Source organism: Podarcis filfolensis, assembly GCF_964270895.1.
Source record: "Podarcis filfolensis genome assembly, chromosome: 12".
Classification (NCBI taxonomy): Eukaryota; Metazoa; Chordata; class Lepidosauria; order Squamata; family Lacertidae; genus Podarcis; species Podarcis filfolensis.
In genome coordinates, this window is record NC_139614.1 from 28065324 (window position 1) to 28196081 (window position 130758).

The following is a 130758-nucleotide window of genomic DNA, read 5'->3' on the forward strand; positions in this document are numbered from 1 at the left end:
AGTGGTTTAGACCACAGCGCCACCCTTGTCACATGCTTTGGGAGCTTGGGTAGGTAGCCTATGTGCTTCTCACCCGAAGGGTTTAAGTGTGCTCAGCCCAGGCTGCTCATGAGAAGGCTGTTTTAAGAAGAGCAGAAGCTTGCCTGGTGATTTTGGATTGGGACTAAGCCCCACAGAACTCTATAGGACCTTCTTCCACAAAGCTATCCATAGCCTACTGAAGTTCATTTGTCTTTCAAATAAATCCAACCATTCTTTTCAGAAGGTGCCATACATTACACCCAGCTACAACATGACTGCATTTGTAACACATGCGTAGTAATCATAATAGAACTGCAGTATTTCCCCCCCCCCCCCCCATATATTACATCCTACAGCAGTGGGAATTTTACATTGTTTCCACCACCATCAAAACACACCAGGTGTGAGATCTACACAGTGGTCCCTGGATCATGATGAAATGGGTCCATAGCAAGAAATTGCACTTTTCTGTAGGTACCACTGTTTGAAGACAGTTCACATTCTTAAAATGGACAGAAAGAATGATGATCAGTCTCCTTGCACTGAGCATAGTTGATGTTCCTGACCAGCATTGAGGTTTTTGCTGCCCTGCCTTGCCAGGAATTTCTAGTGCATACTTTCTGTTGACTAGGCAATCACAGTTTCAACATTACAGCTAGCATTAAGGTAGAAAGGTAGAAAAAATGAAGCGAGAAAAGGAGAACCAACAACAGCAGGTAAGGTTAGAAACCATTTCTTTTAATTAATGAACACTATGTCTGCTAAGGAACAAAAACAGGTTGCATCAGCAATCATCCAATTGCTCAAACAGAAACTGGTTAAATCACCCAAATGTCCCATTGCTAGAACAAAAGGAGATTTCATCACCATTAAAATTGCTAGTCCCAACTAGAGTAGGCCTATTAAAGGAATGGAACTTACATAAGTGTTGACTTAGCAAGCACCAGTTAATGGGTCTACTCAACTTGAGAGTTTCAGGTGGATTTAGGCCAGTATCTCCCTTACAGCAGGAGGTTATTCTGCTGCTATTATGTGGCAAGAAACGCTGTAGATCTCAAATACTAGAGGCAGAACAAGCAACACATTTCTTTGTTTTAAAGCAGCAGGTTTTGACAGAAGAGAACAGAACTGGCAGAAGAACTGGATTTAAATAAAGAACAAAAAGACAGTGTTCAGAATACATACTTTGTATTAGAAATACAAGCCATAAGCAAAAGTGGTCTCTGTCTTACACATTCAAAGAACTGTCTACAGTTCATCTGATAGTTAAATTTTGCACAAAGCTCTGCTTTCACAAGAGGAGTCAACACAGAATTCCTATTGTCAGTCCATGTGTTGCCCATATGTGAAAGCACCCTCTCGACATGAGCATTGCTTACCAGGATAAGCAAGTGCAGCCCTGACAACTTGCAGCTGAAATCTAGATGGAATGTGCTTCAGTAACTCTAACCATTTCTGATCTAGAGGAAGATCTGATTTTCTCACCACTGGCCGAAGCTTCTGAACCAAGTTGAGCTCAACAAATAGCTCATCTGCTTTGACTTCAACACCCTAGTCTGTAGCCACAAATATGGGCTAGGGCCAGCATAGCAGCAATGATGTGAGTTCTCAAGGTCCTACCATTGTTCAAGATATGTTATTGCCTGATTAAAATCTGGCAGGTATCTTTTGTAATACATGCATGTTGAAAATCAGATCCCAGTTTCAGACTTAAGAACAATTTTCCTCCAAAAAATACTTGGTACCTGGAATTTATCAGTTTCTCTGGCACGTTGCACATTGAACTGTGGAACTGTGGGCTTACTGAGCACTTTGCTTCCAGAACAATAAGAGCCTTGTGAAAAAAATGCATAGAATGATGCTCAAAATAAAGGTAGCACTCTGGGAGAGAAATCTGAGAAGTGATGTCGCTGGATGCCTTGTTGGTCTGGTCCCCAGTAAACTGCCACATGGTATCATTTGTCTGCTCCTCCCCAAGCTCAAGGAAATCGGATTTTATGGCAGGCCAGCCACAACTGATGTAGCCACTCAACAGCTGGGAAGAGAGAGAGAAAGAGCCATCATAGAATTCTTTCAGTTTCTTGTTTCGAATCTCTTGGAGAACTCAATGTATACCTTATGACCAAGGCCTGCACTTCATTTTTACTTTTTCAAACAGGCATGTCTGGCAGAATGGTGAAGAACGTGACAGTAGCCATTTGCCATTACAAGATAACTTTTGTGTGCCTTTGGTATTTGACTAAACATGCGAGAGCCCTATCCTGCAAACGGCATTCAGATGACTTTCTAGAAACGTGGTACCCTTTTATAACACATTCTGTCGAGAACTTTACCATCCAGCACAATCACATATGGGATCGTGCACAATATATTTCTGTAATATGTTTGTCTGTACTTCCTGGGGAGTGTGGAGGGAGGGGTTCTACTGTAATGGTTCATCATCATCGTAATTTTTAAAAATCAGTAAAATACATTTAAAAGATTGTGGGCTGGGAAAAGCTGGATAAATTCACATCAGAACTGTGACCCAGTTTTTAACAGGAAGGGTAAAATAGTTTTTTGTCTGCCAAGGGTGTTAGGTTTTTCAAAAACATGCAGTCGTCCAATCAAGCCTAGCCACCTTTTTTTAAAAAAGTTACTCCTTAGCCATACAATAATAAATAATTATTCCAATTTAGCAGTATAGGAGAAAATTCAGTGGCATATATATTTACAACTCTCTCTTTTCTCTTATGGACATGCATTATTAATTAGGCAAAGAAAAATGTAGGATCCAATTCTAATCAAATGGCAGCTTTTCTACAGGGTCTCGGAGGAGTTTTTCAGCTGGATGAGCAAAGAATTGCTCTCCCATTAACATTAATGAGAGCTGTGCTTCTGATCCCATCTCAGCATAAAGACAAAAGCCCACAGTTGGGCAATACTTTCATTGGAACCAATCAAAACGTCACAAAATAGAGGGGAAGCTTTGGGGTTTTCCAGAATTCTTCTTCCTCATAGTAGAATGTTACACAAATTTGGGGGGGGAGGTACAAAAATTAAACTGAATATTGTAGCCTTGAGAACTCGGGGTCCCTCCATATGACCTATTTGTTGAGCATTCACCATCCTGATTTCCTGGCACAAAGTTCACGTGGAGGTCAGATTATATCTAGTCTTAATTTGTTTGTGGGGCAGTTATATGACAATAGGCATTCATCCTGCATCCATACTGATTTGCTTGACAAATGTTTATAAGTCTTCCTGTTAGTGATACAGCCACATCACTGCTGGTGCGGAAGTCAGTAATGCATTTTTTTTTTTTAATGAGTGGTCTCTCACATGTGTGAATATGTTTTGGCGGGTGGTATCTATTGCCACACCCGTCCATCCATTTGCACCTCACCTGAGCACAACCTATTTTTTTTGTTTCCAGTGACCCAATCAGTATGAGTGCACCTACTGGTATTTCCACTTATTGCATCATTCTAAAGGCACAACAGTCCAGCTCAGAGGAGCTATTCTGAAAATCTCAACACATGTAGGATATTGCCTTGGGTAGTGCATCAGAACTTTAATTTTTCTTGTGCAATAGCTCTGTATCCGAATTCTACACCCCACAAGAATCCTGTTCCAAATGAAACCTCGCACACTTGCTGTTCCTGAATGGAAAATCCCGAACTTAAGGGGAAGATACAAATAGATTTGACACCCCGCCCCCGCGTGCTAATTATGCTATCCACGTATATCTTGATCATTTTGGCTGCAATCCTGAGCACCCTTACTATTCAGTAGGGCTTAATATCTGAGTAAGCCCACCTAAAATTGCATTATACGGCTACAGCTATTTTATCATTGAGAAAGGTTACCCAGCAACTTCATACTTGAGTATAGATTAAAGCGACTTCAATGGCAGAAAAGCTGATATGTATCCTATAAGAAATTAGAAATGAACCAATAATTTGCTCTGAGATAGTTCACCTGGCCTTTGACACTGTGTGTATGTGTGTGTCCAGTGCCAAGGGCCTTTTGGCGGTTCCCTCACTATGAGAGGGAACCAGGCAGACAGCCTTATCGATAGTGGCGCCCGCCCTGTGGAACGGCCTCCCATCAGATGTCAAAGAAATAAACAACTGTATGACATTTAGAAGACATCTGAAGGCAGCCCTGTTTAGGGAAGTTTTTAATGTTTGATGCTTTTGTTGTTGTTTAGTCATTTAGTCGTGTCCGACTCTTCGTGACCCCATGGACCAGAGCACGCCAGGCACTTCTGTCCTCCACTGCCTCCCGCAGTTTGATCAAACTCATGCTGGTAGCTTCAAGAACACCATCCAACCATCTCATCCTCTGTCATCCCCTTCTCCTTGTGCCCTCCATCTTTCCCAACATCAGGGTCTTTTCCAGGGAGTCTTCTCTTCTCATGAGGTGGCCAAAGTATTAGAGCCTCAGCTTCACGATCTGTCCTTCCAGTGAGCACTCAGTTTGATGCTTTACTGTGTTTTTTATATTTTGTTGGAAGTTGCCTAGAGTGGCTGGGGAAACCCAGCCAGATGGGCAGGGTATAAATATTATTTATTATTATTATTATTATTATTATTATTATTATTATTATTAGTGTGTGTCTGTGTGTACATATGTATAGATACATATAGATATTTATATCTATCTCTATACACACAGAAAGAGAGAGAGATCCTTGTGGTGATGAGTGGGTAAAATTCACAACAACAACAACAACAACAACAACAACAACAACATATATATATGAATGACACTGCACTTTCGTGAGTTCACCAACCCATCACCATTTTATATCTAAACGAACACCAAGCTGCAAGGAGGCTGATGTAAAAAAAAGTAAAGAAATTAAGCTACATCATCATGGTCATTTTGAAATCCTTCTGTGGGCCCTGCATATGTCCTGGAAACAGGATCACTGTAGTGCTTGTCAACAGCAGCAGCCTGAACCTTGTTTGTCACTAGATTAACTAGAGAGCAGCCCACAAGGACAATGATTCAACCCTTCGTGCCCATTAGGCCCGTTGTGAAAGGTTTCATTCACTTACCAGCTGGCAGGGTGGAACACAATCTAAAGATGGGAACAAGCGCAATGTTGAGAGCCAGACTGGCCTCCCTGCAATCTAAAACCAAAGTGGCAATTAATTATGGATGGAATGCGGCCAGGCGCTCCGGCATTATAATCCAATGAGACCACACAGAGAAAAAGGCAGCACCGCATCACGTCCTGGGCACTCAAAGGGAGAGTGGGGTATCCAGAACTCCCAGAATAGTAAGAAAACTGACCAGCAGACCATTATCTGTCTTGGATTAAGGCAGCATGGTCATAATTTGGTGTGTTTTCTTCTATGTCTTGGATTTATGTAACGGTTTTTCATTCACCAGGTAATTTTCTTCCTTTGAGCAGCCCACGGAGAAAAGTCTCACAAATTTAGTATGGCATACGCTTCTGTAATAATACATTTGTTACTTTTTAAAGCTCTTGTTTTTTGCTGCAACTGACTAACGCGGCTGGAAATGGGCATAAAGAGTCCGAGACGACTGGAGAAGCAGAGATTAAGGAGTGACATGAGAGCAATTTTCAATATCTGAAGGGTTATCGTGCAGAAGATGGAGCAGGCTTGCTCTTTATTGCTCTGGGGCAGGACTTAGGGGTTCCTCCAGATGACTTGTTTATTGAGTATTCATCCCAATTGACTTGCACAAAGTTTACATGGGGATTAGATTATATCCGGTCTTTATTGAGCATTTGTTCTGATTTGTTTGCAGAAAGTTTATATGTATTGAGGAATGTGCAGACAAAAGTGAGGCAGTTTGGGGCCCCGATGTTAGACAAAGAGGCCAGTCTAGAGGGGGCATGTTTATCCTGTTCTCTTCATATCCTCCACTTAATTCAAGGAGCTCGAAGCAGTATGCTAGTTTTGCAACGTCACTTGCCAGCACCTGCTCCTGAAAACAGAGCTTCTTAAACAGAGCCTTTCCCACATCTGAACCCACCCCTGACTCACAGTAGAACTGGGGGAAGAACAAAAGCCCTCATACCACTTTAACAGCCATGAGTTCCCCCAGTGAACCCTGGGAACTGTAGTTTGTTACAGGTGCTGGGAGTTGTAAGGGGAATTATGATGATGCTGGTGATGATGATGATGAATGTTAATCTTTATTAGTCGCTTGTTACCAAAGCAGGTGCACCAACTCTATGGGCTGAGGCCTCTAGAACCCCCCCCCCCATATCACTGGGATGAAGCTTAGCCCCCTCAAAAAAAAAAATATTGAGGAGGCCTGGCAAGAAGTCGTCCCAGGCTGCATGGTGGTGGGAAACGCTGCACAGACCATCGCAGCTTCGTCGAAAATGTCACATCAAGAGGAGGGCCGATTGGCCTCTCCCAATATGACAATCGTCACACACGCAACGCACAACACGCATCACATATGTGATGTCAGCTCCGCCCCACCCTGCCCCCCAATGTCGGGCACAACTCAGTACCTGTGTACCAAGGTCTCTGACTGACTTACATTTAAAAGCATAAACGTAAATAAATTGCACCCTCACAAAATTATATAAAACCTTTACATTCTCATAGACACGCCTACAATTCATTTATACACCCACAGATACACACAAAACATCCCACACTGGGAAACTTTGACAGCCAACTAACAGAAGATCCCTTCAAACCAAGGGCTTCTTCAAACAGAGCAGGGATGGGGAACATGTAGCCTCCCAGATACTGCTGACCAACAATTCCTATCATGCTTGACCCTTGGGCCACACTGGCTGAGGCTGATGGGACATCTGGAGGACCACAGGATAGCCCACCCCGCCCCCACCTTAGCCAAGCTGACATTCTTTCTATCCCAGCACAAAGTCTCCATCTTTAAGCTGCACAATAACCACGCCACCTTCGCCACCCCCTTTTTTCACCTTCCAAGATCCTTCATTGTTGCAAATCTTAGGACAGCGAGCTCTGCACAAGAAGTACATCTTCCCATCTGCATTCACTCGTCCTGTTGACTTTTGGCATTTGCCAAACGCTGAGCTGCTAATGCGAACGCTAACCAATGGGTTTATAATAGCTGCCAGAGAAGAAAAGAAGTGCTAATGAGCATTTGCTCCTTTGTCATATCCCTGGGTTTTTTTTCCATGAATTCTGCTATTTGTCATTGGCTTCTATCTTTCGACGGAGGACAATTGTGCCAGCTGCTATCTGAATGGGGACTTTCCAGCTACATTTAAAGAGAGTGTTTGTCTTCATTAGGGTTTTGTACAAATTCATTCAGAGGATACGGTCACACTGTTCCTTAGGCGGACCCTATCTCTGAGCTCTCACACTGCTTAGACCAAACATTACAATTCACTTTATGATCTTGGTGTCACTTTCCGCCTGTGTTAAATTCTCCCCATGATGCACTCAGACCATGTTATCCAAATAATAGATTCAAACTAATAATTTATTGGAAACATTTTTTTTTCTAGTTTTAATGTTGTTGTTTTTGGTCCTAGCGCAGAGCTGATTTAGCCATAAGATCAAAATACTACTGCTTAGCAACATAATAGACATGACATAAACAGGATGATAGTACATCCACACATAGTCCTTGGAGAAAGAGGAAGGAAATAGGATAAGTGAAGAATAAAGGAAGTTCCATTAACCACTGTAAAGGAGAAGCAATCTAACTATTTGAAACCTTTTGCATTTTCTGCATTTTTCAAGAAGCATCACTTCTTGGGTCAAAAAAATGCTCAAATCACATTTCAACTTCTTGTTCGCCACCATGTTCAAAGGGAGAAGGACAACACAGTCCTATGCGTCTGTTCTCAGAAATAAGCCTTACATTTACTTATTCCCTGTTTTTCTTCCACGATAGAACTCAAGGCAGTGTACTTGGAGTTCCAAAGTTGACTCCCACCCGGTCACTGCTTCTCTTCAACAAAGTTCAGTGGTTTAGCTAGGGCTGGACCCCATGGCCTCAGTACAGGTTCCCACAAGGCAAGGGGCCCCAAATGACCACCCAGGGAGTAGCAGATAATTCAAGCATCAGCCAACAGGCCTGGCATTTGCTAGTCAGTCACCACAGCATCTTTTCCCTTAGAAAACATTTTAGGTATTTTGTATTGTACATTGCTTCAATTATTTCCCTGGTTTTTCCTCATTTGTATTTTATCGTGTTGAGTTGCTTTGAGATTCCTTTATATAAAGCAGTGAAGAAGAAGAAGAAGAAGAAGAAGAAGAAGAAGAAGAAGAAGAAGAGGAGGAGGAGGAGGAGGAAGAAGAAGAAGAACTTATAGTCATGGTTACAGAGGTTGTTGTCTTTAAAATGTATTTTCCTTTTCTGCAGCAAATGGGACTTATTCCCAAGTAAATGTGTTTAGCATCAAAGCAGCAGAAGCAAACTCCACTTTCTTCCTGAAGTCATGATTTAAGTAAGTGTAAAATGTAAAACTGCAAATTATCAGAGAATTCTTTTTATGACAGGGTTGTCAGACTTCTTCCCCCCACCCCCGGCCCCCAATTGTATTGACAAGGTTGCTGGCTGCATCATTTGCATTTAGTCTATCTGTACGTCTGGGAGCAGGCCCTAGAACATTCTTCTAGAAAATGGAAAATTCAGTAAAGAGGCAACTCATAACTGAGAACATGTCATGTAATCCCTGCTGAGCAAATTGGGAAATGGAGACTGAATGGAGAAATGGTACTTACCAAAGTTGCAGCTGTGATTTTCATGAATGAAGTACTTTTAGAAGCTACATGGATCATGGAAATAATAGCAGAAGGGTATCCTTAAAGATCCACTTCATAACATTACATTTCACCCAACTATCCCTGAATCCAGATATGATCAAGAAACCCTATGGTAAAATCTTGATGAGAAAACCCTAAGGTGATGTACCTTCACTGCTCTATTCCATTTTTACTTTGAAATATTATTTTCCTTTATTTCCCTCCCCCATTCAAAGTAAAAGGGAACCAGCAATGAAACTCGATTAGAATATGCATATTGCAAATGAAATTGAATCCAAAATCATCTGTCACTGGGTTTAAAGCTCTGCATAAAAATGTAAACACCATAAACCTCAAAACCGGATGAACTTGTTTTGCCAAAACCACATTGAGAGTGATGCAGCAGCCTGATCTTCATCTGCATTTATAATGCAGATCCCACTGAATTGATGGGACATAACATTGATATGGAGGGACGCAGGTGGCACTGTGGTCTAAACCACAGAACCTAGGGCTTGCCGATCAGAAGGTCGGCAGTTCGAATCCCCGTGATGGGGTGAGCTCCCATTGTTTGGTCCCAGCTCCTGCCCACTTAGCAGTTCAAAAGCACTTCAAGTGCAAGTAGATAAATAGGTACCACTCTGGCAGGAAGGTAAACGGAGTTTCTGTGCGCTGCTCTGGTTTGCCAGAAGCAGCTTAGTCATGCTGGCCACATGACCCAGAAGCTGTCTGTGGACAAACACCGGCTCCCTCGGCCTATAGAGCGAGATGAGCACTGCAACCCTAGAGTCGTCCGCGACTGGACCTAACGGTCTGGGGTCCCTTTAACTTTACCTTTACCTTTGATATGGAGATGCTCCTCAGCATGATCTGGGGCCTCTGGTAGTTGCATTAGTGGCTCACAACTAGAAATAGACCCTGGCATTTGACAAAGAGTCATTGCCAAAGGCAATTTGCAACTCAACAGATGTTGAGTTACTATTAGAACAGGCATGTCCAACAGATCACTGCCAAGATCACTGGCTCCCCCCAAAGAAGCTCAACAATTGTGGCTCCCCTAAAAAAATCTAAACATCTTTGTCCTGCACCCCAGAATACCGGGGCCTCCCTTTTCCCCAAAAAAAGCTCAAAGCTCAACAACTTTGACCTGAACCCCCCTGAAACGGGGTAGATCGCTACCAATTTTTAACTCTGAGGGCAGATCGCAGTCTCTTGAGAGTTGGCCACCCCTGTATTAGAACTTTAACGGAGAGTACCCAGTCCTAAATGCATTTGCCTCAAGTTAGAGTTCTGGGCTCCAACATGCACAAAGACCAGGTGTGGAGAAACTGTCAGCTGGAGGGCCACATTCCCGCAAAGGCAACTTTTTAGGGGGGAGAGGGCACAGAGGTGGCTGGGGCAGTGGGCACCACTCTTCTCTTGGTACAGTAGGCTGGAGTCCAGCTACACACAAAGGTCAGGCATTCCTACATGTAGAACTCTCCATCAGACAAGCAAGAGGCGTTATCACAATTTAAGGGCACAATCAAGCACAGGAGGTGAAGGGTGGAATAATAATAATAATAATAATAATAATAATAATAATAATAATAATTGCGTGTGAATTAGCATATGCAGATCTGCATCCTCTTTCCCCTTCTTTCTTTGATGAGTTTGCTTTTGGCAATGCACAAGTAATCATCCTATCCAGCAGATCTCTGTGCCTCTTCTTATTCCTTCTTCAAAAATACCAGCCACAGGTTCTGATTGCTGAAATTTCCATTTATACACTGGAGTCCCCCTGAATGCACGACAATAGACTGGAGCTATAATTTGAAATAAGTACAGTTAAAATCAATAGGATTAGCTCCAATATAAAGTGAAAACAACTAACAAAAAAAAACTTAGTGGGAAAGATTTATATGGTTGTTTGGAGTATATCAGCATTGTCTAGCAGATTGTTTCTTATGACTACTTCTATAGAGGCATTTAAGTTTCTTAAACAGATGCCGCACATATGTATACTATATATTGTGATGGGTTTCCTATCAGATTTCTGCTAACAGGGTTCTCAGTGTGGGTTGGCTTGAGACAGGGTTGGGTGGACATCCTTGAGATGTCATCACCTTAACTAAAGAGTGATAATAGCTGATAACATTCAGACAATGTGTTACCATGGGAAGGAAGATGGCCCCAAAAGGCAAGACAATGGTCAAAGGAGATAACCTATCCAGATTCCACAACCATCTAGCTGGGGACTAGCTGCAGGGTAGGGCAGGCAAAGGTGTCTGCATGTGAAAAAGAATAATAAACTCTGGTTTGAATACTGAATATTCCTTTGGGAACCTTTCTCAACCCAAAGGGTGCATTCTCTTCTGTGCAGCCTTACAAGATCTGCATGTCAATGCTGGGTGGAGCCAGGAGCAAAAGTGAGCAGAAATACAGATTCAATTGTTACCCTTGGACAATAGGCTCGGTCCTTCACACCCTCATGTAGCCCTCCTTCGAGGCAGATTAGAGGCATGATCAGAGTTCAGTAATGCTTTCCAGTCAGGTAAAAGAAAATTTTTAAAAAATATATGACCACTTCATTTTATTGGTTTGGTTCTTCAGTTATCCCACTTATTTTTGAACTACTGCATAATGTATTCCGATTTGGGGTGTAAAAATATCCTCCTTGAGCAACCTCCTCTGGAACAAGCCTATTGATTTCCAAGTGTAAATGGTTTGAAAATGCCAATCAAAAACCATGCACTGCCACATATGGCATCTTTCAAGAGGTGGAAGTTTGTAATATTGAATATAACTCCTCATTAGCATTTTCTTTCAGTTCACTTTTCCTCATGTATTTAATCCCTTTATCTCCTTTATTTGCAATATGCCAAATATATTCTCATCTTTCAAAAGTGCAATTATAATTTCCTGTCAGGGGGAGAGAGAAGTGGGGGTGGGGGGGGGAGATTAGCAGTTTTCCACACCAGCTGAAGCAGATGCCTTTGGAAAAACAGCAGCTGTAATTTGAGGATACAAACTGTTTTTTTCACATGTTAATGCCGTTCATAATACAAGCCAAATATGCCTGTTACAAAAAAAGGAGCTTGCAGGCTCTTTTCTTTCTGGTTATCTGGGCCGCTTTGCGCTTTTTATCTGGCCCTTCAACTAGAGAGAAGCAAACAGGGCTTGACTTACCAAACAGGAAAACATCAGGATATTTCACTTTGTTTCATTTCAAAAGGGTTGCTATGGAAAAGGTTCCAAAAAAAGGCAACCAAAATGTTTGAGGGCCTGCCCTGTGAGGAAAGGTTGCAGCCTTTGGGACTGCATAGTTTATAGAAAAAAGCAAGTAAGATGCTACATAACAGAAACTTATAAAAACACACACTGCATAGAGGAAATGGATAGAGACAGGTCTTTCTTATTTCATAGCACTAGAACTTGCAGACATTCAGTGCACTTCCTTTTGGGATAAGCCTTTCTTAAAGTGGCTTAAAAGGGGGGGGGGTTAAGAACAGACAACTGAGCCACACTCAAATAGTCCCATGTAGATCATGTGAATCCTTTCTATGCTGGAGCCACATCCAGTGCCACAAAGTCATAGGTAGGTAGCTGCCTTAAAGTGAATCAGACCATTACTCCATCTAGCTCAGTATTGTCTACACTGATTGGCAGTGCCTCTTCCAGGTGGGATCTCTCCCAGCTCTCCCTGGAGACACCGGGAATTGAACCTGTGACCTACTGAATGCAAAGCTAATAATAATAATAATAATAATAATAATAATAATAATAAATGTCCTGCAATTTCAGCATCTCATTCAGTAAGGTAAAGGTAAAGGGACCCCTGACCATTAGGTCCAGTCGTGACCAACTCTGGGGTTGCGGCGCTCATCGCGCTTTCTTGGCTGTGGGAGCCGGCGTATAGCTTCTGGGTCATGTGGCCAGCATGACTAAGCCACTTCTGGCAAACCAGAGCAGCACACAGAAACACTGTTTACCTTCCCGCCGGAGCGGTCCCTATTTATCTACTTGCACTTTGACGTGCTTTCAAACTGCTAGGTTGGCAGGAGCAGGGACAGAGCAACAGGAGCTCACCCCATCGCGGGGATTCGAACCGCCGACCTTCCAATCGGCAAGTCCTAGGCTCTGTGGCTTTACCCACAGCGCCACCCGCGTCCCTCATTCAGAGTTGTTGTCAAAAACTCCATGGTTCTGGTGAGCTTCTGAGAAAAAGCTGTTGGATGCTCCCAAGCGAATCAGGCGACAGCATCAGATGTGTGTTTGCGCTGCAGTTGACAGATGTGTGGCCTGCTTCCGTAGCCTATTGTCAGACATAGCCTTGGAGCATTGCTCTGGCACAAGAACTACTGGGATGGACAGGCCCTGCAGCGATGATGCAGCGGTTTATGGCTTCCCAGAAGATGAGAGGTTCATTTGCTTTGATCTCAATGGATTAACAAAAGCCTATGCAGGCAAAGCCATCACCATATTCATTCATAGTGCACCTCCTGTATTCTGTATACACAAGAATATACAGAATACACAAGTATTCTCAGGACTTGTGCCCTGAGGAACCAAGCAGAGGCCAATAAATTACTTTGCCAGGACCAACAAGCATCTGTCAGTCAGCAAAAGCTATCAAAGTACTATCATCTCTTTTGTCATTTAGAGGAACGGCTGCTTTTCCTTCCAGGGATACTGCACATAAAGACAAATTGCTAATTGGCTTCATTAATGCCATGATGAGCAAATCGGAAAAGACTTGAAGAAATGGCCCCTTCCACTTTCTGGGTTTTATTTTATTTCTTTACAGGATGGAAGGCACCGTGGGTCAGTTTCCTATTCAAGTTTGAGTAGCAAGGTAAAAAAATAATGAATAAAATTGGGCTTATTTCTTTGACGCCTTCATAAAAGAATAGAGACAGATAAAGGCGAATGGAGTGCATTTCTATTATTTTCTAGGTTAATGAATGGGAAATCATTCCAAAGAGGTTCTTATGTGGGGGGCGGGGCGGGTGATATGTTACCTATTAAAAGAACAGTTTTCAGAAGGCTGGAATCCCAAGCACATTTTTAACCTCTTTGCAATTTGTCAAATCTTGAGCAGTTACCAAGTGAACTAGGATTTGCGATGGGGAAGTGTCTTTTCTGGCTGCCAAAATGTTTTTTTTCAAAAGATTGGAAGAATGGCCATTATATTCCAGGTGTATCCGTCTTAACAACCAGCAACCCAACTTTTTGAAAAGCTGGTGGCAGATAGTTAGACGCACTCAGAGACCCTCTGCAATCCAGCCAATCTAAAGATTATGGGAGAAATAATCCCAATCACTGCACAATGTGGAGAACTGGCATGGGAAATGTAATTATGTGTAATCGTTGGCTATACTGAAAATCTTTTAAAAAACCTAATAGCCATCAGACGTCCATCTGACACAAGCCATGTCACCAAGGGAAATGCACAATTTCAGTGGAAACATTATAAAAATAGCTAGCAGAGGCAGGGAAGAGACACTATAGAAGGGGCATCCAATTTCACCCTCAAAAGAACTTAAATGAGCTACATGAGATGCCCAATAGAAGGTTGTTCCCTAAGGCTAATTGTGGTGTGTGTGTGTGTGTGTGTGTGTGTGTGAGAGAGAGAGAGAGAGAGAGAGAGAGAGAGAGAGAGAGAGAGAGAGGGAGGGAGGGAGGGAGGGAGAAAGGGGGGTTATCTCCATCAGAATCCCAGTCAGGGAGAGGAGGGTTAAACCTGCCCCATGCACTGTGGTCCCAATTGCATTACCCCATGCCTATTATTAAATGTTACAAATCCTAAAGTGGTTTCTAATGGTATAGCTAGACTGTATATCTATTGATCTATCGCTCCAATCTATATGCACACATACCTGGGAGGCAGTCCCATGGAATTCAGTGGGACTTAGTTCTGAGTATTCAAGTAAGGGATTGAACTTTTAGTGTCATGTCTCATTTGACCTGCAGTTCTTTCAAGATGGGAATCCAAACTTTAGAAAAGTATGAACTCCAGGCAGTAGTTTAGCAACTAAGGGAGCAATTGGGAGGGGGGCAGGTAAGCCCCACCCCACATAATCGATCACATGGTGCGGTGCAGGCGCACCATTTGAACGGCAATGCTCATCAACCCCCTCAAATATTTTATTGGTGAGCGAAGACCCCTTGGCCTCTAGGAATTGGCTCCTATGTATCTGAAGGACCATCTTGCACTAAGGGGGTGGGGAGAGAGAAAGCAGCAGTCATTCTTTTCTATTTTTTTTTAAAAAAAGATGGTGTATTTCCCATTCTGGGGGGGCAATTAAATTGATGCTTACTGTTGTAATAATCTTGTCTAATCCACTTTGTGAGATCGGCCTGAATCTAAGTATTGTAAATTAGTAAATATATAAATAAGTCTGCTTTCAAAAGGACAGGGAATTATTTGTTGTTTGGACGCAGAACTGTGTCTCAACTTGTATGGTAAACTAATGACTAATCTGGAAGATACATAAACCCAGCAAGCCATTCAGGATGAATGCAAGATAAGTGCTCATTGTCCTGTAACTGTCCCCACAAACAGATCAGTAAAGACTGGATGCAATCTAACCTCCACAAAAGCTTTGTGCAAGCAAATCAGGACAAATACTCAATAAACAGATAATCTGGAGGGGACTTAACCGCACAAATGATAAATAAGCAAGGCTGTTTGATGGAAGTGGTCTTTGGATTTGATATCCCGTTGGATATCTTCAGGGTTCTTTAATGCAGAGGGGTAGATTCAAGAGCTTCTGTTTTCTGTGAGTCTGTTTTGTGAAGAACTTGCCTGGTTTGGTCCAAAGGTGACAGATATTTTAAGGTCCCTGGGAGACTTTTCACCACGGTGGGGACTTTTCCTCAGCAGAGCTCATCCATTTCATGCGGAATCTGTCACTTGAAATGTTTGGCCAGTATGCTGCCTCTGGCAGAAGCCTCACAGAGGCCTCCCATCTGCCCTTTCCCCTCCCTTTCCCGAGTCATTTATATGCAGGCAAGCAGAATTATTTAGCTGTTATGTATAATAAGATGATTGAGAGGCTTGGAGACCTGCATTTCAGCAGGTCAGACGCCGCCTCCTGAGGGGGCCCCAAGCGGATTCACATGCAAATAGCGAAAGGTTTGAGTGCAAGTGGCAAAGAGGCAGGAGTGGAATTGCTGTTGACGCGGCAGAGTCCCACACGTCTGCCTATCCAGGAGAATAAAGGAAGCGGGAACATTTACACAGGCGAGGCAGGCCTGAGCATTATTCATGCCCATCACCTGTCTCCACCGCAAGCCGGGCAAATCACAATCATTGATTGCTCAGGCACTCCTGCTGGAGGCAAACGCAACAAGCAGAGCAATAAATTTCAATTCCGCTTTGCATTTGTGAGTTTAAAGGACAGCGCTGGCTATTCCAATCACCGCCTGTTAAGCAAAAATTCTCCTGCCATCGCCTGTCAGTCTGGTCAGCTCCAGCTCTGTCTCCTGGACTTAAAGCAATCCTAGGGTGCCTTGGGGACAGAGGTCCAGGGCACCACTCAACACACTTAGCACCCCACTTTTCGGGGTGAAGATGTACCCTTTTCCCCAGGCTTTCAAAGGACTGACATGATTTTGTTCTGCTGTTAGTGTGCTGGCAAATCTTCCTGTGGCTGCTATGGGAAGGGGTTTTTTTTTTTTGTGTGTGTGTGTGTTATGGCCACTGGGCCCATCACCTCCTGGCAAATAAAAGGGGAAGAAATGGAGGCAGTGAGAGATTTTACTCTCTTGGGCTCCATGATCACTGCAGATGGTGACAGCAGCCACGAAATTAAAAGACGCCTGCTTCTTGGGAGAAAAGCAATGACAAACCTAGACAGCATCTTAAAAAGCAGAGACATCACCTTGCCAACAAAGGTCTATATAGTTAAAGCTATGGTTTTCCCAGTAGTGATGTGTGGAAGTGAGAGCTGGACCATAAAGAAGGCTGATCTCCGAATAATTGATGCTTTTGAATTATGGGGCTGAAGGAGACTCTTGAGAGTCCCATGGACTGCAAGAAGATCAAACCTATCCATTCTTAAGGAAATCAGTCCTGAGTGCTCACTGGAAGGACAGATCGTGAAGCTGAGGCTCCGATACTTTGGCTACCTCATGAGAAGAGAAGACTCCCTGGAAAAGACCCTGATGTTGGGAAAGATTGAGGGCACAAGGAAAAGGGGACGACAGAGGACGAGATGGTTGGGATAGTGTTCTCGAAGCTACCAGCATGAGTTTGATCAAACTGCGGGAGGCAGTGGAAGACAGGAGTGCCTGGCGTGCTCTGGTCCATGGGGTCATGAAGAGTTGGACACGACTAAACAAAGTGTGTGTGGGTGGGTGTGGGTGTGGGTGTGTTGCATGTGTCTGTCTGACAAATGGCCATCCAACCCCTGCTTAAAAACAGTCCACCACCGTCTGAGATACTCCATTCCACGGTCAAACAGCTCTTGTTGACAGAAAGTTCTTCCTAATGGTATATATTGTATTTTGGTTTATGTATTTAAATGCAAGTTGCTTGGAGGCCTTGGTAACAAGTGATCAGAGGCGTAGTATGGGAGCGGGGGGGGACATGCATTTTTGAGGGGGCACAATCAGGCGCCCCCACAACAGGCATAGAGCTCCGGCAGCTGAGGCACAGTGGCAGGTGGGTTGGTCTAGTGGGCAGGTGGATGGAGGCAGCAGGCAAGGAGCCTGTTGGAGGTGGGCTCCATTCACCCTCTGCGCAGGCCCTGCATACGCCTCCCTGGTGCGCCCCACCCCAGCTGCCCAGTCCATCAGGGGGCACAACACTTGCCCCGCCCTGGGTGCCCGCAACCCATGCTACACCACTGCAAGTGACTACACTACTGAATCTAACAACAGAATGAGCACAAGGGCCCCAAAGACATCTGAGCTGCCTTACCAGTGGGAAGGCTCATTTATGGCTATTAGCCATGATGGCTATTCTCTGTCTCCATGGTCAGAGGCAGCAATGCTTCTGAATACCAGTTGCTGGAAACCACAGGAGAGGAGCGGGCTCTTACATTCAGGTCCTGCTTGGGCATCTGTGTGCCTAGGAAATTGCCTTATAGTCATTCCCTCTCACTTAATATTGTCTACAATGACAAGGATTTCAAGCAAGGGACATTCCCAGCTCAACCTGAAGATGCCTGGAATTGAAATGGGATCCTTTTGCATTTGATGCAGGTGTTCTACTGCATTAACTACAGCCCTTCCATGGGGTGGGGAACCTGCTGTCCTTCAGAGGTTGCTGGATCACAACACTCATCATCACTGACCACTGGCCAGGCTACAGACCAAAAGTTTCCCCATCCTCTGCTCTTGAAGTACAGAGGAGTTTTGTAGGCACTTGCATGAGAGAATGAAAAAGGAGGTTGGGGGCTTCTGTCCTTTCTGAAGCTAGCCTAGCCTTTATCTTCTGTTACAGATAGGTAGCCGTGTTGGTCTGCCATAGTCAAAAAAAAAAAAAAAAATTCCTTCCAGTAGCACCTTAAAGACCAACTAAGTTAGTTCTTGGTATGAGCTTTCGTGTGCATGCACACTTCTTCAGATACACTGAAACAGAAGTTGCCAGATCCTTCTATATAGTGAGAAGGTGGGGAGGGGTATTACTCAGAAGGGTGGTGGGAATGGGTGATAGGCAGATAGCTGTGATGAGCCTGTTGACGACTCTTAACGACTGCAATAGGTCTTACAGGAAAAAGCAAGGGGTGAGAAGGTGAAAAATGGCTTTGTCATGTATAATGAGATAAGAATCCAATGTCTTTGTTCAGACCAGGTCTCTCCATGGTTTTAAGTGTTCATGCTTCCCTTCCACCTACTAGAAGCCTGGGTTTGTCCATACATGCACATGAGGAATAATTTCCACAATGGTGACAGTCATAGGAAGAAGCTGCCTTATACTGGGTCAAACCATTGGTCCCTCTTTCAACAACTGAGTCTACACTGAGTGGAAGCAGCTCTTCAGGAACTCAGACAGGATTCTCATCCAGCCCTACCTGGAGATGCTAGGGATTGAACCTGAGACCTCCTGTATGAAAAGCAGATGCTCAAAACCACTGAGCTCCAGCCCCAACAGTCAAAGTTGCTTCTTGTAGACTACCAGTTGGCCACATCAGATGTGGAGGTGATGGACAGAGGATGTGAGTTCACTTTCCAGGAAGCTGGTGTTTACAGAATCTATTCGCTGGCCAGTTAATTTGAATTTGACCAGTTAATTAATTTATGTCATTTTTGTGTGTGTGGAGGGGAAGAAATCTTTGGAATGATGCTTTGGTCCAGTTCCAAACTAAGCTGGTGTAATGACAACTGCTTTCTCTTCGGGGAAATGGGATGCTTTATCAAAGGAGAACACATTCGAAAGGCACACCCAGAGCAGTTACTGGAAGAGCCCTGGGAGTAGGGAGTTGGAATCGAGAATGAACAATAATCTACAGAAATACAACATTTGGAGTTTATTTCTTTGACAACACTCAGACCATAAGTTCTCCTTTAAAAAAAAGCAGGTATGGTCTTTTACCTTTTACATTACAGTACCTGAAATCCTTGCATATCCTTTTGGGATTTGTCCTTGATGTCAACTCAGAATGGATTGAATTGATTAAAATATTCTTTCTTTTCTTGTTCTTTTTTTATTACAGTTTGGATTTTTTTAAAAATGTACAGGAAAACCATTGCAAAATTGGCTTGTAAAACTGAAAGGGTGGTAGAATGACCTGAAAGATGTTCAGCTTCTAGACTTCCTTCAATATCTTTTGTCATAATTCCCTGAGAGCATGAGAACTGGGAATGGCATACCACAGGTCACCCCTTCAATTCCACAGGAACCTTATTATGGAGTGTGGACAAAAAGTTGTAGGAAGCTGCCTTAGACCCGGTGGTCCATTTGGCTCAGAATTGCCAACTCTACACTGGATGGTGGCAACTGTTGAGGATTTAGGATCAGACACTTTTCAAGTACCATGAAGGTTTCTCATATGAGCACAAATTAGCCCACTTAATGCAATGCAAACTTCCTTTGAACAGTAACAAAAACAAGCAAAGAACGGATCTGAGATGTTCATAGATCACACTGGTCATTCATGGTACATTTTCTTCCTCCTTTCAATTGCTTCTATCCCACCTGCTTCATTCAAACAGGATTGTAATGCAATGCATCCAGGTACAAGTGAACCCAAAAAAAGAAAAGAAAGGGGGTTAATGCTGGCCAGACATGTCCTAAGGAGATTAGTTTCACTACAATGGATATTAACCGAGTGATATAAATTGCATTGGGTCTTGTACACAGGTTAAGCTGGTTTGGCTGTCGAGGGCAGTTAAGAGCAACCAGATGCAGGAGATTAGGTTTGCCTAGTAAACCCTCCAGCCTCTGAGACGGCAGAGCCCTTGCCTTTGACCCCTGCAGCACTATTTAAACAGCAGAGACATCCCAATCTGTTCTCTCTGACAATAGGCTCCCAGCCAGGCTCCTCATGCGCCTAACTCCCCTTTGTCCTGGATAACGTAATGCAGAAAGGAAGCCAAGGCTGCCGCCTGACTCGGGGTTTTCTTTTTGTTTTCTGCTAGAAACCTCTCTTGGGGAACAAGACTTACCGTAGGTCGCCTCCAGACTCTCAGTGTTAGGGAGGGAGATATGAGAAATGTGGTTCCGTTTGCATTTAAAGGCGAACTTCCTAATTTGTATATTACAAATCAATATGCCAGCCGTAATGCGAAATTTGCATTTCTCCAAATTTTGCAATGCAGTTCTCCGGCCATGTAATGTGCACGGTTAATCAGTTTTTCTTTTCATACTAAGGCCTGGGTGTGCTGAAAATATCTTTTACTGTCAGGCAAATAAACAGAAGTAACTTTTTCATTTATCTATTTATTTTAAGTAAAAATGTGTAAAGAAGTCTTTACTCCTTTAGCAATGCCCTTTTGTCTTTTCAAAAGAGCCCTGTGCCAATTACAGTCTTGGGATAATGAATCCATGGGGGGGCACCCCCAAACCTCCATAGGCATCTACTGTGTCCACTTTTAAACTTCTGCAAAAACTTTTCTATTCCACCAGGCCTATGGAGACAATTAAGAATACATCTTTCCACCATGGTTAATTATTGTCTGTTTATAACTTTCTTTTATATGGTTTTTATTGTATGTATTTGTGTTTTCACTGTAAATCACTTTGATAGATTTCTTCTCATGATATAGTGGTATTTAAACATTTTTATAAATAAATAACTAGTTTGACAAATGGCTACTTAGGGATTGTTCTGTTTCCTGGTACAGAAGAATCGCATTTTGAATTGGATGTTTCACTGTGGCCACAACCACAACGTATATTTAAAGCACTCTTACTCCACTTTAAGAGCTTTCCCCTCAAAGAATCCTAGGAACTACAGTTTGTTAAGGGTGTTCAGAGTTGTTAGGAGATCCTTAAACAAACAACAGTTCCCAGGATCCTTTAGGAGAAAACGTGATCCTTAAAGTGGTGCAACAGGGCTTTAGATGTACAGTGCAGGTATGATTTAGGGATTCGCTTTTTGCGAATCGGATTGTGTCCCTCCTTTTACACAAGCAAAATATTTTTTTAAAAAAATGCTTCAAGGAAGTGAAAATTCTTCTTTGCAGCTGTAGGTGCTGGTGCAGACAAGTCTGCAATCGGACTGGCTGGTGTTTTGACCCACAGAGTTTGCCGGCCGTGGTATTACCATAATTACAGATTGCTGTCCTAAAGCTCTAAGCGGCTTCTGCTGCTTCTGACACAGATGCATGTTGACTTGCAGCTCCCACTGTAGTTAAGTTTCAGTTTCCAGGCAAGGATCAGCCTTCCACGGCATATTTCAAATCTTGCCATAGCACTGAAAACAGCCAGACGCATACAGTAAGCGATTAGGCGGCAGCGACTGAGGCCATGCGCAGACTTAGCCCTTCCCCGCAAAATCCAATTCCTCCAGCTCAGAGAAAGTGCCCCGGTTTCACTGCTTTGCTGCTCCGAGCTTCATGCTAGGATTTAATATCTGCCTTGCGGCAAATCAGCTACTCAAATAGCTCTAGAGTTATCTAAAGGGATGTGGTTCCCAGGCAATGTGTCTTGTCAGGCAGCGCTCATGCTTCAGTTCCTCGCAGTGGCTTGGTGTGCAGATTGAGCACGTAGTAGGGTTTATGGCTTCCTGGTACTTATTTGCACACCTACAACGAGATGTCATTATGGGCAATCTGAACGAAAGAGGACAAAAAGCCTTCGCATGCACTCTGTCTGACCTTTGGCACAGTCTTCATTTCACCAGCCAAAAACTCCACCTTTACCCAGTCAAGAAAGGTTTGCCTTCATAGGAGGGGCTGAATTTCACTCCTTGATACCAGGAGGAATTCTGACTTCTCACTGATGGCAGAAAATGAATATATAGGTACACAGGAAGCTGTCTTATCAGACCATTGATCCATCTAGCTCAGGACTGCCAGCACCAGGTGTGGGAAATTTGTTCATCCTGAGGGCTGCATTCCCCTCTGAGCAATAACATTTGCGATATCAGGGTGTGTACATGCCAAACATTTAAAGCCCATGGGAAACAATCTTGGGAACTATAGTTTATCAAGGGTGCTGGGAATTGTAGCTCCATGAGTATACAGTAGTTCTGAAGATTCTTTGGGGAAAGACATGTGGTGTGTACGCAAACTCTGACCCTCACCTGGGAGCACCCTCTCTGACTCAGACTGCAGTTTACACATAGGCACACACGCAGAGGCCTCAGATAAGGCCTCCCTCACCTTTAGCTGTGGTGAGGAGGATGGATGAGTCACCTTCAAAAGCTAGTGGCTTTCACAGAACAGGGATTATCTATGTCCATCGCTTATCATTAACTTCTTTCAATGCTGATCCAGCTCTCTCCCTTACAGTAAGAAAACACAGCAAGGAATGACTAAAGAGATGTTCAAATCTCCCATGTGAAGGACCCCTGGATGGTTAAGTCCAGTCAAAGGTGACTATGGGGTTGCAGCGTTCATCACGCTTTCAGACCAAAAGAGCTGGCATTTGTCCACATACAGCTTTCTGGGCTGTGTGCCCAGCATGACTAAACTGCTTCTGGCACAACGGGGCACTATGAGGGAAACCAGAGCACACAGAAATGCCATTTACCTTCCCACCGCAGAAGTACCTATTTATCTACTTGCACTGGTGTGCTTTCAAACTGCTAGGTTGGCAGGAGCTGGGACAGAGCAACGGGAGCTCATCCTATCACGGGGATTTAAACCACTGACCATCCAATCAGCAAGCCCAAGAGCCTCAGTGGTTTAGACCACAGCACCACCCATATCCCATTTTAACTTTTATCTCTTCAGTGTACTCCCTGGATGGCCTTAGCCAAGCTGTTCTCTTCCTCAGCCTCACTCCTCTCTGTTTGTGATGGAGGTGGGTATTAATACTGATTTAATTTTTAGGGCGCTTGTGAGGATGGCAATTTGTGTGAAGCCTTTTAAACACTTGAAAGTGCTCTACAGATGATGATGATTTCAGCAGCTCCAGTGTGGAAAATGGCAGGTTGCACACTACCTGGTACCCTTAAAGGAAACATGCATCTGCTCACAACCCTTGAGATTTAACTTCTGAAGATTTAAACCCTGAAGACATGAGAAAGTCTCACATACGCATGTTTAGCAATGCATCCCTAGCAAGCAAAAAGAAATTGGGTGAAAGCAGGGACAGTGATTTACCAGGATAAATAGGAATTGTTCTGGCAAACAGGGAAGCATATTGGAGTGTATGAGTTTGTAGTTGATGGGTGATGATAATGGCAATTATTTCTAGAGCACCCTTCATCTAACAATCAGAAAAACCCTACCTAATATAAGAAAATAAACACCATATAATCGTAACCCAGTCATTTTTTCTTAGCCTTACCTACCTCACAAGGTTGTTGTGAGGATAAAATAGTGAGGGGTAGAACCATGTCCACCAACTTGAGATCCTTGGAATAATAATAATAATAATAATAATAATAATAATAATAATAATAATAATAGAATAATATGCTTGTAGAGTTGGAAGGGACCTTGGGGGGTCATCTAGTCCAACCCCCTCCAATGCAGGAATTCTACCAACAGCCATCCATGGAGAGAGCTTGAACCAACCTTCTGGCTAACAGCCAGACCCACTGACCCACTGTGCCACGGGGATATTAATATCATCTGCCCTACCAGTTCCAGTAGGTATGAGTCACCATTTTCAAGGTCATGTCCAACCCTAAAATTCTCTGATTCAAGACCTGGCTTTGCATATTTTTGGACCTGAAGCTGCATCCCTAAATGACATTTAGAGAGTAAACCTCACTGAATACAGCAGGACTTACTTCTGAGTTAAAAGATATAGCAGTGTGTTTGAAGAACATTTGCCATGATTACCTTTTTATACTTGATAATAACCAAAAATATAAAGGCCCAATTAGACATTATGCATTCAGATTCCTGTGGGTTAAAATACCAGCTGCATGGCTGAAAATTCATTTTAGTTACACCTCCCAGCGCTCCATTTAATGACACCAAGTTTTGAATTATTTAGTCCATTGATAACCAAAACTGGCAGTGCAGTTGGAATGCAGTCGAAGCTGATTTTTAATCTAAGAAGGGAACATTTCCAATACAAATTATTATGTCACCTAGTGGTTGTCATGCAGGAAAGCCAACCTATTTAAGAAAATGAAAAGATTTCCTCCTGAAAGAAGCAAAAAGAAAATGGGGGGGGGGGTGTTCAATGGAACAGGATAAAAATAAAAGAACCTCCTCCCTACCACCACCGGTCATAAAAAAGCAAGAAATTATTTTGGCTTCTCCTGTGGTATCCCCCCCAAAAAATGACAGAGAGGTTTATATTAACTTGTCCTTTACAAAACTATCTTCAAAACACTGAGGCGTCTGCCTCTGGATCCGAAAGATCCCAAACAACAGCCACACAAGGGCTTGTTCACACATTACATTGAACACGCTGGTACACGCTGCCCCTACCTGTGTACAAGCATGCATGTGAAAGAAGGCGTGCTTGCTGATTTGTACACTGAGAAGTAAACATAAAAGCTGGTGTGGCAGAAGAGAGATGGGTGGGGTCTCCTCCTTATTTCACCGCAGGGACAATGAGGTCATCTGCTGGGCTTCTCTTTGCAGATCCACTGCTTGCCAAATAAATAAAGTTTTTCTCAGGGAGAAATGCACCAAAAAGCTGTGCAAGGGAAGTTGTCGGTGGCTACTAAGATGTCACAAGACTCCCTCCCCACAGAGGTGGGGCTGGCATCATAGCCTTTGTCAATTGCTGAACATGCACCTCTGCACTCTGGTCTGTCTGCTCCTTGTAATGTGTGGAAGGATTATTGAGTTTGAGGTTATGAGAGGGGCGGTTGCTGTTTTACTGTTTCAGTTGTGTTTTTATATGCTGTAACCTTCCCTGGGGCCTTCTGGTGAGAGGCGAGCAAAAAATAAAAAAGAATGATGTTGGTGATGTGACCGATCTTTGAGTCCACCCGACTGGTTATTAAGGGAAAGTGGGCATGGAAGACACCTGGCTTGGTGCTGAAGCCACAAGTATCTGCACTGGTCAAAAGTTCATTTTTACATTATAGTGTTATGTGTGTGTTTTTTGTGGGGGGGGGGTCAGTGTGAACAATGCCCTGAGTCCCTTCCAGGTCTTGGGATCCTGTATCTGTGGGCATTGGATGTGTGTGAGCTGCTGAACCTGTTCCTTTGTCTAGGTAATGGCTTTGGCTGGCTACTTAATCACCACAATTAGCATAACCAAAGAAGGTGCTCTGTGCCAGAGAACAAATGAGTGGGCCTCCCCACACACCCTTCACCCTAGCTGCTAGCACAATTGCCAGAGTGGTGTGTGACCAGGGCTGAAAGATGAAGACACAGCTTGCTCTGTGCTGCATCCAAAGCTTCAAAGAAAGGCAAAACAAGATCTTTCAGGATGGCAACGCTGTGAGCCCCTCCATCCTATGCTCCGGTTGTATATACAGTCGTACCTTGGCTCCCAAACACCAAGGGAGAGTCAAACATTCCAGCTCCAGAACGATCAAAGACCGGAATTGAGTGTTCCAGTTTTTGGACTTTTTTTGGAAGCTGAACGCCCAGCGCAGCTTCGGCTATTGTTTCCAGTGCGCCTGCGCAATCGGGAACCAATCAGAAGCTGTGCCTTGGTTTCCGAACTTTTTGGAAGTCGAACGGACTTCCGGAACAGATTTCGTTTGACTTCCAAGGTATGTCTGTATCTGTCAATAAAACCATATATCCTAAAGACACTACAGTGTCCTCTGAACTTTATTCCATGGAAGCTGAACTTTGGGTGAGCACTGGATCCGTTTGGATGGCATCTAACTATGGGATGGAATTCAACTTCACGCTGTTATTATTGCTTTATCAGCGCAAGCACTTCTTTTTGCCAGACAGAATGACATCCCACTTCCTCCTCCTGCTTCCGCATGCTGTTCTGGGCGTTCTCGTGACACTCCCTCCTTGAACCAGTTTGGAGGGGCATGGGCACAATGTGGGGAGGAAGTCCTTTCTCTGGTGTCAAAGGCGTCAACTCTATGGGGCTGAGGACAGCTCAGTCCCCCCCCCAAAGTATGTAGGGATGGGGCTGAGGCCCCCCTCCCCCAATCTTGAGGGGCTAAGCCCTATGGGCCTCCACACTGCAGTGGAGGACACATAATAATAGGTCGCTCAGCTGTAAGTAAGCATCTATGAAATTCCGTTTGAGTGCAAAGGATTCTGCTCAAGGATGGTATCTTTTAAAAATCTGTCCTTGGCAGAGTTTCATGCCCGACTCTCCCTATGGCTTACTCACCCCTTAACAGCAGTCCAGCTGTACTCCGCTTTCCGCAGCAAAAGGGAAAGAGGAGGCAGCCAGCATGGAGCGAAGGCTGGCGCAAGGGTCAGAGTACACAGAACTCCTAAGCAGATACAAAGTGTTCTGTTTATCTTGCGCCGAGGTGTGGCTTTCGCCAGTTGTAAAACGTCTACGCGCAGGGAGTTCACTTCCACCAGGAAAACCCTGCTACTATGCTCCCGGTGTGGAAAGCGGTGGGAAAGGAAATGTATTCTTAGACTTCGAGCCCCACCAAGCAAAGTTCAATGATGTCACAACTTAAAAGACTTTAGACAAAAAGGAACGATTGCAAGGGGATGATTATCCCACGTTTGCTGATCGTGGTGTTGTTTCCTTACCATCGTTTGCTATGGAACTTCATTGTGATATATTGGCTGTTGGCTATGCTGGAAGGAAACAAGGCAGAGCTTTAGAATGAGCTTTAGTCCAATGAGCGGAGGCCAGCTAGGATTTATGAGGAAAAGCTTGCATGCTGCTCCTCATGTGCTTTGTACTGTTCCACTGTTGATGTTTTTATTGTAGTGTTTTATTTTTCAATAGAACATCACCCTGGGAGCTTATGCTGAAGGGTAGCTCATAAATGGTGTGTGTCCACGTGCAGAGTTCAATCTCCAGAGGGATAGCTGTGTTAGCTCATTAAACTGGAAAAAGTCTTGAGTACTTTACACGTTGCATGTATGGCTCAGCTCACAAATATGGTGAGAACCAGAGGGAAGAGTCAGATAATGGCTTCACAGAGAAATGGATACTTTTTAATATAATTTATTGGAGCAATAAGGTTCAGGGCAAGGACCACAGCTCAGGGGTAGAGCATCTGCCTTGCCTGTAAAAGATCCCAAATTCAAAAGTCCCTCTGCTCTTTTACTTGAAAGGAAGAAAGTCACATAGATCTCATTTGAGTTTTTTGTGCTTAGAATCACAAGGGAAGGACAGCAATTTTGGCTGCTGTTAAGCTGCTCACATTTTATCATTTTATCAAATTTTCTCATTTCACAACTATTAAACAATAATCAACAAGACTCTGCTCCAGGGGGTGGGAAAGGTACTCCATATCATATTATTCTACACAGAGATGTGAATTATCATACCATTACAATATTTATTTTAAAAGAATTCAAAACCTATTTGAATATGCTTTCACTGGAGGTAATTATTTTCTTGGCAATACTGTATTGCGTAATGGGCAACCAGTTTGCCCAGAATTTATTTCCATATTCACTTGCAATACTTGCTCTTGGATGGGTTTTTGTTTGTTTGTTTGTTTTTTGTTTTGTTTTTTGCCATTACAGCAAAGTCCTAAACTTTATTAAGCCATTCGTTCCAAGGAGGGGGCAATGTGACTTTCTAGCCAAACAACATCCTTGCAGCTGTTAACAAAGAGACTAAGTTCCTTATGAGTTGACTTTACAGCCGGTGGCATTTTATAATTTTAACCACAAACTCGAGATGGGGAAAATGGCTCCAACTTGAAATGGCTGCTGAATTTCATGAAACATTCATTGCTCTCTCTGTGTATATAAAGGTAGCAGGTTGCTTTAGAGGGCAGTTACCGTGATTTATGTTTTATAGGCACAAGCTTTCTCTCACATCCACAGTCTTGCAGCACATCATGCAGCAGATGTTCCTTCTGGCACTCTTTCCAGCAGGCTTAATCTCTGGATGTAGATCTGAATCTCCAAAGTTTAAGAATGGAACCTGCTGATCAGAGGTCAGGTTAGCTGTAAGCCATGCATTCACCTTGAGCAATATCTGGCTGGCTCTCCCCATTTTTTATTAACACTGCCTCGCAATCGAGCGAAGGTGCTGTAGATTTTCTTCTGGATCCAGCTCTCTTCATCATGAGACAGGGTGCTGTGCAAGTCAACCCTTTTCTGAATTCCCATCTGAGGTTACAATTTTCTTTTCCTCGTTTACCTCTTTTTTTGAGTCAACTCAGCCCAGCAGCATATTTCTTTTCTTTCTCCCCTTTCCTTGACCCTTCTGCGAGTTACCACAGTCCTCTGTTCCATCCCGACTTGACAGGAGGAGAAAGGAGCTCTGGTCAACATTTATTCCTATCAAAAGTGGCACAGCTTTGTCAATTCCATTTCTCTGCTTTTTGAAAGACGGCAAAATGGATCGTGCTTCAAAACTGTGCGATGTGTAGTTCCGGAAAGAGGCGAGCGGGAACTGCACAGCTTTTTAAGTTTCCAGGAATGATGGAGACGTTGCTGAGGTGTGAGGTTGGTAGGTGAGACAGAAGTCTGCTTGGTTCAGCATTCTGCCTCCAAAGGTCAACAGCCAGATCTATTATCTATCATTACATTTTTATCCCACCTCTCCTCCAAGGAGCTCAGGGTGACATACCTAGACCCCCACCCACCAATACACAATCCATTTTTTATCTCACAACAACCCTGAGTAGTAGGTTTCGTTGAGTGACCATGGCTGGCCCAAGGTCACACAGTAAGCTTCACTGCTGAGTTAGGATTTGAACCTGAGTCTCCCAGCACGCTAACCAAACTGTCTCGTGGAAGCTCCCAAGTGCGTTGCACCTCCTTTAGTTTGCCTCCAGCTTATAGGACTCAAATATATGCTGCATCTGAACGCTGAGATTCTGCGGGGCTGCCATGCCTGTCAATCATTAATAGCTCTGTCCTTCACAAATATTCTCCCTCATCAATGATTGACTACAAGCGGTTCTGCCCACCCAGTATTTCAAAGACAGGTTTTCACTAGGCTTGTCAGCCAAGATAATTAGTCAATTAATTAAATCTGCATAAATCTGCATCTAAGAAAAATAATAGTTCTAAAGAAGAAATAATGTCTTGGGGCTGTTGTTTTTTGACATCGTCATAGAAGGCTTGTCTCTCACACTTTAGAGAATGTGGATTTTAAGCCGGTGTTTTGCCATTCGCAGCTTTTACATATAGTTGCATTAAAAATATTCGAGTGATTGATCAAGGGCACTTTTTTAGTTCATCAGAATGTTTTAAAATCAATTAATCTAAGTAAACTAAGGCTCCAGTCCTCTGCACACTTAGGTAGCTGCAATGGCTATGTTCTGCCTGCACCGAATACCACTTTCTGGGAATCGCAGGTCCTGTTTGCAGGCTTTTCACAGACATTGGTTGGCCAGTATGAGAACAGGGTGATGGACTGAATTGGCCTCTCCCAGCCATGCTGTTCTCATGTTTTTATCTTCTTAATTCCTCTGAACACAGTGTGGTTTAGTGCTGAACAAACACACATTAAACTGTGCTGCAATTAACTGAACATTGCAGCAGCTCAAGGCAGTGGCGTAGCGTGGGTTGTCAGCATCCGGGGCAAGGCAAGTAATTTGCGCCCCTAACCCGTGGATTTGCACCCCCTAACCCTAACCCCCAGATGTTGCGCCCGGTGCGGCCGGGCCCCCCTGCACCTCCCACGCTACGCCACTGGCTCAAGGTTTTGCATCAGAGAATATTTCCAGGCAATCGGAAGGATCATCACCTACTTTAAATAATGCGAAAACATGGTACCTGTTGCATCATCATCACCACACATAAATATTCCAGCCTCTTAAAAACAAACACACTTATAGAAGTTCAGGGGAAAGGCAGGGAAACAAGGAAGAGCTGTTGGGGCCTTTTGCATTCTTTTAAGTGGGTGGCCTTCGCTCTCTTCTCTAGACCCCAAACGTCTCTTTAAACAAACAATGACTTTTCCAGGCCTCTCTTGTATTACAATGGCAACTTTTCTTTTAATTCTTTTGTCGAAACAGATGCATTGTCTCTTCCTTCAAGGCTCCCTGGGAGGAAAATCCCTGACCCACCTAAAAAAACAAGGGCTGGGGTGGGGAAGAGAAGGGAAAGTCTGTGAACTCCCTTTATGTTAATAAAGACCCTTCAAAGCCACACAGAGATTTCTTTATGGGCAAAGCCACGCAATCAAACAGCTTACATTTCAGAGGGAAACCTATAGTTTTGGATTCCTCCCAGTCCCACCCCACCTCCTGTATTTATCTAGGGCGGTTCTCTTCTCCCCACCTGTTCTCTCCTGACTCCTTTCTTGCAAAATTGTTTAGGCTGCAAAAGAGCACTCTGGGTTTTCCCTTCCCTTCCCTTCCCTTCCCTTCCCTTCCCCCTCCCCTGCCTCTATTGTGTGGGCTGCTCATTTCTCAATCTCTTCTTCCCTGAAGCAAGACTCTCCTGAAAATTCGGCTATCTCCACACCACCCTTAAGTGTCCTGCAAAGGGAGGCTTCTCCTTGTTGTCACATTTACCACTGCTTCGAGCTGTCACTCAGATAGCCCCAGGGAAATATTGTGGAATGCTGAACAACAGCAGACACCCGGTGCCTTCTCTGGCTGGACTCAGCACAAAACATTTGCACAGGGCCTACGCAGAATAGCAGAAGCTTCACACTGATCTTCAGAAGGTTTTCCTGACCTACTTTTGCTGCTGTGGGAGTGCTGCTTAGGGGACCTTTGTAGTCTATCTGAGAAGTCCACACAGAGATAGCGGGAAGACATTATAGTATGAAGCACACCAGTTAGAAAGCCTGCTATGTGAGACTTCAGCAGTCTTTTAATAACATGGATCGGCGATGTCTACAATGGCTTGGCCATCGTCCACAGAATAGAAGATGGAAGGATAGAATGATAGAATCGTAGAGTTGGAAGGGAACCCAAGGGTCGTCATATCCAACCCCCTGCAATGCAGGAATCTCAGCTAAATCATCCATGACAGATAGCTGTCCAACCTCTGCTTAAAACCCTCCAAGGAAGGAGAGTCCACAACCTCCCGAGGGAGGTCGTTACAAGGGCATGCCCTAGAACAGGCATAGGCAAACTCGGCCCTCCAGATGTTTTGGGACTACAACTCCCATGAGCCCTAGCTAACAGGACCAGTGGTCAGGGATGATGGTCCCAAACCATCTGGAGTTTGCCTATGCCCGCCCTAGAAGGAGCTGACTCTGTGTCACAAAGATGTCTGCAAACATGACACGAAGGCTAGCAATATCAACCCCACTATGTGGGAATATCTTGCAGATGACCACAGTGCCAGGGGACAGACAATCAGTGCCAGATAGCTCAGCTGGTTAGAGCATGGTGCTGATAACACCAAGGTTGCAGGTTCAGTCCCCATAAGGGACAGCTGCCTATTCCTGATTTTCAGGGCCTTGGACTAGATGATCCTCAGGGTCCCTTCCAACTCTTTGATTCTATGAGGTTGTGTATCCATAGCAGTGACCAGAGGAACAACGACCGCTGGGAGGAACGCAGAGTGAAGAAACGTCATGGTGCATCTGCAGCAACACAACTGGACGCCTTCATCTGCCCCATCTGCAACAAAACATGCCTCTCCCGTATTGGTCTCTGTCACGGCAGATGCTGTAACCTTCCAACAGTTTGACCTCACCCCCAAAGGCACACTCCTCCATATGCCAACCAATCCTACACAACACACATGGGCATGTTATAGATGCACTGGAGTTTGAAAGGGATCAGTTTAATGTGGAGTGATCAGGTGCAAATGTGAGATCGGCTGCTGAGTAGCTTTAACAGTTGTCCGTGCTGGCTGGTGCCCTTTGAGACTGGTGAGCTGGCAGGCAGAGTGAATGACAGGAAGCAGAGCCACAGCCAATGACAGATGGAGCTGGTTGAGGTCGATGGGACATAAGTGCAACCCATTGAGAAAGAGGTAGATCAACCAAAATGAATCGCCGCTACAGCAGTCGTGGTAGCAATTCACAGCGTGAGTTTCCATAAAAGCAGCCTGGGGTTCAGACAGCACTAAAAAACATAAGCTGCTGACCCAAGTAATACTTCTTAATATATCTTAGCTAGCAAAAAGCCATTCTTTTGAAGATCTGGCTGACTTTCCTGTATCAAAGGCAGCCTTGTTGCTAACTGATATCAGAACAGGGCATTTCAAAAGATAATATAGGATGCTATAAAGACTGCTGAGGTAATATTTGTGTCACACCTTGAGCTCTCTTAAGCCTGACATGATTATTATTATTACAACTACTAATATTGTTATTCATTTATTTATACCCTGCCCTTTTTCCCTGACAGGGGACTCAAGGCAGCTTACAGATAAAAATAAGAACAGCTAAAATTACTACTACTATTATTATTTAGATTGGAGAAATGCTAGCCAATTAACCATATGAGTTTTAACAGATTTGATATGCATAAATTTACATAGGAATAAAAGACTGCAGGCCAGGGAATGCCTTTGCTAAGAGGGCACCAGCTGCCTGCCCTTCTGATAAGTATTTTTTTTATATACAAAAAACAGTTTTAAACAATCTATTGTCAAGTTTTTAATGCATTGTTTGGGATGAAGCCTTGCAGCCCAAGTAACTGTTAATATTTTCAGCTGTCTGAAATCCTGGGATTTAACTGTGTCCAAGAGCATTCAGCTGTAGTTTGTTAAGGGTGCTGAGAGAATTACACAGAACTACAATTCCCAGGACCCTTAACAAACTACAGTTCCCAGAATTCTTTTGGGGGAAGCCATGGCTGCTAAAGCAGGATGGGTGTGCTTTAAATGTGTGGATGTGAACTGGGTCCCTTACCAGTTACATTCCACATCTTTCACATCCCCATTCTAAATTATGGATCTTTCGAGTCGCAGAGTTCTGCCTGGTGCCTGAGTTATGCATAACCTCTGTCACTTTCATTAGCTCAAGTAGCATTCTCGGTATGATTTATAAGGCAACAAAACAATGCATCATTTGCTCCACCTCGAAAGATCATGCCCCATCACCAGCAGTATTAATGGTAAAAATAAATCTTTCCTACCACAACATGAGCACGTGGCATCCCTAAGTCCCAGCAAATGTCCTCACTGTTACTCCTCTGGGCAAGTTAGAGAATTCCCAAGGGCAATGCAATTATCATAACTGGGGGGAAAACACAGACAAGAGGGTTTTAAACCATTCTGAGACTGTGTGAACGTAGGAATTTGCCTTGGGTCACATCTGCACCACACATTTTAAGCACTACTGTATACCACTTTAACAGTCCTCCCAAAGGATTCTGGGAACTGTGGTTTGTTATGGGTGCTAGGAATTGTAGAACTGTGAGAGCTAAACAGTGGTACCCAAGATGCTTTGGGGCAAACCATGACTGTTAATGTGGTATAAAAGGTAAAGGGACCCCTGACCATTAGGTCCAGTCGTGACCGACGGGTTGAGGCACTCATCTCGCTCTATAGGCCGAGGGAGCCGGCGTTTGTCTGCATACAGCTTCTGGGTGATGTGGCCAGCATGACTAAGCCACTTCTGGCGAACCAGAGCAGCACACGGAAACACCTTTACCTTCCCACCGGAGTGGTACCTATTTATCTACTTGCACTTTGACAAGTTTTCGAACTGCTAGGTTGGCAGGAGCAGGGACCGAGCAATGGGAGCTCACCCCATCGCGGGGATTCGAACCGCCAACCTTCTGATCAGCAAGTCCTAGGCTCTGTGGGTTAACCCACAGCGCCACCCGCATCCCTGTTAATGTGGTATAGCTGTGCTTTAAATGTCTGGTATGGATGTGACCTTACACTGGGTCAAACCATTGGCCTGTCTAACTCAGTGTTGTCTACACTGACTGACAGAAGCTCTCCAGAACTTCAGCCAAGGGACACTCCCAACCCTAACTGGAGATGTCAAGGATTGAACCTGGGCCTTCTGCATGCAAGCAGACACTTACACACTGAGTCACGGCCCTTCCTTAACATCTTGGCACATAGTGACATTCATGCATGTGCATAAATTTAAGCTGCCACACCAGCCTTCGCTAGTCTAGCAATTCAAAAGAACTAGAGCCACAAGCTTTGCTCAGCAGATGAATCCTTTTAAATTACGGGAATCTGGAGAACCTGTGCCAGTGTTGATGGACTACAGTTCTCATTATCTGTAGCTAGTGGCCGGTCTAATCGGACTTGAAGGCCAGCCTCATCTGGAGAACCACACATTCTCCATTCCTTGTTTGCATGTTAGATGATTAATGCAAAGGGAATTTTAATCTACAACATTTTAAACAGTGTTGTTTATTTTTATTTCTGGTTGATTTGGGTTCTAATATATCAATGTCATAGGAAATGGAGAAGATGGTATTAAAGATTACCTTTCTTACCAATGAACTGCAGCTTTGTGCTTATGTTATCTCATGCTTCCTCAGAGCAGGTGAAGCAAAATGGTGGACTGGCCTCCACTTCTATAAACTAACCGGAATCCAAACAGAGGATAAGCAAAAGACAAAATCGCTGGGAGTTTCAAGAGTTTTGTGTATAGCTTTCTTGAAACACACTGGATTGATGCAAGTTGTTCAAACGTTCCCAATGCCCTACTGTTGTGTGGCCTTTCCATCGCCCTTGTTGCACATAAGGATTGGGACAGGCTCCTGGCTATAATCATTCCACCACTGCCCCAACGAAACACATATGTGTCAAAATGGGATTCTTCCTGCCTCCAGAGAGTTCTGCTTAAACAGACATTTCCCTCTTCAAAAAGGGAAATAAAAGGTTTATATCCCATCCAGACAAAAAGAAACATTTTCATTAAAGTAGCATTTTTCAAATTCTTCTGTCACAGCTACAAGGCAGAGTTACTTTCCTCAGACTGAGGGCTTAATGACCAGAGATTATTAATAACTATGGCCCAATAGGTCATGCAATCACACACCTCAGTAGTTCTCTCATACCTACGGTATATAATCTTCCACTTTAGGTACTTCTCGAGAGCTGTGACACAACCAGGGTTTCACAAAGTGGATAAATTCAGAATAACACAAGATCCACAGAACTCTTGACAAGTGTGAGACAGGTGTCTTTCCACAGAGTAGTAAAACTGTTCCCAGTTAGCATGTAATAATTATCCCATTCTCAGATAATCCTTGTCTTCATGCCCTTTCGATGGTAATTGGAGTCACTGCCTGTCTCATGGAAAATAATATAACCACTGGTGATAAGAAACATGCAGGGGGTTGATTTATGGACTTATTAAAAACACATTAGGAATTATTGAGGGATTGGAGCTAAAGATAGTGGTGGCTTAATTGGCAGCCAAATCATTTGGGCTGACTGGCAGAGGCACTCTAAGGTGAGGACTCAGCTAGATAAAGCGTTTTATATGTGATATAACACTGTGACACCAGATGATGCTGTGGAATCCCGTCTTTCCCTACCGGATTTCCCCGTACGAGTTTACAATGTGTTTAACTGAAATGCTTCTGTAATGTGTCTAGATCTAGCCATAGACTGACAATTCAGGGCAGGACAAGAAGCAGAGGCTGTCAAGCCTATCAAGTATTTCTTGCCATCCTGGGCATCATTATTGGCCCTTTTTTATTCGCCTACCCACTGTTACAAGCTCTCAGGCAAAAACCATTAAATTCCATTGTAATATATAATATTTCCGAGTTTTGAAAACAACCAGTTGGAGGATCAGTTTCACCTTCATCATGGAAGGGAGAAGGCCTCCTAATTCTCCCTCCGTCTACGGCTCCCTAGTCAGCACCTGCAAAGCAGTCCCCACAGGGATCCCATTTGCACTGTCATGAGTCCCATGGAAGTAAAGCTGAATAGAACTGTAAAAATAAATAAATAACCCAGCCAAGAAGCCTATCTGTTGCCTGTTCTTGACACTCCATACCACAAGAGGAGACAGGGAGCACATTCAGATGACCTGCCTGTTTAATGAACATTTGTCCTGATTTGTTTGCAGGGAGGTTAGATGAAATGGTATCAAAGCAAGTGCTATTTCACATTTTACCAATGCAAATAGGAGAAAGTCTGCTCTTTGGGGGAAGCAGATTTGTTGTGTAAGCCAACTAGCTTTGTGTAACCTGAATTTTTCAGTATATGATCAAATTCCAGCCAAAAATAGCCACAGCCTGGAAGCATCCAGAAAGAAAAGGGCAGGAACAAGATGTGTTCTAGAATTTTAGTAGCCCTTGTGCAGAATCCATGAGAGTTTTCCCCACTTAACCACTAAACAGAGGAGGGAACGTGAACCAATGGAGTCCTTTAAAACATTCTCCCTCTGTTTACCCCATCACTTCTCCAGCCCCATCTCTCTTACAATGCCTGTCTTCCAGTCCCTAAACCCAGCTGTTGAGAGAGATTTGTTTGTTTCTCCTGAGTTCAGGGATGGGAAATATGTAACCCCCACTGATGTTGTTGGACAATTCTTATCATCCATGTCCATTGGCTGTGCTATTTGGAACTTCTGGAAGCTGAAGGCTAACACCAGTTGGAGGACCCTAGTTGCTACTGATAGAGGATGCAGCAGGAGAGTGTTCATGTAAGGCTCCCAGGATGAATGGAAGCCAGGCAGGCTATCTTGTCCTATCCTAGGTGTCCAGGAGTCCAGCCCTCTGTCATAGGAAGAAGAGGAGTTTGGATTTGATATCCCACTTTATCACTACCCTAAGGAGTCTCAAAGCAGCTAACAATCTCCTTTCCCTTCCTCCCCCACAACAAACACTCTGTGAGGTGAGTGAGGCTCAGAGACTTCAGAGAAGTGTGACTAGCCCAAGGTCACCCAGCAGCTGCATGTGGAGGAGCAGGGAAGTGAACCCAGTTCACCAGATTACGAGTCTACCACTCTTAACCACTACACCACACTGACATAGGAAGTCAAACAAAGTCAGAACATTGGTCCATCTAGCTCAATGTTATCTACCACTGACTGTGGTTCAGGCAGGTATGTCTCCCAGCCCTACCTGGAGATGCCAGGGATTGAACATGTAACCTTCTGGATGCAGAGCAGATGCTACAACCCTTCTCTGTCACAGAGGCTCAGTGAGTCAGCTCCATGGGCTTGTTACAAGCCACTTTCCCTACCTGACCAGCATCAGGCAGCACCTGTGAAATGGAATGTGTTTGGCTTCTAAAGCCCAAGTTATACTTCCTTTTATGATGGACAGAAGAACTCAGAAATTCGGGAGCTTCTTGTTCTTAGCCCAATAAGCTTCTCGCGACACTAAACTTGTTTTCGCTGGGCTGCTCCATCCAAGTGCCCCCAGAGCAAGACAAACCAGACTTGAAGCAGAAATTGCATTCTTTCCAAAAAGAAAATAAAGGTAGAGTTTTGTTTTACTTTCTGTTATGTAACGCAGCTGAATATTGTGGTGTACAAACTTTTTTTAATAGTACTTCTTATGCAACATACACAGCCAGGTATTTTTTAAAAAATCCAATCAAAACAAAGGTTGATGGGCAAGGTTCTGAGCTCACTGTTTTATATAACTAAATCACTGGTGCACCGACTGGCTTCAGAAAAACGCACATAGCATAGGATTAAGTCTGTGCTTGGCAATAAATAGAGGCATGTTGGTACATATTTCAGCTCATATTGTCATTGGAGCTTGAAAGGATAATGGCAAAATACATTTAAGCCCTGAAACAATGAACCCTGACATGGAGACTGCAATTACCATGCTAAAGGTTACCTACAGCACAAAAAACAATTGTATTTCTGCGCTTTTCTGCTCTCTGCAGTGTATCTATATCAAGCAGGTATGAAAAGGGCTTGGGATTGACTCTCTTTTCAGAAATGCTGATCTTTAGCTTGGCATTTTGTGTTTGTGATTCAGGCTGGAGCAGCTTACGGCAGAGCTTAACAACGGCAGGGCTAAGACAACGCAGAGCCAGCCATGAAAAAGAAGTCACGTGTGACATGGGGTGGTTAAACTTTTGGTCTTAGAGATTAGACCAGCCACATCCAGAGGGTCCACACTTCCCCCACCCCTGGCCCAACCTCTTTTCAGATGTATAAGGCATCGCCCTCAGTATCTAGATTCATTTGGGTCAACAAGCTGGTAGTTAGAAAAATGAAGGCCAGAGTGCAGACTTGAGTTAATGCTGAGCTGAAAGCTGGAAGCAAGGCAGTAGGCTGGGAAAGGCAGAGGGTCAGAATCATGCCTGATTTTTGCTTGCATCCAAGGCTGTGGCTATGGGAGAAGCAAGACCCTCTTGGGGTACTAAGGCTCAGGTTGTATATATGTGTAAATAAACCATGTATCACAAAGTCTCTGCTGTCCCTCATTCCAAAGGAGTCTGGGTGAGCACCTGGGACCCCTGGAATCTCACACCGCTTGGAAATTGGGCTGGCTTGCAACAGTATCATCTAGCGTTTTCAGATAACTTGCTATTGAGCATGCTCATAATAGAGACCCTTCTCTTTCCCAGGTTGTAACTAGGGCCGCATTCACATCATGCATTTAAAGCACCATGATACCATTTTGAACAGTCATGGCTTCCTCTAAAGACTTCTGGGAGCTGTAGTTTGTTAGGGTGCTGAGAGTTGATAGGAAGCACCTAGTCCCCCTCACAGAGCTGCAGTTTCCAGAGTTTCCTCTGAAGCGGGATTGACTGCTAAACCATTCTGAGAATTGTAGCTCTGCGAGGGGAATAGACGTCTGCTTAATGTTATGCCAGCCTACACCAAGTATTTTGTTTCCTGACAACCGCGTGGTACAGATACACAGAAGTGTGCAGAGTTACTTCATAACTGGCATGATACTTCTGCTCTCTGAGAGGCTTTAATTAACCAAAGGTTATCAGCAGTTTGCCTACAGTCAATTTCATTTCAAAGGTATTTTATCAGCAGGAGACGAGAGACAAGAGTCAGCAAACTACAGGTGAGGAAAGGGATCACTGTTACTCCAATCCAGACCTACCGAGATCAGGGGCTTTCAAATTTTCTGCCTTCAGGGAACTCTTCCCTCATTGCTATATGCCACAAAAGCTCTGCATATTGTAAAATATTGTATATCATTTTGTGTGTATGCAGCCCCTCCCCTTTATATATATATGTTTAAAAATAATTTAAAAAAAACAGAACGCCCTGGCCACCATTTTGTACTTGCCACAAGGCTCTGGAGCAACACTACATCAGGAGCATTATGGGAAATGAAAATGGAGACTGCCCGATGCTTCTCAGGGGAGTTTACCAATCCATCCATCCTCACAGGGAACTCTGTGAGAGGAATAGGGGTATCCTAACAATGTCCAGTGCCCTCAACAAAGTACAGCTCCCAGAATTCTTTGGGGAAGGCCAATGACTGTTTAAAATGATATAAAAGTGTTTTAAATGTATGGTGTGAATGTGGCCAGTGTCAAATAATGTCCACCTCATCCCTGGAGCCAGTCCTTCTCATGAGGAGCACTGCTCAGTCTTGTTGCATCTTGACATTGCCCTGATGAATGCAAGACATCCACATTCTCCTGCAGTTGTACATTACAGAGTTGTAATTGTGGGCAGTTGTAGGCAAGCCACCTGTCTGGAATGTTTGTCAACTGTTGCTGATCTTCTTTCTGAAGAATCACAGAGCTCTCACTCTGAAAACCATAAACCTCCAACCACCCAGTAAAGATCTGGCCATTTGTCCATTCGCTCACACACCAACATTTTGGCATAATGCCAGCTGCGGCACCCCTCTCCTCTTTGCTAGACCTAGCTTTCCCCAATTAATACTCTTAAATGAAAAATTATGCGCATCCCATGAGATTCAGTTCATGGATTCTTTTTTTCTGAATTCCCTTCTATATAAAACATTGGAACAGGAAGCATCTCCTAGGCTTACCCTTACACACTGCTGGCAAACTCAGTCCTCTTCAAATTTGAAAAGGCTTTTTAAAAAAGAAAAAGAGAAAAAGAAGTCTCCCAGTGTCTACCTCTAATTTGTAGGTTGCTGACACTGTAAGGTTTGCTTGTATTAGCATGCCGGTCAGATAGTCTCTTATTGAAATGGTTGTGTGAAAGAATCAATGCCAAGCCACCTTGAATGCTTGATCTGTGACTTTGATCTCTTATTTTCTAGCATTTTAAGCACTTCTATCCTAGTACTTCTTCCATCTTGTAGAGCATCTGGAAATGTTGAACAAAGGGTTAATAGAGTTTAGGAGAGATTCACATCTTCCAAATTCACAGATATTCTGTACCCACTGAACACTGCATCCAGATGGGTGAGGATTGCCTCTGAATTGTACCCAGACATCTGCTGTGGTACATTCATCATGCATACTGGTGTCATTTCAAAGTTTCTGGGAGCCCTTCTATATGACCACGCTGAATAGCTAGTGTGGCTAGTGTGACTCTTTAAACAAAGACCCTGGTACCAGCTAACAGACTTTGTTAGTTAGAAAACTGAGAACAACAATCCCTTTCAGCCTGGGAGCTAATTATGGTTAGCGATACCTTTGCTCTTGCATTTTAGCTAACCGCAATTGGTGCCAAACCACGCCACAGTTCGCAAACATGGTCCATGAAGCATGTTTTCAAACTGCAGTTGGGGACAACTATGATTAGCAAAAATGCCAGTGCAGACGTAGCACAAACCAGTTAGGTCTTGAAATATACTCGGAGTCGCGTAGTGATTTCATGCTCTTTATTGCAGCTCGTAAATCTGTGAGTGAGTGAGTGAGTTTCCCCAAAAAACCTCAGGCTTTATATACATTATTTACACAATGGGTTCCGTCTGATTGGCTGATTCTGCTTCCCTCCTGGAGCCTGATTGGGCTGCTACTGCAGGCCAATCAGTTGTTGCATTCTAGGATCCTACTGGCCTAATAGGCTGATTAACTACCTCCTGGGGTCTGATTGGTCTGCTCCTGCAGGCCAATCAGGTTGTTGCATGCTGGGAGCCTACCTGCCTATTGTTCTAGGCTTCAAGCTCGGGACATAACAGGTCTGAAAGGGAAGCAAATGCCCGTAGGAGAGGGGAGGTACAAGGAGAACAGAGAGGTGTACAGGAGCCCACAGGGGGCTTCCAGGATGTTAGGTAGCATTATGTCTGCACCAGGCCTCTACGTCAGGGCTGAGGAACCTAAGACTCTCCAGTGTTGTTGGACTCCAACTCCCATCAGCCTCCAGCAATTGTCAGGGATGGTGGGAATTCTAGTCCCAAAAAATCTGGAGGTCCACAGTTTTCCCCCACAATGTTCTATGAAGATGTCAAAATGTATACTCCAGTTCCCAGTGTGATCAACAGAGTGGCAGAGGAATCTTCTGCAATGTTCTTACAGGAACATCTGGTGCTCTGTTATTTTCCTCTTCTTGTTCTAAGAAGCAGCTGAACGCTCATGTAACAGTGGACGATTCCTCATCAATCCACCCTCAGACCCTGAAGCAGGTTGCCTAATGAAAAAGTTGGAGAGCCCTAGGTGCAGAGACGCACTCTGAGAAGGGCTGGGGGCATATGGAGGCAACTTCTCTCAGCGGCTCATACCAAAGAAAAAACCAGGTGGTTTGCCTGGGGGATTCAGTCTTGCTTTTAACTTGGGGGACTGTGCACACCGCAGATCAAAAGGGATCTGAAAGGAGCGGGCCAACCGCCCCCAGATAATCATTTAATTTAATTTAATTCAGTCTCACCGGTCCTGGAGGCATGAGACCCATAACTACATATTAAAACCAAATAGGAATTAAAGTCAGAATATAACTCCAGATGAAAAGGTCTTACAGCTGGCTCCTTGGGCTCCCTACCTGGGACTGTTGTTGGCATCCATCTGTCTCGAGAGACAATGGAGTGTGCCTCTGAAGGTGAAGTCAAACCGCTGCATTAGCAGCACTGAAGTGACTTCCCCGGGGTGCAAGCCTAAGCAGTGTGCATGGAGGTCCTGGGCTCCCCAGACTTGGGTTACCAGATGTTCCCAGGGACAGTCCCCGGATTTGCAAATCTGTTCCCGGACAAATTCCGTCCCCGGAATATCCCCAGATTTGCAAATCTGTCCCCAGGAAACGTGGAAGCGTCCGCCTCAGCAGCCCAGAGGCAGCCTGGTAGCGCAGTTGGCTCTGGCTGGCTTCAGGAGCCGCCAGCCAGAGCTAATTGCGCTACCACGCTGGCTCCGGGCTGCTGACTGCCGCTGCCGCCGCCACTGCCAAAGGGGAACCGGGGGCATCCAGTGGTACAGATCTCCTGCCCCATCCCCCCTTTGTTTTGACTGATCAGGGGAGGCTTGGGAGTCGCGGGCGGGTGGCCGTAGCCCAGTTTTTAAAAAACTCTGCACATTTATGCTTCACAGGGTGCGAAAGAAGGGCTTTGCACCTTGCCTGGCAGACAAACCGCACACATTGCACCCCTCCTGGGCAACGGCCACCCGCCCATGACTCCCAAGCCTCCCCCGATCTGTCAAAACAAAGAGGGAAGGGGGATCGGAGAAGGCTCAGGAGCCACAGGTGGGCGGCGCACCGTTGCCCAGCTTTTTAAAAACTCTGCGCATTTGTTTCACAGGGTGCAAAAGAAAGGCTTTGCATGTGTGCTTGGGCCCAGGGTCTTTTGCCTCACCATTCCCACTACTGACTCCCTGTTGCTACTCAGCTTCAAAGAAAAAGAAAAAAAGTGTCCCCAGATTCATTGAAAAATATCTGGTAACCATAGACAACAAGTCCCTTGCCCTCAGCCTCACTGATGTGGTCCAAAGGAAAGCAGAGCAATCCATTTAGCACCAGCTTGGCTGCAGGATTGTCCAAAAAGAAGCATACAAGACACCATTCAACTATCTTAAGGGCTTTATTCCGTATTATTATTATTATTATTATTATTATTATTATTATGCACCCATCTGGCTGGGTTTCCCCAGCCACGTTTACTCCTTGGCCTTTTCTTCTCCGGTGGTGGAATAGTAATTGTCAGGTGATACACAACAACATCAGCAGTACAAACAAAACACCTTATTCCCACATTAAGATGGGTTCTTCCAGTCATTTTCATTGCACATTCATGATTATATGTGCTCATGATGCTATCGGGGTGGTCCTATGCGATCCCACATTCAATGCTGGTTGTGCCTGCAAGTGTTTGGCTTTTCAAGAAAATTGATGTTTTTAAAATAATCCCTTAGTAGTCTACTACAATTATGTCCACCTTTCTGATAAGACAATCTTCCAAACTCAGTTGACCACTTGTAGGACCAAACACTCTCCCCTGTGGGACCTGACTGTGACTTCAGTGTGAAGGGAAAGCTTCCAGACTTCAAATATATTTAAACTGACCCTGTCTTGCTAATTTTTTGACTTCAGTCTGGGTGCAGTGTGCCCTCTTTCCTCAGCTGGACTTCCCACAGTACAACTTTCCCTTTTATCATTCTAATAGCTCTCCTCCAAATTGTTCCAGTCTATTATCATCTTCCTTCAGCTGTGACACGACGATCCAGTATAATATTCTGCATGAATCTAAACAAAACTGAACAGAGTAGTATTATTACAATCCATTTCTATGATTAATAAGAATGATTCTTATTCATAATTAATATCATGAAATTTATTCTTTCTTTCCTCTTTGCTGTGAGAAGTGATTTGTAGAAGAAAAATGAGCTACAACTTCCCAATTCTGCAACCCCCTGCTTCTGTTTCTACATTCCAAAATGGCATTGACTTTTAACTCTTTTTCCACATGTGACACTTAAATTAGTGTAAGCAGAAGGGAGGGAAACTCTGAATATCAGGCAGGGACTTACGCTGAAGTAGGCACTGTACCTGAAAATAGAAGAAAAAAGGAGATATATGTCTTCTTATGTTAATTCCTTTATAGAAGTGTGTGGCAATTGGGTCACTATATGTTTATTGTTGTTGGGTTTATGCTATCCGTGACAAGGACACAGTTCTATCAGTCTATATCGGATGTTACAGAATGTTTTTGTTTACCTACCAGTATAGGAGCCACCTTTTCATACCATATGAATAAAAACTGAGCCATGTGGGGAACATTTCGTTATTTAGGGATTTATGTTGTTATTTGGATTTCTAAGATTTCTATTATTTCTAATTTAATTGTTAATTGTATGAAGACTCACCCTTTTCTGGAATTATGCTGTCTTGCAATGTGCTGTGGGTATCAATATAAGAAGCAAAAATAAAACTTTGAAATCTAAAAAAAAAAAAAAAGATTTTGCTTTGCATGCATTTCTAATATGATCAGAAGGTCAGCGGTTCGAATCCCTGCGATGGGGTGAGCTCCCATTGTTCAGTCCCTGCTCCTGCCCACCTAGCAGTTCAAAAGCACGTCAAGTGCAAGTAGATAAATAGGTACCGCTCCGGTAGGAAAGTAAACGGCGTTTCCATGCGCTGCTCTGGTTCGCCAGAAGCGGCTTAGTCATGCTGGCCACATGACCCAGAAGCTGTCTGCGGACAAATGCCGGCTCCCTCGGCCTATAGAGCGAGATGAGCGTTGCAACCCCAGAGTTGTCTGCAACTGGACCTAACGGTCAGGGGTACCTTTACCTTTGCCTTTACACATTTATGGTGAAGCTGCCATGTTTTGTTCACTCTTGTTAATAAAAGGACATCTATTGGGTCCTTTATATTAGTATTTTGCATGGGGATTTTGAGTGCATTCCAGAACGTTAGGTTTTTGCAATGAAATGGATTGTTCTGTTGCCCTAGAGCAGGCATGGCCAAACTTGACCCTCCAGATGTTTTGGGACTACAACTCCCATCATCCCTAGCCAACAGGACCAGTGGTCAGGGATGATGGGAACTGTAGTCCCAAAACATCTGGAGGGCCAAGTTTGGCCATGCCTGCCCTAAAGCAACAGATTCACTTTTTTTCTTTTCAGGTCTGGGCCTATCGGTGGTTGGATGAAAAACCTCCTGGAAGCACATATACTTCACTTTGGGGTCCATGATAGAAGAAAAGGTGGCATTTCAGTGTACAAAAAAATCAATCTGCACCTGTGAATATTGTGACACTACTCCATTCTTTTCAAAGAAGCTGACCTCTGACTGCTCTGCCCTTCTGCCAAGTAGATGACTCTGAAGAGCAAGATGGGTACAAGACATCTTACAGTACTCTTCCTGATTGACCAAGTGTCCTCGTAAATTAAAAAAATTCCTTGAATTGTGGCACTCAGGAAGGAAATCCAGTCAGTTCTGAACCAGACAAAATAGTTGATTCTGTTTTTGTTTTCTGTCACTAAGAACCAGAGATGTCTGAATCCTGCTCACAGCCACCTCAATAGCCAAACCATCTAAGGTCAAGTATGAATCATTTGAAGGCAATCCTATTTTGTTAATTACTTAACATCAAATGATCATACGGACTGCTAAATTGGTATGTCTGCTCCCAGCACATTTGAATGTTTTGTTTTGTTTGGAACAACCAGAGAAGTAATCAAACGGAAAAGGAATGGCCTCGTAGGTGTAAATATTCCCCTATATGGAAGAACCTGAACTCAGCTTGATAATAGACCTCGGCTGGATTAGCGCAGCGTAACTACAGCACTGTAGAAATGATACATAATAATTAAATAAGATCAGAGAGTCTGCCTCATCCCTTCTAACAACAGACACAAAAATAAAACCAAAAAAACTCCAGCGCCTTCCTTACAAGCAAAGCTAACTATGTTCTGCACAGTAGCACTATAATCAAGCATGTATATTGGTTCAATTGAGAAGAAGCTAGTTGAAAGACCAGATCATCTTATGTGAATCAGCCCATCCTTTAAGGTTGGCTGTTCTGCCCTATTGCGTGGGTACAGAGCATGAGTAGGCAAACTAAGGCCCGGGGGGCGGATCTAGCCAAATCGCCTTCTAAATCTGGCCTGCGGATGGTCTGGGAACCAGCGTGTTTTTACATGAGTGGAATGTGTGCTTTTATTTAAAATGCATCTCTGGGGTATTTGTGAAGCACAGGAATTTGTTCATTCTCCCCCAAAAAATATAGTCCTACCCCCCACAAGGTCTGAGGGACAGTGGACCGGCCCCCTGCTGAAAAAGTTTGCTGACCCCTGGTCCAGAGGCATAGCATCGCTTGCTGGTGCCCGGGGCGGGTCTGTGCACCCCGCAGGCAGGTGCACCAAGCAGGGGTGTATGGGAGCCAGACAAGTAAGCGCCAGCCCTCAACACCAACACTGCCGGAGCGACCGCACTCCCACCGGAGCAAAGTGGGGCCAAGCTGAGCCACCTGCCTGCCCACACAGGGGGGAGCCTGGCCGGCCAACATGGACCTTGGCAGGCAGAGAGGAGCAACAGGCTGGGATGCACTGGGCCCGGCCTGTGGCAACAGTCTCCCTGGCACCCCACACGCTGTGTGACCCCCCCTCCATGTGTCATTGCCTGGCTCAGAGGTAGGGCTGTGACTGTCCCCGTCTGAAACCCTGGAGAGCTGCTGCCAGTCAGTGTAGAAAATACTGAGGTAAATGGACCAAAGCTCTGACACTGCATATGGCAACTTCCTATATTCTTGGTGGCAATGTGTGAGAAGGCCTTAGGTTGTAATAATAATAAATAATAATAATAATAATAATTTTTTATTTATACCCCGCCCTCCCCAGCCAAGGCCAGGCTCAGGGCGGCTAACAAGCAATAATAAAAACAAGTTGAATGAATACAACTTAAAAACAAGATTAAAATACAACATTAAAATATTGAAACATGAAAATATTGAAATGCAGCCTCATCACAGGAGGAGAAATGAAAAAGAAAAAAGAAAAAGGGGCAGGGGAGGGAATCAAAATCGCTCCAAGCCAAAGGCCAGGCGGAACAACTCTGTGTTACAGGCCCTGCGGAAAGAAATCAGATCCTGCAGGGCCCTGGTCTCATGAGGCAGAGCGTTCCACCAGGCCGGAGCCAGTGTTGAAAAGGCCCTGGCTCTGGTTGAAGCTAATCTAACTTCCTTAGGGCCCAGGACCACTAGGGTGTTGCTATTTATGGACCTTGAGGCTCTCCGTTGGGCATACCAGGAGAGGCAGTCTCGTAGGTATGAGGGTCCTAGGCCATGAAGGGCTTTAAAGTTCAAAACCAGCACCTTAAATCTGACCCTTGTAGGTTCCAGCGAGCACCAATAGAAGTCCCTGGCTATTCACACCTCTTGGAAATCAGAGCTGTATGACACAGGCTTGCTTTGTGTCCCCTAAGCTATCTTGTTGCCATCAGGTTTACTGGAGGACGCTATCCTCTTGCCGTTGTCAAAGTATCATTCAGCTGACAGTCCATTCAGCTGCTGTGCATGGAATTGGGAGCTGGGCACCATCTTGTCCTTTGGGCAGGCTGTGCTTAGTGGGAAAAGCAAGCACTTCTGGGAAATTAGTTTTTCTATAGCAGGACAAAAGCCATGGCCAGCTGTACTTCCAGATGATGGCAAACGCCACCAATCTCCATTATTTGAATGATGAACTGGAAGGCTCGTTGCTCATCAAACTGTCAAACTTTACTTCAGCCAGCACATCCATCACATCGCAACTCTAGCACAAACTTAAAATGAAGCAGTGGACTCATCAGAATGTCAGGTCCTATCCATTGACATCCATTAACATCCAGCCCCACGATTAGCATCTGTCAGATGGGAAATTGATGGCGCTCTTCAACCTTTGTCCTCAAACCGTGACCTGTGTCCAACACACTTTCATCTCTTCGCCTCCACTCCACCCGACCTCCCTGGAATGAATATGCTATAGCAAGGAATCCCATGTCAAACTCTTTAGAAGACAGGCAAGAATCTGGCCAGCCCAAATAACAAAGATGACAAAAACGACAATTCTCCAGAAACAGATTCCAAGACAGCAACACTGATGGGGCCGGGAGGTTAAGCAGAACCATCCCTGATGACTAACTGTGGAAATGCAATGAAAAATGACTTGGAAAAATTGCTTTAAATTTATGGTCTATGTCTACACACACACACACACAGACACAAATATACACACATATGTTACACCAGAAGCGGTTTAGTCATGCTGGTCACATGACCCAGAAAGCTGTCTGTGGACAAACGCCAGCTCCCTCAGCCTGAAAAGCGAGATGAGCATCACAACCCCATAGTCACCTTTGACTGGACATAACCATCCAGGGGTCCTCTACCTTACATATACATATATATTCATATATATGCATGCACGTACACACACAGACACACATATATATTCTTAACACCAAGATTTGGTGCTTCTTCTTTTCGAAACAACTGTTGTTAGATTGTTTATTTGTTTAAAGCTTGGGACCCACGTATAACAGCTGAATATTTTACAACATAGAGGCTATAGACTGGGTTGTTGTTTTTTACACCAAGGAACATCTGATCATTTTGACTTTTTTGTATCAGATCAGATTGTTATTGTATGTGTGATCTTTGCTGTCTATTTTGTTGTTTCTTCAGCTTGCAAACCACCTTGAGTATAGTAATATAGAAAGGCGGTATACACATTAAAAGTAAAATGAGAAATGAAACGATTGATGGTATGATTGTTGTCCCTAGGTTGTGGAATTTCCTCCCAAGAGAGGTGCATCTGGCTTCTTCACTATATACAACTTTTGTTGAATACAGTCGTACCTTGGACCCCGAATGCCTTGCAAGTTGAACGTTTTGGCTCCCGAACACCGTAAACCCGCAAGTGAGTGTTCCAGTTTACAAATGTTATTTGGAACCCGAACGTCCGACGGGGCTTCCTCGGTTTTCAAACGTTTTGGAAGTCGAATGGACTTCCGGAACGGATTCTGTTCAACTTCCGAGGTACCGCTGTGCATTGAGGTGTCTGGAATCCTGAGCAGCAGCTCTCAAAGCTGCAACATTTCATTGCAGCCTGATCCACCGTTCCCCATTGCAGAAACACTTGAGCTAAAAGCATGCCCCCAAATACAACACCACTGGCTTAGAATGTAAGTTTCTGCCTACAAATGGGTAACAGTGCCATGGGGAACCGTTTCCTGTGAACTCCTGTTCCTTTGGAGACCACCGCCACCATCTCCTCTTATCTATAGCAGCATTTTGCTCAGTGCTCAAAGGGCTTCAAATAAACTATATCAGTAATTGTAAGCAATCCTATACGGCATTTCAGCATTATTATCTTCCTATTGCAGATGGGTTGGGGTAGGAGCTGTAGGGGAGATACAGTGGCTTTTCTTAAGCTCAGCCAATGAACTCAACTGAGCTGAGATTTGAACTGTGGAGTCCAGCTAGGAGAAACGAATGGAACTGATAGAAGCCTCCTTCTCTGTTCACAGTCCGTGCTGGGATCTATTTCTTCGTCACAGGATCATGTGACAGAATGTAGGAAAAGTATCTATCAATAGATAGATAACCGCATGCCATGAATGTCTCTGAACAAGTAAATCTTGGCAACAGCAACTGTCAGAGCTCCCAAAATTGCTTCCCAGCTGTGAAAAATAATGAGGCGCTACTCCCTGACCAGTAAAACACATGACCTTTCCTTTATGAGAGCTTTGCTTATGTTAAGACTTAAAAGAAAGAAAAAGAACTGAACTATATTTTTATTAGATTTACTTTATCAGTTACCTGTCCCCTAAATCAGAAATAATTTTTTAAAAGCTATGGGGGGGGGGAATTAACTCATGAGAACAGCTTCTCATCCAATTTATTTGCATGGACAATTGTCAAGTCTGGGACATTCATTTTTAGTGCCTCAACACACTTTGGCAAACATTTTAATTTACAGTAATAATCATGGTGTGCATAATTTCTCTTCACAGCAGGCCAATTCTGCAAGCATAGCACTCTGAATCGTTTTGGAAAATCAACTATGCTTAGGGCAGTGGTACCTGCTGCAACGGCTGGGATAAACACCAGCTTTTTTTTTCTGTAGCAAACTCAAGAAGCATGAAAGCCTTGAGTAATCCTATGCATGTTAGGTCAGAAGTCCCTCTGAGTTTAATGGGGCTTGTTCCCAAGTAACTAAGGATTGAATATATCTGATAAAGAATATTGGTTAGTAAGGTAGACCTTGCAAACATTTAACTGGGTGCCACTCCTGCAAGTAATAGCCCAGTGGCTCAAACTGGGTAGGGTAGCAAATCCTGAGTTTATTGCTGCTGCTCTGAAAGTCACCATGGATGTTCAAAGGGAAACTGTAGCATGAAACTGTTGGATTGCCACACTAAAGTAATACATTTACTAGGACCAGCAAAAATGCACCATTTTCATTGGTCCTAATAAGTGTATTACTTTTCTGTGCCATTTGGATTTTTCCCCCGTGATGGGGTAATGCAAGTACCTAATATTTTGAATATTGAAAAATAGTTTGTGTGTGTTGAGTTTTATTCTTTTAGTTTAGGGCTGGATCAATTATATCTTTTCCCAAGCACCTGCTAATTAACATAACACAATTATCCAAGCTTTGCTGTCACCTATTGCTAGATGGCTGCATTTCTGTGTAAATTAGGGCCCTACGTTAATGTGGTATGATCCTGTTTGAAATGTTTTAACAGCCATGATTTCCACTAAATAATCCTGGGAACTGTAGTTTGCTAGGGAAAGATCAGTTTGTAAGGAAAAGATGAGGAACTTCCAGTTCTGTTTTTGATTAACCACAGTTTAGTGTTATGTTTGCACACTAAACTGTCATTCAATTTAAGTATTGTTTAGTTAAACAAGCCAATCTCATAAACCACAGTTTGAAGCTGGCTTCCTTTTAGGAAGCCATAGATGGACAAACCATGGATTGTCCAGGTTTGGACATAAGTTGTGGTTAGTTAAAACCAGAAGCAAAAGCTACAAAGTTCCTCACGGCATTGCTGCAGGAGAGAAGGCAGCAAACCTGCAGCGTGCTCAGGCTCACCCTCTTAAACTAAACCACGACTTAGAATTAAGCGCAAAAGCATCTTGTTGTGCCGTTTTAATATTATACTGTCTGCTGCCTTGGGCAATTTTTTTAAACTGGAAAGGCAAGATATAAGCACTTTAATCAATAAAATGTTACTGCTGTTGGTCACTATACTTATCTTGCAAATATTTCAGTTTTACGCAGACTTGTCAAAGACATTACCTCTTGCCTTTCATTTGTTATTTGACTCCACCATTGACAGTTTTCTGGTTTGTTTGTTTGTTTGTTTGTTTGTTTGTTTGTTTGTTTGTTTATGATGTGGGTGAGACACACACACTTGCAGGGCAATTGTATGCACCCCCAAATCAGAAGGAAATCCCCTGACATTCAGCTCCCATACACACACACACACACACACACACACACATATACACACACACACACACACACACACACACACACACCTTAATGTACCTGCTGAAGTAGCTCCAGTCCATAAAAGCTGGTGCCACACTAAAATCTACTAGCCCTCAAGGTACCAGAAGATCCTTTGTTGTTGCTGTTGCTGCAACAGGTGCTCAGCAGGGAGATGGTCTGGCAAACTCGGCTAACTTATTAGATGGATATCTCTGCCCCGTGGGCTCAGAATAGCTTGCAGCAGTTTCCCCAAACATAAACCTTTCTGTCTCCAAAGGGGTTCAGAATCTAAACTCCTTGAACTTTGGCCTGTTATGCAGCTGCTCCCAAGGTAAGGAGCCTCAGAGGCAAAACAGAGAATCCTCAAACCTAGCTGAGAAACTGAAACTTGGCTGGACAAGAGCTGGTGGGGGAGGGTAGGAAGGGGAAGGAGGGAACAGGAAAGAACGATCCTGTTGTCAGCCTGTTGTAATGTAAAACATTGAGAAGGTACCCCCCCCCAAGAAAAAAAACCCTATTAAAAACAAAAGGTGAAACCTGGCCAAATGCCAATCTATGAGTTTCACAGTTCAGCAATAATTTGAACTGCTCTGAAACTGCCACAGCAGCTTATTTAGCAAGATAGAACCTGAGAACTTGTGTGTTTGACTAAAAGACTAGCATGGGCAATTCTTAAACCTCTAGTATTTCTGCTAAGAACCGTGACCTAATACTATTTCCTTTAACAAGGAATAATCCAATTTTGAGTTATACATATTACAAAAAAACAAACAATGCTCTTCCCCCCCCATTTGTTTCATTTGCCTACACTTCAGTACAAAATGTCAAATTAAATAACTCTCCCCCTCCTTTTTCTTTTCTTTTTTTGAGAGAAGTCCTAAAGCAGAAAGCCTACGGGCCAGGTTTCAGATTAGTATGTGATTCCATGGCTTTTAACTTTATTATGCTTCCTGAAACAGTAACAGAACAGAAATGCTGACAAACCCAAACTCTGAGCCAAATCTAATTGCGCTATGCTAAATTTAAAACTTTGTGGCGCTCACATAGTTTGAAAAAAAAAAGCATAATTTACAATAAAAGAAGCAAAGTGAACTGTGTTGTGTTTGTTCTAGTGATTCCATTGCAGGCGCAGCAGTGCATACACAGATTATTTCACATAGAAACATGATGCTTCATGGCTGTACATGCCTAACGGAACAGGTAATGTGATTACCAGACAATTCTAAAAAAAAACAGAGGAATCAGCATTTTTTTATTGATTACCAGCAAAACTGAAAATGTGAATCCTGTACTGTTGCAGCAGCCATCAGGACTCAGGGACAGTGGGAGTCAAGGTGTTTGTGGGGCTGACTGCTGAGCTAAACAGATTTTGTACCTTCAACATATTTGGAGAGAAGCCTCACATTGGGAAGGGTTCCAAAAGTAGCAGGCAAGCATTCACAAAGAAGAAGAGCGCTCTTAAGCACTCCTGTTTTTCCTTGCCGCTAACCACATCTAGTCTTTTCCATGGCAGTAGATTTGCTTTCGAGACAAGCTGGAATAACCTCTTTGAGGGCAGAGGAAGTACAATATATTAAGATGTTAAAAGAGTCAACATAATCTACCAAATAGGACTTTTCTCTAAGGCTGGTTTAAATCTTAGTTCCACCGTAGTGTACACGGGCCCCTGGGCAAATCTCTCTCTCAACCTTATTTGCTCACCTGTAAACAACAACAATTTGCCTACCATTGTAAAGATAAATAAGTCTGAGGACAGATGTTTCCCTACAGGAGAGACAGGGAAGATGTGGCCCTTCAGATGTTGGACTCCCATGCAATGCTGACTTAGGGCCAATGGGACCTGGATCCAGCAACATCTAAAGGGCTGCAACTTCCTCACTCCTGTCTTGTAGCACCTTCTGGGCAGGGTTGCATCCTTTCTGCATTGTGTACACTATTTACTACAGTGCTGGAATAAACACTGGACACTGCTTTCAGGCTATACAATAATGCCGCAGCATTCTCCCCCCCCCCCAAAGCACGGTTACTTTAGTACAAAGGTAACAATGTCAGGACTACTAGTGGTATGACGTTTTAATTCAGAAAGCAAGGGTACATTATTCCCTAACACAAAGTTCATGCAGCAGAAGCAAGTGTATTTAGATGGATTATCTGCCCCAGTTCCTGTTCTTATTATGGGAAAGCAATCAGTTCTTCGTGAGAATCCAGCACCACGCTGAGCCACCCTGGGGCTTCTGATGGTCCGGCGTTTCACTTTGCATTATCATCTGGTAGCAGCTACATCCTGTGCCACAGCTCTATTACAAAGCAACAAAGTCAGAATGGAAGATCTATGAAGCCTCATGTCTGGGTGGAGGGGGGGCGGTATTTCAACACTCTGCTAGACCTGGATTAAAGGATACAAAGGCACCTCTTTTAAATTGCACCTTTCGATTTTATTTTTTCTTCTTACGGTCCTGCTGCTATAAGGAAAACTAGCTGTTTTAAGAATTCGGGATCACCTAGCTGTGATCTATTTCTTAAATATGGAGTTCATTCATAATTCTCTGTTGCTTATCACTCCCCAGCTTTCTTCCATTCATTCAAAAGTTTCACTGAATATATCCCTCTGTCAGTCAAGGGTGGCTTTTCCATTTTGCCAGACACAGGAGGAGGTAGAAGCAGTTTTCTACCTGACAGCAGCATATGCATGGAGGAGATAATGTATGCATACATTTAGTACACAAATCCTCTAAATTCAGCGCGTGCCCAACACATTTTGCTGCCTGAGGCAAAGGACAAACCACACCACTGTATATCTGTATATCTTGAAGGCAACTGGACTGGTACTTTAATTTTATTTCGGCTCCAGGGGTGAGACGGCTTCCTACACCACACCTGAGGACAACAGACTCAACTTAAGGGCTGCAGGACAAGCTATGTAGTACACACAGCTCTCTTCCTTCAAAACCTCATCTCTGCTAGCCACCCCAGAACTGACGTCTGACATCGCTGCTGGATGGCCACACATTATTGACAGAAGCTAACAGGGAGGAATTTCCTATGTGTTTTAGGGGAGCCCTAATTGCACAACTTGTGACCTTTCCCCAAAGTGGCTACTCAGCCACATGCAGATAGCGGTGGCCCCTCCAAGGCTCTATATGGCAGCGTACACACCATACATTTAAAGCACATCCCACCCCACAATAATCCTGGAAACTAGTTGGTAAAGGGTGCTGAGAATTGTAGCTCTTTGAGGACTACAGCTCTCCGGATTCTTTGGGGAAAAGAAATGTGCTTTAAATGTATGGCATATACATTTTCATTTCTTGACACATGCCTACAACAGCAAAGCAGGGATAGGATGGTGTGTCACGTACAGCAGCCTGGCACATAATGTATGACAAGTGCTGCACTCAGCTTTGTGAGTCACACACAATAGCCTTGGGCATGGCCTTGGAGAGTCATGAATCTTTTACCTTATATATTCCACCTTTCTTCCATCATGAGTTATATGTGTATTATGATTCCCAGGAGGTCTCCCATCCAGGCAGTGACCAGAATCGGACCTTCTTAGCTTCAGTGAGAGGGTGATCTCATCTGCCTTCAGACCATATATCTAGGAAAGTGGTGCTAGAAGGAGCTAAATACCTCCTGTGGTATGCAATCCCAATGCAACTTGGAGTCCCCTTGAACTGTTACCAGTCTTTGAATGAACAAACGATGGGTAAGTCAGTCAGTGGCCTCCAAGATCCCTGCATTCCTTAGAGGCAATAGTGGAGGGTTGACTATGCTAAAATGCAATTGGCACAAAGCAGATCTATGCTACATCTTACAGATGGCAGAAGTGGGGAGAGAGAGAAAGGGAAGAAAATGTCTCCTGAAATTCCAGTGTGGTGTTTAAGTGCCAGGCTGTGGGGCTGCAGTGGTGGGGTTGGGGGAGAGATTAAGGTTGCCACCTTTTCGGCTGGTTTTGTCCCTGTGCTTTTTAACAGCAGTTACATTCACAAAATAATCAAACATAACCTTCCCCCTATCACTTTATCTTCGTGCCAGAAAACCATCGTGCAACTTCTGTTCCTTGCCCGATGTAGCTGAGTCAGGCACATCTGTTCTGCATGAAAGCATTTCTAGGAGGAAAAGGGAGGAGAACCGGACAAGTCATGAGTGCTGTTACCATTGATAGAGCTTGGGTCGGGGCTAGATAAAGGAAGTAAGGCCCAGCCTTTTTAGAGCAATAGCCTATCATTCTGATGCACACTCTGCAGATGAGTGGGAGCTCCCTGCCTTTCCAGAAATCGCTGCTTCATGCAGATGATGCTCTTATTAATAATGCAGAAGTGGTATTTGGCATGTATCAGTAGCCCATTTCATATGCACTCTAAGCACAACTTGCATTTCCAAGACTACACAGAGAAACAATTGCCAGATACCTTTGTGCAATGATCAAAGTAAGATATTTTTCCCCCAATGAAAAAGAAAATGGCTCAACAGAGCAGGATGCGTTTTCTGGACATTTTCAGCATTTTGTCTACCACATTAAAGCACGAGATCTGTCATGCTTGAGGTCTGCCAGAAACTACAAGCATTTAACACTGGGTCGCATCACGAGATGGGTGTTAAAAATGCCAGCAGAGCATTTCATGCAGAGCTCCCTAAGGCTGCTAACACAACGAAGCTCATCTGATCTTAGCAACAGTGGGATATTTTTAGAAATTGTCCCTATTGTACACAAGCTGAAAATACTCTACCTTTCCATTGCTTCTCAGATAAGCCAGCTTTGCATCAGGACTTTCTCTGGCAAACATGAATACCAACACTGCAAAATGTCCCCTCTCCCCCACCCCCCACCCCCGTCCCATAATAAGTTTCTGAAATAGCCTCATCCCAAAGCTAATTTTGACATCAAGACCCTGATAATTCTGGCAAGTACTGTAAATACATTGTTTTAAATTACTTATGGTATGGGGGGTGGAGGGAAAGACTGTTTTACAAAACTCAGGTTTATAAGAGATGGAAAAACAAAGACCAAAGTTTGATAGGGAATTGAACAAATGAGTTCTAGCAGGCCCCCAGCTACTCCAAACAGCTGCAAAAACCTTAGCATTAAACAGGAAACTGAACTAATTTTCAATTTGCTGACCAAAACAAGGTGCTAGATAGCTTAATGCCAAACCCACATAGGAATCCCCAATCACTAAAATCCTGACTGCCAAGTTTCCCATTTCCCCCTACTGTTCCCAAAACTTCCAGACCCCACATCTATTTCCTGCTTCCTCTGCACTCCCACAATATTCTCATTTGAAAAGAAACAAAACTATTGCCACTTTCTTTCTTCTTCCCCAATCTGCTTACAGGGCAAAAACTCTTTGATGACTTTGCCCCTAAGCAAAATATAAGAATGCCCAAAACCTGCACAGGCCCCATTAACTCTCTTAAGTGTGTAACAGGATAGACTGCTCCTTAAATACTACTGTGGTTTCAAGCAGTCTCCTCCCTCCTACCCAAGAGAAGAATTGTTCTATACACCTCCTGTCCATCCCAAATCTGAAATCATCCTATATCCAATACTGCGTTAATAGTGAACTAATTCTCTGGGTGTTGATCCTTACGAAACCAAAATAGCACCATTCATCTGCAAGAAGGAAGATTATCAGGTGAGAGACCCTCTCCCCCAGCCCATGTACACACTAGGGAAAAAAACCTACTTGGGGGCTCAAAGACACCGCAATTAGGACTGAACATGCTCAGTGGCACACAAAGGGATGGGGAATGAAGTATTCCAAAAGGAGATACAGCAGACTGACTGGCACCGGGGGCCGGTTGGACCACTCTACACTGCTTTATTTTGTTGTACGTCCCACTTCTTCAGTGTTTTTTTACTCCATACAGCCATTGTTGGAAGCTCCCCAGAGTGGCTAGTGGGGTATAAGAAAATTAATCATCATCATCATCATCTGAATTTATTCAGTCTCTAAACACCTTTGAAATGCACCCTATATTAAAAAAAACTGGTGCTCTAACAGGTAGTTGCTAGAGAACAAACAATGGAAGAGCCAATCATGCTGTTCAGTAAAGAGTAACAACAAAAAGAGATGTGATTTTGTCAGCAGCATGGTTAAGCTCTGAAGTCTAAGCTCAGTTGCCAAGAAAGGAGGTTGTGAATACTGTATGTGCAAAATAATATTAAGCAAGGCTGAGAAAGGAACCTACCTATATTATGGAAGTCCATAATTATGGAAGTACTTCCAGGTGCATCTGGAACCTACACTTGCCCCATTTCTCTAGAAGCAGAAGTTTAAAATAAATTCTTAAAATAAATTCCTGTAAACTGGAAGAGGATGTGGAAAAAAATCTAGCAAATTCATTAGGGATTATATAGATTGAAACACTGCAATAAACTTTTAAGAGGCCGAAAAATATGTCTGCATTAGAGTACCTGTAAGCTACTTATTCAAACCAAAACAGATTGAAATAAAGTACCTGTGAGCAAGTTAAACTTTTCTAAATGCTCAGTTATACTCATTGGGTAGGATCCAGACTAGGTTAGTTGCACTTAGATCCCATTACTTTTCACATAACCTATGTTAAAAGTAATGGGACTGAAGTGCAACTAACTTAATCTGGATGCAACCCATTGTACCTATCTTGGCCACACGTTTATATTCAGCATGATATGGTGCTTACATACAAAACCTTTCTATCTATTGCTTATCAACATAGATAGCATCTCTTTCAAAATATTCAGATAGGGAGAAACAGCCAAGCATAATTTTAATGAATCACTGCAACACAAACAATGGATTTCCCCATAGAAGAGCTATAAACAACCATCTCCCATCCTGCTCTCCCTGCTGCATTTGTGTATCTGTTACAGCCTGGCTGAATTCCCTAATCCTACATGGTTAGATCTCAGAAGAACTAGTAACACTTTCCTTCAGATTAAGATACTTTCAAATGTCTGGAAACATTCATCCTGCAGTGAATGTCATCCAACTTCATTGCCACACACACACACACACAGACACACACGTAACTAGTTATTGCTACTGAGGCATAACACATACTACAGATGTGTGGCTGGTTAGAAACCACATGTAATATTGCCTTGGCTTCAATCATGGATGGAATAAACCAATACAATTACAGTTGCACTACCAGAACATGTGTGTCTTGGTGCATCATATCACAAGAACTTATTTCAATATCATACTAAGCTTTACTAAAATGTTCCATAAATTAGCCTTTAGAAGCACAACAGAATTTCATTTAGTGATTTAAGGATGTGTGGCTGCCCTGCTTTCTTGCAAAACTGGGTGAACCATGGAGTACCATGGATAATATACTGGCTTGTGCCAACAAAAAGAAAATTGGCTGCTCCCCCTCCCCCTTAAATCTGTGGCTGAAGTGTAGTTACTGAATGTCCAAAGAACCAACCTTATCTACAGAGTGAATCCTATTAATCTACATCAAAGTCTTGCACAGGAAGAGGAACAAAAAAATAGGAAAATGTTTTTTCCCACCCACTAAGTATTTCTCTCAGCAGGTATTTCCTCCCTTTCCTGTCCATTTTAGTGGAAAGTTTCACCTAGTCTCAAAGAATCCCTAGCTTTAGCCCAGAATTGTTAGTTTCCAGTAAATCTATATTTTGCTTCTAGTAAGTACACCCCTTTCAAGCAAGAGTAAGGAGAAAATGAACCATGTTCAGCAAACCCTGAAAGGGGGCGGGGAGAGACTCAAGCAATCGACTTCCTTCTCTGGCAGACACACAAAAAACACCACATTCAATGGCCTCAGAATGCTGAACGTCTGGCTTGGGCAAACGGGATCTTTCCCAGTAGCAGAATACTTAGTTCTTCCTGGTGCTGCCACACCGGGAAGGTGTGAGGTGGGGAGACTAAAAAACACCTTACTGCAAATTCTCACAGCTGTAGTTTTAAGAGGACACACCTTTACAAAAATATTGAAAAGGAGTACTCAGCAGACAGCTGGCTCCATCTAGATCAGCTAAATTGACTATTCAGTCTCCAAACAACACATCAAAATCGCACTGCTTTAATAAGGCATCACCTTATGTTTGACAATTTGTTTTTATAAAGTATACTACACATATTGGAAAACCACCAAGACTTCTAAAATGCTTAAAGGTTGAAGTACACAATTGTAAGCAATGGTAGTATGACCCTGTCAGTCACCTACTGAAGTCCACAGGATCAAAGTAGAGGAATTCTTGGCAGCTGCAGGTATTTTCACCTCTCACATGCATATGGGACACAGCACTATAGGTGCATGCAAGAATTGTTTGTGTAGCATAAGAGTCTTATGCGAAATTCATCTGCATTGGGATCCTGTGGTGCTCAGTGGCTTAATTCGGACAGTCAGGGTCCTGCAACTTTTGCTTAAACTCCTGTTTGGCATTGGTTATTTATAATCACTGAAAGTGTACTTAAAAACTATGTAGCTAGGGGAGATAAAACCCATGCATACTCTTCTGGAAATGTATTTGCTATCAATGAAGAAAGGGAACACCATGGCTAGCCCCTTATACTTCATATTCAGTTGTGTACATAGGGCCTCAGAGTTCAAGAGCAGTTATGAAGAATGCTGAACTGTGACAAAGCAACTGCTTTTTTAAAAGCAGTTGAACTTTTCCACAATTTAATGAGAAAAACCTATTTTATACCACAGTATCAGGCACTGTAATAAAAAAAGAATTTTAAACCACAAATGACTGTATCAATAAGATTTCTGTTGTAAACATAGAACGTAATGCAAATTGCCATTAAATCTTTAATAAGATACCTGCGATTTTTAACATTGTCACATTTACAAATCTCACATGAATAAAGGGTTCAGTTTCATGCAGACAGTTCTGATAAAAAGTATGATCCGCACAGTAAAATGTTGTCAACTTCTGTTGCCGATGACTCATTTGGAGTTGGGTTTATTGAGGTTTAAGAAGTTATCCACATTTCTATAAATATAGACATTAAGTGACTTTTCAATGTCACTAGTGCAGGTACATATAACCAACGTACAAAAGCTCCATTGGAAGCTACTTCAATTCTTTCAAAAAGGACCAGGATTTCATTATTTTTTTTAATTAAAAAAAAGCTGTCACTTTCAGTATTGGAAAACACTAAAGTGCATTTTTGGTTACCTTCTAAGCAGTATCTGGCTATAAAATTTGATTTTATACAAGTATCAATAAGTTATGTTTCCTGACATTCAGATAGCCTCCCTATTTTCCAACTAATCCTCCCTATTATCTGACTAGTAGGTAAGAGAACATGCTAACTGTGTTGTGGGTTGTGCCAAGTGGAGAAGTCTTGTTACCCCTTGAGCTGTTCTCTTACCATGGAATTATTCTTATGTTTCACAGCACCAATAGAGTAATACAGGATTCACATTAGCCCTTTAACCTGCTACCCAAGTTGCCCATTTCTTTATTTTTTAAAAAACTGTACCAGTAAGAAAACTCATTTCTTTCCATCATATGCTGTCCCACCTACTTAACACTGTTTGCATGACTGTAAACAAGGAAAGCTTAAAGCATAATTTGAGCAGACACAGGTCATCTTTAAACTCTTGTTTTTCCACAGTGTCAAAATGTTTCAAGTGTATAAAGCTTTGATACATTCCTAAGAGTACTGCAAGGGTAATAAAATAACCTGGCAGTACATTTTAACAGCACTGGGCACGTGGGACATGTAGTTTTGTTGAATTTAGCTTAATTTACAATTCATTATGATCAAATTTTATTGCCATCAATTTCATTTAAAGGTAATATTGCACTATAAAAATCCAGAAACCCAAGTCCCTTATGGTCATAGTTTACTTTTGTCTCATTGTTCAGTGTTTGTTGCGAGCAAACATTTTAGAACATGTCTCCATAGGACAAATAAGTATGGTCCAAACCTGATTAGCACTGCTTAACGATGCACAGCTATTTCTAAAGAACCCCTACACACCAAGACATGCTACATTATCAGGAAACTCATCCATGCTCTTATATGTTCCATACTTTTTCCCTCTATCAAGCTTCAGATAACATGAATACCACAGTAGTGGTAGTTCAAATCATCCAAGCCACAAGTGTTATTTTAAGAGAATAGATCTAAAAGCATACCATACTGCCAAACTTTCATTAAAAACCCTCCACATTCACAGCCTGCTTAAATAATGGTATACTAGCTCCATATATGTTAAAGGATACTATTTTAAAGCTGCATATCTTCATCTAAACACTCCACATACAAGCAGTAGTTGAAAAAACACTGAATGCCTTGAACGCAGTTTTCTTGCAAAGGCACTCTCAAACATAGTATTACACCACCAAGCAGAACACTCTTCATTGTTTTATTTGGCTATTTAAGATATCCAGGTCACATTTACCCACCCATCTGTTTCCTGATCATTTTGTACTATGCAACAAGGGAGCTGTTTCTGTTTTGCTTTCTTTATATAAAAAAAGTAGTTGTAGTGCCAATAACTTGTGGGGAAACCAGGTAAAAGGGTCTGCGTCTGCAAAGCTTCCCACCAGGCTGAGTGTTTTATTAGGCTGTACAGGATCCAAACAAGCAGGCCAGGTGCTGGGAACTGTTTTAGTTCAATGCCAAGAAGGAATTACCCCTCATGCCTACAGCAGCTCATCTCTTCTTTTTTTGCTGCCTCAGCATTTTCCTTCGCTTAATTATCATATCGTGCAGTTTCTCGAGTCCTTCTTTCAGCCCATCTCCTATGATAGCACAGGTAGGCTGCAGGTGCCACGGCGTGGAAGCGCTCAGCTCGCCTGTGGCCAACATCTTTTCCATCTCCGAGAGCGACAGCGAGTGTCTCAAGTCCTGCTTGTTGGCCACTATGAGCACGGGCACCCCTTGGTTCTCCGAGATTCGCGTGATTTTGTGCAGTTCCGTTTTGGCTTCTTCCATCCTCTCCACATCCACAGAATCCACCACGAAGACGATGCCGTCCGTGCAGCGGGTGTAGGACTTCCAAAGGGGCCGCAGCTTCTCCTGGCCTCCGACGTCCCAGAAGTGGAAAGTGACCGTCTTGTTGTTGCCCAGCGTCACCTTGATCTTCTCGGTGTTGAAACCTTTGGTGGGGACAGTGTTGACGAACTCGTTAAATTGCAGCCGGTAGAGGACCGTGGTCTTGCCGGCGCAGTCCAGCCCCAGGATCACGATGTGGAAGCACTGGAAGGAAGGAAGGCTCGACAGGATCGACGTCTGCTCCGACAACCCATTCCCCATCGCAGGGGAGGGGCCCGGGGCGAGCTGGGGGCACCAGTCGCCCGCCGCCGCCTCAAGCCGCCCGCTGCTGGTCTCAGGCTCCTATAGTCACGGTCCTTCCCTGCCAAGGAAAGAAGCGCAGGGTCAGACCCTGAGGACGATCGCGGGGCCGGGGCGTGGACAGGACGACGAAGAAAGCCCGTGGCGGGCGCAGGAACCCTGTCGAGAGGCGCCCACCACCCCCTAGGCGCAGCTTTCCCTCCGCCGGTAACAGTAGCTCCAACAAGTCTCCCAGTGACGCTGCAGCAAAGGAGCGCCGCTGCCTATGGCCCGGCCGCGCCTCCTCCCTCTTCACCTAACCCCACACGCTTCCCGCCCCTTTTCGCACAGCGCGCCTCCCATTGGACGCAGAGAGCTGCGGTGGGCGGGCAGCGAGGCGGCGCAAAGGCAAGCCGACCCTCCAGCTCCCTCTTTTTCTCTTTGGGCCAGAGACACGCCACTCCGCCGGATTGCTCGCCTTCCTTCCCGCCCATTGGTCGCCGCGAAGCTGCTGGAAGGCGGGAGGTAGCGCACGTCGCCTCCTTGCGGCCACCCTCGCCTGTAACCCACCCACGCTTTCTCCTTTGCCGGGAACGGGACGTGCTGCAGCGCCCGGCCCCTTTAAGCCGTCAAGGTAAAGGGAGTCACGTCTTGAGGGTGGAGAAGTGTAATAATAAACCCCCAGCTCTAGCCGCCCTCAACCCTTCAGGCCCCGCCCCTTTTCTGACAGGACACCCGACCTGCCTCCGGCAGCGCCGAAGGTCGTCCAGCACCCCCGACACGAAGCCCCTGGGTTTCAGGGCGCCGCCTAACGGCTCTCCTGTCGGCCATTCCTCCCACCTGTTAGCCACGCCGCGGCCCATCTCTGGAAACGCCACCCTCGACAGCCGTCGTGTTCTTCGGTCACGAACAGAGGGAAGGAAGAGACGCCGCGTTGTCTCGCTCACACGACTTCGCCTCAGGCACGAAAAAAAAAAAAAAGACGCGCTGGCTTCAGCCGCGCCACACCAGCCGCCCGCCCCTTCGCCTTTCCCCTTCAGACTGGCGGTGAAACGCCGTCATTGTAACGGAAAAGCCTTTCCGTTGAGGCGCCGCCCCCACCGGCGAGCCGTCGCCTAGCAACCCCTTTCAAATGACGCCCTCGCGGAGCTGCAGCTTCTCAACGGCCAACGCCGAGGCCCCGCCCCTCCCGGAAAGCCCCTCCCAGAAAGAGTTCCGTGTGCTCGCCGCAGGCTCAGCTCTCCCTAGCCCGTCTCGGCGGCCCATGTGCCGCGTCACGTGAGCTGTCAGATTGCTGGCCGCGTGTCCGTCCCTGCGCCACCGGCGCTTGGGCCACGCCCCCTCTCGCGCCTCTACAGCTGCTAGTTCTAAGCCACGCCCCCCGCCGCTGCTGCTGCGCCGCCGCCTCCAAGCCCTTTCCTGCCTGTTGCCTCTGCTCTGCGGTTTCTCCCGGTTTCATTCCGCGCAAGTCCTCGTTTGGGCGCGTTGCTTGCTGCTTTTCTTTCCTGCCCAGGGCTACTGGTCCCATAACTGGGTCTAAAGAACTGAAAATGTGGGATGTTCATAACCAAGGCGGTGGATTTTAACCAGAAAGGAGGAGGAGGAGGCTTTTTTTCACACCAGGAAAAAAATGGACACCTGTTGGATTTCTGCCTGTTCCATTGAAGGTGCAGGCATCTGGTTAGAAAATGGCAATGATAACTTTGGAGAATTCCTCCAGACTTATACACAAGCGCAGGCCACAATGATGAATTGCAACTGCGGAACAAAGAGAAAGATTCCCCTCCTCCTTATTTAATTTTACTTATCTTTGTCCACCCACCTTCCCACCCTACTCAATATTTGTACTGGAGCAAAGGCTTATTCCTCACAGAATTGGCTCATGAGGTTGGAAGCAATCTATCTCCTTACAATCTTCAAAAAGCGCCCTTCATTTCTAATTTACCATATCAGTCCACCCTAACATAATAAAACACACTGCAACAAATCATTTTTTTAAAAAAAGACTCTTAAGGTTCTGTTCACACTCCTGCTTACCGTGCACATTCTGCATTTCCAATACTGGGTTTTTAATCCATATTCACATGACATCCCAAATGTGTATGTATCCTGCTTGTATTGTTTTTCAAACCAACTTCACACCCACTGGAATCCTTAAGCCATTTCTAATTCATCTCTAGCTAAGATGTGAACCCTTTTGCATAGGGTAAAGACATCCCCACCCAGTCATCGCCCCCTGGTGTGTACACAAGCAAAAACAAATTGAAATGGTGCTGATGTGAATTTAATTTACCTTTCATTTTATCTTCCAAAAATACATTTTTGGCAGAACTCATTTGTTTCAGATGCAGAAATCCGGGACTTCGCTCTCGGCTTCCTTTAATTTGTTCTTTTCCAATTTATCTGGACATTCTACAACCTTGTAGTCACCAGAGTATTTGCCCAGGGCTATCCAAAGAGGGCCATATTTTAAGAATGTGTTTCTAAGTGCACAGGTTCCTAATATATATTTGACATGTCATGTATTAGCCCTACATTTGCAGATTATATTGAAAAAGCCATAATGAATAAACAAGAGGACTCTTGCGGCCTGAGGAGTTCCATGGTTACCTCAGAACTCCTGCTTTATCGGGGAATTTACTTAAGTTGCTGTCTTTTTTTTTTTTTTTGAGTTTTAGTTTAGTGTTTTGCTTGCTGTTACGTATGTGTTTTTACATGAATAAAATGTGGTTCCTTTAGCTGTTGTCGGACTTCAACACCCAGCAACCCCAGCCAGCATGGCAAATGGTCAGGGATTGTGGGAGTTGCAGTCCAACAGTTGGAGAGCCATTACTTCACCATCCCTATGCTATGTTTCTAGAGGGTGCAAAAGAGTTTTCAGAAGACCATGAAAGAACATTGGGAACAGAGAAATATATCGTTAATTTTTTAATCCTCAATTTAAACTCAGACATTTCTTACAGTGAGTTCATTTTGCAGTATTTAAAAATAAGGGTCTTTCTTGGCAAAATGGCATGCATGTTCTATGGGGATTTTATTACTAGAGTATTAACATTTGACTGAAAATGTGGAGAAGCGCAACATAATGCAAATAACAAGTAAAATTAACTGGCGTGCAATGTAATTTGAACAAAGTAGATTTTCATAATCTCTGCAATGTCTGCTGAACACTTCTCCAATAATTTGCATGTTGCCAGCCTGAGTTGTTTTGCTTTGATATTGGAAAAAGTAGTTGCTGGACGAAAATCAATTTTATTCTTTAGAAAATAACAAAGCTTATAATCAGCAGGAGTTGGCAGTGATTCATATTACGATGGAAATTTGTTTACCTGACTGGACTACTTGATTAACATTGCAATCCTACTCCTTGTTTAAGCCAACCCAGGTGGGGTTAAGATTGCTCCTAAATCCACCTTTCTCAACAGAGCCTGGAGGTGCACCGACATAAGGAATCTACTGGTATGTGGGTACTGCAGAATCCTTATTCTATCAGAGCTTGGTGACGTTGGAGAGAAGGTGGGATGAGGAAATGTTCATTTACATAGTAGCGAGCATTTTGTATTGTTAGTGTTTTTAAACTTTCTCTAGTTTTAAGTTGTTATTTTATTCTTGTCAAATTGCTTTTAGGCTTTTTTACTGTAAAAAGCAACTGATAAATGAAAGCAATAACAACAGCCACTTACCTATTCTCACTCAGTCTCACGTGATGAAATTAACAATACAGGCGACTCCCAAATTACATGGGGGTTACATTCCAAGCACCACGCATTTAAGTGAAATTATGTACGTATATTTGAAACACCGTTGAGAAAGCCTGCAAACACCCCATTCTGCCCCTTTTCATGGAGTTTTTGTGACATTTTTGGGTCACTTCTTTTTCTTTTAAATATTTTATTAATTTTTTTGTAACAGTTTGTAAAAACAATTATCCAATTTTACATTTTTCAATCCCCCCCATTGACTTCCCTCATCTTCCCCTCCTTGGTTTGTTACGTTTTTTGTTATCATCTGCATGTTAATATACATAAAATGTTATTGCATTGTTTTTCTCCATATTTTACTTAAATAAAATTGTGAATGTTTATTCAAAACTTGCCAATGAGTCCATCTCTTTTTGTTGTTTCTGTAGATAAGTTGTAAAAGGTTCCCATTCTTTTTTAAAGTCACTATTGTCCTTTTCATGCAATTTGTCTGTTAATTTTGCTAATTCTGCAAAATTAGTTTCAGTTTTTCTTGCCATTGTTCTTTCGTTGGTACTTCTCCAGTCTTCCAACCTTGAGCTAATAGAATTCTTGCCACTGTTGTAGCATACATTAAAAATATCCATTCTTATTTCGGCAATTTTTGACCTGAAATACCTAGCAAAAAGGCTTCTGTTTTTTTTATTTTGGGGTCACTTCTGGGTTTGGCGTGTTGTGTGCATGCACAGTCGTGCACCTATCGGACACACCTAAAACAGTTGCTGCCTGTATTCCTATTGGAGACCAAGCAAGTGCTCCCTTCTCTCCATTGTCAGTACAAAGACTGGATTCAAACTAATTCTGCAGGTAATAACAGCATATCACCAAGTAGGTGATATCACCAGCTCCTTATTTACGAATACATTTTTTGTACTAAATGAGGAACAGGAAGCAAGCCTACTGCCAAACAACCATCTAAACAACTCTCCTTTACTCAAAAGGTGGTAGCAATGATGGTTGCATGCATACAATGTAAGTATGCGGGATTCAGAGAAGAGCTTCATTTAGTGGCAAATTCCACACCTAGTATGCACTGGTCTTATTGTGCATGGATGAAGGCTGCAGGGAGCATCTCCTATTTGGATCTTTACCGTTGCTTCCCATTCATCCATTGAACTAAACTTATTGGTCTTCTTATTCTCTTGTGTCTTGCTTGGCCATATTTTCTCTCACTTTGTTGAGTGCCCATATCCAAGAAATATATCAAACTTTCACGAAAGCAGCGATGAGAATTATAATTGCTGCGGCTCATTACAGGCTGCTTGTAGACTTATAGGCACTGCTATTTTCCAGATGATTAATGGCTTGTTCTGCTAGGGATTGTCCACTCATTATACAGTCAAGGCTTGTTCCTGAAACTGGGAGCCTCTCATCTAGGATTCGAGCAAGAAAACAGAGAGAGGGAAGCTAACACATAATAGGAAGTGGAGGGTGGAAAGGCCTCATCAGAGCAACAAACATTAGCAGTAGTCCTTTCCTGCCACCTGCCTGAAAACTGTATCAATGTTTTCAATCCACTGAAAGACATTAAACCTGATACTGCTATTTTTGTAGTTTATGAGGAGGAAATCCAAATGATGTCAGACAGCAAAGTGAAAATGCTGACTGGGTTTTCTCATGCCAAGTTCCAGTTTTTAAATTGCAAAGTAGAATCCTTAGGAAAAATTATGTTACAATTATCTGTGCTAATTTATAAGGAGGTGCATGTGCATAGGCAAGAAGATGATGTCTGTAAGGAAGTTTTCTTGGTGCCAGCTCTGACATTATTTCAGTGTCAGGCAAAAACTGTATTGCCAGGCATCCTGCTGATTCTTGCTTCGTGGGGTGGAATTAGTTTTACAGGTCAATTATGTGGTGTTCATGACAATGGAATGGGGGTTCTTGTGAAGGTTTTCTTTATGAATACACCAGTGTTTTTAATTTTGAATCCTATGTGTTTTGTATTTGAGATGTGCTATTTTTATATTATCCATCATCTTGAGATGATTCATGTAAGGTGATTCATACCTAATAAATAAATCACATGGAATCTGGTATCCAGCCATTCTTGGCAATAAAATATTAATTCCTGGTTGACATTTTCCTTCAAGACAGCTGAGTCTGAACGAATGCTGTGTTTTGGTGGTTATCCGTCTAACCTAGCCATAAGGCAGACAGCAGAACATTACATCTTGCTGCTTTAAAGTAGATATTGCCCCTAGGTTAATGGATCTGATGTTATTTCTAACCTCCTTCCACAATCCATACTAGTGAAACAAGGAGTGCTATCCTATCCAGAACGAAGTCCCATTGAGTTCAAATAAGCATATTTCCAGGTTAGTGTTGTTGAATTCAGAGGCTTGAGGCTATATTAGAAATGAGAACATGGACCGAGACTATGGTTTTAAATGAAGATGTTTGTTTTAGAATACTTTCCTTGCTCACAATTACAGATGGATGCTCTTCCTTCCAGAATTCTCTATGTCCTGGGGTGGACTAGTCTATGCTTAGGACAGAGCATTCTGGAATCCTGGTCTGGATCAAGGAAGGGATCTGCCATAGACATTATATAGGATTGCAACATTATACCTTATTTTACTCTGGAATGCATCCCTTGTAAATCATGGAGATGTGAGAAAGGAAAGCCCATTTTTTAAATGAAACATTCATTCTAACGTATATACATCTTACATTCAAATAGCAGATGCATTAAATGCAAAACCAAAAAATGATCCAAGTGTTACTTGCAGAAACCACATTCCATATTCTGTCTGCAAAAACCATATTCCAGATACTATATCAGGCATACAATAGGATGGGTGCCAGTACAACCATCACAGGCATATATGAAAGAAATGCAGCTCTTCATTTGACTCCCTCTGTACAAATATATGCCCATGCACATGGTGTTCTGCTGCACACACGTTTCTGGGGTGACTGCAATTATTTCAACAAACCAGTTTGAGATCATCACCTCTGTATGAGTCACATTTTTTAAGTTCAAGGGAGTGCCACTAACATGCCCATTCTAAAATATGTTTTAAAAGTAGATTGCACGCATCAACTTGATTAACAATCATGTTGTTTTCATGATAGACACTCTTGATGTACAATTTAACAATACAGAAGTATGTTAACACACACTGTACAGATAATGCCAGTAGAAGGAATTGGTGTTCAGAGTTTTCGCTATTGGGTTAATGTCAGAATCAGACAACACAGAGAACAATTTAAGTTGCTTACTGGTGGTGGAAAATATAGCACTGCGTTTCATTTGTCTTTTGTTGATTGCATTATAAAAGGAAATTGCTAATCAGGCCTTTCATTGTTGTGTTCACGCAAATAGTAATAAACTTTGTTGTTTTCCATAAGGTGACCCCTTACAAGCTGTGCAAATCTCTTGTGAGAAAATGGGATGCAGCTGTACAAATCTTTCTGTTCTGCATATCTGGAGCCAAAAAAAGTAATAGACCTAACAGCTATGAAGCAGCTGAAACCCCTATGCACATGAGCTATGATGGCCAGTGTGTTGAGGGGTTTTGACTAACATGGTGTGTAAGAAATGCCAACAAGGTGGTTCTGATGACTTGTTCACTCCCACAAAGAACAGAATTCTGCAATCTCCAGTGCATTGCACCTAGTGATAATCAAATCTTATTGTAGGATCTATATTCATGGCCGAGTCCTGATGCTATTTTATTTTCTTTTGATTTATTGATACATTGTACTTTTATTATATATTTTATTTGCATTAATATATATAGTTGTTCACTGCTTTGGGGGCCTTGAGTTAAAAAAAGCATTATATAAGTAAACCATACCATATATTCTTTAGCATTTGAATCTTGTGTATTTCAGTCAGACAGGAGGTTGTAATGGGGTGGGGGGCAGTCAAAGATAATCAGCCATTAAATGGCCAATCACTCCCATGAGTACTAAGCATAGGCCATAAAAGTGGGGTCTTTACCCTTCCAGAAGGAATTGCTAAATTTAGTGAGTTGGGGCGAATCTACACTGGTTGGTTATAACGCTAAAAATGTGTTATAAAAAGGTGACACCAGAGGGCGCTGCAGAGCTGCAATCTGTTGGCAATGGGAAATTGCATTGAGAGCTATATAACTTTTTATAAATAGTCTTCCATAGCATTTTTACAGATCAGTATAGATCAGGCTTCCTCAACCTTGGCCCTCCAGATGTTTTTAGCCTACAACTCCCATGATCCCTAGCTAGCAGGACCAGTGGTCAGGGATGCTGGGAATTGTAGTCTCAAAACATCTGGAGGGCCAAGGTTGAGGAAGCCTGGTATAGATCCATCCTTGGACTGGATGGCCTCTAAGGTGCCTTCCAAATCAAAATCTGTTTCTAGACTGAATTATCCCTTTGCTGAAGGCAGCTACATCTCATTTGAAATTTAGTAAAGCATGAAGAGTCATGGTGTGCAATATGCACTGCATTACTAAACCAGTACTAATCTCAGTGTGATATTTTTGAAGATGCACATTAATTATCCTGCTAGCAAGAGCTAGTGGAACAAAGGGGTTAAGAATGTTAGATTAGCCCCAGTTGGGTAGCTCACTGAGTGACCTTGGAGCAGGCACGCTGTCTTTGCCAAAGCAACTCCACGGGGCTGTTGATGGGAGGGACCACGTACAATACTCTTTGGGGAAAGGTGGGATAAAAATGTAAGAAATAAATATAAAGAGATATTTACATCTACCTCAGAAAGCTAAATAAAAGATAATTTCTTCAGTTAGTGGGAAAATAAACTCTATGAATATAACATCATTAGTTACATTAACAAAATTAGTTACATTATGATAAAAGAAGGAAAACAACAATGTAGTTAGATTGTTCAGGATTGGAAAGCATTTATTTATTGGATTCATACATCTATAAATGTGTCTAATTTTTTTTTAAAAATGCATAATTTAGAAAATTTATAGTCATCACGGCTGTCACTTTTTTGTAATGTATTTGCTTCTTTGAAATATATACTTTAAAAAATAGCAATGTATCAAAATATGACTTAGCACATAGATGCTCAGGTCCAGAAAAGGAACGCTTTATGAAGAAGCAGGCCTCTTTCGGGTTTCTTGCTAGATCAGGAGCCACACATTCCCCCAAACAGCAATGCGAATCCACTGTGATCTTCATTCACACTCTATGGTGTGGCATTCATTTGCTCATCCATTCTTTACAGCTATTTCATGAGAACTCTTTGACATACATTTTTTTCATTTCCAGTTCTGCGGGCATCTTGCTCACTTTCTGCCTCTACTCATATAACACGCCATGGTCTGGATTATGCAGATTGATCTGGAGAGGTGGTAGAGGAGGAGGTGGTCCCAATGTGTGGGGGGTTTTTTGGCAGGCCACAAACCTCCACACAACCCTGCAATGACGTGAAAAGAGTGGTAAACCCCAAACAGTAGCATGGCGAGGAACCAAGCTTTGCTGAAATGTGTTTAGACCACAGTTTGGGCACAGAAAGAGGAACAAATAGAGTTTTCAGCAAAGGAGCACAGCTGGAAATAGCTTGAGTATTTCCCTCTAGGCTGTGGCTCTTACCAGTTACATGGGCTAAGAGGAGAGCTCAAATATAGAGACTCTACAAACACACTGTGCTTTGGCTCACTGGGATCAGGGAATTGGTCAAACAAGTTCAGGGATGATATAGTTCCCTTGAATGGCAACGCCCATCAACTTTGGTGGGGCAGCCCCCTCAAATATTTTATTGGGAGGTTGGAGTGACCTCAGCCCCTAGGAGTTGGCTCCTATGTCAGGAGGTACAGGGACTGTAAAAAAAAAAAAAAATTACTATTACAGTCCCCTGGAGCCTTAAACTTTTGAGAGATAAGGCAGAATTAGCATCCAGTACTTGAGCTAAAAATAGGAGACATTTTGAGGGGACAATGAAAATTCACTGAAAAATACATTGTCAACAATAACTAAAGCGAAAGCAATCTAAAAAGACCGCACCAGCATTATGAGCTAGGCGAGAGCTCTGAGAAATCAGGCGAGCTTCTGAATGCTCACTGAGAAGTCATGATTACCAAGCTAGGTCTGAGCTGAGTGTAACTCATCCACCGCTATTCCTAACCAAGACCTGCACTCAATTACATAACAAGCCAAGCCACCGGCACAATGGAATGCTATGCAGGGGGTGTTCTATTGATCTTTTTCAAAACTGAATTAAGCCTTGGATTTGGGGGAGTTATGCACAGACTTGGAACTGGAGAAGGGCCATTTCCAGTTGCATCTGGGAACATGTTTAGAGAATGTGTGCATATTATTATACCGAGGGTCACCAATGTGACACCTGCAGGTACCTGCGCAGGCTTTTCCCGGTGCTCATAGGGCCCCATTCCTCCCCACCCCACTTTTCACTGAAATTAGGCTTGAAAGAAGCATTGTATTGTAGCCAGCCAAAATAATAGGTTGAGCTGTGTGTGTGTAGTAGGGATGGGGGAGAAATTTTATTCAGTTTACATTTAAAGCTCAATTGATCAAATTTGCACTCTCCGAAACAATACGAGAACCAAAACACAGCCATGCATGTATCCAAATGTTGTGATGCAGTTTCCCCAACAAATGTTTACAAAAATGCATATATTGGGGAGAAATGGGCATAAAATCTAACATTATTAGTGAAAATAGCATGCAAAAACGCATTATATTAGAAGAAAATGCTTGCAAAAATGTATGCATTGGTCAAAGCTGCATATGAAAATGTGTTTATTGTGACAAATTCTTAAGAAAACACTTAAGAATTTTCATGAGGATCTTTTTTAAAAAAATTGAAAGTTGCTGCAGAAATGTGGAGAACAGAATTCAAAAATGAGAAACTGAGAGAACCAAAGCTGGCAGGTCCTTCACTCTCTTGTGTGTGGTGCCCACAGCAGTTTTTTCCAGTTTAGAAAAATATTGGCAACCTCTGTGCTGTACACACACACACACACACACACACACACACACAACTGACACATGGACCACAACAGCAGCAACATATACAGTGATTTGCAAACACATGCTTAAAGCTGCCAGAGGATGGCTGTCCTGGGATATCTCTTCTGCAGTTGAAGCTTCAGTTTTTCCATTTGTTGTAATCCCAGCCCAAGAACCAGCCTGTGAATGTGGGGGGTTCGTAACCTTGCTTCACAATAACAAGTGGAGTCCCTTTATCTCGCCCAGAAGGATCAGTCTCAATGTAGCGTTTGGCTGAAACACATGAATATGCAAGATAGTAATCCGTTAATTTATCAGTGAGGGAAGTAACTTGAACATTACAGTTCAAACACAGATCGCCACCCGCAATCCTAAACTCTCTTCTTTGTTCACTGCAACAGACAGGCTGCTCTGTGTGTACCTCTTTTCACATATGTGTGTGTGAAGTGACCTTGCCCTCGGTAGAAAGATATGTCCATATATTTTTTCATGCCCCTCACATCCTTCCCTGGCTCCAATATGTTGGTTCAGTGCACAGTCGCTGAAAACCACACCTAGCCTGCCCCAGCCCTGATCTGTAGCCTGCGTGATAGACCAGAGGAATTGAAAAATCAGTGCAAGTGGTAAGTCTATGCCGGGGTAGCCATTTTCCTGGCACTGCTTCCTTCACTTCTAGGTTCTAGACCAGTGGTTCCCAACCTTTTTTGGGCCATGCCCCACCTAAACATCTCTAAAATCCTGATGCCCCCTCCCGTGACATATAATTCTTATTATTCAAAAAGTGAACTATTCATGTGGAGGAAGCCTAAAAGACCATTAACTGTTAATAACTCGTTCTCAAATTCCCCCCCTTAAAAATCAAGTTGCCCCCCTGCGGAGAGCATACCCCCCCATGTTGGGAACCACAGTTCTATACCAAACTGGGATCACTGAATCTTCTCATACGGATATGTAAGCCAGTCCGCACTGTAAATCTTGGCCATTATTCTGTTTCTGACACCACAATCCTATGCATAGTTACTGGGAAGAAATCCAATTAAATTAATTGGGACTTACTTCCAAGTAAAGATGCATAGGATTGTACTGCAATTGACTTATAGTACTATCTAAAACAGTCTTGTAAGCTCCATTGATTAGGTGCTGAAGGATCACTCCATCCCTTGAGTTATAGGGTTCATTCAGACATTTTTCAAAATGCAGAAGCATCTGTGAAGGCCTCCTGCTCTTCAACACCCACATCAGCGTTCTCTTATCTTTCAAATAAACTTCCGCAACTTTTCCAAATGAATGAGTTTATTGATTTCATTTTGAGCTGGATAATGTTATTTGGGTTTGTGTTGTTAGCTTTGATTTCATTGTTTGTCTTATTGTAATCTTGTTTGTAAACCACTAAGAGCTTTGCTACAGAGCCATCTGGAAATTTAATAGGTACACATTTTAAAAATGCAAAGCAGATCCTGTCCATACAAAAGATCTGAGTCCTGCAGGCATTTTAATAATCAGCAAAATGCCTATTATTAAAACAAATGGGGAATGTGTGAGCTTTTATACTGCAAGGACTATTGGGGGGCTACAGTCTGTCTCATGTGAGATACACATTGCATTGTCTTAATGATCCCCCCCCCCATAGACCACCTAGGGCACCCATTGGGCTCCTTTGGGCAATCAAATGCACACAGGACATGAATCTTAATAAGCCAAGATGCAAATTGAGGTTTTTGGATGTGTGTGCAGCTTCCTTGCTCTTCCTTTTTGTGGAAGAAACAAACAAACAAACCAGAAACTGTTCAGTAAACTATAGTTTCCCAGTTTTGTCGAAACATGGTTAACTGTGATTAATGTCTTTGGAACAAGCAAAGATATTAAGACAACTTTGAACCATGGGTTCACAACCTGGCTTGTTATGAAGCCAATAACCATAGTTTCCTGGTTCAGATGCAATGGAAAACTACAGTTAATTGAAGACTTTGGCCTGTTCACTTTTGCGAAGAGGATGCATGCATGGAAATTCTTATCTCAGCTTAGTAAGCTGAGATGTTAAGATCAAATCTGGCTTTTCTCACAACAGCGTCCCCAAATATTCCTTATCAAAGTGAATAATGCTTATTTAAATGAGACAGAGAAAAGGGGAGAGTTGGGAGGGGGGGTTCTATTTAATAACTGCTTTGATGAATTTTGTGGATTTAAAATGTTGACCCTTTCTGTTGTACAAGGATACAGTTTTAAGTGACTATCATGCAGAGGTCATATGAAGAGGTCCATCAAATGATACATTAGGGGGGGAAATAAGGCACATTCACAAATGCAGGGTTAATCACACACACACACCAGCTAAACCTACAATTCTCCAGAGTTTTCACTAGCAGGTCAACAAGAAAAGTAGCGGAGTGATAACTCATACACAAATGAAGATGTCCTATATGGACAGAGGCTATCACTATGCCCCAAAGGTAATGTGGGAACAGGCCCAAATTATTCTGGGTCAGCAGTGGTGGCTGGCACCCAGTGGGGCTGGTCGGGCAGAACTTTAGGAGGCCAACAGAACATGGAGATGAAGGCAGTCACAGGAAGAGCCAAAGAATTCTACCTTTGCCCCATTATCCTCCCTGAGGATTTTTACATGGGCGACACGGAGACTGAGGAGGAGACTGACAGCCAGCACCACCCTGGGAAAATTGCCTTTGCCTCTCACAATGGGCCTGTCTGGAATCTGGATTGGCAGAAAGTAGGGGGGCAAACTGAGGGCTGACTGAGGAGTTGGTGGGGCAATACCCCATCCGCCCAAATAGGCCCGCCTCTACTGGGGTTGCCTCTGACTACCTTGTCTGATTAGTATAAATAACTTGGGAGAAGCTCTTCAAATATCCCCTTTCATTCATCTAAAAAAGACTGCATCAATTTTAATCATAGCTTACCTGATTTAACTGATTCAGTGCGTTCCGTTTCATTTGCATCCTTACCAATCCAGAGAAATATCTAGGATGTGATGAAGAGAGAGACTGCTTCAACAAAGTGGTATAAATTTGAGGTTTCGCCACAGTTTGACCTGTATATAAAATACTAATGCCCAGCATTCAAAGTCAGGGATGATTTCTAGTCAATATTTAAAATTCAGCTCCATGATTTGCCCACCTCTGTGGATTTGCAGTCCCATGGCCTTGAAAATTTCTTTCAGGCTGCATGTTGTCTTATTTCCACCTCATTTCTCTACTGGCCACCAACTTTTCCCAGTCTTCCCCAATCTGGTGCCCTCTAAATGTTTTGGACTCAGCCCACCCAGCATGGCAGTGATCAGGGATGATGGGAGTTGCAGCACAAAACATCTAGATGGCAAAAGGTTGTAGAAGTCCGACATTCATCTGTCCTCCTCTCCTTCAAGCCATTTGCGTCCCTTAGGACAACAAAGGCTCTCCTTTCGGTGTCCACATCATCAGAGATGTGGCAGGTGGCTTCATAGGACAGGGCCTGCTTGGTGGTGACACTCCAACTGTGGCATGCTCTTCCCAGTGTGGCTTGCCTGATGCCTACTTTGATGTCATTTTGATGCAAGGCAAAGACCTTTATATCCCCCCAGTTTTGTCCATTGCTTTTGTGCACATTGGGCTCCTTGGAGGAAAGGGGGGTGTAAATGTAATTAAAAGCCTGGAAAATTGCTCCCTCCTTTTGCCTCCTGTTGGTTTCTGGTTCTCCTTAATTTCTCTTTCTCACATAAAGGAAGAGAGAAAAGAGTCTGAAACTGGACAAAAAGGCAGAAGAAATGAGATAGCCCAGTGGTTCCCAGAGTGGTTGGTACCACCCCCTGGGATTCCCCAGGGGGGTGTCAGGGGGTGATGGGGGGCTGGATGTATAAATGACCATCAGGCTTTGAAGAGCATCTATCACTGGATCAAGTTCATCAGTTTTGTCAAATTAATTAAACTATGTAACTTTAATTGGATTTTGAATAAATGTGCAATTAACTGCTACTGTTTTGAAAAAAAGAAAATTGCCCCCTCCCGCATATGCTTCCCCAAACCATGGGCTTTCGGGGGGGGAGGCTGTTGGCTCCCTCCCCCCAGATGAAGCACGATCCCCAGATTCCCGGTTTTCTTTGATTTATTTTTAAAGAGCAAGTTTTTAGTATTTGTAGAGCACGAGATACATGACAAAATGTGCAGGCACTCTTCTCCTCATTTATTCAGCAAGGAGCTTGCCTGCTCCCACTTTTCAGTTATGGATGCATATTTGTTGGTTGATTTGGAGTGTTTACTTGTCCCTCTTCCCAGAAAAATTCCTTTGGATACCCTTGCCCCAACCCTTAAGATACTCCTAAGAGGCTACATGCACTGTGGGCGACCTCGCCAAGTGAAGGGAGGTGGGTGTCTAGGAAAGTTTGGGGGTTTTTTGCTAGTAGAACCCTGGCTAGGGAACACCTTTCCCAGAGAAGCTTGTCTGGCACCATCTCTATGGTCTTTTGAACACCAGGCAAAGACCTTTTTATTCACCCAGATCTTTTAATTGTGTTTTGAATTCAATCTGTTTTATACTTCCTCTGGGTAATGGCAGTTTTCTGTTATCTTTTCAGCAGTTTTTTGCTGGTTTAATTATGATATATTGCAATTTTTAGCATTATTTTGCTTGCACGCTGGCCAGGGAATATTTATTGATGGGCAGCTAAATAAACTGTGACAGAAGAACTAGCGGAAGAATGATTGACAGGAAGGGAGGGAATGGAGTTGGGACTGACTGCTAGCTTGTGCCAGCTGAGAAATGAGAGTTGGAGAGTGTGGTTGTGAGGGACAGAGAGGAGGAAATGAGATGAGAGAGATATTAAATTACATATTTAGGAGAGTTGGCATAGCTGTTATGAAACGGAAGACAGTTACTATAAAAAAAATTGTATATGAAGACCATTTGTGCTGAATATCATGTTCCTTAATTAAAGATATGTCTTATGTTCAACTGACTTGTTTTCTGGTTTGGGTGGATTCTCAGATACATATATATAAATAGTCATCTTTTTACTTTTGGCAGAGCATCTGCTAAGTTCTCCAGGTCATCTCTGAGAAAGTGGTGTGAATGACTCATTTAAACATGTTTTCAAGGGAATTGCTCAATAGCCAAGCCAGAGATGCCAAATGTCATGTTGAAATGGGCCCCAAGAAAGCCAAGCATCTAGGACATTCTTCTGGCAAATATAGTCATTTCTCAAATATATTCAAATAAACATCTTTTACAACTGCTTGTTTTAAAATAGAGGTCTCTCCCTCCCTCCATGTCTCCTCCTTTAACTTCACTTCTGTGGAGTTCTGTATGCCATTCATTTCCTTCACAGCACATCCCAAGATTTTCTTTTATCATTCTTTGAACTCCTTTACACAACAATCCAGGTAAACCAGGGGTCAGCAACCTTTTCCAGCTGTGGGCCAGTCCACTGTCCCTCAGACCATGTGGTGGGCCGGACTATTTTTTTTTGGGGGGGGGATAACAAATTCCTATGTCCCACAAATAACCCAGAGATTCATTTTAAATAAAAGGACACATTCTACTCATGTAAAAACACGCTGATTCCTGGACTGTCTGTGGGCCGGATTGAGAAGGCAATTGGGCCGCATCTGGCCCATGGGCCTTAGGTTGCCTACCCCTGAGTTAGACCATGGCTACGGAATGAGCCTGGCATAGGCTATACCATTTCAGACTAGAAACAGGGGTTGCCACTTTTGAATCTTTCCCCAGGGAAAACAAAAACAAAAAAGCAGAAGCACAGCTCCCTGCACATAAAAAGCTAGCATTACAAACCAGCCTGCTGTGCCAGTTTTCTATTTGCATGTATCTTTAATGGGATTGGGATTTGAAGATGTGATTACTCCATCTGCAACCTGAAGTGGTGCAGTCCATTCTTCATCTTACATGTCCTTCCACTTAATGCTGCTATAGGTGTAAACCAGATTGTATGTCTCTTTTGTCCCACACAGCTCCGTTAATAACATGTGCCTTACCTGATCCCAAGTATCTAGCAGCATGACGTCATCTTCAGCCAAGTCCTCCTGAGTGAATTCTCCAGGAACCTCCTCAATCTATGTTTTAAAACAACAACACTTAGTGACATACATTCCTGTATACAAAATAGCACAGACTAGTCTACAATGTTCTCTGATTTATGAGTGGATGTGGAGGTAGAGTCCATCTTATGCTGGAAGTGGCAGAAGCTATTTAAGAGCTGGTGAAGGCTGGGGGTCAAAATCGCAAGCAATGGACAGTATAGGTTGGACTGTGGGAGGTTGAAAGGGAGAAATCACAGCCAGGAGAACAGTTAGAGACTGTGTCACAGTCAAGATAATGCAGTCAGGCGTTCAGGACCAGCTGTAGCAAGGGGGGAGGCCAAAGTGTCAAGGGTTAGATTATATCTTGTCTTTATTGAGCATTTACTCTGATTATACAGTGGTTATACGGCAGTGAGCACTCATCCTAATTTGCTGGTGGGGTGTTCATATGGCTTTCCATTAATAATTTGTTCATCCCACACTTTCCAACGCATTCCCCCATCACATTCCAAACCTCAGAAAGTCTTAAGTCCTTTAAAAAAAAATGGATTTGTTGCATAACAAAATGCTTTAATCTACTTTAATCGCACACACCTAAATTGATGGTATGTGCTCGAATTCCTCCTACAAAATAGTGACAGTTGGGAGGCACCCATATTTTCACAAACCAAATAATGTGGAATACATCCTTCTTGGCCAATCAGAATCTAGGACTAGCCATAAGACAGAAATGTTCCAGGTGGCATTACACCTATGGCAGCGTTTGTTATTTAGCTGTCTGGAAACTTACCCAGGCAGTGAATTTGAGGCTGCTGCTGATTTATTTTTAATAAGCAATGGACATATTGTGCTTGCGCTGAGGAACCATGTTTAGAAAGGATTTAAATAAATAATAAAATGCAGTAAATCTGTTAAATTAACTAGATACCAGGTGACATTACTTTATTTTTTAAAACCAATTAGCAGATTATTTTTTTTAAGAGAAACACTTTTTTGGTACAGAACATTGCGTTTTAGAAAATTAGGGCAGATGTGTGTGGGAATTTGCATTGCACTTGTTACTTGACTAATGAGTAAGCCGCCACCATTCGATACAAATAAGAGAAAATAGGATAGTTACTACTAAAAAGTTCATCTCCCTCTCCCTTTGTACACAGAGCAACTAGACTGCCACTAAACGATAAAATTAAACTGGATATTTCAGTCCTTCTCATACAACTTTGAAACAAAATGTAAGCCCTCTTACACTGCAGAAAGTATGTGTTTTCATAATCAAGCCAAGCTTTGTTGCATTAATATGTTCTTCCTCAAAGCTTCCTGTGTTTTGTTCTAACTTAATTATATAGCAAAATTGGAAGATCTCAATGGAGTACCAGCTTAGTATGCAAGTATATAGAGCCTATAAGTCAGTTGCTTCCTTCAGAGTCCAGATACACTTGATGGACACAAGGAGCCATGATTTATTAGACATTTAGGTGAAGCAATGAGCAGATAAGAATCTCTCTGTCTTATTTTTATTTAATTAATGTTATTGGTTATCGATATTTGTATTATGAAAAGTGGTCCTGGAAAATGTCTCTTCTACTTTTTTAAAAATTATATGTATGTATATGCAGTGCTTTTTTCTAAAAAATGTTTAGGGGTACTCTCATTTTGACACAAGAAAATCACCATTTTATAGTTCAAATCGGGAAAAATAAATACAGTAAATGGACAAAAGTACAAAGATTCACAAAATGTTTAGGGGTATGCATACCCCTGTGTCCCCGGAGAAAAAAGCACTGTGTATATGTATGTTTGTATGTATGGAAAGAGAGAAAGGGAGAGATTCAACAAAGCTTTCCTTGGAAAAAATGTTTTAATCCATGCCTCATGAAGATCCTTTGTGTGACCTACATTTTTATCCACCAGTGTTGACTCAGTTAATCAATATCTTCTTTGCTTATTCTGGGCTTGACTACTCAGAATTCTTAAAAGACCCTTCTGTTTTCACACCTATTACATTTCTCAAGGCAAAAGGAATGTATCGAACTCCAAACATAGCACAGCTATATACCTGGAGGTTTTTCAACTCTCTTTGACAAAGCTTTTGAGCCACAGTATATTACAAATAAATATATATATACTGCTTAGTGGCTCAGTGGACATGGAGAAAAACACTGGCCAGAAAGAAATGAAAAGGGAAAAAATAAAAGACAGAATGGCAGGATTGTCAGTGCGTGGGGCAGCATTCCTCCGAAATATGATCAACTATAAGGCAGCCTACGTCTGAGCCCTCCATGTTATGATAAATTTGCTCTATGCCCTGCAAATGATGTTCTTCCTTGCTCTGCAAAGGATGTGAGTAATCTCATTTAAGACCCAGAGATGGAATGACCATAGCAATCAAGGGACAGAGCAGAAATTATCTGCCATATACTTACTATAAACCTGCCGGTCTTATTAGAACAGCCATAAAGACGTGGAGGATGGTCTTCAGACTCAGTCAGTAACTGTGCCGATGTCTGGTATTCTTTCTTTCCACCAAGGGCACTCCAAAATGGCTCTGGAAGATACAACAAAAACACTTCCTTGGTGAAATGCCCTGCGAACAAGTGTTGAGGAAACAAGATTGTTAGGGGTGTAAAATTTCAACACTGAGTGCTGCCTCAATACAGCTGTGCTTCCATCATGGGGCTCCTCCATGCAAGCCAGGAAGTGACCTCTCCAGACAACGGAACGACTCTTCTTATATTTGCAGCTGCAATCTCCTGGATGATGCAGACGCTGTTAGGCAGTTGAAAGTGTGTGCATACTCTGTCCGTTTCCCTCCCACCCACCTCCTCCTCCATATGGCCCTGGGCACTGGCAACCCACGTTACACCACTGATACGGCCAGTAATATTAGGAAGCCATTTTTCCAAATGTCAAGGACTGTGGACAATTCCTGCATCAAATAATAGAACGCTAGAATTGTAGAGTTGTGCTCACCTGGTTCCTGGCCTTCTTCAATCCTTGAGGTTTGGCACTTGAGGACACCAGCTACATACTGTGCCCCCTTCTCTTCTTCTCTGCTTGCTCCTTTCCCAATCCAGGTATACCCAGCATTACTTGGCAGTTTCAAAACAAAAACATCATTGGAATTCAGCGAAGTGGCATCCGCATCAACCTGAGACAGGAGTGAGATTGCATCAGTCTCCTGCTTCTTCTTTTTTATTTCTTTCCCATTTTTGCAGTTTGCAACATTAATTTATGCCCAGAACAATCCCTCTGACTTCACAGGTGCCACTCAAGATGCAAGCTCTTAAAAGGCCAACACAAAGAGAGAGTCCTAATTATGACGTTAAAAATAAACTAGCAGTGAAAGGAAGGTTTTGCTGTACACACATCTCCATTCCCACCCAGCAAAATAAACAACAACAACTTTTTAGGAAAGTGCTTTTGGCAGGACTTTCAACTGACTCATAAAAGTTGGATCTGGATAACACTGAAAAATACATACGAGCTTCAATATAATCCAGTTTCAGTGCGGCAATGATACAACCTAGTCAGCAAACATTTATGTGTGGGACCTGAAATCAGTATACAGGGCCATTCAGCTGAATGGTTGCACAAATGGAAGACACTGCAAGAATGCCCAGTAGCACAACAGGACTCCCTGAATCTGCTCCAGAGGGTCAAGGATGTCTCTTTTCTGAAGCCCTGGAGAGGTGCTGCTTTGGCCCATCCATACCTTGGTTTCATGTGGATTGTGAACCCCTCGTGCCCGTTTTAATTCCCCCCTCATATGGCATTCTCCTACGACGACTGCTACTTTACCCTATCTCTTCCCCAAATCTGGAGATTCCCCATGCTATGAAAATCGAGAGGGGAGAGCTGCTTTGATTGCATACATACGGAATCAATGTATTCAGCACTGAGCTAGATGGACCTCTCTCAATATAAAACAGCTTGCTAGGGTCTTATCACACCTTTCTACCTGACTGGGGCATATCTGCATGCAGACACACGTGTCTGCTACCATTACATCTAGCTTGTCCCCGGCTCTGGAATTTGGTGTCCGTTTCATCTTGCTACACGGAGAACAGGTTTCCGAACGCCTATTTCTTACCTCGACAATCCTGGTGATGGATGCTAGGTTCCTGCGGATTTGGAACAAGCGTGTTGGAGCTGCAGGCTTCTGTCCGCCTTTCTTGGATGTCCCGTCCTTGTAAACAATGAGCGGTTTGTCTTTGAACAAACTCAACAAGTGCAGGGGCTCCTTGCCTTGGCTGACTCTGATCTGCAGCGACGTTTGAAGGGAACAGCACAGAAACAGATTTTTACGAGGCTGCCTGCTGCCCTGGCCTGCCCTGGCCAACAGATGCTTCACTGGAAGTTGGCAAGAATGAAGAGTGGCACGTTTCTCTTGAATAATTCAAGCTTACGTGACTGCAGTGTGTGTGTGCAGCCGTGGCGTTCTAAACCTGCCTCTCACGGAAGCAGAAATGCAGCATGCCATTGCAATCTAAATATTCCTCATATAACATTCTGGTGTGTGCGTGTGAGTTTGGTTCAGATTTGAGATTTGCATTTAAATGCAGCAGGAAGCAGGAAGCCCTGTTTGTGTACCTGCCTGGAGCTGGGAGAAAGGCAAGGAGCATAAAGCCATCTGGGAATGGAAATGCACCAACCAGGCCGGTTATCAAGAAGGCTGCCGTTAAAGAAGGAAGCGAGAAGAGCTCTTTCTTACAACTGATCCCTGGAATGCATTATCAATTGATCTTTGGGGTGCATTATCTAATAATAATAATTTATTATTTATACTCCGCCCATCTGGCTGGGTTTCCCCAGCCACTCTGGGCGGCTCCCAATCAAATATTGAAAACACAATACAGGTTTAAACATTAAAAACTTCCCTAAACAAAGCTGCCTTTAGATGTCTTTTAAAAGTAGGACCATGAATCCTCCCACTCAGGTACCAGATAGTCCAATGCTGCAGGAGTGGGCAGACAGTGTTTGGACTGACTGCTCACAAAAGGAACAGATCTGCCCTAGCGGCTGAACAGGATAGCAGGGGCAGGAGATCAGGAACGCACCTTCCTCACAGGCGAGAAGGGGGGAAGGGACTGGAATCTCCAAACCCACCACAATAGGCATTTCAGCCTGCACAGAGGCAGACATTAATCCATGTCAGTCACAACCTCATTGGCGCCCTCCACAATTTAGTCAACATTCTGTAGTGCAGCGTTCCCTCTCAGTGCAACTTGGTAATTGTTCAGATCAATAGAAACTGTTCAGATGTCCACAGACTGCAGGAAGTTCTTCCTTCTATCTCCCCACAACCCGTGCAGGACTTGGAAGCCAATTTTTCGTCCTGCGCTCCTTGCAGGTGGTTGCAATTGAGGCTGCTCTGACAGTGGGATGTACAGGTGTGATCAAGGGAGGAGTTGGCCAAATGAAACCAACTTCACACACCACGAATTGCCTGTGCAACGGAGAAGGCAATCATTTACAGGTCCAGCAAAGACTCCCAGGGAAACATGGTGCAGGACTACTTACAAAGATAAACAATATTTCAAGAGCCTCCTTTTATTGTAATGTAGCCTGCAGTGCCATCTAGTGACAAAAAATATAGTTGCACCACGAGTGTATTGTGATTAAGGATGGAAGGTCAGTTTTGGTGTCTCTCAGGTTCTCATTTTTCCCAGTGTGAAGCTCAGTTCTCCACATTTCCACATGAGTTTGCTATTTTGTTTTTCCAAAAAGCCCTCCTAAAAAACTCATCAGCACTGTGGATTTCTCCTGACACCTTTCTGTATGCAATTTTGCCTAATATACACATTTTTGCAAAGCAGCTTCTGTTAATATAACGCATTTCCGCATGTTCTTTTCACTAATATAAGCAACTATGTTAACCTTCTACACTAGCAAATGCACTTTTGTTTATATTACTTGGCTGCAGAACTGTGTCGTTGAAGGCTAACTGTATTTTACTTCTCATTATTGTTTCAGAAAGTGCAAATTAGGTCCGACTTTACATGGGAACTTAATGGAATTTCTCTTCCCGCCCCAGCCTTAATTGTGATCCTGTTTTTGAATAGGGCTTAACTAAATATGCAATGAAGGGGGAACACACAGAAGTGGGCATCTCAATCTCCCTCCATGTGTCCACAAGTCACAACCTGCAATGGCAAAGCCTCCCATACTCCGCTTTTCTAGGGTTTCCAAAGACACAGGAGCTCCCGCAAGTACAGGGTGTGTGTGTGTCTTCCCCGCTCACAGATAGTTGCCCTTAAATCATTTGGAGGACAATAGGGAGCATGGGCTTCCAGCCTTTCTCAACCTGTGGGTCCCCAGATGTTGTTGGACTGCAACTCCCATCACCCCTAGCTAGCAAGGCCAGAGCTCAGGGATGATGGGAGTTGTAGTCCAACAACATCTGGGGACCCACAGGTTGAGAACCGCTGTATGCAAGAAATAGAATGTAGCTTTCAAGTTGCTTGTGTGACCTCCTGTTTGCACCATCAATATTTTCAGGTTTATCAGGAAGGCACTAACCTGGACTGCGTGCCCGTCTAGTGACCGGTCGAGCTGAACTGTCAAGAATGCTGAAGTAGTTAACTCATCTAGGGTGGCATGAGCTCCTTGCCTGTGGATGGAGAAAACGCAGTTAAAACACAAGTCCCCTTTGAAACGTGAAGCTCCTGACTATAGGAGTCAAAGCACAGGGGAGTGGCAGAGGTGACCAGCTGGGAGAACCTGCAATTGCCTTCGGAACTGCAAAGCTTACCCCCAAAATTAGTAGCCGACCCCATCCAAAAGATTCAGGGAGGTTATTGATAGGGCAGTATTAAGTATGGAGCATGTGGGACCTGAAGAGATCATGGATTAGGTGATCGCTCATCTATCCCAAAAATCCTTCAGGTTTCGCTCTAGAATGTAGAACTGGGTTATGCCCCACGGTTTGAGGCAGGAGCACTCTTCCCATAAGCCAAAGTTGGCATGTCCCTATTGCAGATTTAGCTATTTAAAGCACAACTCAGTCCGATTCTGAAGGCCTGATGCAGGCACAATGTTATCAGGCAGAGTGAGGCGGCTCCTTCAGGTGGCAGGTTCGGGGGGGGGAGAGAGGATGTTTCAGCTGCCAGTCCAATCAGCTTCCAGTTATGGAATGGAGGAGGGATCTTTTTGCCTTTTGCTCCTGGCACCAAAACATCTTGCGGACGCCAAAGGGGATACTGGTTTTCAGAGAGGCTCCTTGCAACGCATCGAGGATAAAAACAACAGTACTGTAAGCTAAGAAGCAGCATGGCTTCCGTTAAGCATACCATGTGTAGATTATCTGTCCTTTGGGATAGGTGTACAGTATGATGTAGCAATCTCCGCCATAAAACTGCCCATAGCTCTGAGGTTCCACAGGGATTCTGCCATTGCTTTCGACGCGCCAAATCTAAGACATGAAAGATGTCACGGGGGAAGAGCATTTGCAGAATTCTCAAAACAGAGCATTTTGATAAGGTGACAGATTCAAGAGTGTTGGTTAGCTGTGTTAGTTGCAGCAGAAACACTAATCTGATTTATTGTAGCTGAAGCTTTCATGCACTGCAATCAATTCCCATGTAAACAGTAGGTCCAAAAGGCCATGAGATGTATTCTATCACTATTAGGCATCACAATCAATTATCGTTATCAGGGATTGAACCTGAGACCTTCTGCAGGCAAAGAAGATACTCTACCACTGAGCCACATTAATCCCCCTAAATGTAAGTATAGTAGGCTCCAGTATAATACTGTTATATTTTTGGGTACCCTCTAGAAATCAATAAATGGTAGGATTTTGATTATTTGGGGTATGAAAGGAGAAATACCAGCTGCAGAGGAATTCCTAGGTTGTGTATGCAAAACGACCTGGCCGAGCAAGGCCCATTTAGGAAACAACACAAGGCCACAGGCAATAGAAAAGAACTGTCCTTTCCCCATTGCCCTGAGGTGTGAACAGAGACTGAGTGTTTGGAAGGTTGTGAGGTGACAGGAAAAGGGAGTCTTTGGCAAAGGTTGCTGTGTAGAAGGAAGAAGAAGAGAGACTGGGATCCATCTTGGGCAGGTTGGCTGCAGGCCTGCTGGGAGAGATGCCTTGGGCTCCAGGGCTGCACTGATGTGGGGTCCAAGCCTGTCTTGAAATGACCATGCTGTAGGATCTGGACTACCCCCTCCCATGCAAACTGAAGGTGTAAACAGGTGAACAAAGCATATTTCTTAAAGCTACAACATACTCCTCTGTGTCTTGATTCTCCAAAGGAGCACAGACCCCGGGGTGAGTGCCTGGAATGCCCTGGACTCTTGCTACTGCTCAGCAAAGATTGGGGGGAGGCACCCAACTTTTGTAACAATGCTAAAAGCAGAAGTCATAAAAGAACCTCTCCACACCTGCAGTGGATTCTGCATTCAGACGACCCCTTCCCCCATTTACAGGGTTCGGATTCCAGGTAGTTCTCAGACTCAATTGTATGTCACATATACAATCTAGTCCCCCCACCCCCATAAAACCATGTACTAGATGTATTTGTATGGGAGTGGGGGAAATAGGTGCAAAGTTCAGTCGTACCTTGGAAGTTGAACGGAATCCATTCCGGAAGTCTGTTCGACTTCCAAAACGTTTGGAAACCAAAGCGAGGCTTCCAACTGGCTGCAGGAAGCTCCTGCAGCCAATCGGATGCCGCGGAAGCCCTGTTGGATGTTCGGGTTCCAAAGAACGTTTGCAAACCGGAATACTCACTTCCGTGTTTGCAGCGTTCGGGAGCCAAAATGTCTGAGTACCAAGGTGTTTGGGATCCAGGGTACGACTGTGCTGCAAAACTACAACCGTAAAGCAGAACAGCAGCTAAAAGAGAAACCCGGGAGCTAGATGTCAATAAACACCTCCACTTTCCCAGAGCCGTCATCCACCATGTTGTGCTGGGCTGCCATCTGCGGAGACTCGTGCAGCTTGGTGGCATCAAACTCAACTTGCTCAATCCTCGCCACTCTCTCTGTGACGTACACTTTTCCGAAGCCATCGCTTTGATCCTTATCTTTCCAGTCTCTAAAGAACTGCTTGAAGATCGGTGTTTCACCTCCTTCTGGAAGAACCTGAATCTGAAACCAAGAAGCAAAGGGTTGGAAAGCCTATAACTGACAGCTCTCCTTCCTTCCTAGAGTACCCGCTGTGTGCTAATGTATGGGAGAAGCAAAACAGTCGCCAGTTAACCCAATCTCTAAATATATGCCAGGCAGGAGCAAGGGCTCACAAGTATGGCCAGTGATTAAGGATCATGACAGTCCTGCAACTTCTGGAAAGCTGCAGGTTCCCCCTCCCCAGTTTACAGTTTTGCCACTTTTTCACAATGGTATATTTCCTTAACATGCTGCCATATCAGAAGGGGGAGTCTACTTGAACTCTTAAGTGAGAGTGTTCCTAGACTGGCCTCATCATTTCTACCTCAGCCCCCTATACCAGGTTGCTCACCCGAGCAAGGCAGTTTGAGCATATTACACCGATTCTGGTCAGACTGCACTGGCTACCAATTAGTTTCCGGGCCCAATTCAAAGTGCTGGTTTTGACCTATAAAGCCTTAAATAGCTCAGGACCACAATTCCTCAAGGACCGCCTCTATCCATATGAGTCTACCCAGACACTGAGATCATCTTCTGAGGCCCTTCTTTGTGTGCCTCCTCCTCAAGAGGTCCGGAGGGTGGCAACACAAGAATAGGCCTTCTTTGCAGTGGCTCCCCGTCTGTGGAATGCTCTCCCCAGGGAAGTTCGCCTGGTGCCTTCATTATACACCTTTAGGTGCCAGGCAAAAACGTTCCTTTTTAACCAGGCCTTTGGTTGACGTGATCAACATCCCATACCCTTTTAAAATGTAACTCTTTTGGGGGGGCATTATTGGGTTGTTGCTCTTATTTTAATTTTATATACTGTGATCCTTTTATGTGAACCACCCTGAGACCTCTGGGTATAGGGCGGTATATAAATTCTAATAATAATAATAATAATAATACCAGTGGCTGGCCTTATATAAACTATACTCAGGGTAGTTTCAGACTGCCACTGTTTTCTGGTGTGATTTATCCACATACCAGCAAATTCAGGTTGCACAATTCAATTTGAATTGGTGCTTTTGCACAACAAAAATGCTCCCCACCGACCCCTGGAAAACCACACCTTTTGCAACAAGAAAAGTGGAAGGAAAACGCACCCGAAAGTGTGAGGTATCAATTGAAGCAACATCATCTAGCCTCCCTGGAAACAAATTAGGATGAACAACAGACAAACAGGTCATCTGGAAGTGACCTTAGTCACCTGTGGGGGTTTACTTGGGGAAAAACGGAAAGTACGGTTGTTCCTTGCAGAGGTATACCTGAGTGTTGGCAGGATAATTCATTTGCTGAATGAATTCTTCAGCCGATTTCATGGCTGCTTTTCTCTCACTTGGATTAGCATTTTTACCTTGTTAAAACAAAGCAGAAGGAAAAATTACAATGGCAAAAGGAGAGCGAAACTCCCAGAAGCCTTTGTTGATTATAATAGTAAATAATAATACTGTAATGTTAAAAGAGAAGCAAAGAGATTTGCCACATACCTTTCCACACAAATATCTTCCTAGCTACTCCGTGATCCAGTATAAAGCACTCTTCAGACAAAAGCATTGCCCTCAAGAAAGGATTCTCCTCTGCAACAATCGAAACCTTCATGGATCCACTGGCGTCTGATACCTAAGGATGCAGGACATTCACATTTAGATCAGCTACAAATCTGCATTCAAGTAATTAAAAAACAAACAAACACATATTGTCATGACTTCGAAAGTTGAAACAGGGTTCTGTTCAGAAACAGCCCTGCACCAAGCTGGCAATTCTGCTCATACCATGTAGAGTTTGGCACTTTTCCTGTTGGTAACATCGGCAGCCTCATCATCGTTATCATCACCCTCACGAAGTTCTGGTTTCCGTCCCAAGACCTTCAGAACAAAAAGAGGAAGAGAAAGATAAAATGCTCACCATCAAAGATCTGAATATCTTACTCCCCTTTCTGCATTTGAACATATAATCTTGTTATCATCTGCTCGTTTGGCTATCTATTTGGACAGATGGACTGCTTAGATTAATGTGCCCGTTTAAATTAGGATTGATGGGCTATTCTTGTTGTTCACGTGAGCAGACGTTGTTTCCTTCTTCTTTTCACCATGTTTGCGATAAGAAGAAACAAAAGCCAAGCACCCAGACTTAAGTAAGTACCTTATTTTTTGCTCTATGAGACTCACTTTTTCCCTCCTAAAAAGTAAGGGGAAATGTGTGTGCATCTTATGCAGGCTGTGCAGCTATCCCAGAAGCCAAAACAGCAAGAGGGATTGCTGCTTTCACTGCGCAGCGATCCCTCTTGCTGTTCTGGCTTCTGAGATTCAGAATATTTTTTTTCTTGTTTTCCTCCTCCAAAAACTAGGTGCGTCTTGTGGTCTGGTGTGTCTTATAGAGCGAAAAATACGGTAAATAAACAAAATCAGAAAAAGAAAAATCCAGTCATTTTTAGCAATGGCTTTATTAGCAGCGTCGTGAGAAATCTGGGATAATTTTGAAAATTGAATTTTTTTAAAAAAAGATGTTGCATGATTGAGGGCTACACTTGGCATGGTACAAAAGTTCTGTGATGGGATATACTAACATGATATTTTTCTTGGGCAACAAGCTGGTTCAGAGGTGATTTGAATTGGAGCCACAGTGCTAGGGGTGAGGAGGGGTGGGATTTAGGTTGTCACTTTGTGATGACGTCTCTTCAATAGACATCACTCCCAGATCCACCCAGACTCTGCTCTTAGCCATGAAGTGAGGAGGCAGGACAGGAACCGAAGTAGCTGTATATTTTCCTGTCCGCAACTAATAAGCCTGGGAGCATGAATTCCTTTGGGAAAAGGGCATGGGAGAAGAATGAAAGCCCCCTTTCCTCTGTGCCACGGCTGCTCTGGAGTGTCAACATGCAGAGGGCCGCAAGGCCAGCTGGCTAGGCCCAGCTGGGCTGTCTCCTTCCAGCCATCTTGCTGTGAAGACTCATTGGCCTCTGCTCCGATGTAAATCCGCGACCCGGGCTTCAAAGCCAGGGCACACTATCAGCAGATTGAACTGTACACACAGAATAGGCTTGAGGCTTGTGAAAGCATACTACAACTACAGATTTATCAATCATAAATCAGGACAAAGAAACATGTCGTCTCTCTCTCTCCGTCTTCTCAGAGAGAACAGCTAAAAGCAAAAGCTATACACACAACGAAAGTTCCCAGCAAGCTGTGCTGGAATGTAAACAGACATGTGACACGCAACAGTTCCACACGTCTGCTCCTTAAGGTGGAATGGAAATCTCAACAAGGAGGACGCTGCCTATGCAGAGTTGTGTACTGGGGGAATCTTGCCATTGCCTTCTTTGAGTGCCCTGGCTGCTTCTGTGTGTGAGCAGCATATAGGTAATAAAGAAAAAAGTTTTAAAATTGGCTTACAGTAAGTTTCTAAATCTAGGTCTCAAGCACAGAGCAAAATAGTAACCCAATATGGCTTGCTGCCTCATATGCACCAGCTGATAGATATGACACCATTCCTATAATTCTCCTCCTATTCACCAGAGAAGGGCCAGCTGAATTTGGCTTAAAGTCAAACTAGCTGAAATAAGGTAAGTGCAATGTTGTATCACCCATTCAAAGGAGATACTTGTATTTAGACAAGGAGGGGCATGTTGACAACGTAAATATTTGATAAAGGAGAAATTGCCAAGATAAGGAGTGCAAAGGTAGCTGATGGAGAACACCTTAAATATTTCAAAGAGCCAACCTACCTATACAGCTTTCTCTCTCAGCAAGATAAATATTATTACAGAGTCTATAAAAAGGCTATATCAGGTTAAATGCAAATAGAATTTCATTGCTCAGCTGGTAAACGCAGTAGCAAAACTTGCTATGTATTAGTACTGTGGGACAGACATATCCAAATAAATAAATAACCTGTATGCATAGCCCTTGTTACTTACCGGTAGTGGCTGATAGATTTGATAAAAACATCGCCAACAGGCCCATCATGATGTCAGGCAAGAAATAGCCCAGTGAGAGCCTGATTTGTCTTCTCAGGTACAAATCTTTTATATAAGGCAGTAGTGGACAGCATGGTGGGGGTTGGCGCCCACCTGACCTCTTGTTGCCTATCAGAGGCAGAGTGGGAAGGGTGATGCAACTATGAGGTCAGAGTGGTGCAAGCTCTCCACCAGAGCCAGTTTGGTGCTCCTGCCAGGGCATTCGCACCTTGCCAACTATGCAGCCGCCTCCCTCCTCTCCTTCTCAGTAAGCAGCCGTGATGTAATCGATCAGAGGTCAGGGGAGTGGCAGGTTAGGAGTGGATTGTAAGCAATGAGGTCTGAGGAAAATTAAATGCAGAAAGCATGTCGACAGTGAAAATTGCATAATTAACAAAGGTAGTTCGTAATGCAGTTGTTGGTGACACAGACGTCTTGGCCTTGATATGCCAATTAAGAAATATAATGAGATTTAGAAATGTCTTTCGCCAGATTCAATCCACTGACTCCAGAATATGGGAGATCATCTACTCCTGTATCCACCTGGGTAATCTTGTACACTCCTACTGTTCTCCTCTTTAACCACTTGATCTCTGCAATTTGCACAGTTCTCTTATTATGAATATTTGCTGGCTGTATAAGCATTGGCACTTGAGGAAATGAATTCCCTATTAGTATATAAGATTACGAGTAGAATGCTCAGAGATGTAGAATGACAATATCTGCTTCTAACAGAAGGCTTCCCATAGAAATTAGAGCAATAAGACAAAAGGTTTCAGGAAGATACAGTTTTTCTACCCAGGTACTTATTATTTTACCTTCTCCTGCAGTTGTACAATGCAGTCAAATAGGTTTTATTGCACCAGGGCATTCAACCCAATGTGTCCCTATTTAGGATGCTGTAAAATGGCAAGATGGAATTGAAATCACCAGGCAACATTTCTTTTTTTCAATTTTCAGCTTCATAAGTATTGTGACTCTTTGTTCACAGTGTATCACTCTCAATTTTCTACAACACAAGGCATTCCACTTTGGCATCATTCCAATAATAATAATAAAACGTTTGCTGCTTGAAAACACTTTGTAAGGTGCACTTTGAGGTGGCATGAATTCTCTTCTCTACACCACAACACTCTACACATAGATCTTACATAAATATTAGGAATCTCTTTCCCTTTGTTCAGCAATAGGCGAGCACTCAGCTTCAAAAACCATAACAGATAATGGACCATACTTGCAGCTCTGAAATACTCTGGCAACAGTCAAAGTACTTAGCTTTCTTAGTTTCTGAGCTTGTTGTTAGGAAGCTCTCTGAATATGGCAGCCAATTTTGAGAGTTGAGATTATTGTTGTTGTTATTTCATTATATATTATTATATACTTCAACCCGACTCTCCGGTTCAAATAAATACCCAATGCAACTCACAAAAGAAACAGAAATCCAATATACAGTAATAGAACTAAAGGTAAAGGGACCCCTGACCGTTAGGTCCAGTCGTGACCGACTCTGGGGTTGCGGTGCTCATCTCGCTTTATTGGCCGAGGCGCCGGCATACAGCTTCTGGGTCATGTGGCCAGCATGACTAAGCCACTTCTGGTGAACCAGAGCAGCGGACGGAAACGCTGTTTACCTTCCCACTGGAGCGGTACCTATTTATCTACTTGCACTTTGACGTGCTTTCGAACTGCTAGGTTGGCAGGAGCAGGGACCGAGCAACAGGAGCTCACCCCGTCGCGGGGATTTGAACCGCCGACCTTCTGATTGGCAAGTCCTGGGCTCTGTGGTTTAACCCACAGCACCACCCGCGCCCCTGTAATAGAACTATAAGTACAATAATTAAAAGTAGCAGTCATGATTACATGAATGCTTATGACACACACATAATTCAACGTTATTTGACCTTTTTTTCTTTTTTTCTTGCTGATATGAGTCCTGGGAAAAGATAGCTTTGCAGAAGCACTAGACCAAATCATTCAGTCATATCAGCTCATGATATCCATGACCATAATTTAATTAAGATTTCCTCAGAGCTGCAGCTGCCACAGCCATGGGAAGATTCTCAGGCACAAATCACTGCCATGATTAATCCTCCTCATCACAACCATGCTGTTTTCAAGAATTATCCCTGAAGAGTGCCATGTCTTGACAACAAGGCTTTTGCAAGTCATTCTTTTCTAGCTAAGCACCCGATCAAAACAAATATTTATGTCACGCTATGCCACCAAACAATAGGCCTCATATTTGTGCTTGAATACTGAATTCATTATCGGACAATGGAAAGCGGTTTCGAGTTCCTTGGAACTACTTGCACAAACTAGAAAGAAATGCACAGTTGTTTACGTTAGGGAAGAGAGCTGTGTATTCTACAGTGAGCCAGCTGGGAAAATGATTTTAAGGATTTCACACTATTTAGCAAGGAGGGCGACTTTGGAAGCCCAGGTATCAAATGAGGGTTGCCTTTGCTCAAGTTAGGCTGATGCACCAACTTTACCCATGAATGAAGACTTTAGAACTGGCCAAGGTGAAGCACACTTATGGCTTCTGACTAATGCTTTCTGTTGTTTTATAGTTTCGATAGTTGCAATTGGACTGTAGTTTTACTAATTTGGATGCTGCCTTGAAAACTGAAAAGCAGGGTCATAATGTTTTTAGATATCTGGCAACAAGGGATCGGGAGACTCACCCAGTGCCGGATTTACATATAAGAGAAACAAGCTATAGCTTAGGGCCCCACTCTCTTGGGGGCCCCCAAAAAAATTAAAGGAAAAAACTGGATGTACATTTCCAAAATATAAGATAAAAAACAAATAAAATAAAACCTACATACAGCAACAGTGTTTTGTGTTGTGTAGGCTCCTATTTGTTATGTGCAAATGGCTTTAGATACATATTAGGTCCATAAATTACCATATAGCATATATTCAACACAAAAACCAGCAAGAATTTGTTGTTGACAAAGGACAGCTGGACATATAGAGCCCCATTACCTTCAGTAGCTTAGGGCCTCATCAAACCTAAATCCAGCCCTGGACTCACCTCAAGTGGAATGTCATCTTGGCACAGAAGGCTATGAGAAAGTAGGTGGACCATTTGCTTTTAAGCATAATGAATCTGGGCATCCAGCAGTGCAGATGATACAATGCTTTTAAGTGGGTCCTGCAATAATTGCAGGGACGGGCTTGGTTCCTGGGGAGATAAACCATGACTCCTTCCATGGTAAGGCAGCGCAACACCCCTTTCCCTACCACCTTTCCCATATCTGATGGGCAGAAGATGGAACCAACAACCGTTTCTATCTCAAGTGAATTATAGCTGTGTGATAATAGCCTAGTGCGTGAAAGAAAGCTTCGCTGTTTTGATAATTGTAAGGTAAGGGCATGAAAGTAATTTATAACTGTCTAAGGATCTAACCTTGTGTGTAGTTATGATGCCAAGTCGGAGACCACACAACACAGATGAGTAGGTTTCAGCATGCAGATTCTGTATACTATAATTTAATTGTAAGCACTTCCCTCCCCCCCCAAAAAAGAGTTGTAATTGCCTTAGAAAGCTGTTTAAACACCTAATAAAAGGGTGTCTCCGCTTGCTCAAGGAATTAAAGAGTATTTGCATTGGCAACCATCCACTGTAGAGTTTCTCTTGAAGTCTAAGATTAATGCCTTGCAATAATTGTCAGGTGAAGAAACATTAAGCAAGCCACACAAAATGGCATTTAGGCCTCTGGAAAAGTACCGCATCTTGTACTTCAGGCACCTAACTTGGCAAATGGCAAGCTGTAGACCAGGAATGGGGAGCTTTTGGCCAGGCTTCCTCAACCTCAGCCCTCCAGATGTTTTTGGCCTACAACTCCCATGATCCCTAGCTAACAGGACCAGTGGGATGATGGGAATTGTAGTCTCAAAACATCTGGAGGACTGAGGTTGAGGTTGAGGAAGCCTGCTTTTGGCCTTCAGGATGTTGCTGGACTACAACTCCCATCAGCCCTAGCGAGCATGGCTGATGGCCAAGGGATGATGGAAGTTGTAGTTCTGCAAGATCTGGAGGGCCACATATCCCCCAAAACCTTCAACACTATCCACCCATCCCCATTCAGCAGTGGTGTGCAGTGGAATTTTTCATAGGGGAACAGTTGGGGCCAGAGGCACCAGCTTGCAAGGATGATGGGGGAGGGGATGTCGCACGTGTGATGTCACAAGGTCCCGATGTCATGAGTGTGAGCATTGCACCTCCCTCCCTAAGGTGGGCAGAGGCTTCCTGGGCTTTGAGAAAGAGGTGCCAGGGGAACATTTAGGGGACTAGCACAATCACACTATGTGAACTTGGAATTTAAGGTAGGCTCATTACTTACTGACTCCTGGCCAAACTGGAAGTAAGCCTCAGACTTCTCTCTCCATCAGCAGAAATCAGTGAATTGGGATCCTATCTGTTTGAACCTTGGATCCTCCTAGTGTTCTCAATACCTTCTTTACCATTGCCTGAAGGAAGATGACCATTGTAAGGGGGAAGGTGAAAGCCCAAGAGGTTGTTTCCAGTCTCACCACTGACAGAATCCTGGAAGCCAAGGAATGAATAATTGTACCCCGTCCTGAGATCTTAGGATGGAGAGCAGGACAGAAATGTCCAAATAAAGTCTTGCTCCAGAACAACTGAGCTGAGCATCAGGCGAGACATGGCGCAAGAGAGCCATGATCAGGAACACTAGAAGCTGCATGATGCTGGACCAAGTCAGACCACTGTCCATCTAACTCACTACGGTGTATTTGCTATCTGGCAGTGGGTCACCAGGTTCTTGGACAGGAGTCTCAGACCTCCAAGTGTACCTATTGTCCAAGGACAGTCCCAGATTTTGATTTGATCCTGGAATGTCCCATTTTTCCTTAGGACACCCCCATTTTCATCAGAGAAATGTTGGAGGCCAAGGAGATAAGCAACTATACAACCTTTAGAAGACATCTGAAGGCAGCCCTGTATAGGGAAGTTTCTTTTTATGTTGAATAGTTTATTATGTTTTTATGTATGTTGGAAGCCATCCAGAGTGGCTGGGGCAACCCAGTCAGATGGGAGGGATGGTGATGATGATGATGATGATGATGATGACGATAGGATGTCCCTATTTTCATTGGAGAAATATTGGAGGGTATGGAGTTTTTCCCAGCCCTTCTTGCACAAGTCAGGGGCTGAATCTGGCCACTGAGGCTCAAATTGGTCAAGGAAGTGGAACTAAGGGGTGGGATTTTTATTGGCTTGGGTAACTGTTTATCTTTTCATTTCTACTGATCTACTGTCTGTCTCATTCTGGTTATAGGGGGTGGGTGGGGTGGGTGGGTGTGTTAAACCCTGACTCACATTAAGGCGAAGGCGACTGTACACAGGTGATTTGCTTGTTAGCTTATCTTAATTTGCCTAAATATCATGTGAAACTTTCTAAGCAGCATTTGAGTGCATTATGTTTGTCCCCAACCAATGAAAGATGGAAATTACTGGACCCTGGCCCAGTGGATATTCCCTACACAAATAATCAAATTGTTTTAAAAATATCTTTCAGTTTACTTTCCCCAATACAATAAGCAGAAGCCCACAACAGATGTGGGAAAGGGGTAGAGAGGAATAAGTTTACTTTGAGATTAGCTCAATTATCATCATGTTGAAAAGCTAATCAAATAAATGCCAAAATCCCCATTGTGACAGCCACTATGTAATCAAAAAGCATGAGAGGCAAGTCCAGAGGACACCTGCCCTTGTCAGGAGAAGAGTTTATGCTTTCTCAGAACACTGAGGCAAGAGTCTAACTTACAAGTATTTTATGACCAATGGTGTACAACTGCATTGCAATGAGTTAGATCAGATGACTGCTTAACAAGCTAAGATATGAATGAGCCTTTCACCTGTGCTCATCTCCGCTTTGTTCCTTCCCTCTGAGCAAACCATGACATAACCAGGAAATTAACCAACCACAGTTTCCCATTTTGTCCAAACTTAGAAATTCTGGTTAATAGCTTCAAAACAAGCCAGAATATTGAACAAACTTCTGGCTTGTTCTGAAGTTGGCAGCCACAGTTTCTCAGTTCAGATCAAATGGGAAACTATGGTTATTTTGAAACTTCCCAATTTAATTGTGTCTCACAAAAAAGGAGGAGTGAAGAAGGCAAACTTTTTTTTTTCTTTTCAAATCTCAGCTTGTAAATTTGTGATATGATCATCTGAACCAGCTCAATGTATACCCGAGGCAAAGGCTATAACAGACTCCTTTGTGTAGAAAATGTATCCCAATCAGTCTAGGCAGTGGTGAGTCATTTCCATTTTCACTTCCATTTTTGACTTTCACTTACAAGAGCAAGGATATCTCTATTGCCTGTTTGTTTGTTTGTTTGTTTGTTTGTTTAGTAAATTTGTATACCACCCTATAGCCGCAGGATAAAAACCACAATATAAAACCACAAAATACATAATCAAAATAAAATCCAGAACAACCCAATAAGCCCAAGTATCTGTTGTTTCAGGTGCATCTTGCTCACACAATTAACAGGTAGGACACAAGTCATTCTGAGTCCTTGCACACCTTTACAACTGCCCAGGAGCAGCCAGTGGCGTAGCGTGGAGGGTGCAGGGGGGCCGGCCGCACCGGGCGCAACATCTGGGGGTTAGGGTTAGGGGGCGCAAATCCATGGGTTAGGGGGCGCAAATCCATGGGTTAGGGGGTGCAAATTACTTGCCTTGCCCCGGGTGCTGACAACCCACGCTACGCCACTGGGAGCAGCCCAAGACATTTTGGCACCTGATGGGAACCACAAAAGGGGAGAGCCTCCACCAGTGAAGAACTACATCAGGAACAAGGGCAAAATAAAGGTCTACATCGGGAACAATAGTGGGAGGAGACCAGAAGCGCCTCCTATTTGCCAAGAGGCTGCTGCAGAGACGGCATTATGAAGGGCAGCCACAGAGACAGAGCAGAGACGGCTTCCAAGTCACATGGCATAGCTCTCGCTGCCACCGTGGCAGCCATGGGTGATGCAGTCATTAGACTTCCGGTTAGCGCCGGCGCTTAATGGCGGATCTCAACCGGAGCTCCGGGAGAGATCTGCTTCGTGGGTTCGGGTCCTGTCAGCTACGGCGAAGCGGGGACCCCTAAAAATCACAGGCGCGTTGCCTGTGAACTGGAGACTCGGCGGGCACCTTTGCGCCCCCCCCGACGCTGCGAAATAGCCTTTTTAAAGGCTCCGGAGCAGCGGAGGGGTCTTGGAGCGGTGCTGAGAGTCGTCTTCACCCAGCCTGCGAAGCGAAGCCGCGTCGCCATTAGCGGAGAGCGCTGACTTCTTCCCGTGAAATTGGATTAAAAGAACAACTATCCGTGAGTAGGATTGACTGCTAAAGTATAAATTGGACTCTAAAATAAATAAATTGGGCACCGAGACGGATAAGCACTAAAAAGGAAGTCTGCTTTCCGTTCTGTAGCAAGATCAAAGCGAAAGGCACTCTAGCTGTAACTGCTTGAGAGGAAACTTGCGGGATTTAAGAAATCCACCACCAAAGCAAAGAACTCCCCCCCCCCCCCGAAGGCAGGAGGGGGGGAAAGAAGATTTTAAAAGTGTTTCCCTGCCAATTTAAAAGAATTGGATTAAGTATCGCTGCTCTTTAACCTGGGATCGGACTGCCGGAGAAAAGGAACCGGCTAAGGACTGTTGCTATAAGAAGCTAAAAAGTATCTTAAATTGACTTTGGTTACTCCCAATTTGAAACACTGTTTCTGTGGTATTACAAAGTTACTTACAGGACACTATTGACTGGGATCCCCTTGAAAAAGGAAAGAAAAATTGAAAGGGACTAGGAAACTTTTATTCCTTCTTTTTTGAAGAGTGTGGGATTATTTTGAGAAGCATAGAACTGACTCTACGCCCTCTAGAGGACCTACAAATTGTTTCAGCAACAAGTGGAGTTTAAAACTTGAGAACTTTGTTTGTGAGTTTCAAAGTCTGGGAATGACCTTGACTAAAAGACTTTGTTATGGCAGATGGTAAAGAGAAAGGGGAGTTACAAGAAACAACCTTGAGATCTGGCAGACAATATAAAATTGACACTTTCATGCAAAGAAGGGCTTCTGTAACAGGAGCCTCTGGAACTATAGTGGCTGCAAGGCCAAAAGTGAAAGCAATGTCTACAGAAGAATCATTTGCTAAGGTATTGGAGAAGATAAATGACTCTTTGGAGGAACTAAAAAAGCAAGGTGCGGAGACTAAATTGCAAGTTGCTGAAACTAAAGTACAAGTTGCTGAAACAAATAAAAAAATTGAAGAAATCTCTGGGAAAATTGACCTAAATACTAAAAGTATAACTGACCTAGGGAATAAAGTGAACTCAAATGCAGAAGCAATTGGGAAATTATTGGAAGATTCATCTATAACACGAAAGATAGCTGAGGAAGCTAAGGAAATTGCAACTGCTGCGGAGGAAAAATTTCCACCAGTTTACAAGAAATTGGATGAATATGAACTGGCACTCTCTATGCAGGATATGCAACGCAAGGAGAGGAACCTGAGGATCAGACTTGTGCCGGAAAAGGAAGGAGAGAACTTGGTGGATTATTTGACAAAAGAATTTTCTGATTTTTGGAAGCAGGAGCTGAAGAAAGAGGACTTTAAGATAGAAAGTGCATTTAGATTGGGAATAAGACAGAAGAGAAATCGACCCAGAGATTGTCTTATTACTTTAAGATCAAAGGAGGAGCGAGATAAAATATTGAACCTGCACTACCAAACAGCCCTTCGAATTGAAGACTCTTTTATTGAGATTTTTAAAGACATCCCTAAGAGTATCTTGGACGCAAGAGGACATTATAAGGACCTGGTGACACTGCTGAAGAAGAACTACATACCATTCAGGTGGGAATTTCCCCAAGGCTTGTCTTTTAAATATAAGGGAAAGAAGAGAAGAATAAAGACTGTAAGTGATAAAGACAAGTTCTTGGGAGAACACGAAGAAGACCTACAGAAAGAGACATTTCCAGGACAAGGGCATCCATCACTGGACACGAACACGGTACCACCGACAGACGAGGAACAAAAACAGGGAGCTGTAGGAGGAAGGAGTGAATAATCCCATCATGGCTCTGCAACTTCTAACCTGGAATTGTAACGGCTTAAATATTCCCAGGAAGAGAAAAAGTATATTTCATGTCTTAAAGAAAGACCAATTGGACTTGATTTGCCTACAAGAGACCCACGTGACAAGAACACACAGAAAATTATTAATAAATAAAAGACTGGGACAGGAATTTATATCTTCAGACAGAGTAAAAAAGAGAGGAGTGGTGATCTATGCAAAAGAAAAATTGCAACCGAAACAAATCTTTAAAGATGATCAAGGAAGATATTTGGCAATTGAAATTCAATCTCAAGGAGAGAAGTATTTGATAGTGGGAATCTATGCACCAAACGAAGGGAAAGCTGAATTTTTTAAGAAGTTGCATGAAATTTTGATGGACCATATGGATTACAACTTAATTTTGATGGGAGATATGAATGGAGTGGTTTCAACAAATATGGACAAGGCACAAAGACAGGTAATAACAAAAGATGGAAGACTACCAAAGACTTTTTTTGAAATGACTGACAATATGGACTTGATTGATATTTGGAGAACAAAACACCCATTAGAAAGAGAGGGAACCTTCTTTTCTGAAGCCAAAATGACATGGACAAGGATTGACCAAATCTGGGTGACTAGCAGTATGGCTCCGAACATAAAAAAAGTAGAAATCTGCCCAAAAACTTTCTCCGACCATAATGCTGTAAAGATGGTGATGAGGCAAACAACAACTGGTTCCTTCAGATGGAGAATGAATGACACCTTATTTAGAGATGAGGAGATCTGCAAGAAGGCCCAAAAAACCTTGAAAGACTACTTTGAAATCAACTTAAGGTCTGAAGTAGAAAAAAGAATAGTATGGGACGCAAGTAAAGCCGTGATGAGAGGGTTTTTGATTCAGCAAAATACTTTAAAGAAGAGAAAGCAAAATGAGAAAAAGGAGAGAATTTTGGAAAAGATAAAAGAAGGGGAAAAACAATTAAGATCGAAGCCAAAATCCCAAGAGATTCTAAGAGAAATCAAATTTCATCAAACACAATATATGGAACTGATGAATCAAGAATTAGAGTGGAAAATTAAACAAATGAGACAAAAGACCTTTGAATCTGCTGATAAATGTGGCAAGTTACTGGCTTGGCAAATAAAGAAGAGACAAAAACTCAACACGGTAACAAATATAGAAGTGGAAGGAAAAAACATAAGCAACCCAGCGGAAATTAGGAATTGTTTTCAGAACTACTTTAGACAACTTTACACACAAGGGCCGCAAAAAGAAATGGACATACAACAGTTCCTCGAGGAAAATGGGCTGAAAAAGGTTTCGCAAGAAAGTAAGATAATATTGAACCAGGAGATATCAGCACAAGAAATAGAAGATGCCATTCAAGGCATGACGCTGGGCAAATCCCCTGGACCGGATGGACTGACTTCCAAATACTACAAAGTTTTGAAGGAAGGGTTGATACAACCTTTGAAGGAAGTCTGCAATGAGATTATGGAGGGGAAAAGGGCACCCGATACGTGGAGAGAGGCCTACATTACACTTATACCAAATACAGAGACTGAAAAGACCCAACTTAAAAACTACCGACCCATCTCGTTATTGAATGTGGATTACAAAATCTTTGCTGATATTTTAGCAAAAAGACTGAAAAGAGTTTTGATGGAGGAGATTCATGGGGACCAAGCGGGCTTTCTCCCAAAAAGGCATTTGTCGAACAATGTAAGGAATATAATTGACATTTTGGAAAAGCTGGAAGTGAACATAAATACTAAAGCTGTTTTGATATTTGTGGATGCCGAGAAAGCCTTTGACAACATTTCTTGGAGTTTTATGTTGAAGAACCTCCGGGGGATGGGGGTAGGCCAAGGGTTTGAGAATGGTATAGGTGCAATATATTCTGAACAGAAAGCCAAACTAATTGTAAATAATGTGGTTACAGAAGAGTTCAAGATTGAAAAAGGGACACGTCAGGGGTGCCCTATCTCCCCATTACTTTTTATATCGGTCCTGGAGGTTTTGCTTAATATGATTAGGAGGGACCAGTTGGTTAAAGGGATTCAGGTCGGAGCTAAACAATATAAACTGAGAGCATTTGCAGATGACTTAGTACTTACATTGCAAGAGCCAGAAGCTAGCACGAAAAGAGTTTTGGAAATAATTCAAGAGTTTGGTCAAATGGCAGGATTTAAACTGAATAAGTCTAAGACAAAGGTTTTGGAGAAAAATTTGACACAGATAGAAAAGGAAAGGTTCCAGAATGAGACAGGGTTAACTGTGGTTAAAAAAGTGAAATATTTGGGTATAAATATGACAGCTAAAAATGTGAATTTGTTTAAAGATAATTATGAAAAAACTTGGAGAGAAGTGAAAAAAGATTTGGAGATTTGGTCCAACTTAAAGCTTTCCTTGTTAGGCCGTATTGCAGCTATAAAGATGAATGTATTGCCAAGAATGTTGTTTTTGTTCCAAGCATTGCAAATAATTGATAAAATGGATTGTTTCAAGAGGTGGCAAAAAGACATATCTAAATTTGTCTGGCAGGGCAAAAAGCCCAGAATTAAATTTAAGATACTAACGGATTCAAAGGAAAGAGGGGGGTTTGCCCTGCCAGACTTTAAACTTTACTATGAAGCGGCAGCTTTCTGCTGGCTGAAAGAATGGCTACTTCTTGAAAACACAGACATTTTGGATTTGGAAGGTTTTAATAACATTTTTGGGTGGCATGCATATTTGTGGTATGACAAGGTTAAAGCACATAAAAGTTTTAAAAATCATATTGTCAGAAAAGCACTACTAAATGTCTGGGACAGATATAAAGACTTGCTGGAAAATAAGACTCCAAGGTGGCTGTCGCCAATGGAAGCTAAGGCAGTTAAAAAGTTAAATATGGAGTCCAAGTGGCCAAGATACTGGGAAATTTTGGAAAAGGAAGGGGACAAATTGAGATTGCAGAGTTTTGAGAAATTAAAAGGGAAGGTGAGAGACTGGTTCCACTACCATCAAATAAATGAAGCGTTTAAACTGGACAGTAAAATTGGCTTCCAGGTGGAAAAATCAAAATTGGAGACAGAACTGTTAGAACCCAGTACTAAGAATTTGTCCAAAATGTACAATCTGCTGCTGAAATGGAATACACAAGATGAAACGGTTAAATCGGTCATGATTAAATGGGCTCAGGACATTGGTCATAATATCTTGTTTGCTGATTGGGAAAAGTTGTGGACCACCGGGATAAAATTTACGGCATGTAATGCCTTAAGAGAAAACATTATGAAAATGATATATAGGTGGTACATAACCCCAGTCAAGCTTGCAAAGATTTACCATGTGCCTGATAACAAATGTTGGAAATGTAAAGAAACTGAAGGTACATTTTTTCATCTTTGGTGGACTTGCCCGAAGATTAAGGCATTCTGGGAAATGATCTATAATGAACTTAAAAAGGTATTTAAATATACTTTCACCAAGAAACCAGAGGCCTTTCTCTTGGGTATTGTCGGCCAAGGGGTGTTAAAGACGGATATAACTTTCTTTATGTATGCTACAACAGCAGCTAGAATACTCATTGCGAAGTACTGGAAGACGCAAGAACTACCCACACTGGAAGAATGGCAGATGAAGGTGATAGACTATATGGGCTTGGCAGAAATGACGAGCAGAATCCGAAACCAGGGAAGAGAAGCAGCGCAAGAAGAATGGAAAAAATTCAAGGACTATTTAAAGAAATATTACAAAGTTAATGAAAGTTAGAATGATGTTGGACTGGAAAGTAAATGGTTACTATTAGTAATGGTTAAGACAAGGAGAATAAGGAAGAATAGTCTAAATTTAAATTAAAATAAGGGAAGATTTGCTGAACAATCAATAAGAATTTGGAATACAGAAAGGGGAAGCATGAGGAAGTCGGGGAAGATGGGATATGAAATTAGGATATGAAATGATACATGTTTTTTGTTTTGTTTTCTGTTTTTTTTTTGTATGTTTATGTTCGCTGTATTGTGTTTAAATGGAAAATAAAAATATTATATAAAAAAAAAAAAAAAGATGCAGTCATTAGAGGCCAGATCTGCTGCCCCTGTGGATCCAGCCACCTGAGACGGTCGCCTCAGCTCACAGGTGGGCCAGCCCAGTAACTGCCACATGTTTCCTGAACAATTTGGAAAGAGGTCAATCTTTGCCCAAAGTTCCTCAAGATAAGACCTTCCTAGGAAAAGGTATTTTGAGGACGTGATCCGAAACGCATTGCAAGTAGGAATGAAGCCCCGCTGAGTGCGGTGGGATTTATTTTTGAACGTCCTGGTCAATACAACATAGTAGCGATATAATTCACACACTTCCTAAAAATACTGAAACCCACTTGTTTTGTTTTATTGTAAATAAAAAAAATATGAAGCATAGAGACTATGAAACGAATTCAAATCCATGCACTTCAGGGCAAAAAATTTGAAAAAGCAGACATATTCTGTCATACATTTATGTTTGACATGTGCCTTTTTCGGTACTCCATGCCCATCTGCCTGAATGATCTGTGATCTTATCTAGAAGTTACTGTAACTAGGGAAATGTGCTGTTTGACCTTTATGGCTGAATGGAGTCTATAAGGAAGTTACCACTGACTTTGGAAGGATGCCAGCATGGGGTTGTTGTTTTTTAACTGCTTAAAGGGTACAGACCTTTTTCCAAAGAAAAGGACAGAGGAAAACACCCCATATTTTAAAGACGTGGCTGGTTAACACAGATGAAAACTTTATATGAAATCACTGGGCAGAGGGAATACCCCTGTTTTTTTATTCTGTCCTGGAGAGTCCACCTCCTAAAAAATAAACTGAGAGCGGATTGTACTCATGCAATGCTACATTCATAGCTTCAAGGTCTTTGCAGCTGTAAAAAGGAGTGTACTAACTTAGATGGAATTATGCCAGTCTATGCTAGTAAATAGCTTGGAAGATTCCTTTGGCGACTGTACCAAAGGAGTGGGGAGCCTTATGCAATCTGAGGGCTGTGTTGGCTTCCAGGGGACACTTGCCAGTGGTGGGGAGGAGACCCAGAGGCAAAAGTGGACAGATCAACAAATGCAGATTTTACTCTTATAGGCTAGTTTCCACACATCTGGCACCCAGGCAAGCAAGAATCATTACCAGGCATCAAGGTCACATCCCAGCTGGGCAAAGGCCCTTGAGGAGGGTGTGAAGCAAGGCTGCTGAGAGGTGTGGCCTGGGGAGAAAAGGTGTGGTTGGGAACTGGGGTGTGGCCTGAGGAGAGTGTCAAGGGTCAGAAAGAGAGAGAGACGCATGGAGGACTGCATGAACCCCTGGGCCTGAGGTTCCCCACCTAGGAACTAATGGAGCCTGGATAGCTCAGTTGGTTCAGTGGCGTAGCTAGCCGCTCGGGTGCCCGGTGCGGTGCGCATATCCTGCAGCCAGGAGTGAAGTGAGTTGCCAATGGGGGCGGGGCAAGCCATGGTAGGGGGCGCTGTATGGAGCCTCTCCGCAGCCCCCCCCCCAGCTGTAGGGTTGCTGAGGTGGTGGGCAGACGCAAGCCCCACGCTGCTCGAAAAAGCAGTGCGGAGCTTGCAGGCAGTCCGCCCACCACCTCCCCCTCAGGAGTGACGTGTGGCTCAGGCACGCTGCAGGCCCCATGGTGTGGCACCCAGTGCCCCCCGCCTCACCTAGCTACCAGTGGCATAGGAAGGGGCGTGCGGTGGGTGCAGGAGTTATTAAAAAAAAAAGTGTCGTGAGCCCAATTTTTAAAAATTTATTGTAAAAACACATATTTTTGCCATTTTGTCATCCCCTCAGTGATGACACCCGGGGTGGCCTGCACCCACCGCACCCCCCTTCCTACGCCACTGAGTTGGTTAGAGCATGATGTTGATAACACCAAGGTTGCAGGTTCAATCCCTGTATGGGACAGCTGCATAGTCCTGCATTGCAGAGGGTTGGACTTATATGATCCTCAGGGTCTCTTCCAACTCTACAGTTCTATGATTCTAATACCCTGGCTCATATATTAAGGCAGTGGTGGTGCTAGAAGAATGCACACCCCTCCATGTCTCCCTGCAGATGATCTCCAATCCTCCCACATCAACCAGGCCCTCATATCATCAGCTGTTCATGTGGAAAGCCTGATTCACACTAGAGGGAACTTGTACTACCTCAACTGTAAAAAAGCAGAAGCAACAAGCCTCTGAATGCCTGTTGCATGGAATCGCAAGTGGAGCAAGTGTTGCTGCACACAGATCCTGCTTGCAGGATTCCCAAAAGCATCTGGTTGGCCACTGCGAGAACAGAACGTTGGGCTAGATCCAGCAAGGCTCTCATGATGCACTGCTCCTCTGCCACGTTGTTTTAGCACCGGCACCAGTTAAATGGTAGGAAGCGGAGCTAAAAGAAACCGGCTTCGAAAATGGCAACGGGCCTTTCTTCCTTCAGCAAAAATTACAGGCCGTGCTCAACTATGGCCTTCTTCCTCCCCCCTCACCAGCCCAGGCATCAATGAATCATGCATGGCCAACATGCCTCAAGGCACAACATCTGTCATACTCAGTTGCTCAAGCCACAATCGGCACGACAAAGCAGAGACGCAAATATCAGCAACGGTGCTCTCATGCACACTCCATTGGTTTCCCCATGCGGATGTGAGAGGAACTCTAACCCAAACCAATATTAACGTTCCAAACAGTTGTGAAGCCTACCGACTCCAAAAATAATTAATAAGGGTTCTAGCACTACTATAAGTAATTGCTAACTTATTTTCCATTAGAAACCAAGGGAGAATGCAACTTAAAAATATCATTCATTAACCATTTATTACCATCTAGGTTAATAGCTCATAATGTGACCTGTGTCCAGGCCACAAGTGGTGAGCTGCCATGTTTGCTGGCAATGGCACTCCAAGGTTTCAGGCTCTTTCCTGGAGATGCCAAAGACTGAACCTGGTATCTTCAGCACGCACTCCATGTGGTCCGTCAGTGCATGTGGTCCATCACTGAACTCTGGTTCCCTATGTATGCAATAGGCAAGCCCTGTTCTGTCTACTTCATGGTATCTCAAGCCATAGCTTGAGGCAGGGTGACTGGCCAGATAAACAACACAGCTAATGGAGTGGGGGGTGGGGGGCGGGAGGCGGTTTCGCCACCAAGTAAATATACAATACCTTTAGGAGTTCTTTTGGCTCACTTCCTTCATCCACAGCAATCAACTGGGCTCTTCCGTTCCGTTCATTGTCCCGAATGCCCACAGCAACCTGCGTAGCTTTCAGGCGCTCAAATTTATTGCATGTAGAGCCACACCACTGGTAGATCTCCTAGAACAAAACAAGAGATCTCATCAGTCAGCAGAATTATTCAGGGGAAAGCTTCACATGGATAGCTTGCAACGTTCCAGCATCATTACAATTCCAAATTCTCTGTTGCAACGCGGCTGCAGATTATTTGTTGGTGGCAAAGGATCAACTTACCCCATTGCTGGATCCAGTTCCACGCTCTCACCTTGAATACTCTCCCCACAATCACAATCATCTTCAAGGGGAGAAAACCAGTTTTATGTTGGAACTATAAAAGCAGATTTGTTAAAAACTGCACCTGGATGCTAAGTAAATTTTGGTTTATTGTTATGGGAACACGTCTAAGGCAAGCCTAGAGTTACCTGCTCCCCACTTTGTTCCTCTGTTTTTCTAGGATGCCTGTGAGGAGTTTAGGATCATGTCCACACCCTAATCTGTGGTTGATCTTAACTACAGTTTATGGAAACAAGCCAACACCATAACCCATGAGAGGGGAAAGCAATAACCACAAGCCTTACCTAAGTTCATTCCTTACACAATAAACCATGGTTTATTCGTTGTGGCATCACAAAGCTACAACTGTGTCTACAGTTAGTATACAGATCAGTTGCGTCTATATGGCAGAATGATTCATAACTGTTTCTATTAAGGTCTAGCAAGAATGGTTATTTGACACTATATGCTGGTTGCTATAGGTTCCCAGAGTTCCTTATGAAGAGGGTTTGACTGTGGAACCAATCTGGGAATTGTAGCTCCATGTGGAGAATAGGGGTCTCCTAACAGCTTTCGGAACCCTTAATGAATTACAGCTCCCAGAATTACTGGGGGAAGCTATGACTGCTTCAAGTGGCATCACAGTGCTTTGTAAGTACTTGGTGTGAAGGCAACTCATGTCAGCCCTTGATGCCAGCCCTGCCTAGTGATCCCTTGGCTGCCAAAGATGAAGGCTTCTTTGATTTGCCCTGGCATCCCAGCCATTGGTTTAGCCAGTCATTTCTGCTTTCTTAATTATTGTTTCACAGTTCACAGCTGGCTCTTCTTAATTGCTGTCACTGTGGCTTTGATTGCTGCATTTTGATTGTTTCATTTCATTCTTTTAATTGTTCACCGCCCTGGGAGATTATGCTAAAGGACAGCTAACAAGCTGACTGAATAAATAAATCCCACAAACTCATCCAAATAAGCTTGTATGGAAGCAGAAGCCTTAATTCAAAGACAAGCTGCAAATAATTTCACGACAGAATCGCATGGAATGAACAGATTTTGGTAGCCTGAAAGCAGAAAAACAGAAAGGTGGAATAAGAGGACTCTAAAAGAACTACAGTTCCTAGTTTGCCTAAAATTTATCTCCATTAATAAACGTCTTGTTCCTCAGTCCACAGGCGTTTTGGCATATAATGAATCCATTCTAAGCACACACCCAAGAATACAGCGTTTTCTACTTACCAGTGAAAGGAGTACTAAATGAAACAGCCCACACATCCTTTCTAGACCAAACAGCTTCACTATTCACAATTCACAATTTTGAATTCTGATTCATATTCCAAAAATGCTACTACAGTGGTACCTCGGTTTACAGACGCTTCAGGTTAAGACTCCACTAACCCAGAAATAGTACCTCAGGTTAAGAACTTTGCTTCGGGATGAGAACAGAAATCATGTGGTGGCAGCGGGAGGCCCCATTAGCTAAAGTGGTACCTCAGGTTAAGAACAGTTTCAGGTTAAGAATGGACCTCCTGAACGAATTACATTCTTAACCCGAGGAACCACTGTAAAAGCACTTGGCATGTGCCTGAAGTCAAGACAGCTATTAATTCCCCTGCCTGCTGTGAATGGGTCCCAGTTGGTGAGGTCTGACACAACTCTTTACAATTTTAATAAAAGCCGAGTATCTGAAAGCCTTTCAGAGTCCCAGCTGTGAAAGGTTTCGAAACTTTCAGAAAAGCAAGAGTAGATAAACATTCCAGACTCCTAGGCAGCAACATCTAATGCAAATCACCTCCCTATTTGACCGACAAGTCGGTTTTCGCCAAGCCACATCCTGCATCATCAGGCATTGGGCACATAAACATGCAGCTCAGCTGAAAGGGGTGAGGACTGCTGTTGTTATCAAAGACAGGCAGGACTCTGAGGAGGCAAGGGGGGTGGAGGATCATGGGGCCAGTGATTTGTGCACAAGGCAGGAGTCAGGGCTTGGGGAAGAGGGAAAGTCAGGGCTGTCAGAGACAGAGGAAGAGTTGCAGGGAGGGCAGGAAGAGGCGAAAGAGCCGGTCCCTGAGAGAGTTGGGCCATTAGATCTCCTCAGTCCAATGTCTCCAAGGTCAAGGAGGGGCCCTTTGCGCCAGGTGCAAAGGCGGAAGATGCCGGCTACTTGCATGAGCCCCGTCAGGTGAGGGAATTTGAGTTTGGGAAGAGGTGTGGTCATGCTGTTGCATCAGTGGTCCAGTTCAGGGCACAAGCGTGGAGGGGAGTAGATGCCTCGCTAGCTACATAGCATGAGGGGTGTATATAAAATATTATAATGATAATAATGATAATGATAATGATAATGATAATGATAAGAAGAAGAAGAAGTAGTTGTTATTATTTATACCCTGCCCATCTGGCTGGGTTTCCCCAGCCACTCTGGGCGGCTTCCGGCAAAATATAATAAATAATAAAATGTCAGACATTAAAAACTTCCCTGAACAGCCTTTAGCTGTTCTCTAAAAGTTGTGTACAGTGGTACCTTGGGTTAAGTACTTAATTCATTCTGGAGGTCCGTTCTTAACCTGAAACTGTTCTTAACCTGAAGCACCACTTTAGCTAATGGAGCCTCCTGCTGCTGCCGCGCTGCCAGAGCACAATTTCTGTTCTCATCCTGAAGCAAAGTTCTTAACCCAAGGTACCATTTCTGGGTTAGCGGAGTCTGTAACCTGAAGCGTATGTAACCTGAAGTGTATGTAACTCGAGGTACCACTGTAATTCTTTATCTCCCTGACAACTCATGGTAGGGCGTTCAGTCATTATTCAGTCGTTTTTATCCCCTGCTGTGGTTGCAGCCTTGTGGCATATTTATCGTACTGGGGCCTTGTTTTATCATTTAATAAAACTGAATTTTATCCTTTTTTCCTTTTGTGGTCTGGATGACTGTTCCCAGTTACATGATCTGTTTAACCCTTGTGTTTATGTGTGTCATTATTCACACAGTAAGAAATCCTTACTGGCCTGGAAATGAGGTAGTGGCAATGCAGTCAAGTGAGAAATCTAATTAGCCGATTAACATCATTTTTGAGTGTTGAAAGGCACCCCAGAACAATATTTAGACAGACGAACACGTGTCACCAGCACAACCTCTGAACTGATAATGAAAACCTCTCTTTTTTTCCCTCACACACACATAAACTAAATAAAAGGACATGGGGTTATTAAGGAAACAAAAAGAAGAAACAGCAATTGGGATGTTTCAAAGTGTTCATTGCACAATTCTGTACATTAACAGTGAACTCATTCTGTACGTGTGGATTCTTATGTAGCCAAAATGGAATCACCCACGCATAAGAGGGAAGTATGAGTAGGGTTGAGGAGACCCCGAGAAGTACAAAGAAAGTTATTTTTAAATCTCTAAGCTGGGGAAGACCCAATGCAAACTGACTGCATTCAGTAGGCACAGATTGCAGATTCACTGCTGAAGGGCAACTGGAATATGTGAGGAGGGTAAAATGGAGTTTCCTGGAAGAGCTGGCTGGAACCCTGACAGGAAGCACTTTTACTCTGCAGCATTTTATTGCAGGTCCAAGTTTTTTCAAAGCACATATTGCCTTCTAGAGAAATGTTCTTTCGGCTGCAGCTAATAGCATCTCATTGCTGATTTTACGAAGTATTCTGCATTTTCATTATCTTAGTTGTGCAATGTTTATTGGTGGCCAGTACAAACGGTTATGCGAACGTAGCAGAATATTCTCATTTAGCAACGCTAGTGTGCATTTGCTATGGAAGGCTTGCCAAATTAATCAGATTAATTGTTTAGTAAGGCACCTGAATTTCCAGTTCTTGCTTCATGTACAGTAAATGCCAACCAGATGCACAACCATGTAGGGATATGAAATGAGAAAATCTCAACATCTCTTGGCTTAGTCAAGAAACAGAAAACAAAGCTCAAAGCATTTTTTTAAATAAATAAAAATGCAAATAACATATGGAAATATACTGCATGGGCAAACACCATGGCTCCATGGAAGCTGTGTTTGCAATCCATAGACCTTATCTGGTTACAAAAGTAAATCAACAAGATTTGAAGGTTGTTGTGTGTTTCCTCACCACACGCTCAAAATAATCTGCCACACTGTCTAATAAATTGTATCACTGCGATCCCTAAATTCCTCAGAAGGACAACAGTACAACAGAGCTAAATGACCTTTCAACACACACAAAAGCAACATTCTGAAGTGACCCAACTGTAATTATGGACATAAATATGTTTATTCTACAGTATTCTTATTCAGAGAAAAGCAAGTCTTTCCTTCAAAACTCTAGATCGGGTGTGGGGGATCTGTAGCCCTCCAGAAATTACTGGACTCCCTCTTCCATCAGCCCCAGCCAGCATGGTTAGAGATGATGGGATTTGGAGTTCAACAACAACAGGAAAGCCATAGGTTTCCCCATCCCTGCTTTTAGCTCACAGCATCTTCCTTCTGCATTCTCTCCAACCTTTCACAATGGGCTGCTTATTCTCAGTTCTTTGTAATGTTAAATCGTGAACATCCAGCCTGAGTCCCATATTGACCACCTGATAATGAATACTACATCCTTAACCAGGTCTCATGCCACTGCCCTAAGTCAAATTTAATCTTTTGACCACACAAGGGGAGTAAACAAGATGAAGGGAAATAGCAAATCTGATTCCAATCTTGAGAAATCCTGGTTTTTTTCAATGCCTCTTACATATGATTGTTTCTGTCTTTGAATCAGAACTACATTAAGATGAAGGTATTCCTTTTTAAAGGGACGCAGGTGGTGCTGTGGGTTAAACCACAGAGCCTAGACTTGCCGATCGGAAGGTCGGCGGTTCGAATCCCCACGACGGGGTGAGCTCCTGTTGCTCGGTCCCTGCTCCTGCCAACCTAGCAGTTCGAAAGCACATCAAAGTGCAAGTAGATAAATAGGTACTGCTCTGGCGGAAAGGTAAACGGCATTTCCGTGCACTGCTCTGGTTCGCCAGAAGCGGCTTAGTCATGCTGGCCACATGACCCGGAAGCTGTATGCCGGCTCCCTCGGCCAATAAAGCAAGATGAGCGCCGCAACCCCAAAGTCGGTCACGACTGGACCTAATGGACAGGGGTCTCTTTACCTTTATTCCTTTTTAACCAAGCTTTGCTGGGGCCATTTTAGAGCATCACAAATTCTAGAAAATATTATTTCCTGTTGGTCTTTTATCTGCTTAAATGCTTCAAGGCATGTGGTCAGCAGCAAACCACCAGTGCTTGCGACACAAGTTATTTTGAGTCTAATATTGCAGAGGAAGTGTTTGTAATGTATAGAGAAGATCTTGGTTTGGGGCTCAGACTTAATTATATGGCAGTTTTTGTAGGAGATTTTGTTGCTTTGGAAAACTTCATTCCTTGACCACTTACCGTTCCAAGATCAACAATGAAGCAGTCTCCTTTGTTGAAACTGTCCCAGCTAAGAGGGACTTCGGTGGCTCGAATCACTCTCCGGCCTTTGATATGCAGAAGTCTTCTTGCGCTGAGGTCATTGGTGACCACGTGATTAAAGCCCGAGGCAACACCACCTGCCTAAATAAAGTGAAGCAATTTAGGGTTAGTTGGTTTCCATGATGGAGTATATAAGGACCTAGTACACATATACATAAGCAGATCATACAGCACACCCAACCGGATTTGCACTAACACGGAAAACTGAGTTTGAAACCTGAGAAGATGGTCAGGGAGATAGACCAGTTGCTTCTTCTCAATGGGCTTGTACTTCCTTGGAAAGGACAAGTTTGAAGTTTGAGGCTGTACCTGGATCCATCTTTGTCACTGAAAGATCAGGTGGCCTCAGTGCCTTTTACCAGCTATAGCTGATACATCATCAACAGCAGCCATTTTTTGACAGGGATAGTTGGGCCAAGAGGATCTATACATAAGTAACCTTAGTGGTGTCCAAACTTTTTTCAAAGAGGGCCAGATTTGATGAAGTGAAGGGCTGTGAGGGCCAACCAAAGGGCCAACCAAAGTTGTTGACCTTTTAAGCTTTTTATTTAGGATTTTACCCCAGGAAATAAACTGCCACAGGGGCCGGATTAAACCGACTGGTGGGACATAGACTTGATTATTCCAATACACTCTACATTGGGTTGCCCTATTGAACTTCTAGCACTTATTGAAGACTTTTTAAAAAAAAAATTCCAGCATGCATTTTAATTGATGTGTGATTTTACAGTCTTAAATGATTATGATTTTTTTGTATCGTATCTTTGTAAACCACTTGGAGACTATTGTTTGCTTCAAGCTCTGCTTTAACACCAAGTCGGAACTGTAACTTCTTTTTAGTTCCCTTTTCAAAGGTTCCAATTATTGTAGAAACATCACGCAATCACACTATTACGTACCTTATACTTTATGCCGCCTTTGAAATATCCAACGAATTGCGTAGACTCATATCCCTGGATTTCCCGATGCTGAACAGGCTTTCCTCCAAGATAATCATCCATCTGAACCGTAAAGATGGCTGCTGCAGTACTTTCATCCTGACTGCACTCCTTTCCTAAAACCAAACAGGAATATTCTTAATAATATTCTCGATTTCCTAAAGTATTTTTCCTAAAGTATTTTCCTAAAATAAGAATATTTAGAGGAGCAAAAATAGCAAAGAAGGGCAAACCATTACAGATTAAATGCCTGCCTGTACAATACAGTTAAATTATTTTAGATGCCATGAGTTCCTCCTAAGGAACTTTGGGTAATCCGGTTTGCTGAGGCCAGCATGGGAGAAGCAATGATGTCCTCCACATACACTGACCAGGTTCCAAAGAGTGCAGTTTTGACATATGTCTATTTATTTAATAGGGACGCAGGTGGCGCTGTGGGTTAAACCACAGAGCCTAGGACTTGCCGATCAGAAGGTCGGCGGTTCAAATCCCAGCGACGGGGTGAGCTCCCATTGCTCGATCCCTGCTCCTGCCAACCTAGCAGTTCAAAAGCACATCAAAGTGCAAGTAGATAAATAGGTACCTCTCCAGCAGGAAGGTAAACAGCGTTTCCGTGCGCTGCTCTGGTTCGCCAGAAGCGGCTTAGTCATGCTGGCTACATGACCTGGAAGCTGTACGCCGGCTCCCTCGGCCAGTAAAGCGAGATGAGCGCCACAACCCCAGAGTCGGCCACGACTGGACCTAATGGTCAGAGTTCCATTTACCTTTACTATTTATTTATTTATTACATTTATATCCCGCTTTTCTTCCAAGGAGCTCATGGTGCTCTACTTGATTTTCCTCACCCTCTTGTCACAGGAGCCCTGTGAGATACGTTAAGCTGAAGCCTAGTGACAGCTCCAGGGTCGTCCTCTGAGCTTCATGGCTGAGTCCAAGTTGAATTCTATCTAGTTGGGGTCCTACTGAATTGAATGCTGCGTAACACTCTTGATGTCTGCATTTCCACACGGCTGAGTCCATGCAAATCCAAATCAAAGCCCCATTTGATGCTCTTGTCTGTACTTCAGAAGTACTGGTAATTCACAACTTCAAAATATAATCTTTAATCACAAATATAACCTTTAATAATTTCCCGTTACATGCAGCCAAAGAAGGTATCTTCAGGTCCAGGACTTTGTTTTGTGCACCAAACAGAAGCTGTGCGCATATGTGTGTGTGTGTGTGGGTGGGTGGGTGGGTGGGTGGGTGGGTGTGTGAAACCTCAGGTGCAACCTCAGGTCAAAATGGAAATTGGCAGATGTAGATAGAGAATTTTCATCAAGGGATATATGAGTTGAGCACAAAACCAAGCAGAAAAAGATATACACACTGCCAGACCTTCTCCTGAGAGGCCTGGGCCACTTTCACTATTTTAGGCCCCTAGCCATGATAATAAAAAATGATGATACACGCAAACAAAATAAAGCACTCCTGCCAAAAAAATAATGAATGGTTTGTTTATATAATCAGCATATCTGAGATGGCATGTCCATCACAGTCCAATCTTGTGCCATCAGAACAGAAATATTTTTTAATTAATATGGATGAACATTTTAAACTCAGGTTGGATGGCCATCTGTCAGGGATGCTTTGGTTGAGATTCCTGCATTGCAAGGGGTTGGACTAGATGACCCTTGGGGTCCCTTCAAATTCTATGATTCTTTAATGTGACAAAACCTATTATCAACTAACCCAAAAAAATGCCTTTTGCCAAACCACATCTCTTCGTTGATTCACTATGCAGTTCTGAGCTGACAAAGTGTGTTGCATTTTGGTCTTATGTGCATTAGCACAAGCTGTGAAACTTATCGAATGCCTCCAAAATTGACAAGAGTCTAAATCTGAGGGGCCCAACATTTGAGCTTGAGACCCAGGCCAAAGGGCCCTCCTTCTACCCTCCCCCCACTCTTATCGGCCCTGCACACAGTCTCTTCTGCAAACCACAGGAGATACCTAAACACAGCGCAACACAGCACCGCGGGTGGCAAAATTCATTAGCAAAACTGCCAACTCCCTCGACTTGCCAATAGCCTCTGGTTCTTTCTGCAGAAAAATGAGTTTACCACATTTTATGCCCACATTACTCCTTGCAGCATCCACCTGGCACAATGGAATGAGGTGATCTAGAAAAGAGCTCTTTGGAGGAAACGTGACTATCAATGGAATAAATAAATGTTTATTTTGTTTTACTGCTTTCTATTGTTCTGCTTTCATTGTTTGCTTTTGCGTTACTTATATGCTATTGCGATTTCTGATGTGATGATCTTGATGGAAATGCTGTCCACTATTTTTTAGTGCGTTGTCATGATTGTGAGCTGCTTTGAGCTCAATACTGCAGTTGGAAAAACAGTGTACAAACATTAAATCAAACTCCTACTTAGCCATGAAGCTCACTAGATTATTTGGGCCAGTCATTCTCTCTCAATCTAACCGACTTTATAGGGTTGTTGTGAGGATAAGGAGGGAGAAACATGTATGCCACCCCGAACATCTTGGAGGAAGAGCGGGATAGAAACATTATTTTATTTTATTTAAAAAACCTATTTCTAAAAAGAGAGGCAACGTCATTCAGGACAGTATGGGAGTCCTACCATCTCTCCTAGAAGGAAGCCTTGAACCTCAGTTCCAGATATGCAGGACTTAAGGCATTTGCTCTGTACATGCTCAGGAATACTTTTTATAATTATTATGAAATATTAATTCATAACTGTTTCTTTAAATATGGAGCAGGACCAAAGCAGGGAAAAGGTGACACTAAATGGGTTGGACCCTAAGACCAAGATTAACATTACCTGCAAGTTCCTAATATCTGCAAAGAAACAAACTCTTATGTCACCTTGAAGGCTAACAGATTCATTGTACCAAGAGATTCTCTTTTGCATTTATTGTAGGAGGCAAATCTGGTTCCACGTTTCCGGCACACGTCACCTTGGAAGGCACCAGATTTAGCCACATTGTGGGAACCCACAATAAATATGTTGATAATATCATTCTTTCTACAAAGCCACATGTGTGTGTAGAGCTTTAAAGGGCACAAGAGGGCAGGTCCCCGCCTGCAGGGAGTTTACAATCTAGACTGAACGGTGCCATAAGATTCCTCTTTGTAGCACCTACAACAGATATCTGCTGCTTACAAAACAGCTCGGGTGCTGAGCTCCTTTGCAACTCATCTTCTGGAATCAACATCAAAGAAGACACACACATACACATCTCCCCGCCAGTACTTTAAATCCTATAATCTGTGCCCTGAAGGAGAAACAGAATTCTGCAGAAACATTATGGGACCAGCTGGGTAACACTGCCAAAACTTTTTGACAGCAAACTCAGGCAGCTGAGAGAAACACTGTCACATCTGCTTTGCACACGAAGGGGCTCAGTTTCAAAACTCAGCATCCCCAGGTAAAAGCTGGTAAAGATTCCTGCCTGAAACCCTGGGCAGTGGACGCCTGTCAGTCTATAACTGAGCAAGTTGCACCAATGATACCAAGCAGCTTCCTAATAATGTGTAGCAGCAACAAGGAAAGTGGGCGTTTCAGGAGACAACACAGAAGGAGAGACAGTATGGTGTAATGGTTAGAGCACCAGACGAGGGCCTGGGAGAACAGGATTCAAATCACCACTTGGGATTTGAAGCTCATGAAGTTCACCTTGGGCCAGCCACAGTCTCACATCCTAACCTACCTGACAGGGTTGTTGGGAGGATAAAATGGGAACACCGCGCATTTCCACCAGGAGCCGCTTTCCCAAGCTCCCTTGAGCAAAACGTGAGAAAATATAGATATGGAAAAAGCACCTTCCTGAGCGTGTCAAACTCTCTTGAGTAGAAGAGGTTGGCTCATCCACAGGAACTTTTCCAGATCGGCGGGGGAAGCAGCCAAAAACAAAAGCGCATCATGTGGCCCCTTAAAGCCTAGCTGCAGGTGCCGCTAGACCAGGAGGTGTCTGATTTTGCCCCCTCCCTTCTGCCCTGCATCCACCCCCGCTGTCCCGTACCTAGCCAGTAGTGCAGATTGTAGAAGGTGGCGTTGCTCCTCTTGACCGTGTGCAGCACCAAGTAGGCGTCGCCCACGTAGAAGTTGCCGTGCAGCGGTTCGGGCACCGGCACCAGATCCAGTTTCTCGATCCGCCAGATCTGCAGCCCAGCCCGGTGGCCCGCACTGGCGAACTCTTTGTGGTACAGCTCCGGGGGCGCCATCGATGCTCCTCCTGCCCCGATGTCAACCAGCGAAGTCCTTCCCGAAGTGGCTCAAAGTTGAGCGTAAAAGCGCACGAGCTTTAAACCCACTTTGCAATTACGCAGCCGGACGGAGTTTGCGAAGCCGGCGCTGCAGCTCCCCTGTTTTATGGCACGAGCGCTGCGTTTGCACAGCCAAGGGGCGAGGCCTGTCACTTCCCCGAGAGGCGGGTCTTGCGGTTGTATCTCTCCCCAGAGCCGACGGGGCGGCCGGGAGAGGCCTCGCTGCGCCCAGCCCCAAGCGCACCTATGGCAAGGCGAGGGCGCGCGGAGGGCAGGAGCTGCTGCTGCTGCTCAAAGGCCGCTTGTGCGTCGAGGAACCGCAGGAAAACCTCCAAAGTGCTGCTCAACTCTCCTCTCAATCCCGGCCTTGTTCTCTCTCCTCTTTGGAAGCGATTCATTCTTACAGCAGTTCCAGCCAACGCCTGTCTGCAAATCTATATAAAGCTGTGGGGCCATTTCTTTCTCCAGTTTTAAGGGCCAGGGACGTCATTCCTTGAATATGTGAAATAATAAGTTTTTTAAGTCTCTGAGCATGCACAGAGCGCTTCCCTTTCCTCTGCCTTTGAGGAGCTGCTGAGGAAAGGATCCCCAGGTGGATTTGCAACTGAAGAAAACTCTTCCTTCATCTATCTGTTTCAGAAATGCACACACTTTAATAAATTTTACACTGCATTGGTGAAGCAGTGCCAACTCTGGTGGTTGTGCCAGATTCAGCTGGACAGAGCAAAAGTACAGTGGTATTTCTGTGTGAGAAGAGAGGCAGGGCAAGGTTGATAAAGGGATACAGGAAGTCAACATATCTGTTTATACATTATACACAAGGTTGTGTACATGCTATTAAAGCAAACCTGAAGGACATTTTCCCCTTTCAAAGAATTCCAGGCCCTGTAGTTTTATCCCCCACTGAGGTACAATTCCCAGCAGCCCTTGACAAACTACAGTACCTACCATCTTCTGAGGGAAAGAATGTGTTTTGGACATGCTTGGAAGGTATAAGGTAAAGGTAAAGGGACCCCTGACCATTAGATCCAGTCGTGACCGACTTTGGGGTTGCGGTGCTCATCTCACTTTATTGGCCGAGGGAGCCGGTGTACAGCTTCCGGGTCATGTGGCCAGCTTGACTAAGGCGCTTCTGGTGAACCAGAGCAGCACACGGAAATGCTGTTTACCTTCCCGCCGGAGCGGTACCTATTTATCTACTTGCACTTTGACATGCTTTCAAACTGCTAGGTTGGCAGGAGCAGGGACCAAGCAATGGGAGCTCACCCCCGTTTCGGGGATTCGAACCGCCAACCTTAGTCCTAGGCTCTGTGGTTTAACCCACAGCACCACCCACGTCCCTCTTGGAAGGTATAGGGTGTACCAAAGGTCCATCTAGCTCAGTATTGCATACTCTGACTGGCAGTAGCTCTCCAGGGTTTCTGATGGAGGATATTCCCAAGCCATACCAGGGATTGAACCTGCGGCTTACATGCAAGGCTCTGCCACTGAGCTATGGCCCTTCCTCACTCACTGAGGCTCCACACTGGCCCCATTACAATGTATATTGCAGGGAATTATAGGTTGAATTATTTTTATGGGAAGCTAGTCCATGTCGAAAGCACTTTGTTGCTTTACCTGAAGGAGCGCCTCCACCCCCATCATTCAGCCCAGACACAGAGGTCCAGCTCCGATGGCCTTCTGGTGGTTCCCTCACTGCAAGAAGTAAGGTTACAGGGAACCAAGCAGAGGGCCTTCTCGGTGGTGGAGCCTGCCCTGTGGAACGCCTTCCCATTAGATGTCAAGGAAATAAACAACTATCTGACTTAGAAGACATCTGAAGGCCGCCCTGTTTAGGGAAGTTTTTAATGTTTGATGTTTTATTGTGTTTTTTATAGTCTGTTGGGAGCCACCCAGAGTGGTTGGGGACACCCGGCCAGATGGGCAGGGTATAAGTAATAAATTATTATTATTATTACAGCCGGGCCTCTACATGAAGTGAGAGTGTGTCCCCAGAACCCTCAGCAGCCTTGAGGAAATGGTATATGGAAACAGCCCGGCTGCTGACAGTTTATTTTCCCATCTTGTTTGTATGTTTGTTATCTGCCTTTTGATTGAATGATATGTCTAAAGTGGATTATGCAACACCATATAGTATATCAGTTTGAGAATGGATTGCAGCTTTGGCTTCATCATGCAAGAGTGGATCAGGTAAGAGAGGTGTTGAGGAGGATGGTTATTAATATAAATTAATTAAGTTTATCGCCTTCCACACTCTCATGTCAAGGTGATGTACAAGTTAGAATAAAAAAAAACCCAACAACCCCGGTGTGATCAATCTCAGCAGCGTGCTTAATTAAAACATAGAGAGTTCTGAGTGCAATGAATCCTTCCCCCCCCCTACTTTTGCACCTGTTAAATATTGGCCCAAAGCAAAGGACAGGAGACTGATAGAAGAAAATACACACACACACACACCCCAAGCCCTGTGGCACTCTAAAGATTAATAGGACGGGGGTGGCCTAAACTCAGGTGGCATACAACCAACTTCTTGAAATTCCAGGGGACCCTGTGTGTGTTTATTGCAACAGACTCGCAAGATCAGCCCTCTGGGATTCACTAGTAAGGGGAAATAGAGCCACCCTAGGTATCTAACACACCACAGCAAAATTGTGCCTTTTACCCCTGTCCAATAATGAAACTGGCACACTGGACACAAAAATGTAAGTGCTGAACTCAGCAATTAAATTAAAGAACCTTCCACTTTTTCTCCAGTATTAAAAGAAGGGGGCGAAATCTAAGGCAGCATATGCAGCTTGCTAGGAAATCAGATGAGATGCTTTGCTTGCTAAGTTCAGGGGTCAAAGAAGAGTTTGACTGACAATATTGGCAGCTAACAATATTGGTTTGAAACAAAACACTTAATGGAACAGGTGGGTTTTGAGCCGGGATCTGAAAGAACAGCGAGAGACGGCATCGCACAAGGTGAGGCAGTTTGAAGCATAAGGGGTAGGAAACACTGACTGAGAAAAGTAGACCTTCAGCTTGCTGAGGGTGGTGGAGCTGCAGGAACAAAGGTCACGGAAAGCTACGTATTTGGATATAAGAGAAGGAAGTAAGATGCTTGTTAACAATATTTGCTAGTGAACAATATCAACGCAGAACAAAATGCTTACTCAGCAACTTAGGCTGCATACCCGCTAATCCGTCTGGAACGCAAAAATGTAGTTTTTCTTGATCTGGAATCATTCAGGCTTATCTTCAACAAGCTTCTTTCATTCATGATTGATTCTTAATCCTGCCATCTGCAAGGGTGGGTGTGGTTGCTAGTTTTAGGTTGTGTTTTAATATTTTGTTTTCATGTAATATTATTTAGACTATACGCCACATAGAGTCTTTTAGACTGCTTTGTGTCTTCTAAACTGCTAACATCCTACCTGTGGTAATCCAGCATTTATAATACTTGTTTATAAGTAGAATCATAGAATCATAGAGTTGGAAGAGACCACAAGGGCCATCGAGTCCAACCCCCTGCCAAGCAGGAAACACCATCAGAGCACTCCTGACATATGGTTGTCAAGCCTCTGCTTAAAGACCTCCAAAGAAGGAGACTCCACCACACTCCTTGGCAGCAAATTCCACTGTCGAACAGCTCTTACTGTCAGGAAGTTCTTCCTAATGTTTAGGTGGAATCTTCTTTCTTGTGGTTTGGATCCATTGCTCCGTGTCCGCTTCTCTGGAGCAGCAGAAGTGTTTAGTCCCCCCCCCCCCCCCGCATATGCTAAGTTGTTGAATAAGCAGTTTGGTTTGCACCAGTTCTGTTAGCTACTAATATTGTGAAACTGGCATGCCATATGACCCCTGCCCCCACTGCCAGACCTTAGCAACCATCTGCTGCATATGCTGACTAAGTTTGTTTCATGCTGGAGAAAGTGGGTGTCTTTAACTGCTGACTACCATACTTTCATTTTTGCATCAGTTGTGCCAGTTTCAATATGTCTTGGGCAGGCTGCAGGCCTGGGCAGGACATGTTCCTGTTATATACCTTCTGGGATTGACAAGGCATCTGACCCTCACCTGAATCTCATGGCTCTCCTGACGAGTGCTTTGGTCTGCCCACCATATACCAGGCCCTCTTTTATTCAAATTAGGCTCCAGTGTTTTTGTTACAAACCTCTTCTCAATTAAGTAATGAATTTTAATCTAGAATTTAAATTCTCAAAACTTTCTTATTTGTTAATTCGAGCAAGTAAACTACCACTCTCACTTCATTACAAACAGTATTTCTACCTGCAACACACCTGAGCAAACCTGCTTCTCTTCCTTTCACAGATATTTTGTTGCCATTTGCAATAGCTGCCTCCTATAACTTGATATTGCTGGATAGTTTTGATGAACTGCAAAAGCATTTTTAGTTTGCTTTCTATTGCCACCCTGGAACTTTTCTTTATTAGTGCCACTTTGTTTTGTACAATTCATTGCAAATGAAGGAAAACAACTTTTCTGTTTGTATATGTTGATAATATAATTTTGGTTACTGAGGAGAAACAAGATTGTACAAAAACAAGATTGGGCGCAGGCCTGGCCAGGACATAGGTGTCCTGACTGTGACAAAGGTGACCTGTGAGCTTGCTTGCTTGCTTGCTTGCTTGCTTGATTAACAGCTGTTGGGAACATCAAGGTCCCTGCTCTCCCTTCTTATGGTCTTTGTACTGGACCTGGAGACTCCAATAGAGAGCATTCCATGTCAAGAAGGAGGGCAAGTGGGCATCCTATCAAATGACAGAGCAGGAGCTACATGGAGCAGGGCCTTTTCACTGGTGGTGCCCATTGTATGCCTCGCTCTTCCCAGACCTGCTCTCTTTTGGCCTGTATTTTGGAGCTTTATAATTTAGGAAGACTTTGGAAGAACTGGTTGACAAGTCTTATCAGTCGCTGACGTATGAGCGGATTTTATTTGCTGCTATTCTGGGCTTCTGGTGCACCAGGGTTTACACCAGCGTAATAGAATTGGCCAGAATGCCAGAAGGGATACAATTTATGAGCTTTCTCCATTATCTGCACAGCAGGGGGTGTTCAGTCAACAGTGCAAAGGCTGAGCTGAAGCATTCCCTGCTGGTTACCTGCTTTCAGCAATAGGGGTCTCTGTTTGGTAGTACCCAATTGGTTAGCTGTCAGATTCTAGAGCTCCCTATTGGTGGCTCTTAGGTAATTCACAAAATACAGAAACATAGTGTTCATTTATAAAGCAGTAACATAAATCTCCATTGCTACGTATTGGATGTATATTTCAGCGGTTGAACGTACAGGTTTATGGCCATGCTGTTGTATAGAGTTTATGCGACTGTTAATAAAAGGTGGCTGGGCTCATGGTCTCGGGGTTTTGTGGGGGGGAAGAGGTGACAAAACTGATTTCCAATAAGTGCCCCCCTTATTTCCATAACAAGTCCTTGAGTCTGTACTCTGAATAGTGACACCAGGGACCTAGAAGGTGCAGGGCTTGTCAGTCCAACCCCTGAACAGTCTCATCAGGGCTGACCTTAAGGCAATTGGAGCAATTTGGCCAAATTGGGCCCTGCGTGCTGCTCCTAAGGGAGGCCCCGTGCCAGGGCAATCTAGATGGATTTTATTTATATCTATTAGATTTTGCAGACTTTGGCTGTGAACTGGGGCCCTACCAAAAAAAAAAAATCAAGTTGCGCCCCACTGCCTCAAATTGGGGCCCACTGGCAATGGCTTTGGTGGGCAGGCGCTCAAGGGCCGCAAGAGATTGCTTTTTCAAAATTGCCTGGGGGGCCGTTAGAAACCAGCCTGGGGGCCGCAAGTGGCCCCCAGGCTGGACTTTGGACATGCCTGCATTAAATGAAATCCGGTGACATTCCAGGGATGGATTTTGTCAGGGGACAGATTTGTAAATCTGGGGACTGTCCCCGGGAAATGGGAATGTCTGGTAACCATAACATATTATCAGGCAGGTGTGGATACACCTTTCACTGCCGGGACCACCTACATCTGTTTTCCAATGGACACACTGAAGGATGCCAGAACTCACCATGAACACCTCCCTTGTTCCCTTATAATGGCAATGGTTCCCACCTGAGAGGTGTTGAGTTTCTGCTGAAAAAAAGCCCTGGATTCACAGCGGATGACAGGGTGTGTTTGTGTCTGTAGCAGAACTTTCAAAGGTTTTCATTTCTTTCCCAAGCTGAAATTTCTCACCTGAAAGCGGTGCCAGGTGCCAGCGCTCAATAGATGCCATTAAGGTCCGAGAAAAAGGAAGCTCTGCTTTGAAGAGCTCTCAATTGCTGATTGCTACATTTGCAACCCCCCCCCCCCCGTTTCCAACAACATCCTCCTAACAAGTTATTACAAGAATGTGACAGAAAAAGGGAAGGCTGGTTCCTCTTACGTGTCCCCCCCCCCTTCCCACAACATCCTCCTAACAAGTTATTACAATAATGTGACAGAAAAAGGGAAGGCTGGTTCCTCTTAAGTGTCCCGCCAAAGTGCCTGGGTACCCCCAAACAGTATGTGTATCAGCACTGCTGCACTTTAAAAAATGTTTCGGTCTCACACCAATTGGTGCAACCGTGGCAAGTATCAAGGCTGAGAGGGTCTAGGCTATGTTTGTTGTTTGGTGAAATGGTTGTTTAATTGATTCAACACTCTCTCAACTTGTAGAGCAACTTCCTGGTTGCCTTAGCTCACTTTACTTTTTAGAAACACTGTATTTCAGGCATTCCTGAGATACTTTAGACAGAGAATTAAAGCCCACTACTTGCATATGTAGGCCAATACAGTGGTACCTCGGGTTGCATACGCTTCAGGTTACATACGCTTCAGGTCACAGACTCCGCTAACCCAGAAATAGTGCTTCAGGTTAAGAACTTTGCTTCAGGATAAGAACAGAAATCGTGCTCCGGCAGCGCGGCAGCAGCGGGACGCCCCATTAGCTAAAGTGCTGCTTCAGGTTAAGAACAGTTTCAGGTTAAGAACGGACCTCCGGAACGAATTAAGTACTTAACCCGAGGTACCACTGTACTAAAGTTGTCAAGAGTAGACTGTGGGTTGTTGTTTTTTAAATGACTAAAGATATGCTCAGAGTAGACTGGAAATTACTTGGGAAACATTGCATTGCAAACTCGTTGCCTAACAATCCATCCAATGACTGCTTTTGCTATGTGGCAAACTCAGCGCAGGTCCTGTCATGCCACATGCTGACAACAGGATGGTTCTATCAGTTGGCCTTCTGTTCCTATTGTATCTCCATCATTGACAACGTATTATGACTGCCTTCAGACTGTCAGTATTTTCCAGGTAAGATTCAAGTGCATCCTGGAAATCAGGTTAGCACGATTAAAGTGGATTAGAGTGCTCTTTTGCCCTGGTGCAACAAATGTGCTTCTTAAAGAAACCTGAACTTTTTACGGTTAGGAAAGTGAAACATGGGATGAATGAATGACTAGTGAGAAGTCACAGAAGGGAAAGCAGATCAGAATGCACGCTCAATAAATCTTACCTCCACATAAGCTTTGGAGGAGCTCAAAGTTTTTTTTATATGATATATTTCTCACTCTGATTATAGAGGGATCCCGAAAGTAAAAGTCACTGCTAAATACTGGGCTTAAGGCACGTTATCACTGAGAGTCTAGCTTGCATTTAAACCTGGAATTGCCTTTACCTTTAAGTTCTTTTACCTGCTTTTTCTCACTGCTTTATAATCTAAACTTAAGCCAACTATTGCTCACTATACTCTTCAAAAAAACCATTATATTCTTCAGATTGAGTCACTATTCCTGAGTTACTTTAGACTGTGCTCATTAATGGCCACTGTTTGCATACACAGCGGAACATTAAGGTCATTCAGAGCAGGTTATGGGGCTTTAGGTTTACAAATGCTTTTAAGAGCTACTCCCTCCAGAAGATTGCACAAGGAAGCATTTATGTATTCTTCCTGCTTTTAATGGGGGAAATGGGGAGAGGGATTTACTGGTCAGCAGGTGTGTTGGCTTGTAAGTCACGTGGCCCTAATAACATGCTGTCAAATGGGCCACGGATGGGACGGCAATCTTTTGGTCAGTGGTAGAAAAGGAAAAAGCTTTCTGATAGTTGGTCAAAGGGTTCCCCACGCACTCCAGGGCTGATATTTCTTGAGGAAATATAGGTGGCCCTTTATGCGTTATCAAAAAAGGAAGCGTGTTTAAAAACAACACACACGCAAGCACGCTGAACAACAAGTTTGTAGGCTGTGAGGCCTTGTCAAGTCAGGCTCCAAAGACGTTGGGTCCCTAGAGCAAGAGGGAGCTGGCTGTCAATCCTAGTGGGACAAAAGCAAATCATAGAGTTGTAAGGGACCCTGTGGATCATCTAGTAGTCCAATCCCCCACAATGCAGGAATATGCAGCTGTCCCACACAGGGATTGAACCTGCAACCTTGGCATTATCAGCACTACGCTCTAACCGACAGAGCTATCCAGCTGTGTGGTCCCAAACAGGCAGGAGGCAGAGATAAGTTCAAAGGCAGCAGTGAACAACTGGAGGGGCCAGAGGAAAGTTTCTTAACAGATCCGGGCAGGAGTTTAGGTCCAAAGCAGTCCATGTCTTCACACAGGAAACACGAAAGCTGCATAGACATGCGTTTATTCTACTTTCCCAACTTGTCCTTACGATTTCCACATGTCCACAGAAATGCCTCTTGTGGAGGGGTTTTGTAATGAGTGAAGTGTGTGGGATATGCATTGCAGGGGGTTGGACTAGATCATGGGTAGGCAAACTAAGGCCCAGGGGCCGGATCTGGCCCAATCGCCTTCTAAATCCGCCCCACGGGCAGTCCAGGAATCAGCATGTTTTTACATGAGTAAAAATGTATCCTTTTATTTAAAATGCATCTCTGGGTTATTTGTGGGGCATAGGAATCCGTTCATTTTTTCCTTCAAAATATAGTCTGGCCCCCCACAAGGTCTGAGGGACAGTGGACCGGTCCCCTGCTGAAAAAGTTTGCTGACCCCTGGACTAGATGATCCTTGAGTCCCTTCCAACTCTATGATACTATTATTCTGAGTGACCCTAAGTGTGGGGTAGCCAATATGGTGCCTCCTTGACGTTTTGGACTTCAGCCAGCATGCTCAGTAGTCAGGTTTGATTAGGAGTCATAGTCCACAACATCTGAAGGGTGCCACATGGGCTAATCTTGTCCTAAATGATCCACAGTGCTGAGGTAACAGGGGTCAGTTTTGTATTTTCACAGAATGTATAGTGTATAGTGACATAATGTATAGTGATGTCACTTGGATTCCCACAACTTCACCCTACAAAAATCCAGAGCAGTCAGACTCCATGAGATACAATCCACCAGGATCTTTTCATAAACAATGCTTGCTGAAGTGAATGGCATCACAGAATCATACATTCATAGAATTGTAGAGTTGGAAAGGACCCCAAGGATCACCGAGTCCAACCCTCTGCAATGCAGGAATCTCAACCAAAGCATCCATGACAGATGGTCATCCCATCTGTTTAAATAGAGCTATTCCGCCTAGCTTTCAATTTGAACTTAGCCTGATCTTTTATTCCCCTTCCTTCCCTCCGTCTCCCCTTTTTATGAAGATTACCCACTCTGGGATCCCACAGCTAATTCTCCCCTGGTCTCCTCACTGGTCCAAATAGGACGAATTTAGCCAGCTAGCCCTGGTGATCATCTAATGTTTATTGGATGGATTTCCCCCCTAAATTGATTTTTGAATTCTGAATTTATTGTTATTCACGTTTTATACTGCATTTTATGCTGCTTTTTGTTGCATCAATTAAGTGTTTTAAATTTGTTGTTAGCCACCCTGAGCCTGGTTTTCTGAACCGGGAAGGGCGGGGTATAAATAAAATTTTATTATTATTATTATTATTATTATTATTATTATTATTATTAAAAAACTTTCAAGTCCACCACCTCCTGAGGGAGTCTGTTCCACAGTTGAACAGCTCTTCCTGTCAGAAAGTTATTCCTGATGTTTAATCAGAATCTCCTTTCTTGTAACTTGAAGCCATTTATTTGGGTCCTAGCCTTCCCTGTGACAGCCCTTTAGATATTTGAAGATGGCTATCATATCTCTTCTCAGTCTCTTCTAAACACACCTGTCAGGGAATCAGGAGCAGGAGCACTGGGGAGAGAGGAATTGGAGAGCGAAGGGGAAGAATCCGAGGGAAGCGTAGGGGAGTATGACAGTGGCCCGAGAGATTCCATGAGCTTCTCCAGTGAATCAGAAGATTCCCAGAAGGGGGTGCCGATGGTCAGAGCAAGGGGGGGTCCCAGAGGGGACGCACCAGAAACAAGGAGCCAGAGGGGAACCCCAAAGCAGCAGTGGGGGATCGGGACCAGTTTCCCCACCAGAGCGTAGTGGGGGGGAAGAGTCACATGTGTCAGAGCCAGCGTCCCCTCCAGCCGGCAGAGGAGGTGAGTCAGGGCTGACCACGCCTCCATCGGAGAGTGGGGGAATGGAGGGGAGGTCAGTTGCAGCTAGCCCCCCCGAAGGGGGAAGCAGTGACAGCAGCAGTGAAACAGTCAGGAGGAAAGCTGCTGGCTGGGCGCGCGCGCCAAGTTCAAATGTGCAGGCGCGTGGGACAGCAGGAGACCTGGATGGGGAACCAGCTCCTAAAGCCCGCCGGAGGGAGGGAGAAGGCTCAGGGGAATCAGCGTCAGAAGAGGCTAGAAAGGGCAAGACCCCGGCGGGCAGGCGAACCCAGAGGAGGAAAGAGCAGCGGAAAAGGTGGAGCAAGGCGAGGGTCTTAAACTGGTGTACAGGGGGAGGAGATTCAGAGGGATCATCAGCAGTCTGACAGTTGAGACGTGGGGCTGCGCGCTGCGGCTCTGGAAGTGAAACTGAACTTCAATAAAGACTTTTGTACTTAACAACGAAGCAGCGTTGGTCCTTTGTGAGCTGGGACCTAGGGCAGCCCTGACAACACCCAACTCCCTCAACGGTTTTTCATAAGGCTTGGTTTCCAGACCCTTGATCATCTTGGTTGCCTTCCTCTGCACAATA

The 130758-nt window shown here is 43.6% G+C and overlaps 3 protein-coding genes and 1 long non-coding RNA gene across 4 annotated transcripts in view; all 4 read right to left on the reverse strand.

Annotated features, from left to right (window-relative positions):
- The window catches only part of LOC310745811 (uncharacterized protein), a 12278-nt gene extending 7141 nt beyond the window's left edge, over positions 1-5137 (reverse strand). The window contains exon 1 of the mRNA XM_083578927.1: positions 5067-5137. The gene's annotated coding sequence lies outside the window, so the exon portion shown is untranslated. The remainder of the gene's footprint in view (positions 1-5066) is intronic.
- Positions 5138-36239: 31102 nt separating this feature from the next.
- LOC310746398 lies at positions 36240-37459 on the reverse strand. The gene is made up of 2 exons (XR_014540701.1): positions 37289-37459; positions 36240-36940 (listed from the first exon to the last, which is right to left on the reverse strand). It is a non-coding gene; the product is annotated as an uncharacterized lncRNA (long non-coding RNA).
- A 22775-nt stretch (positions 37460-60234) lies between these two features.
- Positions 60235-62718, reverse strand: ARL4A (ARF like GTPase 4A). Its single transcript, XM_083578928.1, has one exon. It carries the CDS (start codon positions 62708-62710, stop codon positions 62108-62110), a length of 603 nt encoding a protein of 200 aa, XP_083435054.1. The 5' UTR covers positions 62711-62718; the 3' UTR covers positions 60235-62107.
- An 8572-nt stretch (positions 62719-71290) lies between these two features.
- SCIN (scinderin) lies at positions 71291-120459 on the reverse strand. The gene is made up of 16 exons (XM_083578616.1): positions 119500-120459; positions 115429-115583; positions 114449-114610; positions 108708-108857; positions 90284-90376; positions 89999-90131; positions 89777-89865; positions 88296-88511; positions 86705-86826; positions 85935-86025; positions 83506-83676; positions 82386-82563; positions 81839-81960; positions 79371-79448; positions 76308-76368; positions 71291-73665 (listed from the first exon to the last, which is right to left on the reverse strand). Exons 1-16 carry the CDS (start codon positions 119699-119701, stop codon positions 73532-73534), a joined length of 2157 nt encoding a protein of 718 aa, XP_083434742.1. The 5' UTR covers positions 119702-120459; the 3' UTR covers positions 71291-73531.
- Positions 120460-130758: the final 10299 nt, after the last annotated feature.

What these genes read in the sequence shown, in the direction of transcription:
- ARL4A (XM_083578928.1), bottom strand. Translation starts at nt 62,710, where the DNA reads ATGGGGAATGGGTTGTCGGAGCAGACGTCGATCCTGTCGAGCCTTCCT.
- SCIN (XM_083578616.1), bottom strand. Translation starts at nt 119,701, where the DNA reads ATGGCGCCCCCGGAGCTGTACCACAAAGAGTTCGCCAGTGCGGGCCAC. An exon ending in AGCCAAAAGAACTCCTAAAG is followed by an intron (nt 90,377 to 108,707) that starts GTATTGTATATT and finishes TTTGTTCTGAAG; the next exon opens with GTCTTGGGACGGAAACCAGA. An exon ending in CACTGAATCAGTTAAATCAG is followed by an intron (nt 73,666 to 76,307) that starts GTAAGCTATGAT and finishes CATGTGTTTCAG; the next exon opens with CCAAACGCTACATTGAGACT.